General features: G+C 43.3%; 2 protein-coding genes across 2 annotated transcripts; both read right to left on the bottom strand.

The window, feature by feature from the left end:
- Positions 1-235: 235 nt before the first annotated feature.
- Positions 236-31,731, bottom strand: CREG2 (cellular repressor of E1A stimulated genes 2). The gene is made up of 4 exons (XM_012740524.3): positions 31,260-31,731; positions 28,863-29,032; positions 7,716-7,829; positions 236-5,390 (listed from the first exon to the last, which is right to left on the bottom strand). The coding sequence occupies exons 1-4, from the start codon at positions 31,698-31,700 to the stop codon at positions 5,243-5,245; spliced, it is 873 nt and encodes a 290-aa protein (XP_012595978.2). The 5' UTR covers positions 31,701-31,731; the 3' UTR covers positions 236-5,242.
- A 12,679-nt stretch (positions 31,732-44,410) lies between these two features.
- RFX8 (regulatory factor X8) lies at positions 44,411-102,478 on the bottom strand. The gene is made up of 15 exons (XM_012740523.2): positions 102,306-102,478; positions 97,707-97,830; positions 89,519-89,580; positions 88,311-88,397; positions 68,671-68,734; positions 64,961-65,071; positions 63,943-64,020; positions 62,376-62,489; positions 61,420-61,570; positions 58,468-58,526; positions 56,681-56,837; positions 54,354-54,448; positions 51,715-51,829; positions 49,013-49,329; positions 44,411-44,587 (listed from the first exon to the last, which is right to left on the bottom strand). Exons 1-15 carry the CDS (start codon positions 102,377-102,379, stop codon positions 44,411-44,413), a joined length of 1,785 nt encoding a protein of 594 aa, XP_012595977.1. The 5' UTR covers positions 102,380-102,478.
- Between the last annotated feature and the right edge of the window lie 41,701 nt (positions 102,479-144,179).

The following is a 144,179-nucleotide window of genomic DNA, read 5'->3' on the forward strand; positions in this document are numbered from 1 at the left end:
AAAACTGGCAAATATTTCAAGAGTGGGAACACTAAAGTGTGGCCACATCGATATTTTCGAGTCTGAAAATTAGATGTATTCATGTCAACAAAAGTCACCATGTCAACAAAAGTCACCCAGCTAATTCCTCTCCTTCTATTGGAAATTTTAACTGCTGAGTCATCATAATAGTATCCATTTTCTTAGAAATATAATAAGAGAAATTTGTAATATTACATGAAATGACTACATATAATTATCATAGTTTCATTTAATCAAGCACGGAAATCATATCAGGAGTGAAATAGTCTTTGGCTAAATAGGTCTAGTTTTGAAAACAGATTTTACATTCTACATGCATTACATGGCACAAACTGTAACTTCATTACAAGTCATTCTACAATAATTGACTTGCTGTTACAGCAATCAAATAAGCATCAATAAATCATGCTAGTGAGGTTTTATTTTCAGAACAGTATTAGATAGTTCTGTTATTTAAAAGAAATACAGACCTTTTGGAAAAATATTAGAAATACCTTTCAACCAAAAAAACAACTCTCTTACAAATAGTCAGTATATACAAGGCATATTGAAACAAGTAAGATCAGATTAACATCAGATTTATATTGTACATGTCAAAATCATGGATATGTATTGTCACTGTAAATGAAAAGATGGTGGTCCAGAGGGACTTTAGTTAGCTTATTCACAGAAACAAAAGAAGAATTCTTTCCCAGAATATTTAGAGGAAGATTATTGGAAATACAGTTCTTGCTATAAAAATCAGTGGAGAATCATTATGAACAGACGTGGGCACTTATATACACCTCTAGCTTACCCAACATATTTATATCAGAAACTTGAAGATATCCTCACATATAAAATCTATACAGCAGATTTCTCAAGTTCTTATTTTCTTAGAAAACTTTAAAAGAAGTGGTACATTGCTTTCACAAATGTATATATTAATGGTTAACAAAAAAATGCTGCCTCTTTTCTGCTAGGTTTTGGCCCATAGCTCAATTCCTTATTTTATTAGAGATTAACAAGAGAGATAGCATAAATGCCTTGTTTAAACTAAGCCTTAAATCTTGTTTTTGTTAAACGTTTTACTCAGATAACTGTAGATTCTGAGACAGTTGTAGAAATTGCAGATTCACCTGCAGTTGTAAGAAATAATACAAAAGACATCCTACATTCCTTTTACCTGGTTTCCCCCATCTTGCTAAACTATAGTACAATATCACAACCAGCATTTTGACATTGATTCGGTCAAGATACCAAACATTTCCATCACCACAAGGATCTCTTGTGTTATCATTTTATACTTATACCCATCTCTATCATTCTCCCCCCTGCTTCCTGGCAACCCCTAATCTATTATTCATTCTTATAGTTTTGCATTTCAAAATGTTCTATAAATGCAGTCATACAGCGTATAAACTTTTAGGATTGACTCTTCTTACTCAGCACAATTCTCTGTACACACAATAACAGCTGTTGCCTGTATTGGTAATTAGTTCCTTTTTATTGCTGAGTAGTATTCCATGGCATGGATGTACCACTGTTTGTTTCACTAGCCACTTGTTGGAGGACATCTGGTTGTTCCTACTTTTTGAATAGTACGAATAAAGCTGATATGAACATTCATGTACAAGTTTTGGTGTGAACATAAGTTTTCCTTTCTCTGGGACAAATGCCCAGGAGTACAATTGCTAATTGGTATGAGAGTTGCATATTTAGTTCCATAAGAAACTGCCAAGTGGTTTTTCAGAGTGGCTGCTCCATTTGACATTCCTACCGGCAGTATATCCAGTTTCCCTGCATCCTTGACAACATTTAGTCTTGTCACAAATATCCTTTTCTTTTTCTTTTAGTAATTTTGGTAGGTGTATAGTGATATGTTATTGTGGTATTAGTCTGCAGTTCCGTAATGACTAACGATGTTGAACAGCTTTTCATATGCTTCTTTGCCATTTGAATATCCTCTGCAGTGAAATACCTGCTCATGTTATCTATTTTCTAATTGATTTTTTTAACTGTTGAGTTTTGAAAGAGTTCTTTGTATATCCTAGAATAGATGGTAGTCTTTTGTCAGATATTTGGTTTGCATATATTTTTTCTCAGTATGTAGCCTATCTTTTCATTCTTTTAATATGGTATTTTGTAGAGTAAAAGTTTTCAATTTTGATCAAGTGTAATTTATCAAATTTCCCTTTCATGGATTGTGCTTTTGGTGTCAAGTCTAAAAACTCTTTGCTTAATCCTATGTCCCAAAGATTTTCTATTTTTTCTATATTTTTATAGTTTTACATTTTGTGTTTATGGATGTGAAAACTCTTGAGTTAATTTTGTATAAGATATTAAATTTAGTTTGAAGTTCATTTTATTTGCCTATGGATGTCCACTTGCTCCAGCAGATTTATTGAAAAGACTGTCCTCCCTCTGTTGAATTACTTTTATACCTTTGTAAAAAAAAAATAAGTTGAGCATATTTGTGTGGGTCTATTTCTAGATTCTCTATTCTGTTCCACTGATATATGTATCTATGCTCTGTTGTCTTGAGTACTGTAGCTACATAAGTCTTTATATTGGATAGAGTAATTTCCCCTACTTTATTCTTCTTTTACAAGATTGTTTAAGCTATTAAGCTATTCCAAAGCCCGTGCCTTTCCATGTAACTTTTTAAATAAGCTTGTCTACAAAGACCTTGCTGGGATTTCGATATGAGTTACATTAAACCTAGTGATTAATGTGGGTGGGGAGTATTGATATCTTCACTATTTTGTATTCCAGTCCATAAACTTAGTATCTTCATTATCTTTGATCTCTTTCTTTAGCATTTAAAAATTTTCAGCATATAGGTTCTGTGCATGTTTTGTTATGTTTATACCTACGTATTTCATTTTCTTTGGAGTGATTGCAAATGGAATTATGTTTTTTAGTTTTGTTTTTCACAAGTCCATTGTGAGAACATAGAAATGCAGTTGACTTTTGAGTGCTGATCTTGTGTCCTGAGACTTTGCTGCACTCACTTATTAGTGCTAGGGGTTTTTTTTATAGATTATTTGAAATTTTCTGTGTAAGCAATCATGCCATCTGTAAATAGGAATACTTGTCTTTCTTTCTAATCTGTCTTCATTTTATTTCTTTTTCTTACCTCATTGCCATGTCAAGAACTTCCAGTACAGCCTTTAAAATTTTAATCAATGTAGGTTTCTAGAGATTTGCTGAAACATACTTGCCTGAATGGGGCCCATCAGGCCTAAAACTCTGAAATTTCAACACCGTTCTTATCATCCAACTGTTCAGGTTTCATTTCCTATATTGTGGATTAACAGCTATAATCAGTGGTTATAAAGGGCACCCACTCTGCAAAGCCTTTTAAAACAGCAGTGACTTTTAATGAGCTAAGTGGAACCTGACTATAGAAGCAAACCTAGCTTAGGGACATTATTTGTAAGATAGGACCAGGAGACAGTGATGGTCTAAGAATTAAAGTTTGAGGTTGATCTATGGATTATTTTGAGCATGTGGTGTGTTCGTCTAGCTTTTCCTCCTTTCCTCTAAATTGGGGGCAGCAATAATCTTAAGCTTTGTAAATAATGAAATTGCCTTCAAAGCTACCTGTTTCTTATGTATTAGAAATCACCATCATTAGGAGCTCTTTTGAGAATTGGCTTATGATAAATAAAGAATTCTGTGCATCTTACTATGTTTTTAGTAATAGGCATTTAACATATTCAACAAATCAAATTCTCATCATGTCTTATTTTGCTAAATGAAAGTATATAACCATTAATAACACTTTTTTGGAAAAATGTGTATTTCTGATATATAGTGATGTATTTTTATATCATACAACATACTGAACCCACCAAAGAGAGTTTGTACCTATTATAAAAAGACAGAAAACTTGGGTACTGCTAGATCCTATCTTGGTTTCAATTATAAGAGGTCTTGGATCTGTACTTATAGGTCCATATAGGCCTTAAAAGCATACACAGGTAAGTCTAGTGTCTTGCAAACACCAGGATCCCCTACATATAATTTGTAGAAAATTTTAAATCTGTAGTAAGAATCAAATTCCAGAGACTTCTTTTTTTTTTTTTTTCCTGAAAGCAGTGACAAATCATCTCAAGGCAAGTTAGTCATTTTCTTTTCCAATTGCTTTCACTTATTTTCCTGGTTCAATTTATATCTGTGCATTTGAATAAATTTTTTGTTCTTAAAAATATAAGTGTTCTAGGAAATACTTCATCCATTGTGTGCAGGACGCTCTGGAGTCAGACCTTGAGACACTGAACTAGCCTCTCTGAGCCTCAGTTTTCCTGTGTGTGAGCAGCAACGATGACATGCATCTCACTGGCTGTAGGGCTTAAATGAGATGGCTCTTGTGGAGGGCCTGGCTCAGGACTGGGTCCTCAGTTCCTGACTTTCCTTTCTTCTCTGATACATTGCCTCTGCTTTCCCAGCGTCACACTTTCTCCTTTCCTCTTACACTCTGCAGAACGAGGTGCTTCTTATTTTGGGTGCCACTGTTCATGCGTGCCAGAGGGGAACCCTTGCCAGAAGAGTGAGCTGCAGGGATCTGGGGAGCTTAATGCTGAAGCTACTGCCTCCTCTAATGCACCACCATGGGCCACTTATATACAGAAGGGCTGTGCACAAAGTTCTGTGTGTTCTTATGCTGTTGTTCATATTACGGTGGGGAAAAAAGCTCTGTAAGTGACCAGTACATTCTAGCCAATATAACAATGCAGGATAGGTAATCCATGGGCAGTCTTCCACCCTCACCCTAAATACAATATCGTGTCTGTGTGATGCATATTAAGCTCCTTTGTGGTTGCAATGATCTTAGAACCAAGGCTGCTTTTGGCACAGCAAGCAGCTAAAATACTCTCACAATACAAAGCAATCACATTTACATACAGGCATAATTCTTTTGAAGAATGAAGCGGCAACAGTCTCAACATGTCGTTTTGACAACCAACAGTGATTTCCAAATAGCTGAGTCTGGATTGAATACAACATAAACAAAGACTATCTATGTGAAGTACTGTGTGAGTCGGTGATCTGCCAATGACCACTTTAATCTCAAATCTAGCACAGGGTTCCCTGTTCACCCTCTCTCATCTGCTATACGGATGGCAGGGCTGCTATGAACCCTTCAACAAAGAGACAGAGGTCAACAGCTGTCTGGAAGCATCACTTAAAAGGTTTCCATTTCAATGCAAACACCAAGGCCTTTCTTCTTTCTCCATCAGGCCTTCCTGGGAACTGCTTTGAAATATTCCTCCCTTGAAATGTCGGATACGCCTCCATACCATTTCTGAAGCCAGATATGTTCTATCTTCATCTTCATAAAGAACCACTCATACTGACGGGGCCACTTTCTCATCCCTGGGTGCCTGCAGGAATAAAGGGAGATCCCAATAAAGCTGTTCTTATCGGAGGAGTGCACCCTGGGCAGAGTCATAGGACCTACAGACTCCAGGCCTCATTTGGGCTGAGAGCTGCTTAAATCAGCCAGAGGCAGCCGTAACCACCTCGGAAGGCAGGAAATGTAGTCCCTACCCCAAGTGGCTGAAGGCTCAAGTCTGAGCTGGGCTCCTTGGTTTGACTCTTAGTCCAACTGCTGGTGAGCTGTGATGCCCGTGGGCTGTCAGCACTTGCAAGCCGCATCCCTTACGTGGGGTGATGCTCTGGTGCTTGGGCCACAGGGCAGTGTGGGAAACAAACTATGAAGCACATGTAAAATACCCGCAGAGAGTGAGTGCTCAGTGGATGTCGGTGTTGTTATTAGGAAACATAAAGAAAGGCTTTATGCATCTCTGTATGAAATGCTAACAAAATGGTGAACCCATGCAACAACTCTTTTCATGGGAAGATTTCCAGTCCTGTAGCAAGCTTGGAACTGTTGAGCCAAGCTGAGAGCCAGCCAGAGATTCCAACTATTTCTGTTTACTGACTTGCCTTCTCCCCCACTCATACCCCTAAGCACAATGCAAATAATCTTTGAGGGCAGGGGCTGTGTCTCACATTTTTTTTTTAACTTCATAAAAATAAAAATTTCATTTGTATCTAAAAACATTATAAACATAATTCAAAAAGCAAGTCCAAACTGGGAAAAACATTTGTAACAAAGCTAGTGCAAAAACAGGTGGATGATCTTTTAAAAAAATAATTTATTTTGAAATAATCATAAATGTATGGGGAAATGGAAAGCACAGTATAAAGAGCTATTTTCTTTTGCTAAACCATTTGAAGTTGTGCAGCTGATGCCCCAACACCTCAGATACTCATGCAGCTGAGATGTTGTTTTAAGCAACCTAGTTTTGTACTGATAACTGGAACAAAGCTTGGTACCTGGAAGTGGATGCTGGTTTCACAAACCCTAATCTTACTTGGAGCACCTGCTTTAGGCCCCAGGCAGTGAGTGGAAGCTGGAAGGAACTCGAGAAGACAGACAGTGAGGGCTTTTAAAAAGGCAAAGATAAGGTTGTGGGAAGTTAGAGGGAGAGGGATCCACCTTACCTAGTGGCTACAAATTTTCAACACTGTGGCCTGTGGTTAGGTGGAAAATAGAAAATGAACCTAATGAACCCAGTGAAGACTCTGGCCTCCTGTCACTGCTTATCCTAATAATAACATGTGAGGAGAGAGAGGAGTTAGAGAACGATAGCTGAGTTTAAAAAATAAAAATAAAAACTAAAATGAAGAATTAAGCATGTGTGTAGACACACACATCTACATTTATTTCTTTAAGTACTGAAAACCCTGGGTTTGTGTCAACATATGCAATCCCATTCATTCTATTCTAGTTTTCTTCCTTGTGCCTTTGTAGTCCTCTTCTATGGCAGGGAGGGGCATGGCCTCCACTCGCCTTAGGAGGTTTACTTATTCCGTCATTCCCACATGTAGGATCCTCCTGTCTCCGTGGGGTTGTGGATGGCTCCTTCGATTCACCACCTGCCTTCATGTTGCTCCCCCACCAACTCAGACAAACTCTTTCCAGCCTGCTTTCATTGCCGCCCCACCCCATGCTCCAGTACTGACCCTCCACTTCCGCTGCCCCTACAAAGACACCCTCTCCACCTTGGAGACCCAATACCCATGGAAAGCCTGTGTGCAGGCGCCCTCTGCACCTTGCATAGGGTCTGACCTCCCGCTGCGTTGCCCTCCCACTCATTTGGACCCCTACAAAGTGGTCCTCAGGCCTTAGCATGCCTGCCGGTTTCCTGGACCATGCTCTTTACAGTTTAGATTACTGAAATGCCGAGCCTTATTTCCCGAGCATTTGATTCAGTAGTATTTCGGAGTTAGCATCCTACTGATGCAAGGGTGACGAGACCCCCTGAGAAACGTCACTCCAGCATGTGAAGCAGGTACTGTGCTTGGCTTGGAGTGGACGTTTGAAAATGTTTGCTGTGTTGAGTAGGAAGGCAGTTATTTTCATTGCAAGGCAAGGCACTTGTGAGAGGTTGGAGGTATGTGGGCATTGTGGCTGGGACACCTCAGTGTGGGGTGCTCTCCAAAGGCGGGGTCAGCCCACCCAAGGCTGTTTGCCTGGCCTCTGCTGTGCCACTAGTCACCCGCAGAAAACACAGGCTTTGGCATGGTGCCAAAGAAGGGCAGCTCAGACCAGTCACCATCATAAAATGGCACAGCCCTGACCTCTGCTTTTTATTACTGTATATATTTCTGGGCAAACCAATTTGAAAGCATGTACAAACCTTGAAAACATAGCTTGCTTGGCAAATTCCACTTCTTCTGGAGACACTGGTATCATCCGGCCAGTGAGCGTTAACCGGACACATCGGGGATCTTCTGGGTCTACGATGTTTTTTCTGCCCATGAAGAACATTTTTCATATATTAGAACAAAAAATAGAACATCGGCCTGTGATACTAATTAGTTTGCAATTTAAAAATTAAAAATAGCAGTCACATTACTGGTGATAGCATTCAGGATTTTATGTTGTCTGTAATTACTTTCAAACACTTAGGCAGAGGCAGTGCTATAGGTGTGTTTGTGTAAGTCAGATGTCAGTCTGCATCCTCAGGGCATTAGATACCATCTGAAGAGCCCTAGTCAGGAGTTCACATTCCCCCAGGGTGGGGGAATTACAGAGATGATAAAAGGAGGAAAACATTTCAGTTCAGTTAGATGAATAAATTCTAGAGATCTGCTGTACAACATAGCAGAGTTAACAAAATGATATTGTGCACTTAAAAATTTATTAAGAGGGTAGATCTCATGTCAAGTGTTTTTACCATAAAAATAAAACAAAGAGACACAAGAAAACTTTGGGAGGTGTTGGATGTGTCTGTTACCTTGATTGTGGTGAAGGTATCACAGGTGTTTACATGTGTCCAAATTTAGCAAAGTGTACACATTCAATATGTGCAGTTCTTTATGTACTAATTGTATCTCAATAAAACTTTTTACAAAAAGAACGCACATGCCAAGGCTAGCTTCTGAAAGACCCTAACCAGGAGCCACTGTCCAGAATAGTGTTGCTGCCTTGTACAACTTGGGGGATGGGAAGGGCAACACCCACTTAGAAGACAGTATGAGTGGCACTCCTGGAGCAGTGCAGTGCATCTGCCTGGATCCAGTGGTGGCTCAGGGAAGGGCTTCACATATTGCTATCAGAACCTGTGCTGAAGTGTCCTTAATCAGCATAAGATAGAAGGGATTTGAGGAGCATGAGGTGTGAGTGAGAAGTCTCTTTATTTTATATAATTCTTAATTCTTTGAATATTACAATGATGAGGTGCTACTTTCATTATGCAAAGAAGAAGAAAAAAATGCACTAGGGAGGGTCTGGGGCTTGGGCTGGATCCTGCCCCAGGTCCGTGGGCCCCTATCGACTGCATTTTTTACGTATTCTCAACCCCTCTGGGATCCACTCATCCATACGAATTCAGCCTTTGGGGGCCTTCACACACCCTTCTCACTGCTGAGGTGTCCTTCCTACAATCACAGAGTGAATATGGCCCCATTTTTATAATCTTGTGTCAGTTTTCCTCAATGGTGAGATAAAGTCATAGTCCAAAATTCACAGGAAGAAGCAAGAGCCAATAAAAACAATAAATATCTGAAACTGATATCAAAACTTCTTCTGAATTGATTATAAGATAAAAATATCTAAAATGAATAAAGCCTCTCAAAATTTCATTGAAAGTGTGACTCCTTGAGGGTCCTGATTTTTTATGGGGATCTTAACTTCTAACTCTCCACCTGACTCACTCCAAAATGATACTGTTTCCTTTTTCTTATCGTATAAAAAAAGCGAAACCTCTGATTTCCCCTGACTGGTAAACCTCACTAGAGAAGTTCTGGATCTGGTTTTTTGTTTTATCTTCATTTTTGACCCTTGGGGATTTCCTTTTGTTACTTATGAGCACACATTTAAAAGAATGTTTATCTTCATATTGTTTTTTGCATTGATAAATTCTATGGTCATATTTTAAAACTTTAAATAATACTATTTTTTCTTTTTTAAACACAATCAGTTTCTACATAGGAGATTTAGGAGAAAATAAAAATTAGTGTGTTTTTTAATAAATTTGGAATTATTGCATGTATGGAATTTTTATCTTACTTTTTTCCACTTAAAAATGTAATTGTGAACATTTTATGTTGGGAAGTGTATGTTTTGAAATCTGTTTACTCACAGAATTCACAGCTGCAGCTTAACTTAAATATTTTTCTGGCATTCCTGTCTACTGAGTATATTGAATGAGCTAGCAAGTTAAAGCTCTGATGCTGAATAATTTATCACAAGGTAAATTGTGAGAGCTGTGCTGAGTATCTGAGGAATTGGAAGAGCACAGTGTCTAGCCTCTGTGCTGCTGTTTACCATGTGACCTGTGGCCAGATGAACCAAGCCCCAGTTTCCTCTTCTGTAAAGCAAGAGTATTAATTTCTTGCCTACCTCCTTCACAGGGCCCAAATGCATGTGAAAGTACTTTGAGCATCATAAAGAAGTAATGAATGGTGTTATTTATATGGACAGATTCTATTCTAAGTTATAGGCATTTATAAAATTACATTAAGTTAACGTGAGCAGGTTCAAGATGGAGAAGCTCTTTTTTTTTCAGCTAGATTGAATATTTCTCTCTTCTTTTAGTCTATTGCCTTGAGCGATTTTCTGGCACTGCATTTCATTATCGAAGGCTAGATGAGAAAGCTTTATGATAAATTACTCTCCAGCATGGAAGGAGAGAAGTTAGCAGGAGACATCTTGCATTTCCCTTTTGCCTGGGGTCAGTTATAGTCAGAAGAAAGGGAGCAAAGTATCCTCTTGTCCGTTTTGTAAGCCTGAGCATTGCTGTATGGGGATGCTGGTGGGTGAGGAAGGACATGAAAGGCCTACAGTGGGGTGGTCCAGAGTGTGGGCACTGAGTCAGCCTCCTAGGTTGGAATCTGGGTCATGAACCATCTCCCTGTGCCTGCTTACTGACCTATAAAAAATAGATAAAAATAGTTCCTGCATGATAGTGGTGTTATGCAGTGTTGGTTGAGGGAGATGGGGTGAGAATTCTTCCTCGTCTGACCAGGAGGACTCCGCCAGCATACCACTCTTGACTCTCTACTCCTCAGACTCACACAATTGGGGAATTGGGAAGAAGACATTGGACATGTGTAGCTTAGCTCTACCTCCCTGCAGAAAGCACATATTTTGTTCTCCCCCTCTGTGCCATACATTAAAAAGAGGCCTGCTTGGGGAAGCCTTGGTGTGTAAGTCTCCCTAATTCTGGAGTTTCCTTGACCATGTTCTCCATGTTGGCTTTACCAATGTTGAAGGTGATGTTTTGCTGTTCCCTCCACCTTACTCTCTTATTTCTCAGTTGGTTTAGATCAGACAAACAAACAATGGCCTGCTGGGCAAATGTGGCCTGCCACCTGTTTCTTTCTGCTCGAGAGGTAAGAATGGATTTTACATTTTAAAATGCTTAAAAGAAATCAAAAGAAGAATAATGTGATACATGGAGACTACATGAATTTAAAATTTCAGTGTGCTGGAATTAAGTTTTCTTGGCATACAGCCACACGCATTTGTTTCCATACTGTCTACGGCTGCTGTGTGCTATAACAGTAGAGTTGAATTGTGACAAGACCATATGGCCTACAACACCTAAAAATTTACTGTCTGCTCTTTACAGAAAAAAATTGCCAACACTTGGTTTAGACCATCAGAATGGAAGAGAGGTGCTGTGTTTTGGGCCTCCACATGAGGATTAGATGCATGAATTCACATAAAGTGTGTAGAACAGTGCCTGGCATGCAGCGAGCCTTCACACAATGCTGCTGCTGCCGCCGCCATGTTGTTATGGGCTTGAGCAGCCTGAAGGGGTGGAGCAGCTGGAGAGCTCTGGGACTTTACAGCCTAAATTGGTGGTGGTGTCAGTCATGCAATGTCATGAAGATTGTTACAGACAGAATTGTGTGCCCTAGAAACTCACATGTTGAAGACCTAACTCCCAATGTGAATGTATTTGGAGATTAGGCCTTTAAGAGGTAGTGAAGGTTAAGTGAGGTCATTGGCATGGAGCCCTGATCTGATAGGACTAGTGTCCTTATAAGGAGAGGAAGAGACACCAGGGATACATATGCACTAAGGAAAATTGTGTGAGGACATGGCAAGAAGGCAGCCATCTGCAAGCCAAAGAAAGAGGCCTCAGGAGCAACCAGACCTGCTGGCATCTTGATCGTGGACTTCCGGCCTCCAGAGGTGTGAAAAAATAAATTTCTGTTGTTTAAGCTCCTTGGGTTGTGGTATTTTGTTATGGCAGCCTGAGCAGATTAACACACAGATGGTGAGAACTGGATGATGCTCCTGAAATTGTGAGCATCGAAAGCCTCAAAAGCCTCCCCCTCTGCCTCTCTTGCTAAGTCTGTTGCAGATGCAAGTTGTTATGGTGGTGGAAGAGATTAAATTAGGAGAATAGCAAATAATATATAATGTAAGCAGGTGCTAATCTGTACACTTTTGAGAGTACTTTTTTTCAGGCTTAAAATGGAGATTGGCTATGTTTGTGGCAATTCCTCATCCAAGGAGGCCCGGGAGATGCAAGAAAGCATGTACAAGCATCAACTTGTTTAATTTTCACAATATCCATTGCTGTAGGTCATATACCACCATCTCCTAGTGTGCAGTAAATGGTTAACTCAGCAGGCCTAAGTTGCTGAAACCCTGCACATTCCAAAGAAAGGCCTGTCTTTAGGAGAACTGGCCCTCCACCGGCTCCTGGAAGACAACCTCTAAGTCCCTGAAATACAAACATACCGCAGAGATACTGTGGGTTTAGTTCCAGAACACCACGATAAAATGACGAATATCTTAATAAAACAAGCCACAGTGATTTTTTTTCAGTTTCTTAGTCCACATAAAAGTTATGTTTACACTATACCGTAATCTGTAAAGTGTGCAATAGCCCTGGGATTTTCAGATTAGTAAGTAGGCATTAGTTTCAATGTAAAGTCACCAGCTACATTAGCTCCTAACAAAAGAGTTAGCCTGTTCTTTGGAGTTTTGAAGCCAGGCATTGACTTTTGTTTGCTAGCTATGAAAATCCTGTAGGGCATCTTCTTCAGATGTAAGGCTGTTTCCTCTACATTGAAAATATGTTGTTTAGCATGGCCTTTCTTAATAATATTTCTTATTATTAACTTTTCTTTAATAATCTTAGCTAAGTCTTCTGGATAACTTTCTGCAGCTTCTACATCAGCACTTGCTACTTCAGCTTGCACTCTTTGAGACAGCTCCTTTCCTTAAACCTCATGAACCAACCTCAGCTAGCTTCCAACTTTTCTTCTGTAGCTTCCTCACCTCTCTCAGCTTTTATAGAATTGAAGAGAGTTAAGGCCTTGCTCTGTATTAAGCATTGGTTTAACGGAATGTTGTTGTTGGCGGCCTAATCTGCTATCCAGATGATTAAAACTTTCTCCATGTTGGCAATAAAGCTGTTTTGCTCTCTTTCTTTTCTCTCTTTCTTTTCTCTCTTTCTCTCTCTTTTTCTCTCTCTCTTTCTCTCTCTCTTTCTCTCTCTCTTTCTCTCTCTTTCTCTCTCTCTTCTCTCTCTCTCTCTCTCTCTCTCTCTCTCTTTCTCTCTTTCTCTCTTTCTCTCTTTCTTTCTCTCTTTCTCTCTTTCTTTCTTGACAAAGTCTTTCTCTCTTGCCCAGGTTAGAGTGCAGTGGCATCATCATAGCTTGCTACACCCTCAAACTCCCGGGCTCAAGCGATCCTCCTGCCTTAGCCTTCCAAGTAGCTGAGCCTACAGGTGTATACCACCATGCCCAGCTGATTTTTTCTTATTTTTTCGGTAGAGATGGGGTCTTGCTATTGCCCAGGCTGTTCTTGAACTCCTGTCCCCAAGCAATCTTCCTGCCTCAGCCTCCTGAAGTGCTAGGATTACAATAGACCGAGACTGGCCTTGTTTTTCTTTCTTATCATTTGTGTGTTCACTGGAGTAGCACTTTTAATTTCCTTCAAGAACTTGTCCTTTGAATTCACAACTTGGCTAACTGTTTGGCACAAGAACCTGGCTTTCAGCCTATCTCAGCTTTTCACCTGCCTTTCTTGCTAAGATTAATCATTTCTAACTTTTGATTTAAAGTGAGAGACATGGAACTCTTCCTTTCACTTGAACACCTAGAGGCCATTGTAGGATGATTAAGTGGCCTAATTTTAATATTTTTGTGTCTCAGGGAATAAGGAGGCCCAAGGAGAGGGTTGGTGGAGCAGTCAGAACATGTACAACATTTATCAATTAAGTTTGCTGTCGTATATGGGCACAGTTCGTGGGGCCCCAAAACAATTACAATAGTCACACGAGAGATCACTGATCAAAGATCACCATAATATAATAATTATGAAAAATTTTGAAATATTATGAGAATTACCAAAATGTGACAGAGTTACACAGTGAGCACATGTTGTTGGAAAAATGGCACTGATAGACTCGCTTGATGCTGCACTGCCACAAACCTTTAATTTGTAAAAAGCACAGTATCTGCAAAGCGCAACACAGTGAAGTGTAGTGAAACAAGGTCTGCCTGTATCCTGCCTGATGGGAGTGTTTCTGTATGCCTGAGGCCCTGCGTGCTGTATCAGTTTGACCTCTGGGGGTTGAAGACTGAGTGGCTCAGTCACGCAGGCCCTGCAGTGCCTGTGTTGACCGAATGACAGTATAAACCCGGGACACCAAGGCTCAGGTGAGCTTCCCTGGTCAGCAATATTTTGCACATGTTGTCACACATTGTTACTGGCGGAATTAAGGACATCCCCATGCAACTGCACTGGGAGGAAACACCTGGAATCTGATGCCCAGTTTCTCTGGGATTTACATCATGCACCTTTTTGCCTTTGATGATTTTTGTCTTGTGTCCCCTCACTGTAGTAAACTATGAGCTTTTGAGTCCTGTGAGTCCTTCTAGCAAGTCACTGATCCTGAGTGTGGAACCTGAGTCTCTGGAACTTCCCCTCACGAGGACTCTGAAAACTCCTCTTTTCACAGATGGCACATACCATAGAATGGCTATCTCGAGAAGTGATTCTGTTAAACTCATTCTCACCCATTGCATGAAAATCTTGATAAAGGTACATCTGTAAAGCAAAGCATGTGGTTTGCCATACTGAAGGAACTTGTTTTTACTTGCCTAGTTTTTGTTATATACCCTGTTGAGTTGTAATGAGAGAGTAGCAGTGGACATGTTCACGTATTCAGGTAAATTGCTTTATGTGGAAACATTGTGTAGCATTTGAAAGTGTTGCAATCTGTGGTGTTTTGGACACTGCAAAAATATAGTTGCTGAGTTGTAAATTGTTCTTGCAGGTTAAGATGAAACAATGTTGTGATGTAATCTACATAGTGACTATAAAAACTGAATCTATATTGAATTTTGTAAAAATAACTAAGATGCATAGGAGAAACTAAAATAGTAAACAGGAACTACATTTACACTACTAGGTTTCATTTAATTTTATTTATTTACTTATTTTTGAGACAGAGTCTCACTCTGTTGCCCAGGCTAGAGTGCTGTGGCATCAGCCTAGCTCACAGCAACCTCAGACTCCTAGGCTCAAGCGATCCCCCTGCCTCAGCCTCCTAAGTTAGCTAGGACTGCAGGCAAGCATGCTCGCTAATTGTCTATTTTTAGTAGGGATGGAGGTCTCACTCTTGCTCAGGCTGGTCTTGAATTCCTGAGCTCAAGCTATCCTCCTGCCTCGGTCTCCCAGAGTGCTAGGATTATAGGTGTGAGCCACCTTGCCCAGCTAAACAACTTCTTTTTCAGTATAGGTATCTCCCATCCAATATTTAGGATATATTTATACTAAAAAAGTGTTTGTTTATCTGAAATTTACATCTAACTGGGTACTCTGTACTTTATTAGACACGCCTAGCTGTACCCCTCCCCACTATTACCTCCAGACCTTCACAGAAGCCTATTATATCCAGTATCCCTGTGTAACAAAAGACAGGAGCCTCCAGAAGTGGTGATAAGTCATCCCATGGTGACCAAGGAGAGGGGCAGGGACAGCAGGAGGGACATCACTACCTGAATCAAAATCACTGTCTGGAAATCCCAAGGATGTTCTGGTGGGGTCTCTGCCTCCTGAAGTTGGAGCGAGCTTAGTTATTTTGTGTACTGCTGGCGTGGGTGACCCTGGGGCTGCAGGACTTGGTCTGTGCTGACTGCATTTCCCCTTTAGGTCAGTGGACATTCTGTTGGGCATTTCACCCCTTTCCCCCTGACCCTGGGGTAGGGCACTTGTGTCCTGCCAGGATGGGCATCTTGTAACCCCAGAGGACTGGCATGTCAAGGGTAGGACCAGATAGTACAATCCACTTATTCACGGCGGCTACCTGGGGAGTCCAGGGATGTCCTTCCTGCTTGAGGACCCGTGGGGGAGGGTGGCAGAAGCTGTCCTGGACCGTGACATCTGCCCTTCTGACCACAGCTGTGTCCACTACATCGGGAAGGCTCAGGCACCCAGCCAGTGCTCTGCAAGTCTCCTCTGCTGGGTGAAATGCTTGTACACCCTGCCAGGAACTGTTTCAACCTTTCATTTTATTTTTCCTATACTAGATCCTAATATGATATGTGATGATTTAACCCAAGGAGTCAAGGGACCAAAATATTAAAAGGGTCTGTTCTTAAGGAGTGGGGTTCATGCTCACAGCCATAGACCCCATTGCATTGGGGTTCCAGAATGCTTCTAAATAGGGAGAATGATCATCGTAGCACCTTGAATGCAAAAAGGTAGATTAGATGACCTGGGGGAATTATAAAAGACACAATAAGACAGTGATTTTGGACTCAAATAATTTCCAGTTAAATGAAAAGATTGTCTTCTAAATACTTAACCTCCTTTGAGATAAGCAGTCTTCCTTTTGCTACAATAATTTCTTTTATGCTCACACTTTTGGGAGCTATAATTTTGTAAGAGCTCTACAAGGGATTCATTTTTCTAAAAATACATGCAACCTTCCCAAACACTTTGTATATTGATGATTAGTATATTTAAAGGTCTGTTTTATTTTTACGTGTTTGTTTTCAGTGATAAAGGAAAATGATAACCCAGCTACTTGGGAGGCTGAGGTGGAGATGGCTTGAGCCCTGGAATTCAAGTTCAGCCTGCACAATATAGTGAGACCCTGCCTCTAAAAAAATAAATAATTTTTAAATTAACAAGAGTGTTAGAGGAAAGGATACATTATATTCTTTGAGGATTCAGGAAGGTACATAAACATACCAAGCAAAAGCAAATGACTTTAAAATATTTGTTTAACTTTACTTTGATCTTTGAAATACAGAAAAAAAATTTGTTGTAATATTCTAAAATAAAAAAAGAATACTTTAAAAATTTTGTTGTATGCCATCCTTAAGTGATAGGTATTGGCAACCTGGTGATTGGGCAACCTGGTGAAATCACCACCATCATACAATGATGGTGGCACATCATCTTGGATAAGGGGCTCTACTTGCATTTAGAGGGTAGGGCTGGGAATTCTAAATGTCCTGCAATGCATGGGACAATCTTATACAATGAACTATCCCACATCAAATGCCAGAGAACCCACCGAGACACGCCACTAGGTGTAGTATCTCCTTGATGTATCCAGCCAGATAGGAAATGAGGAAGGGAGGTGTAGACTAGGCTTTCTCAACTTTGGCACTCAGTAGTACCAAAGTGGCACCTCACATCTGGGCTTGATAATTCTTTGTGGTGGGGGCTGTCCCGTGCAATGTAGAATATTTAGCAGCTTGGCCTCTACTTGCTAGATGCCAGTAGCACCCCTCACCCCCAACCCAAACTGTAATAACCAAAATGTCTCCAGACATTGCCAAATGTCCCTGGGGAGGGTTCCCCCGTTTGAGACACACTAGTGGAGATGTAGGGAAATTTACAGACTTAGTGGAGGGAGAGGAATGAGTTGCCTCATGTGGCTTTGTACATTGTCAGAGAAGTCTGGTTGTCACCTGCAACTGAGAGAGAGTGAAAGGAATGATTACGTTTGGTCTCAACAAAAGGGCAAAGGTGTGAAACTGAGGGTGGGAAAGGGACCTTCCTGGGGAGATCGAGTGGGATTTTGTAGTGGTGTTGAGAACTCACGGGAGAATTTTGTTCATGAATCAAAAAGGGCAGCATCAGCTCAGCTGCATGGTTTGCCCTGGCAGTCATGAGCCACCCGGGTGCAGGAACAGAAGAGGCAGAAACAGGGTTTGAGAGGGCTGGGTGTGGCCAGGCAGGAACTCCAGAGAGGAGAGGGGCAGGGGGTCTCGGGGGTGATCATAAAGATGGACTGTGGAGTCCAACCTGGGCAAAAAGAAAGGGGAGCCACGAGGTGCTGGCAGGTGGTAGGATCGTGATGGAGGCACAGGATTGGCGGACTCCGTGTGGTGCAAGCAGAAGGGTTACTCAAGCAAGAAGGCTACACGACAGGATGCTCAGAATGGAAAATGTGGATGTGGTGCATTTGTTAGCAAATCTGGGGTGTGGGTGGCAAGAACTTGGCTGGGGGAGCTGGAGTGTAGGATGTGCCATCCACACAAGGCTGAAGGTGAGAACAGGGGCGGCAGCAGAATGAAGACTGCGAGGTCTCTGCAGCTGCCATGCGCCGGTTTTACCTCCACCCTCCAGGGTAACCCCAGAACAAATATGAGTCCCCTTTTCCTTGCTAGCCTTTTAGAGATTGCAGAAAGCACTGTGTTGTTCCTGAGATTGTTCTTTTCCAGGATGGCTGCTTTTAGACACCCTGGCTTGTCAATGCCCCTGTGAAACTGGGGAATCCAGAACTGCCCTCAATCTCCAGGGGCACAGGACGTATGCAAAGTGGAGTAGGCACATCTCTTCCACCACCCTCCACTCCAGTCTTCTGGGGAAGCAGTTAAAGAACATGCCCAGTTTATTTTCTTTTGTTTTTAATTTACTTATGATCTTATTTTATGGCACACCAATATAATGCCTCATATTGTCCTAGTTAATTTCCCCCCATTTTGTTCTCCTTTCTTGGCACCGTTTTCCTAGTTACGACTTTGGCTTCTCTTGACAATTTTTCTATGTATCCCAAATATGTACTTTTCTATGTCTCTCACTGTGTCAGGCTCCTGATCAGTTCAACCACAGAAGCTGGCTCCCAGGGGAGCCCACCACTTTCCACGGGATTGAAAATGATCAAGGAGCCAGAAACACCCTACTTAGAGCTGAGATTAAACCCCATCCTGGTAATAAGCCTGTTTGGTCATTCTGCCAATTTTTCATCCCTCCACAGTTTCACATTCTTTGTGAGAATAGATTTAAGAGAAATAAACTAACATAAATCTACCCACATTATTGTCCCCTAGTTCCTACTATTATTCCATCTTGTTCATGAGAATGTGACCATGCAACTTTCTTCAAATGCTTCAGGGAAATCCACAATTGTCACGGGAAAGTAACAAAGAAAGGGACAGTCTTTTGATATGATATCCTCCCCAACCAATATTGACTGTAGGAGGCCACTTCCTATTCTTGGGCACACAAGCCATCTTTTCAACAGTCTTTTCAAGAATCACTATGTAAGTCTTTTGTGTTTGTCTACAGTTCCTCCCAACCTCTGATCTTCAAGACTCTGAAGATTTGCCCGTTTTCAGGCTTTTGATGCCTTTTCCACTCCTCAATTCAATGTTCTTACCATGAATTCTCTGAGTTTCTTGGAATAAAGTTTGATTCAGAAACCTTGGACATACTATCAACCAGAGTCTGCATCTGTGGGTTCCTATTCAAATAACCCCAGATCAAAACGATTTGGAAAACAATTTTAAAAATACAAATGAAAAATACAGCTATTTATAGCATTTAAATTGTATTAGGTATTTTAAGTAATCCAGAGATGATTTAAAATATATGGAAAAATATGCGTAGGTTATATGCAAATACTATGCCATTTTATATCAGGGACTTGAGCATCTGGGGGTTTTGGAAAGCAGCTACACTCTCCACTACACCACCAACACAATCCGGAGATTCTGGTTTCCTGGGGGTGGGTGAGGAATCCCGGAACCAAATCCCCTCCTGCAGATACTGAGGGATGACTGCACGTATTTAATGCAAAGAGTGTTCTGTTACATGCCCTTACTCATCTTTTGCTAGAATTTTCTCTTACCCAGAGTCAAATCTTGTGATTCGACAGACAATGGCCAGCCACATACATACAAGAGGACAGGACAGGAAAAAGGGGGACCTCGGGCCCCTTCCTGGGCAGGAGAGGAGCAGGGGAGCTAAAAGCAGTCCACTTTGAGGGACAAGTCACATCTAGCAAGATGGTTGAATTTATGACCCTTTTCTCTTGAGTTTTCACATTTCCCTATCACTTTGATATGATGAAAATATATTCAAATTTACCTCCGTCGCTTCTCGGCCTTTTGGCTAAGATCAAGTGTAAAATTTACCTTCATCCATTGAACATCACATGTGTTTGAACCATTTTAATTTCTATATTTTAAAACCTTTATATTATAAATAAGTGCAATCATGACTCCCCCAAAATACCAAAGAGAATAGTAGCATACATTAGAATAAACGACCATGTTTCTATCCGCACTTGCAAGTACATTTAAACTGTTTCATCCATCTGTTGTAGGTTGAATCATGGCCCTAATCTCCAGAATGTGTGACTGTGGCCTCCTGTGGCAAAAGGGACTTTGCAGATGTGATTAAGTTAAGGATCTTGAGAAAGGAAGATTAGCCTGCATTATCCAGTGGGCCAAATGATCAGAGGGTTCTTATGGGGGCGGAGAAGACTACACTGAGCAGTAGGAGATGGGATGACAGAAGCAAGAGACGGTGACACAAGTAAGTGGCCATGCACCAAGCAATGCAGGTGACCTCTAGGAGCTGAAAAAGCAAAGAAGAAATGCATTCCTTTCTGGAGCCCCGACAAGGAAGGTGCCCTGCCGACACCTTGGTTTTAGCCTTGTAAGCCTCATGTCGGACTTCTGGCTTCCAGAACTGTAAAAGAATAAGTTTGTGCTGGTCTTAAGCACAAAGTTTTTGGAAATTTGTTAGCAGCAATAGGCAACAAACATGCCATCCCTCAATGACCCCCTCCGCCCCCCCCCCCCCCCCCGATATTCCATGTATTCAATCAAAAGAGTTTATCCCCACAGTATGCTCAAGGCCCTGTGCTGGTTGCTGAGGGTTGTACAAAACCAGAAAGGCATGGTCCTGGCCCTCAGGGAGCCTGTACTCTAGCGGGAGAGGCAGACACCAGACAGCTTGCTACACAATGAATGATTTCTTCACTTGCTCTTATAACATGGAATTCTGCCTGTGTTCTGAGGGTCAATGAAGGCTGGACTCTGGGAAATGAGTTGGAATTAGATAAAGTGGGGGGAAGAAAAGCACTCTAGACACAGGAGTGCTGTCCACCCTCATGAACAGGACTAGGAGAGCACTCCCTTGCCTTTCCCCTGCCATCTATGAACCAGAGAGCAAGCCACCGGGACACTGGATCCGCCTTGATCTTGGACTTCCCAGCCTCCAGAAACTTTGAGAAGTAAGTTTCTGTTGTTCATAAGCCACCCAGTTTAGGGTACTTTGTTATCACAGCACAGGATAAGACAGAGCCAAAGGGCCACTGGGACCAAGACAAAGACTTGGGAGGACAGTGATGTCAGAGAGGCCAGAACTGTGCAGAGACATGATAAGATTTTACAGTTTTACCCTAAGAGTAATGGGAAAGCATTGCAGACTTTTAAGCAGGACAGCAGAAGGATTAGACAGATGTTCTAAGGTGTCCCTCTGGCTTTCGGATGGAGAATGGATTGATCCAGGGAGACCAGTAGGAGTCTACAGAGTACAGTGAGCAACAGTGGGGACTTGGGCCAGGGGGTGGACAAGCAGTGGGCTGGGAGAGGCTTGGGAGGTGGAGCAGGTGAGCCTTGCTGACTGAGGGTAGGCATCGGGGAGAAGGGGCTATCGCTGGTACCTGTGGGTCTGCTCTGAACAGCCAAGTGGACAAGCAGCCCAGGCAGAGGAGCCCTCTGGAGACGAGGTGGCTGAAATTGAGGTGTCCAGGAGCCGTTGGACTTGGGGTCTGGAGCTCACGAGAGGTCTCAGCTTGATAGTATAAATTTGGGAGTCACTGGTACATAGGGGTGGTGTTTGGGGGGACTGGACAGAGCAGGCACAGGTGTAGACTGAGAAGACACCACTGGTTCATGAGAGCTTCTCTCTGCACCAACCATCTCCAGGCCGATTTCTTGTAGGGCAATGGCCCTCAACTTCTTTGGCACCAGGGACTAAGTTTCATGGAAGACAATTTTTCCACAGACCAGGGGGAGAGGGGATGGTTTCCGGGTGATTCAAGCACATTACATTTATTGTGCACCTTATTGCTATTATTATTACATTGTAATATATAATGAAATAATTATGCAACTCACCATAATGCAGAACCAGTGGGAGCCCTGACCTGACAGGAGGCGGAGCTCAGGTGGTGATGTAAGCGACATGGGGCTGCAATAAAAGCACATGAAGCTTGGCTCCTCTCCCACCACTCAAGACCAGTACTGGTCCACGGCCCAGGGACCAGTTGTAGGGGATGTAACACAGGCAGCTTGAATGATAAGTATTTCTATCTTATCTGTCTTTGTGTGTCTTAGAAAAGTGGATGCTATCTTTTTTCATTTTTACTCCTGACAGTGTTTAGCATGGTTCACATTACACAGTAGATTCCCAGTCAATATTTATCCAAATGAATGCTTTATTGGAATAGGCTGAGTGCATAGATCCGTATGCACTTATTTAAAGCAAGCTTCATGTCTTGCCTTTATTGCTATGCAAACCATGTGATGAAAATCACATTCAAACAACTTAAATCAACTTAAAACAGTACTTCTGTGTTTTTGTAGGTTCTGCGGCATCTGAATTAGTTCTTTTTGAAACATGGGTGGGGATTCTGACTGCTCCCAGGATGTAGCTGATCCAGGGAGGCAGGGAAGATGGGGGTAACAGCTGTTCATCTGGGATGGAATCCCAGCTCCGTTACACTTTGGTCTGGGGCGGGGAGGACCTACCTCATCTTTACATTTTTTGGAGTCACAGCTTTCCTTCCCAAATTCCTTTGTAATTCAATTAACTAAAATCTTTTTTCTTGGTCAGATATTTTTCTCACTATTTCTACACACTGGATAATTTAAGTACAATCTTTATTATTTTGGGAATGTCACTTCAATTATTTGCTTGTCTGATGGGGCAGGCCCACCCTATAGAAACAAAAAGACACTGACCAAGAAAATATACAATTGAAATGTCAATATTGAATCCTTAGCAGTTTTTCCGCTTCTTCCAAGACAAAAGAAGAGAAAATTAGATAAAACGCATAAGGAAAATATTTGCAAGTCATATATCTGAAAATAGTCATATCTAGACTATATAAAGAACTTCTTGGACTCCAGGCCTCTTGGGAAAAAAAAAGAACTCTTACAGCTCAACAATAAAAAGATAAATAACCAAATTAAAAATAGGTAAAGGATTTGAATAGATAGTTCTCCAAAGAAGATATGCAAATGGCCACCAACAAGCACACAAAAGGATGTTGGACACCATGAGTCCTGAGGGAAATGCAAATCAAAACTATAATGAGATATCACTTCACACCCACTAATACAGCTACAATAAAAAAGACAGACAATAATGGTGCTGGTGAGGACACAGAGAAATCAGAACTCTCATACATTGCCAGTGGGAATGCAAATTGGTGAGGTACACTCAGGAAAACAGCTGGGCAGTCCCTCAGAAAGTTAAAAACAGAGTCACCATATGACCCAGCATTTCAACTCCCAGGTATACACCAAGGACAAATGGAAACACACATGTGCAGAAAAACTTGTACACAAATGCTCATAACAGTATTATTCATGATAGCCAAAGCATGGAAACAAATGTTCACCAACTGATGATGAATGAGTCAATAAAAATGGACAACTAACATGTGCACATTCATACAATGGAATATTATTTGGTCATAAAAAGGAATGAATTATTGATACCTGGTACAACGTGATGAACCTTGAAAACATTATACTAAGTGAAACAAATCAGTCACAGAAAGCCCCATATTGTATAATTCCATTTATATGAAATATGCATAATAGGCAAGTCCACAGAGACAGAAAGTCTCTATTAACGACTGTCAGGGGCTGGGGCCCTGCAATAAATCCCTTTCATTTATCTTAATGCCTCTAGAAAGCTTTTTGAAGGATGCATATTTATGGGTGTTATATCCTTATTATTTATTAATATAATTTCTGCTCATGATGGAGTCTTGTCTAACAGGTGAGTAAAGCATTTGTAAATTGGATGGGGAGAAGTCATCAGACGATAGAGGAAGAAGGTAGTGTAATGACAGAAGAACTGGACTCATCGGTGGATTCAGGAAATGGACAGGAACCATGCGGATGAAACTTCATGAGGCTGAAATGAAATTAGGACGAGAGAAGTGGCTACAGGTTGCTATAAGATAAGACCCCAGAAATGAGTAGAAGACGGAAGAGAACACTTGAACACCTGCTCATCAAGCTTTCTCTTTGTAGAGTTATCTGACTCCTCCTAGACGGCTCTTTTAAAAACTACTCAGGTTCGTGTTAGCTCCAGGGATACAGGAATGCGTGGGAAAAGGAGAAGAGGTAATACGAATCTGAACAAAGAGCATTTTATTTAGAAGATTTATATGTTGCCTTCAAGGGGAGTGAACAAGATTCAGTGAGGAGACATTGGATTCAGCTTCTGTACCCGAGTAGGACTGGACCCTGTACTTTGAAATACACATCACGTCTCAGGTGGACACAGACTCCAGACACCTTGGCTATTAGCAAACAAGCTGCTGTGCATTTACTTGATGAGACTCATCTAGAAAGCAATTGAATGCCTTCCAGACACAGTTCTAGGGGAACAAATCCCAAAGCCTGCATTTGCAATTAGGCTGAGCTGAAGTTTGCATCTGTCATTCAACATTTTCTTCCTACAGGAGTCATAAAAGGATGCAGGCTGGAGAGGAGTGGCTACAGGGCATTTACATTTCCAGAATCTCTTTTTACTTTTCACACAGAAGAAATGATTAAAGGCAGTACGCAGGTAGTAATTTAGTTGTTTGTGCTCTCTAAGGGTCTAGCCTGAACCTACCCACTCACCAAAACTCTCCCCTCGATTATCTTATTTCACTGAAGAAGTGCCTCCTGCTGCTAATGTGCCTACAGGATGCAGGGGTGGCTAATAGGATAGGGCAGGAATTACATCTATGTCCGAGCAAATTGTCCCAATCGCTCTAGGTGAGCAGCATCTTTTTGCATGTGTTCTTCAGTGCTGAACTGCCTCGCAGTATGCACCCGTCCGAGCGTGTGATGCTGAGGGACTGTCGTTTCTGACAGACTTCCATTCTAGTCTCATACACCCACTGAGCTTCAATCCATTCATGGTTGGGCACCTCCCCCCGGGAAACTATAATAGATTCCTTTGCAAAGTATAATCTTAGCATCTGCTCCGGTGCTAAATTACTGAGGCCTGGTCAGTCAACTGTTCTGAACAAGAGCTACTGCTGTTCATTGCTGGGCAGGGATGCCTCCACCTGAGGGAATAAAGGGGTTGTGATCCATGACAACAGCCGTGACAATCCTTCCCTAAAAGCCTTTGGAGGAAGAGGAAAAAGTCCTTCTGGATCCCCGTTTCTTGATAGTCAAATCAGTCTACCTAGGAACCTAGCATTCATCCAATGTTGCAATTGAAATTTTTGCATTTCAGGACAAGCATCTCATAAACCTTTTTTTTTGGTTTCATTTATATCCTGATCTTCAAAATTAAAATTGATCCAATATGACCTAGCAGAATATCATTCAATCAAAAAAGTCCTCCCGGGGCCCAGTGGCTTGCTGCCTGCCTCACTGAGAAGATGCATACCTGAACAGTGTTCAAGTCTGCTTGCTCCATAAGGGGGGATGCTGCGACGAAAGATACATTTCTTGGGTGGCCTTCTTTTGTCAGTCAGTATTTCAAAGAAATGCTGAGTCTCTGGTCTGAGCATACATTCACTTAATCCCAGGGCATCCATCTGACCGTGCTTACACATGTGGAGGGAGAGGGAAAGGAAGAGAAGAGGGCTGCTGACTGCCAGTGGATCTTTTATACTGGAAGCTTGTTCTCCATTTGCTATCTTAACCTGAGCTAGGAAATGGATTCCCACCTCTAATTCAGCTCATTAATTAAATGAGGACACCACAGTACCCAGGAGTAAATAGAATTATTGAATAAAACAGACTTTAAATAAACTAACAACTATTAGACATGTTTGAAAGTTCTGGTTTGGATGGAAGTGATGTCTGACAAGTGGGAAAGCCATCTCCCTTTCTATATTTTTCAAACTGTCAATTTTTAAGAATTTTTTAATTGTCAAATAAAGATGGAATTGCCTGAGAATGAGCAGAAAAAAGAGAGAGAAAAAAAAGATGGAAGATATTCAAGGTGTACAACATGATGATTTGATACACATATACATTATGTAATGATTATCACAATCAAATTAATTATTTGGTTAATTAACAGAGGGCTGGTTCAGCCTGCCCTTACAGTACTGTCAGACTTGCATCCCTTCCACCCTTAGGCTTGAGTTGTTCTCGGCCTGTTTGCTGGATGGCTTCCCGCTCCCGGGCTGCATCCTTGGTGGAGGTGGAATTTACAGGGTCTGCAGGAAGTGGGGCTCACCCTGATGAATCCAGAGGGAGGCTTGAGGCTCCTGAAAGGCCCTCCTCCTAGGGACACCCAGCGGGCTGCAGGAAATGGCGTGAAGGCACCCTTTCCTTCCCCCAGAGGTCAGGGGCCACACTGCTTCCTCCCCATCAGAACTTCCTTTATGGTTCAGCTTCTGAGCCCCTCTAGGCCCACAGGAGCCCCGGGATGCATTGTGCCGAAAGGCCCATTTCTGGCTTTGTCTTCCTGCTTAGGACGACACAGGGAAGATCCATGCCCCCAACCGTCGCACGGACCAGCAGAGGAATATGAGCACACAGAAACGGTACGCCAAATGTGATGGCAAAAATGCTATTGCAAGTTTTCACTTCACAAGGACGCTTGTTTCATGGAATGAAGGCAGTTTTCATTTTTCTGCATATGAGCTGCCTTCTGAGGGTGAAAGGATCAGGTGGCCTCGACTTACCATCATCATTAGGAGAAATGGGCATTTTCTGAATCTCCCTCTCTCTCATGGGAAATGCTTTGAAGCACTTGGCAATGAACCCTCGTCTGACTGGTGACCTGGACCCCAGGCTCTGGGGTCCAGGAGGGGCTGTTCACTGGTACCTTGCCAGGCCATACCTCCAAATTCCACACAGGTGTTTGTCTGGGTAGTTTTCAGCCATGGATGATTCTCCCAAATGCCTCACTGCACTGCAGTGGCCTTAGGAACTTGAAAGCTTGGCTTCTTTATTCGGGACTCCAGTGTCTGTCTGCCTTTCAATGCCGGCAACATAGCTTCACTTGTGAAGTCCCTGAGTTCAACATTATCAAGATTCTAGAAGTGAAACCTAAAATGTAATGCTGAGCTTGGAATGTAAATCTCACACAGATGAATCGCATCTGGGCTTAAGCCGTTCATGGGAAGTCATAGACCCTGGGTAATTGCAAAAGCCCCATTGCTTGGTAACCTTTGCTTCCAAGTGTGATGCTTAATAAGGCAAACTTAGTTTTGTAGCTATTTACTTAAATATTTCAATACTTCAGTGCAAGGGGTAGCAGTTCTGAGAAACGAAGTTTTACAAGATCTGAACATAAGGGTACCAATGGGTGTGGCTCACCCTTCCTCTCCCAGGCCAGAGTTCAGGTTTGCAGAGATGCTGAGGCCCTGGTCCCATGGTGGTCACTTCTGGCCATAAGCTGCATGGGCAGTTAGCCAGCATGCTGTGCAGATGTTTATACTTTCTCTGTGTGGCCTGCCATGAAGAAGGTCCACATGCATGCCCAGTTTTCGTGGAGGGGCTGAAAGAAGTCACCCTGCAACTCACACCCTTGGAGTGCCTCTCCTAAGCTGTGTATCTCACTGTTCCCAGCTCTAGCTCCCACTGACCTTTGCCTGTGGCCTGCCAGCAGACACACCCTTCCGCAGCAGGGGCATTGCTACAGCTTTGTCCCTGGCTCTGTATTCTCTTCCTGTCCCCAGAGCAGGTGCACTCTGCGTGCTGGGATCCAGGCGCTCTGGCATGACTGCATTTAGGACTCCTGAATTAGGAACACCTGGGAAGTTTAGGAAGGTATCCTGAGAATATATTTCCAGTAACAGCAAGCTCCACTGACCAAGAACAGGGAGAATATTCGATGACAAAGGAGATGTTTCTTTTCCTGGCTTCTTCCTATAACCCAGTGGGGAACGGGGTCAACTGAAGTGTCCCCAGCTTAAGTCTCTCATGGCTGATTTAAAACAACTGAGGTGGCAGGGGCTTATCCAGGCTGCACTTAACACCGTATTGCTGCTTTGATTAGCCTCCATAAGAACTAATGCACTGTTCAGTTATTATGTTTTTCATGTCATGCATAAAGAATAATAGAATTTCAGAGGTGGGATGAAGCCTATTGATTTTCTAAAGCATCACTATAGTTATAGGTGAAGTGACTGAGACTCCAGAGGTTAAAGGACCACCCTGTGCATCTGCCACTCCTCAGCGTGGGTGTGTCTCTCAGATGCAGCCCCCACACCAGCTCGGTGCAGACATCTTCCTGCCAGGATGTGATTTCAAGCCTTGCATTTTGAATTCAGGCACAAATGTCGGGATCAGTGTTCCACTTGTGCCTAAATGTCTTTAGAAGGCTTTTCTTTTAGAGAGCTCTTGGAAAAGTACATTAAAGGACACTGGCTCTTTACTGCATATATGTTTTGATGTGTGTGGGGGGACAGAAATAAATTGGAAAAATAGTACATAGACTCTGTGCTGCATGTGCTGGGGAAACAAACTCCTGGCCTTTGCTTTGCTGACCTTCACTCCCACCCCCACCTCTGCCCTTTTCATAGCACCAAGAGCTGCCATTTGCCCAGCCCAGTATTGTACAAGGCACTTTGCACCTATTTCCAACACTCGCAATAGGCCTATGAAGTAGAAATCATTATTTGCACTTTACAAATGAGGACACCAAGGCTCACAAAGGTTAAGTAACTTGCTTCAAATCACATTGCTTCGTTAGTGGTGTAATTCCAATTTACGTGATTTCAAGGGTAAAGACGTTGATTTGCATCTCAGGGTTCTGATCAAGCCATGTGACCCAGAGAGGAAACCGCCCCCCTCCCTCCCAGCTCTCTGTCAGAACTTCCCAGGACCTCTGCAGGTGAGGCCAAACCCTCGCCTACCTGCAGAACTCTCCTTCTGATTCCGGCAGCATCAGCGAGGCCATGGGGTTCTTCATCAGATCGGCCACCACAGGGTCCTTGGCTGTCATGTAGAAGAAAGGAATCCCAGTGCTGTTGTTGAAGGGGCCGTCACTGATGGGCAGGCAGTTCCCAAAGGGCAGTCCTTGGATCTAGCAAACACCAGAAGGGGCCTTTTCAATGCAGAGTTGTGGATTGACGTGAGCTGGGGAGTTTAGCTTGTGTCTCTGGCCAGGAAATATAGCACTGGGAATATGAACGGACTGTGGCATCACAGTGGTACATTAAGGCAAGGTGGTCCCCAATCTATTCCATTCACCCAGTGATGGTATCCAGAATTTATAGGAGATGCTTAGCGGTGGCATTCTGTCTGGAAAGGATGGTTAAAAGATTGATTTATCTTGAAGCTGCCTGTGCATAGCAAATACACTCACTTTACTGAATTTAATGTTATTTTCGGAGGGGCAATGAAATTTTTGGGGTTTGAGGGTGGTGCTAAACCCTTCCCACAAGCTGTCCCTAAGAGCCCCACTGCCTTCACTGCCTCCCCCAAATTTTTGGCAACTTTAGGGAGAGAATTTAAGTCTTAACTTTAACATCTTGCCGGGTCTTTGGACTCCAGGAACTTCCTGTTATTGTTTCTTTTAGGGCTATACCACTTTCTCATTTATTAGTTGCATTTTTTTATTGTAATCCATAACATTTCATTATATAACTCAAAAAATTATGGGAAGTTGATTTGTTACCTTAGTCAAAGAAACATAATGTAACAATTTTTGTTCGTGATCATCCAGTAGGGTGGGTGAGGGTGGTACAGCCTATTTCAGTGACTTCAGATAAAGACAGTAATAAGTTTTCCCAAACCCTGCTGGTCAGGCATTCTAGTCTCCCATGAACTTTATCTCTTACAAGATGCACCTCATTGTTACTTAGTTCTCAATTGAGGGGCTGTCTTTGTCTTTGAAATGTTGTATTACAATGGTGTGCAGAATTGCAAAAGGCAGGGCTTTAGTCTTTTAAGAAATTGAAAAGTAAAGAAGTCTTCTGAAACAGTGAAGATAATATGGTATTTCATTTACAGATTCCATTTTTCAGCTCAGTCATAAATTGCCCAGAGGCCTGCTTTGCATGGCAGCCACAGGGTATTTTCTGAATTTATTGAGTTTAGATTAAATGTCAGTATGTATTAGCAGGGGGAACGCCTAACAAAGCTAAGAAAAGGGATGTTGAAAGCCAAAATATCTTTAATACACTGGCATTAGACTTTTAACTGCTTGAAAAAAATTTGTTTTAAATCAAGATCAGCTTCATATTTAAACTTTATGTATTCTTAAGATATGTCTTAGGAGTGCAAGATACAGGTGAGAAACCACTTGGATGCTGTGACTATCCAATTGGATCTGAATCTTACATTAAAGAGGTTAAGATCTTTGCCAAAATTGGAATACAGTTGTCATTTAGATAAGTTTCAAATAAAAACAAAACAAAACCCCTTCAAAATTGCCTAGCCAACCACCTAATTTTACAGATGAGGAAAGCAAAGTGGAGAAGCGGGTAACTTGGCCACAGTCTCCAGCTGGTGAGACCCAGAGCTGGAGCAAGAACCAGCCCTCTGGTTAATGTCCTGTGAATTCTGCAAAATACTAATTATTTTTTGCAGGAAGTAAATAGGAGTTTAAGTTACTGCCCTGTAATAAAAACACTTACATCTATCCTACAGCCCTAAAAGCTTTCTGAAGCTGGATACTTATGGAAGCTACCTCCTCACTGCTCATCCATGTCATTCCAGGTGGAGTCCTGTCTAACAGGTGAGCAAAGCATTTGTGAACGCAACCATAAAAAGTACAGCTGATAGCTTATTCTCCCATTTACACGCTTTCCAGGAAAAATCCTGAGTTCCATTTTCTTAAGTGGAGATTTCCAGCAAAGCCCTGGTGCTGTGTTTCTCCGCATCCCCGCTCAGGTGCAGTGTCGCCGGGTGACTGGGTCTGTTCTCTGTGCACGCCTACTCTGAGATCCCAAAGGCGGCTCCCGCTGCTTTGTCCAGGTCCCCAGCCAGGCGCTGGTTGTTTGTACTTCTCTTTGGCTGTCTGGAGACAGGCATTCGGTTCCCAAGCTTACCTGGCAGGATGCCAGGCTTTCTACGTCCCGCCCCCGCCCCCGCCCCCGCCCCCGACTCTGCCAAGCTCATCGAAGCACAAGCTAGTCCCATTATTCACAGTGTGGACGGGCCGATCCAGCCCACTGCGCACATCTGTTGAGACCTGGATCCCACTACGTGAGCGGTCGCGAGCATCTCCCTGTCCCCCGGGTGCGCCGCCTGATGGCCAGGCCCCCGCGAGGCAGGCACCTGCAGCCCGCCCCGGGCCCGGGGCTTACCTTCTCGTGGGCGGACACGGTGGCCAGGCAGCCCCAGGCGCTCGCGTGGGCCAGGGAGCGGGCGGTGCCGGCGCGCAGCCTCGGGCCGGGGGACGCGCCGGCCGCCTGGCGGCTCTCGCGCCGGTAGGAGAACATCCCTGGCGGCGTGTGCGGCTGCTTGGCGCGGGGGGCGCCGGCCCGGGGCCGCAGGTGCGCGTCCTCCTTGTGAGCCGAGGCCGGGAAGCTCTGCTGCCAGATGCTGCCCGAGTCCTCCAGCAGCGCGGGCAGCGCCTCCTCGGTGGAGGCGCTGTCCAGCTCCTCGTCCACCTCGTTGGTGACAGCCCAGGACACGGAGCTCACGATCACGTACCCGGCGGCCGGGGACAGCAGGGCGCTGCAACACAGCAGCCAGGAGAGGCGGGTCCCGGGCCGCGCCGGCCGCTGGCCGCGGCGCACGGACATCTTGCAGGCGGCGCGCCCTGCCGCGGGGACCGCCAGCAGCGCGCCAGCGCCGGGCAAGGGCGGCAGCGCCCCCCTGCGGCGGAGGCGCGGAGCCGGAGCCCCCTCCCGACCCCCGCAGGACTCCCGGGCGGGGTCCTGGGCTCCAGGCCTGGGGAAGCTCTTACTACTGCGCTGCCAACTTGAGAAGTTGAGGCTCCTGGAAGTCCGGATTGCGCACAAACGCCGCACGTACTGCAGCCCCGGCGTGCAGAGTCCTTGTCGCGTGCAAGGTCCGAGGATGGGTTCATTTCCGGCACGATAGCACAGGTTCTGCAACCAGAGGGTGGGCGTTCAAATCCCGCTCCATACGCTCCTCTGCTCAACACCTGTGTGACCCTGCTACGCCACTTAACCTCTCTGTGCCCGTTTTCTGCATTGGAAGACGAAGATAATGTTTGTCTCACACAAGGGGGATAGACGGGAGGGTTAAATGATTAATATTTGCAGAGGCTTACAGCAGTGCGCATTCCGGGGGATTGCTTCCAGGACCCCTGCTGATAGCAAAATCCACGGGTGTTCAAGTCACTGATATAAACGGGTGTAGTGTTTGCATATAACCTATGCACATCCTCCTGTACACTTTAAATCATCTCTAGATTACTGATAATACCTAATACAGTGTAAGTGCTATGTAAATTGTTGTTACACTGTATTATTTAGGGAATAACGACAGTTAGTATAGACGCAACCATGTTTTTTTTTTCTTTAAATATTTTCAACTCCAGTTAGGAACCCACAGACATGGGGAGCTGACTATATTTTGTTAACTAGACACAAGGTAGGCATGTTATCACCATCTTTGTAGAGGAGAGGACTGAGTAAACAGTGGAGGTAAGGTTAGAGCCAGTTCCTTCTGATGCCGAAGCCCATTCCCTTTTTCTGTAAGAACAATAACCATCCCACACTTTGCTGTGTCAGGCGGGCACTGCCTCCGATTCATCTAATAGCAGAATCGAGTTATTGACATTTAAGTTGAAATAAAGGCCAGTACCCAGAGTGGGGGGGGGCAGAGTGGAAAGAGACTTGTATGAATGTACCACAGTTTTAAAACATTCTCTTACTGAAATTGGGGTTGTTTCCAGTGATGAAGTTTTGCAGGTATCAAAATAATTCTAAGTTAATTATACTTTCTTACCTCTGCTTATGGAATCCACAGTCTCCCCCACTAGGAAACATTTTCTACTCTAGATTTTCTATCTGAAATCTAATGGTCCTCTTTCAAATTTATTCTCGATGAAAATAACTTGAAATAGCACCTGACTTTTATTTTTAAAGTATTTTGGCAAAGGTTATATTCGGTGGGAACTAGAGTGCCTGCCCACTTCTCCTGGATTCACTGTCCCCTCTCCCCTTCCATTCAAAGCCAGTTTGCAGTGTTTCTTTCATCTCCTCCTCAATGTTCTCCAAGCTGGATTCCCAACCTCACTCCAGCTGCCCTTTCCAGGGTGACCTCTTTCTAGTCTTTCTTTCTACCCAGCTGACCTCTCTCTCCTCCTTTGAGTCTAGTCTTGTCTTTTCTTTCTTGGGTCTTTTTTTTTTTTTTTTTTTTTTTTTTTGAGACAGGGTCTTACTTTGTTGCCCTGGTTAGAGTGCAGTGGTGTCATCATAGCTCACAGCAACCTCAAACTCCTAGGCTCAAGCCATCCTCCTGTCTTATCCTCCAAAGTAGCTGGGACTACAGGAATGTGCAACCACACCCAGCTAATTTCTTTTTTTATTTTTTGTAGAGACAGGGTCTCATCATGTTGCCCAGACTGGTCCTGAACTTCTGGCCTCAAGTGATCCTCCCACCTCGGCTTCCCAAAGTGCTCCTTCGGGTCTATTTTTAACCTCTGGGGCTGTACTTTCTCAATCTTCTTTGCCAACCCTCACCTCCTTCTCTGTGAGCTCCTAAACCTTGTTATTCTAAGGGCAGTTCTGTCTGTCCTTGTCTTCTCATCCTGCATACTCTTCCGGAGTGATCTCATCTATTCCCATGGCTTCTGCCATCATTTTATGTTGCTGGCTTGCCAACCTAAATCTCCAATTTAGTGCTCTCACTCTCTCCTCCACTGCCCTGCCCCCAGGATGATGTAGCCTGTAGTCTTGGAAAGGCAGTGTAGTAAGTCATTCAAAACATGGGCTCTGGATTCAAATAAGTCCAAATCCTGCTCTATCATCTACTAGATATCATTTGACTCCTCTGAGTCCCTGGTCTGCAAAATGGGGATAGTCATGTCTCCCTCACTGGGTTGTGATTGCAGAATGGGATATCAGATAGGAGGTACTTGGAGATGGGGGAGTGCAGACCATCCATGCTTTATGTTTTCACAGAGGAGATGGAATGTCCATTCCAATCCCTGGAAGGGAAAATTTGAAGGAATATTGCAGGCTTTTGGTTGTCCTCTTACTCCTGCCTGTCCATGGGAGGAGGGGTGACTCATCTGATGGATGAGTTTAGGAAGATGAACTTAACATGTTCTTCTAGCTCCTGCAAAGCTGTTTTTTTCTGAATGATCTGTTCACCCTTTTCTTCTGTCCTGCCTAACCTGATGTGTCCCTCGAGGAGTTACGTGGTCACCATGCCCTGCATGTGACTAAGGGCATAGGTTCAGTTGCACAACCTAATAGCAGTCCTATTTGGTCAAAATTCCCAATTAGCTTTATCTCTATTAAACTTTTTTTTTTTGAGACAGTTTCACTGTTGCCCAGGCTAGAGTGAATGCCCTGGCATCAGCCTAGCTCCCAGCAACCTCAAACTCCTGGGCTCAAGCAATCCTTCTGCCTCAGCCTCCCGAGTAGCTGGGACTACAGACATGCGCCACCATGCCCAGCTAATTTTTTCTTATATATATGTTAGTTGGCCAATTAATTTCTTTTTATTTATTGTAGAGACGGGGTCTCACTCTTGCTCAGGCTGGTTTCGAACTCCTGACCTCGAGCAATCAGTCCACCTCAGCCTCCCAGAGTGGTAGGATTACAGGCGTGAGCCACCACTCCCGGCCTCTATTAAACTTTTGGATGCTTGTCTTTTACTTCTCAATTAGATACAAACTCAAAGGGAATTTAAGAGGGTGAGCAATAATTACCCTCCAAACCCTATCACATAACATATGCCGAGACATAGTAAATGCTCAATGAATGATAGACATTATTATTTGCTTTTTGGCCATTTACCCCTGAATATATAACAGGCCCCTCACACCCAACTTTTAGGAGATAATTCTCCTTGGATTTCCTGTATTCCTACGGAGTCCAGACCTGTTTGAATGGCCCTGTAAAGCTGGAGATAGTGTATCTTTCTGGAGAGGTTTAGGGATATATTTTGCAGAGACATCCCAGGCAATAAAGAGGTGGGTATGAGTCTGTTTGATTTTATCATACAATGTCAAATTGATTTCCAAAATGATGATGCCAATTTATGCGGCTACTATCAGAGCATGAGAGTGACGCTGCTCCACATTCTCAGCAACAGGGATTGCTGCTAGGTCCTTTTTCTCCCCACACCCGCAAATCTGGTGGATGGGCAGTGGTCTCTTATTATTTTAATTTGCATTTATTTGATGACTAATGTGGCTATTCACTTTTCATATATTTATTAGCCAGTTTGATATCTTCTTTTGCCCATTAATGCCTTTTGAATATATATATTTTTTACAGTGGTAAAAAAACAAGGAATCTATCCTCTGAATAAATGTTTAAGTGTACAGTATGGTATTATTAGCTATATGCACACTGTTGTACAGCAGATCTCTGGAACTTTTTAATCTTGCATAATGGAAACTCTTCATCTACTGAACAGCAATTCCCCATTTCTCCTCCTCTCAGCCCCAGCAGCCACCATTCCACTTTCTGTTTCTATGAGTGTGAATACTTTAGATACTTTATATAAGTGGAATCATATAGTATTTGTCTTTCTGTGACTGACTTATTTCACTTAGCACAATGTCCTCAAGGTTCATCCATGTTGTAATATATAACAGGAATTTCTTATTTTTTAAGGGACTTCCAGTACTATGTTGAATAGAAGTGGTAAGACTAGACATTGCCCTAGGCAAAGAATTTATGAAGAAGACCCCAAAGGCAATCACAACAGCAACAAAAATAAACAAATGGGACTGATGAAATTAAAAAGCTTCTGCACAGCCAAAGAAACTGTCAAGAGAGCAAACAGACAACCCACAAAATGGGAGAAAATTTTTGCAAGCTACACATCTGATAAAGGGCTGATAACTAGAATCTATTTAGAACTCGGGAAAATCAGCAAGAAAAAATCAACCCTATCAAAAAATGGGCAAAGGGCATGAACAGAAACTTCTCAAAAGAAGACAGAATAATGGCCAAAGAAAATATGAAAAATGTTCAACATTTATAATCATCAGGGAAATGCAAACCAAAACCACAATGAGATATCACTTAACTCCAGTGAGAATGGCCTTTATCAAAAAGTCCCCAAACAACAAATGCTGGCATGGATGTGGAGAGAGATGAACACTCCTACACTGCTGGTGGGACTGCAAACTAGTTCAACCTCTGTGGAAAGCAATATGGAGATACATCAAAGCGATACAAGTAGATCTACCATTTGATCCAGCTATTCCACTACTGGGCATCTACCCAAAAATCAAAAGTCACTTTATGAAAAAGACACATGCACTTGAATGTTTATAGCAGCGCAATTCACAATTGCAAAGCTATGGAAATAGCCCAGGTACCCATCAATTCATGAGTGGATTAATAAAATGTGGTATATGTATACCATGGAATACTACTCAGCTTTAAGAAACAGTGGTGATATAGCACCTCTTGTATATTCCTGGATACAGCTGGAACCCATTCTACTAAGTGAAGTATCTTAAGAATGGAAAAATAAGCACCACATGTACTCACCAGCCAATTGGTATTAACGGATCAACACCTAAGTGGACATATAGGAGTAACATTTATCGGGTGTTGGGAGGGTGGGAGGGGAGAGGAAGGGACGGGTATATACAACCACAACGAGTAAGATGTGCAACCTTTGGGGGATGGACACGCTTGAAGCTCTTACCCGAGGCGGGAGGGGGGCATGGGCAATATATGTAACCTTAACACTGTACCCCCATAATACACTAAAATAAAAAAAAAGAAGTGGTAAGAGTAGGCATCTTTGCTTTATTCCTGATCTTAGAGGAAAAGATTTCAGTTTTCCACCACTGAGTATGATGTTAACTGTGGGCTTCTTGTATATGGCTTTTATTGTGTTGAGGTAATTTCCTTCTATTCCTAGTTTGTTGAATGTTTTTATTGTAAAAAGGTGTTGAATTTTTCCAGATGTTTTTTCTTCATCTATCGATATGATGATGCAATTTTTATCCTTCATTTTGTTAATCTGATGTATCACATTGATTGACTTTCATATGTTGGACCATCTTTGCATCCCAGGGATAAATCTCACTTGGTAATGGTGTATGATCTTTTAAGTGTAATATTTAATTTGGTTTACTAGTATTTTGTTGAGGATTTTGCATTTTTGTTTATCATAGATATTGCTGTAGTTTTCTTTTTGTTCAGTGTCTTTGTCTGGTTTTGGTATCAGGGTAATTCTGGCCTCATAAAATGGAAATGTTTCCTTCTCTTCAAATTTTTTGGAAGAATTTGAGAAGGATTGGCATTAATTCTTCTTTAAATATTTGGTAGAATCCACGAGGGAAGCCATCTAGTCCTGGGCTTTTCCTTGTTTTAAGGTTTTTGATTATTACTTCAATCTCTTTGCTTGTAATTGGTCTATTCAGGCTTTCTAGTTCTTTTTGATGCAGTCTTGGTAGGTTGTATGCTTCTAGGTATTTATCCATTTCCTTTAGATTAGCCATTTTGTTGGCATATAATTGTTTGTATTAATCCCTTATGATACTTTTTACTTCTGAAGCATTCATCATACTATCTCCTCTTTGATTTCTAATTTTATTTATTTGAGTCTGCTGTTTTTTTTCTTAGTCTAACTAAAGGTTTGTCAATTTGGTTCATCTTTTCAGAAGATGAACTTGATTTTTCTATTCACTATTTTGTTTATTTCTGCTTTAATCTGTATTTTTTCTTTCCTTCTGCTAACTTTGGGCTGTTTGTTTTTCTTTTTCTAGTTCCTTGAGGGATAAAGGTAGGTTGTTTATTAGGGATATTTCTTCTTTCTTAATGTAGGCATTTACTGCTGTAAATTTCCCTCTTAGTACTGCTTTTTCTGCATTCCATAAGTTTTGGTATGTTATATATTTATTTTAGTTTGTATCAAGATTTTTACTAATTTCTCTTTTGATTTCTTCTTTGACCCATTGATTGTTCAAGAATGTGTTGTTTAATTTCTACATTTTTGTGAATTTTCCAGATTTCCTGCTGATATTTATTTTTAGTTTCATTTTATTGTGGTCAGAAAAAATATGATTTTAGTCTTCTTAAATTTGTTAAGACTTGGCCGGGCGCTGTGGCTCACGCCTGTAATCCTAGCTCTTGGGAGGCCGAGGCGGGCGGATTGCTCGAGGTCAGGAGTTCAAAACCAGCCTGAGCAAGAGCGAGACCCCGTCTCTACTATAAACAGAAAGAAATTAATTGGCCAACTGATATATATATAAAAAAAAAATTAGCCGGGCATAGTGGCGCATGCCCGGGAGGCTGAGGCAGAAGGATCACTCGAGCCCAGGAGTTTGAGGTTGCTGTGAGCTAGGCTGACGCCACGGCACTCACTCTAGCCTGGGCAACAAAGTGAGACTCTGTCTCAAAAAAAAAAAAAAAAATTTGTTTTGTGACCTAAAATGTGATCTATCCTGAAGAATGTTCCATGTGCACTTAAGAAGATTGTGTATTCTGCTGCCTTTGGGTGGGATGTTCTGTATATCAAACAGGTCCGTTTGGTCTGTGGGTGTACCCAAGTCCTCTGTTTTCTTATCGATCTTCTGTCTGGATGATGTATCCATTATTGAAAGTAGGGTATTGAATTGTCTGGCTATGGTTGTGATGTTGTCGATCCCATCAGTTATGTTAATATTTACTTCTTATATTTGAGTGCTCTGATGGTGAGTGAATATATATCTATAATTTTTATATTTTTCTGGAGAATTGAACCCTTTGTCACTATATAATGCCCTTTTTGTCTCTTGTGACAGTTTTTGACCTAAAGTGTCTGTTGTCTGATATAAGTATGGCCACCCCTGCTTTCTTTTGGTTAGCATTTGCACAGAATATCTTTTGATCCTTTCACTTTCATAATATGTCTGTCCTTAAAAGTAAAGTGAATCTTTTATAAACAGCATATAGTTGAATCCTGTAATTTTTTTCTTATCCATTTAGTCTAGCCACTTGTGTCTTTTATTTTGGTGAATTTAAACCATTTACTTTTAAAGTAATTACTGTTAGGGAAGGACTTCTATTGTTTTCTGCCTTGTAGATTTTTTGTCTTGCTTTTCCTCTCTTACTGTCTTCCTTTTGTTTCATTGATTTTTTTCTTTATAGTGACATGCTTTGGTCCCTTTCTCATTTTCTTTTGTGTGTCCTCTATAGGTATTATCTTTGTGGTTAACATAAGACTCATATAAAACATCTTGTAGTTATAACAATCTACTTCAAACTGATAACTTCAATCACATGCGAAAACTCTACTCTTTTGCTTTCTCCCATATTTATATTATTGATGTCATCAGTTACATCTTTTTATACTGTGTATCCATTAACACATTTCTACAGTTACAGCTTTAAAAATACTTCTGTCTTTTAACTTCCATGACAGAATTCAAAGTGATTTGTGCCCCACAACTATAGTATTATAGTGTTCCGCCCTTGTCTCTGTATTTACCTTTACCAGTGAGCTTTATAGTCTCATGTGATTTCGTGTTGCTATCTAGCATCTTTTTGTTTCAACTTGAAGGGCTCCCTTTAGCATGTCTTATAAGGCAGGTCCAGTGGTGATGAACTCCTTAATAATGATTTTAAATCCTGTAATTGCTTTAAGTGTATAGCCATTAACTTTAAGGGGGCATGGGAACTGCCTGGTAGTGCTACCTCCCTTCTCCGATTCATTTTCCTACTCTTCTTAGAAGACTGTCACACCTTTCCTTTTAACTACTTTCTTCAGATCTCTCTCAAATTTCGCCTTGTGAGAGAGGCCTTGCTTTTACGTCCTATGAGAAGCAACATCCTCATTCCTCTTGCTCCGTTATTGCGTGTAATTTTCACTCTAACAATTACCACCACCTAAGATATTTTGCTCTTATTTGCTGATTAGTTCAGTGTTGTCTTTCCCTACCAGAAACATAAGCTCAATAAGAGCAGGGATTTACCTATATTTTTCATGGATGATCCTGTCAGGGGGCCCAGCAAATGATGCCCCTAAGTAGGGCACTTTGGCCCGCCAAGTGCTTTGAAGTGAAGCACATTGGAAGGGCTCAGAAGCATAGTCTCTTTCTGACCTTTTCCTGTCCTCCTTTCTCCTGCTCCCCTTCCTCCCCCAAGGGAGGAAGGTCATAGAAACTATAATTTCTCTTCCCCAAAGCAGGTGGTAGAGACTGGAACCCGTCTATCCCAAAGCCAGCCATAAAACCTAGAAGTAATACTTTTGCCTTCCCCTGCCTTTCTGTGTGGCTATAAAGAAATTATCTGCTCTACCTTGTCTAATTGTGGGTCATCAGACCTCATTCCAGAAGGGGGTCCTGCCGTATACCTTAGGGGGAGGGAATGTCACACAGAGAGATCAAGAAGAATCTGAACAGACGGGCCTTGCTGGGTTTCCCCACTCAGACTATCACCATTAGATCTAAAATGTGATTTTTGTCCAATTACATTTCTTCATGTCTGTCGATTCTTCATCAGACCTAAGCATAAAAAAATAGACAGTTTTCTCTGAATCTTTGCTCATTTTTTGAAGGCTCTTATGTCACATAAAACTTTGGTTAAATATTAAATAAAATTTGTTATGTTCTTCTCTTGTTAACCTATCTTTTGCTATAGGAGCGTTGGCCATGACTCATCATAAGGGTCAGGTATCCCACCTTTCTGCCCCTACAATCTCCAGCACTTAAAGGGTACCTGGTAAAAGAATAAATGCATGACAAATACTTAATCTTGGAACACAGGGCTATAAATTTTAGATCAAATATCTGTTTTTGAAAAAATTTGTCTGTTGCCAGAATGTTGGTAGGCTTCCAACTTATCATCATGAGTGAAAATTTATGTTCCAAGATCTGTGTTGGTGTGGCTATTATTACTGTGAAGAGAACTATGATGTGCCTCTCTTTCTATAATCGCCATATTGACAATCAGTAATGTGCCCTAGGGATATTTGTCTGGACAGAGTCTCATTATTACTTCTAATTCAAATGACTACTTCAGAAAATAATATTGCCTCTATGTGTACTTGTGGATCAAAGCTCGTTTCACATCGTCTTAGGTTGTACGGAGGCCAGTGCACTGATAATGCCATAGCTGAAGGGGTGACTATGTGATCTGGACAGATGGTCAGGATCTCGCTTCTGCTTGATAACCCTGAGCAGGTCATTTCCACTAGTGACTGTCTCCTTAATGGAACGATTGGGATAATGCTTTTGACGTCATTTTGAGGGAGTTGAACTGGACACGGTGTGTGCTAGAGTGACTAGGTGGACAACTCCAGGTGTTTGACACCTCCTTGCATCCACACCCATAAGGAGGCCTCTCTTGCTGACTCTGAGCCCAGCAATGTGACTTGCTTTGGCCAAGGGGGAAAAAACACACCTCAAGCAAGTGGAGGTGTGAAGGCATGCTGTGTGTTTCCACTTCTGCTCTCTTGGACATCCCCCGTCCCCCACCACAAGCACATGCATGGGCTAGTCTGCTGGAAAGATGTGGGAGGACAGCCCAGGACATCCCAGACCAGCCAGCCCCTTGTGCACCTGTCAGGGACCTGGGACGGCTGAGAGAGCCCAGCTGAGACACAATGAGTCCATCCCAGGCCACCAGAACCACCCAAGCAACCATGGACTGGTGAAGAATAATAAATAAATGGTGGTGGTTTTAATCCCTTAAGGATTTGTTTCTTTTGCTACAATAGTGAACTGATCCATGGTATTAGCAGAAAACAATCTTTGCAACCTGCTCTGTGGGTTATTTCTGGCTCTTGGGTAAAAATCTAAGTTTGGGGGAGAGAGCAGGAGACTTTTCTGTTCACATTCATGTATACTTTGAAATAATAGACCATTGGTTGCTTTCAATCATAGGAACCATCTTTGTTCAGTAATTAAAATATCTGGTTCAGTGTAATAATCAACATGTCAATCTTTGTTAAAGATGAAGTCTTCTCCTCTCTTCCGGCTAACTACTTTTGGATTCAAGACCTGTGGTGCGGAGGCAGTTGTGGTTGGATTCTTTTTTCTTTCTCTCCTTGGTTGGACTTCTGTTTCAGCTCATGAGGGAGGAGGATTGGGAGTTTAAAACAAAGACATACCTACCGGCCAGGCGTAGCTTTCATTCTCACACTTGCTTTTTGGCCCTGGTGGCTTTTCAAATCCAGCTCACTTTCTCTTGGAATCCTCCTGTGTGCTTCTTAGCCTTTTCTCTTATCAGGAGCCTCCAATCCAAACAATATCCACAAAGTAGGCGATGCCTTTTATTTGTTAAGGTACATTTTCATATATAACGCACACAAAAAAGTAATCAAATTAAATCATTAGCTACGGGTGACATTTTCACAAAATGAACACACTCCGCTGTGTGGCCACCCCCCAGACCAAGAACTGGAACACCATGAGGGTCCCTGGGCTAAATTTAAAAGAGCTGCTACCTCAGCATGTATTTTTCTACTTGACATCAGTTGTCTGACATCCAGCCGAACCCCATCATTTTTGGCCTGGTTAAAACCTCCCCTCCCTGTGTGGGTTTTGCAGTACAGCCTGCTTGTTCCTCATCTCACTGACACAAAACGTAACACAGCCCACGGCTGCTGACCACAAGAAAACCCAATGGTCAACAGCAGAGTTGTGTAAATGAGTCCCCCTTCATGCATATTTTCTTAAAATTAGCCAATCCACAAGCCCTGAGAAAAAACCCAAGGGATAATGACCATGGCCTTAATAAAAGCAGGTCCCACAGGTCCTCTTCTCTCTGTCTCTCTGTCTCTCTCTCACTCCCCACCTGCTCGCTGAGATCACTATCACTTCTCCAGACCTCTCCTCAGCCTCCTAGCCACGTGGCATCCCTAACCTCTCTGGGGTCTGTAAGTAATAAATTTCTTCTGCTTCAGGCATTTTGGTTTCACCTCTTCATCATGTCTCACCTGACCAACACACCCAAACCTGACTCTCCCTCCCTACTCCTATCATTAAAAAGAAACCACAATATAAATCCCAAGAGTCCCAGAAGCCACCCCTGCTTTCCAGTTCTGCCTACCCTCCTTCCCTACCCTAACTTCTAACTCTACAGGTAAACAATGGAAATTGTTTCCTTTGATAAGCCTGAGCCTTCAAGGACAGAATGCCCAGAATGACCTCAGCTAGTTCTCAGCTAATCAGTCTACTCCAAATATGCAAACAAAATTTGCCCTTCCCAGATTTATAAATCCTGTTGTTGCCTTTGTTCTGTGACTCACACTGCCAACTGTCTGCTTGCAGGTGAGCAAACAAATGGCATGCAAAGTCACTGAGCAGGGAGCAAAAGAATAAATCAAAAGAATAAATGTCTTTTTGAGTTGTTCTTTGACGAAGAAGAACAACTCTTCCTGATAGCTTAAGATGTAAGATAATATATTAAATGGAGTTGTAAAAGTCTCTAAAATATGATTTCTTTTTAACCATTAAAATGAATAATTCTTAATGAATCTAGGGACATATAGTTCCTATATTTCTTTTAAAATTTCTAAATTTAGGGAAATGTAATTCATTTCATATGGAAATTCATTTCATATGTGAATGTAAAGGAAATTTAGTTTATTTTATGTGTAATATGAGATCAATAAAATATTCCCTATTCTTTCCACTGATACCAGAAATCATGTTAAGCATTAATTTTAAAATGCATTTTAAATACTATAATCAGTTGCATAAAAATGGATATGGTGTAACAATGATCTTAGTTTCAACATTTTTTTTTTAAGATTTTGCTATAAAAAGAGAACTAAAATGTGATTCAGAGCAGGACATCAGCATTTGTTGCAGACATTGTTGCATTCAAAATTCTATCTTTAAGAAAATTGGGATGGTGAACAAAGGTATTTAATAGACCAGTGAGTGAATTAAACAGTGGTAACAAATTGAATTTTTTTTTCTGTTCCTCATTGCTTGAGGAGATCTATCTGCAAATTCTGTTTTGATTGAGGCACTACCGAAGGGAAGAAAAATATTACCACTGGCATTTTACTGTAGTGCCAGTTTGTAGTCTTCAAACTTTGTTATCTTTCTCTGGAGAATTAACCATTTCTTTATTCCCAAAAAGATTTCTCAAATTTTTCTCAAGTCCCCAAATAGAAATACTTTGGAAACCCCAGAAGAAAAGCAACAGAGACAAAAATTATTCACCAAATCAGTTTATATGTTTGATCAAAACTAACTCCTTGAAATACATATAAATACAAAATAGACAATGCTACATCTATTATGTCCATAAAATCTTTCATATCAATACAAAAGCTTTATATTAATAATATAGTTTTAAGAAGGCAAGTCTATCAGTTTTCTCATGCCCTACTTAAATAAACCATCTTACATATTAGCATTGCTTTCTCTGAAATAAATATTTTCAGAGGTTTGGGCTACATCCGATATGTGAATCACAAATTTTTGTCCGTCTTTTAGGGTTACGAGGGCTTCTTGTCCCACAGGAAGGCTGAGTTTAACAGTGCTTTTGGTGGCCTTGTCTTCCAACAATACCTGGATGAGCTACGAGGAGGAGATGTTTAAAAGGAAAAGATAAAAAGAGAAAGTTATACTAGTCTCTGTTGCAGGAACCACCACTTGAATATTTCTATCACTCCTGTGCTCCCTGCCCCCTGGGACATAAAGAGGAAGTTTGCACATTTATTCCTACTAAGGGAAAACCTAATTTCTCAAGGAAAAGCTCAGGGTCTGGTGAGGACTTGGTGGGAGGGGGGTTGCAATCTTAGTATGATGCAAGGAGTAAGGGGAGCAGACGGGCTTTTTGTAAGAAAAGGAAGAGTGGCCTGCAGTTGTTTTGAGAAACACCCTGGAGGTCCAGTGAGAACAAACCAACACTCTTCCTGTATAGACACGGGAGAGAGTGGACCTGTCCTGAAAATCAGGAGGGGGTTTGTGAAATGCACCTGTGAATTCCCCATCACTTTGGCTGCCTTCTAGGTGGACACCAATCCCTGCATTCTCATCAAGTCCCTGGAGCAGATGCGGTTGGCTCAAGTTCCCGCATAGACTCTCCTTCCCCCACCCATCAAATATGCCATTAGATGGAGGGAAAAGCCTATGAAGACAGTTCTCTGATATTGGTTGAGCTGACACTCAATTAGGTAGTAATAGCTTTGAGAGATTCACAGTTTCTGAGTTCTGTAAGTGCCAGCTCTCCCCAGCTCTTCACCTGTCTGAGCAAGTCCTCCTATCAGAGAAACAGGGAGAACGTACCATCCCCTTAACTCCAGGGGAACTCAGAAGACTTGCAAATCCTTGGATATGATTACTTTAAAACCAATAGACATGTACTTTCCTGGTCTGACTTCATCAATAGATCCCCCATAAGTCAATAAATTTTGCCAAAGATGCACATATGATGACTTTGAGTGCAAGGTTCATGAAAGCACATTTCTCACTCTTTCTCTAAATTTGACAATAATTGTCATCACCCAGAGAAAAGGTATCTTCCTTTTTTCTCAAAAAAGCGTCTTCACCTTTACCCTAGAGCTGAAGAGTCACTTTAAAAAGTTGTTTTTTTTTTTTGCTCTGCTTTAATCTTTGAGTACATGATCTAAAATGAAAACCATGTAATTTGTTCTTTAAAACGAATATTCTTTATTTAATATTGTTATAATCTTTTACTTTATTCTTAAACACACCTTGGCATCTTACTATTTTGAAAGTTGCTGGAACGTTGAAGAGTGACAGATGGATATGGCAATCCAGAATGCTGACTTTAGTTATTGTAGGTGCAGGGCAGTGCTAAATTGTTCAAACAAAGAGGCTGCCACAGATGTGCAGCCGAGTGGGGCGTTAAATTGTGGCAGATGAATGCAGATGGGACGTAGAGGGTGTGCTTTTTTTTGTTGATGATGAGTGCAAATGCTGAATAATGAATGCAATGAAAATTAGATGAGTGTAACTTTTTGGTGTTAGATCGTTTAAGTGATTATAGCTAATTTGGTAGGCATGAACGAACAGAAGCAGGTTTAATTAATCTCTAATGTATATTACCTTGGATTATCTGACACTCATCTGCTTGTATTGCCTTATTATATAGTTCAATTAAGTATTTATTATCTTCTCTATTGTTCCCACCAATTAAATACAGGTCAAATCTCATTGCAGTGAACTTCAGAGGAGCTAGGGGATTGGGTTGAGAGTGTTAGGGAAAGGTGTTCAGCTGAAGGCTCTGACTGCACCACAATGCAGTGTCTCAAAGCAGCAAAGTTGCACTTGTACTCCATGAATATATACAAATAAAATTTTTTTTAAAAAAGAAAAGGTGCCCAGATTAGGAGGTTGTTTTGGAGAAATAATAATAACAATGGCTAGTGGTTATTGGGTACTTACTATGTTCTAAGAAATATTCTAAGCATTTTATAACCATTCACTTATTTAAATCTCATAGCAGCCCTATGGAATAAGATATTATTATCCCCATAAATTAAGCAACTTGCCCAAGGTGCTCAGCTAATAAGTGAAAGAGGTAGAATCTGAACCTAGGAAATTGTATACCAGAATTGCCCACTTGTCAGACTTGAAAATATTTTTTATTTATTCCCAAGCCACCAATTTTGGGATTTAAGCACCTGGTAGCATACTGTCTGGGGAGAGAGAATGCTGGGAAGGACAGTCTTGGAAGGAGACCTGTGGCGGTGTCAATCCTACTCTCCCAATTATTGATGAAGTGACCTTGGGGAAGTAACTCAACCCCTCCATGAGCCTCAGTTAAGCCATCTGTGAAATGGGGGTGGTAACGCCTATCTCATTGAGATGAAATGATGCATGGAAATGCCCGGCACAGGAGAACTGTCGGTGTCTGCTCTCCAGACGTCTGGCTGTGGCAGGAGAGGTCAAAGCTCACTCCTGGTTACCTTGCTGACTAAGGAGGATGTATATTTTGACAAAGATTCTCTGCTTGGCCCAACTTTAGTCAGGCTCCTAAACCTTCTCCTACACCTGCTTCCATGTAAAATGCAGTTTTAGCAAGAACTCTGCTAAGTCAATTTAGCAAGAATGCCCCGTCCTGGATATCTGATCACCCTCGATATCTGATCAGGTTCCTAATCCCCTCCATCCCCCCAACCCAGGTGACATCTGATCAACCTGGCCTGTCTTCTGCCAGAATCCTGTCAGGTGGGTTTAGCCAGAACCCCCCCCTTACCCCTGATGTCTCCTCTTTCCCATCCACTGCCCCCACCCTGCTCCTTGGCTATAAATTCCCACCTGCCCATGCCGTGTTCAGAGTTGAGCCCTATCTCTCCCACTGGTAGACCCCATTGCAGTGGTCCCTACACCTATGGACATGGTCCTGAATAAAGACTTTCTTACTATGAATGATTTTTTTTTAATGAATTATTATGCTATGGTCCCACCTCCTGCCCCAACTGATGAGCAGAGAGAACTGCTCGCTTTGAGCTGAACACTGCAGCCCAGCATTAATGCTGGTCCTGTGGGGGCTCCACAGAATGCTCCAGAATATACTTAGGTGATCTTGCTGCTGGCCAGCTCTTGAAGCCTCTGCTGCTAGGCCTGGGTATACTCCCCAGGGGATCAGGAGCAGGGAGAGTCATTCTCCTGGGCACAGCCTTCAGACCTGACTGGCCTTGCCTTCTGCCATCTGCCTTGGAACACCTGCTCCCTGAATGGTGCCTTAACTGCCCCCTTCTAAGGAGGCCCTGCTCTCACCAGCACATCCCCAATTTGGGGTCAGTATTTCACTCTTTCATGCTTCATCGATTATGTCTGCCTCGCATACACACTCACAGAGAACGTGAGTTTCTCATCTGCCGACACACATCTGAATATCCTGCACAGGGAGCACTGAATGCAGCTGGATGTATGAATTTACTAACCCAGCATGAAAAAAACAAAGACCAAATACAGAGAGAGAACTTGTAAACCCAAGAGATGCATTTCCCTGGCTCTTGCTCATATTGTTTTTGTCTGGCATGGTGTCTCATCCAGGCAGTGCTCAGTAATGGTTTGTACAGGATCTCTACACTCTGGAGAACTTGGAGTGAGATTTGCTCAAGAAGGAAAGGTCCCTGGAAGCTTCCAATTATTCTGAGGACTATAGGATGCGAACAGTTTTCACATCAGTTTTCGCAACAGTGACCACTATGAACTGTGTCGAGGGCCATACACCAGCTTCTAATGGTCTCCTAGTAAGCACAACCCATCCATTCAAGAGGGGAACTTTTGGGTACAAAAAGAAGACTATGTATAGTGGCTAAACATCAACATATATAGCAGTTTTATTTTATTTTTGAGACAGAGTCTCACTCTCTTGCCAGGGCTAGAGTGCCATAGTGTCAGCCTAGCTCACAGCAACCTCAAACTCCTGGGCTCAAGCGATCCTCCTGCCTCAGACTCCCAAGTAGCTGAGACTACAGGCATGCGCCACCATGCTCAGCTAATATTTTTTTCTATATGTTTTTAGTTGGCTAATTAATTTAGTTTTATTTTTATAGTAGAGACGGGGTCGCACTCTTGCTCAGGCTGGTTTCGAATTCCTGACCTTGAGCCATCCGCCCGCCTCAGCCTCCCAGAGTGCCAGGATTACAGGCATGAGCCACCACACCTGGCCTATAGCAGTTTTAGAAATTAGTAGTAAAACAATTTTTTTTAACCAGCCCACTCCCCCCTCCTCAATGGAGGAATTTCCATTATTCATCAGTCTGGGTCCTGTGCACGGCATTGGGGCCCATCTCTGACCTGTCCAACCTGTGTCCTACAGGCACATATCAATGCACCACAAACCTGAGCTGCCCAGTGACCCACAGGTAAGCTATTATAATCACCCCTTGCAAAATCACCTAAAGCAAAGATGATTCTAGAATCCTTTATCGTTGTTTGGATAATGTGTATGGGTTTCCTAATCACCTATAGTTCTTACTTTCCTTAAAACAGCTCTGTGGAAGGGGGTCCTGGTGTCTCTACCTTATTGCCCGTGGCAGTGTCCACCAGGAAGCCTAGGACCCTGAGGACCACGCTGCTCAGACCCACTGGACAGCGGCCCTGGCCCGTGTGTTTCAGCATCACCCGGGCTGGCTCCACACTGGGGCTTGCACACGCCTGAGTTGGTGAAGAGTCTGGAGGCTGGAAAAGTGCCTGGTCTGGCTGGACGAGAGACTGGTCATCTGGTAGCATTTCCTTGACATTCCCCACGTCCTCCTCCTCCTCTTCCTCCTCTATGCATGACTGAAGTATATGAATCACATATTCCAAAAGCAGCAAATGAAATAGATGCCAGGAACCTATATTTAAATAATCACCAAAAATGAATACATTCGATAGACAGAAGAATAGATAGCCAATAAATATATCACTATGAAGCTAATGACTTCTCTGTGGCTAACTCACATCTACCAGAGCCTCGTTCCCACCGCTGACCCTGAAGGGGCCTAGTGTGTAGCTATCTACACTCAGATAAGCCCCACAGGGCAGCTTTCGGGCAGAAAAGGCAGAGACCTAAATAGCCTGAGCCATGAAAGGGAACTTAAAGCCATCCCATGTGACATGGGAGAAAAGCAAATCCTACAGGGAAATGGTGCTGTTCCCAGCCACCAGGTACTCAGTATACAGGCAGTGTCTTCTCGGGTGGGCCCCCCATCAGTGCCATCATCAGGGAGATTGGTGTGGGGAGGAGAGACAGGAGAGCATGGTTCTTAGCTGAATGGTCCAAATCCCAAGAGGCCTTTGCTCTCCCAGAAGAGAAAACAATTGTTAATGTTTGCTTTCTTCTTGAAACAGAAGAAATATGGCCTATTACAATTGTTAAAAGATAATTTTTAAATAAAACTAAAACCATGATTCTTATTCAGATATAAAACAAAAGTCAAAAGATTTTTATTTAACTCATTAATTAGTGAGGGAACTAGTTAAGATGTAGTTGGTTGAAAAGAGAATTCAAAGCACTAAACATACACTATAGGCAGGAAAGAATGGTGACACTAATTTATAAATAGATGCAAAATGGATGTGTCCTCTTGGCAGTAATCAACGACATGCACCTGACACAACTGCATTGTTGCATTTCTGTGGATGAGGATCATCTGCATTATCATCAGTTCACTACAACTTATAGAATCGGAAAAATAACTCAAAGATAATGTAGGGTAGAGAAGGGTAGACCAAAGCTTTCTGTCCATTCCAAAGCCTTTAGTCCATTTCAAAGCCTTTTGTCCATTTCAAAGCTTCTTGTCCATTTCAAGCAATCTTTTTGTCCATTTCAAAGCCCTTCACAACTTCTCCCTACAATTGTGTTCATTATTCTTTGGTGGATCTGGCTGGGGTGAGAGAAAGTGCCGCCGCAGGATTGCATGACCTGGTCTGGAATAAGTTGGACAACAACTCTCAGCCTATCCTCACTTATAAAAACCATTGTTCATGTGAAGAGGAAAATTCTACTGGTGTTAATACATTGACTTCACATGGAGGTCCAGAGAAGGTGGACTAGCCAAAGCAACAACTACAGGGCTGGATTTCTTTCTCTGATTACACCTCTCCCCCTTTGCTCTGGAAAAGCATTAGCATAAAGCAGGGTTAATTTGGACTTCCTTAAAGGGAGCTCTCATTGTAAATGAGTGTCACCTATATGGCGTGTTTGCAAAATTGTTCTACTATAAGGCTTGTTTTCTCTTCCTTCTTGCCTGCATGTTGTGAGGGTATCTCACAGCCCTCTGGGGAAGGGATCATTGCCCTGACTAGTGTATAAACTCACAGGGGTGGAGACTTTGTCAGTCTTTCCTCTGCTGTATGCCCAGTGCCCAGGAAGGTGCCTGGGACATTGTGAGGATACAAGAAATTCCTGTTGAAGAGCCCATCCATTCCATGAAGCTGGTGGACTGAGTGGTGAACTTCCCTTCCTACAACCCTCTTTTTATGAGGCATCTGTATCAAAGATGTGACCTTCCCCGCACACAGGAAGACTAATGGTTAGACCAGGAAGTTTGCAAAATGCAAACTACTTCACTCATTCTACCATCTGCATACAATAGGGACGTTATCAATCATTATTCCTGAAAGTTAAGTGTGAGTGCTCCAAAGAACCCATTTTTTTCTCCAACTCATTTGTCCCTCTCAAGGATTTTCTCAAAATGCCACAAAGCTTATAATTCAAAAACAAGAAGAAGTTTCTTATATGTCCAACAATGATGAAATGCAAAAGAGAAGCATGGTTCATCTGTTTGATGGGCTATCATGCTGCCATTAAAAAAAAAGATGACTATGGTTTTGTAAGGTTAAAAGAAGATGACGGGATTCTACATGGCAATATGCAAAATACCTATGCTATAACAACTTTTTTTTTTTGAGACAGAGCCTCACTTTGTTGCCCCGGGTAGAGTGCAATGGTGTCATGATAACTCACTGCAACCTCAAACTCCTGGGTTCAAGCAATCCTCTTGCCTCAACCTCCTGAGTAGCTGGGACTATCGACCCATACCTGGCTAATTTTTCTATTTTTTGTAGAGAAGGGGTCTTGCTCTTGCTTAGGCTGGTCTTGAACTCCTGAGCTCAAGAAGATCCTCCCACCTCCACCTCCCAGAGTGCTAGGATTACAGGCATAAGCCTCCAAGCCTGGCCTATAACAATATTTTTAAAAGGCAGAATACAAAATGTTTTTGCATTCTCTGACTTACCAAAACTATCTCTGTGGCAGAGAGTCATGGCTTTGCTCACAGCAGTGAGAAGGAAATTCCATCTTAGCTGGAAGCTGGCAGCCAATTTGATAAATTCCTCTTTGCTTCTGCTTGGCTATTACATTTTTGTGAGAAAAAAGGCTGGGTTTATGATAAAATCAAGAAGCATAGCATATTTTCAAATGCACACATTTGTCACGCACATACATTTTAAAGAGACAAAGAGAAGAGGAAGGCAAAATGATAAGGCAGGAAGTGAGGCAGCTGCAAACACCTGTTTCTGGTCTTGCTCCATCCATGGGGAGATGGTTCTAGGGCAGAACCCTTTCAAGTTGGTGGAGAGGAGGGAGGTCAGAATTTGGCCTACTTTTTTTTTTTTAAATAACTATGCAAATTTTAAAAAGAGATCACTTGGAAGCAGGACAGAAACACTTCGGCCTCACTGAAGTCCACTGGGGACTGGCCTTGGAGAAGGCAGGGGCTGGTTTCCACCTGCACTTCTGTGTGTCAAGTCTGATTGTGAAAAAGGGACACAGAATCTCATAATAATGAAAAGAGATGGTGTTTATTTGGGAACGCACAAAGCTGGCCACCCCACCGTGTAACTGATCTCAGGACTGGAAAGTCCTGGCCCCTGTGTCCAGTGGAGCTGAGGTCATTGGACAGCCTGAGTGGCACCAAACTGGGTCCCAGTAAGATGCCGCTACATGCAGACTAAAGAACTCTCCATCTAGACAGAGCCTTCGGCCACACTCAAAGTGACCTACCAACCATGGAGTCACATGCATTTCACATTGCATATGTTGATATGCATGCTCCAAAGCCTTTTCTAATTCTCAGTCACATGCCTGTGGACCCCTCACTGGCTTGGTCACGTGTCTTTGAGGAAGACATGGAGAAGCTGACTAGAAAGGGCAGAATGCCCTTCCCTGTCATTGCTTCTCTTCCCTTCCATCCCACCGAAAGCCCCTGCCATACCACAGGGCTGCCCTGAGCTTTGGGTGGGTGTGAAGTCCCTCCAGCTGGGACCTGCATTGCATTGAGGACAGCAAGAACAAAACATGACAATGTTGGACATTTCCCTCTGCTGGCATACTGCCAGATGCAGACTGAAGCCATCAGTCATCTCTGACAAGTCCAAGGGTTTGCATTTTAACCATCTAAGTGTTTTATTTACAATAGTCATTTTTTAAAAAAATCAACTACTCTATTCTACAAAAACAAGCCCTTCAAAGGCAGGCAGTGACACCATTTTTCTAAGATGCCTCATTTGTGAAGGCTGAAGACAGGACCATGGAGACTTGGGAAACACATGGTGTTGCATGGAGGGTACATGGAGGATGGCAGGACTGGTATTAATTATCCCAGTGGGCTCATCCTGGCTAGAGTGGGAGGCTGAGGGAGTATCCGAAACAAGGAACAGATTATTGACAGCTTCTATCAGTGCTGATGTATAAGCCTTCAGCTAGCAGATGAATGCATGTCTCAGAGCCATGCACCTCTGGACAGGTCAGTGCTGTTATAAATAAGCTTTGCCTAAGACCAACAAGGAGAAATATAAACCTTACAGAATCTGGAATGATTATTTTCAATAAGCAAAGACTGGAAACAGACACCTGCTGAAAATAGGAACAGACTTTCCAGCTCCTTCCTGGGAGGTTTTCTGGTTGATCTCCTGGAGGTTTAAGACCCCAAAGTACCCTGCAGTGTTTGTGGTCTCAGTTATTATTTCTGCCCTTTCACCTCAACTCAAAGGTCAGGGATAGGACAAGCCCGGGTGGGTGGGACAGGGGAGCGGCAGCAATGTGGCCAGCTAGATCCTTAAAGGAGAGTGACCAAGCCATGCTCCTGGCCCCTAGTCCCCGGCCCCGGAGTCTTTGCCTTCAGCCCCAGTGCCGTCTGTTCCTGCTTGCCTAAGTGGCCTCTCCATTCCCCACGTGCTCACTTTTGCTCTTGAATGCCTTGTCTCCCTCTCTCAGCTTATTTTAATCCTGCACGAGCTTCACGCCCAGGTTTAAGTCCCATATTCTCTTCAAGGCCTTTCCCAACCCCCTCAGCCTTGGGGAGCATGAAGTCTCAACAGGCGAAGCCCCAGCTGCCTTGCCTCCTTCTCAGTTTTAATCCACCGTGTGCCCACTGGATCTAGGTGCCAAGGCTTCTCTGATGGCATTCTCAGCTCTCCAAGGGTGACTGCCCACACAGATGATGATGAAAACCAAGCCAGGACCCCACGGAAAGACTCCCAAGAGCCACGATGACCAAAGGATCAACCCACCCACATCTGCAACTGAATCATCTTTGAGCTTTTGAAATCAAGCCAGACACTTTACTAGGTGCAAAGCACGAGGTACCATTCTCCCCAAAGGGACGGCACCTCTCCTCTTCCTCCACACTCCCTCTGGGTGCACACGCACGCTCACCCACGTGCACACGCACGCACTGTGCTATGTGATCCCCATTCTCTGCCTTGCTGCAGACAGTCCCACCCCTGCCCTCACACACATGCCAGCCCTGACACATTTCTCATCAGAGATTAAAGAACCTCTTTTTCATAGCCCCAGGCAATGGGCACTCAGGGTATAATTTAGCTAGAATGATCAACACCCACTTCTCTTCTTTAAAACGTCACAGTTTTGTACCTGGAAGACAAATGCTTGGAGATTTGAAGACAGACAGTTTAGGAATACACTGAGATCTGTTGATGTTCCCAGCAAAGAAATTAAACTGCTTAAACCTACAAAGAAACAAAACAAAACAAACAAAAAGATTTTGTGCACCATAGCAGAATCTCTCTATAGGTACTTTTTACTAGGTAACCTAGGGGACAAAATAACAGTTGTTCAAAGGGATTCCCAAGGCCTCACACTCATTTTGAACACAAAAGATGAGTTCTAAGGCTGGATTTGTCACTCTGCGGGCATCTAGTTCAGCCATACAGTCATGCTGTTATGAACCACCTCTGCCACTTGTTGAAATGGAAAGAGATATTTTGAAATAATAATTACACCTTGCAATTATACAGTCCCTGTCTTCAAATGAGCTCATTGTAAGATTACAGACATGACCTCACCTATCCTTGCCATTTTCATAAAAGGGCTAGTTTATTAGTGTCATTTAAGTGATGGGGGACATCAAAGCTGTTGAGAGATGTAAGTGCCTCGCCTGGGGTTATGCACTCAGTTGGGAGCCCCAGCAAGCACATGTGACATTGGGTCTTGAGTCTTCCACCTGCACAGGTAGCACAGACAAAGAACAGCCTTTGGCCTTCCCACCTTTTTGACTACCTCTGTCTAATAAGCAGAATTTAGAAAACCAAGTAGATTGCTAAGTCCCCAGCTGAGGTTTGGGCAAGGTTCACCTGGACCTTGGAAGCATTTGCCTGCCAGGGGTCAGCAGTGGCTGTCAGTGTGCTGTCCCCCTGCAGAACTCGGCATCCTCTTGGAGGGACTTGCAAGGATGTACCAGGAGCACAGGAGCCCTGGCCAGGCCAGTGGGCAGTCTGGCAGGCACCTGGGAGGCCTCATGCTGGAAGCAAGAGCAGAGTTTGGGTGGCCACCTGAGATTTCTGGAGCAGCCAGTGACCTGGGAGGGAGACCTCTTGAGTTCCTACTAATCAGAACAGCTGTCATTTCTGGGAAGTCTGCTGGGATAGGTGTTAATCCTTTAGTTGCTAAAGGGCAAAGGGGAGCACCCTAGGGGAGGATCTGGGATTTGGGTCAGCCAGGGCAATAGGGGCAGGGGACAGAAGCAAGGGACAGAACAGTGAAGGAGAGTGGGCAGAAGTTACTTAACAAAAAGAAGGGACATATTTCAATATTTCCATAACTGGTACAACCCTACCAAAGTCAGTCCTACTTCAAGGTCAAAGAAAGAAAATGGGATAATTTATAGGTGGTACTTTTATATATTACTGAATCCGTGTATCCATCTAGTCATGAAAGACTGAAGTGCTACTCTGTGCCAGCCCTATGCCATGTGGCCCAAGATGAATAAGGCATAGCTGACACCCCGATGGAGCCCACGGGAACTGAGCAGGCAGCTTTATACACAGCTGAGTGCACTAGGAAGGGGTTAGGCCCACAGAGAGAGAAGCTGCTAGATCTTCCTGAGGCATCCTGGCTGGGAGTGTTTGGAAAGGGCATGCACGCCACCCTCCTGGTAACTGTTATAGGACAGCCTAGAGATTGGCCCATTACCCATAATCTGGGGTGTGGAGGGTCATGACCATTCTGCAGCCCCTTCCTGAAAAAACTCCCAGCACCCCCCCCCCCATTCCTTCTTTCACTACTTTCATCCCCCAGGGATATAAACACATGCACATCAGCCAGGAATCCGAGCTCTTTATGGAAGGCAGATTTTTTTCTTGGAAGACAATTACCATGATCAGATAGCAAACAGCAAGAATATCCACATGCCTCATATCACTTGTTTGTAAACTAATGAACTATCGAAAAAGCACCATTGTTACATGTCAGGTTGTGAAAAATAATTAAACTTCACATTGTTAAAAATAATACTGATGCTGCTAACAAGAATGACAGGGAGTCTTGCGAGGCAGAGAGCTAACTCGGTCCACTTCAGACACGATCGAAGAGACACTTGAATCTATGCATGTAAAAGATGGATGCAGAAATTAAATTTTTTTCCCCCAAAGGAGATACTCCAGTGAGAAATATTGTCAAGAAGCAGTCGCACTCATCTGTTCTGTTCTGTTTGTTCACGTGTTAGCACGGCTGCCCTGTCCGACCCTGGCACCCTGGCATGGGTGCTGGAAGCAACGGCCACAGGGCATTCCTTGGGGCACTCATCGCCCCCTGCAGGAAGAGATGTTCGAGCTGCTAAATCAGAACATCAAAGAATGATGATGTTCTACTTCTGTTAAGAAATTCATGATTTGATGATGGCCATGCTAGCACCAAATATAAAACAAACCCCCCAATAAAGAAAGCGGCAGAAGGAAGATTACATTTCATCTCTGAGTTGTTCTCCAGCTCATCCGCATTGCTCGGGTCACTTGCCAGGGCTTTCTTAGAAATATCCAAGGCGCCCTGAGTGAGGATGGTGTGCAGATCCGACTTCAAAATGCTGACTCTCCTGTTATTTTTCAATACCATTCTCATGGTCTACAGAGGAGGGGGAAGCACAATATTCAGTTAAATCTCATCACGTTACTTCTGCCTAATCCCCTTCTACATTGCCAAGATTTTTCTGTTGTTGTTAAGGAGAAAGAAAAGTGGATGTTGGTGTTACCTGCTAACATTGAATCTTAAACAATGAAAAATGTTAAAATTTCACACATTCTAGAATTGCTTTTCTGGAAACCAGCATTTAGAAAGCTTCTGCTCCTGGGCGGATGTGTTCAGGGCTACCTGGGCACTGCTGTTTCTAGTTCTCCGCCCCTGCCCCATATGCCTAAATTCCTCTGGAGAGGAAAATTGGGTGATCGATCATCTGTGAGGAATGTATAGGCATAGCATGGACGGATTCTAAGGGGGTGACTGCCGGGACTCAGAAGACATCTGTCCTTTCCTCCCGGGAGCCTTGGACAACAAATTTAGCCTGCGTGAGCTGATCTCCTCAGCTGTCAGATGGGACAAGCTAATCCCTAACACTTCCGGAATACGTAGGATGAACACTGGGTGGCCTTCACACCAGTCGTAAGAATCGCTCCACCTCCATTTTACAGAGGAAGTCACTGAGGGGACTTGGGGTGTTAAATGACTTTCCTAAGGGGTAGTGGGTATAAAAACAGGGGGCTCAGCCCTGGGTTGCCTCTAGTACACACGCTGTCTGCTCTGGTGGGGCTGAGGTGAAGGACACACCCTAGTCCCCTGACAGACTGACTGAGCTCCTAGTGTGACAGCTCTGCAGAGCAGGAGGACTCAAGCAGGTCCCAGCCCCAGGCAGTCAGGGTCTGGGGTGGGCTTTGCATCAGAAGGGTGGAAGCCCAGCACGGGTTCAACCAAAGACCACGAGCTCCTCTGGAGCAGAGGCTGGTGTGGAGCAGAGCCACAGTGCCCCGGGTTTCAGAGCAGACTCCTGGCGGCCCCGGTGCTGGCTGCTGGCATCACACAATCTTTTCTTCAGCCTTTCTCAACCTCCCTCTAACACTGAAGCTTCAGAATCACCTGGGAGTGAGGTCAGAGCTGAGGAAACTAGTGGCCTGTGCCACCCACGAGGCCACAGACAGGGGTGAAGGGTCTGTGTGTCTGTCCTGGGTTCTGCTCCTGCACCCTCTCACCTCTGACACAGGCTGGGACCTCTGTGTGGGGCCTCCCTCGGGCATCTTTTATTTTTATTTTATTTTATTTATTTATTTTTTGAGACAAGAGTCTTACTCTGTTGCCCGGGCCAGAGTGCCGTGGCATCACCTAGCTCACAGCAACCTCAAACTCCTGGGCTCAAGCAATCCTCCTGCCTCAGCCTCCTGAGTGGCTGGGATTACAGGTATGTGCCACCATGCCCGGCTAAACCTCGGGCATCTTTTAAATGTCGGCCTGCTCTCTCTCCTGCTCAGAGAGAGCTGGGGAGATTGGAGCCTTTCCGAGGTGGGGTGGCAAGGAGTGGGCATTTGGCTGGAAGTCAGGGAGCCCAGCAGGTCTCCCCAGCCCGTGGCCGGCAAGGCCCTCCTGTCTGCCTTTGCCTTCCCCGTGGACACAGCTGCCACCTGCTCTTAGCAGGTACTTGCACAGCTTTCACTTCTTACTTCAGGAAACTGCTTTGTTCCCTGCTGCCTGCTCGGCTGAAACCTACCTTTGCCATGTTGGAAAGGTATGTCTTTCTTCTTAGTCTTTTGACAAACACAGTGACTTCTGTTAAGAACAATACATGTGGCCATTACTGATACTGTAACTTCAAGGTCTTATGTGCGGCAGTGGGGGGGGCACACAAGCTTTGAGCGGGAAGGCACAGCTGCCTGGATGGCATCCTCACCTCCCCCAGTCTGCCGTTCCTTTCCTGAATGGCTGGAGATTCTGGCAGGGGCCACTTGACTTAAATGTCCCCATGGGCCAGAAAAATTATCAAGTAACCCCTGACATGAGAGCTGCTATAGTCTGAATGTTTGTTTTCCCCCCGACCCACTCCTGGACACATTCATTTGTTGAATCCTCAACCCCAAGGTGATGGTATTAGGAGGTGGGGTCTTTGGGAGGTGATTAGGTTATGAGGGTGGAGGCCTCACAAATGGGATTAGTGCCCTTATAAAAGGGACCCCAGAGAGATCCCTCACCCCTTCTGCCATGTGAGGACAAAGCAACAAGACTATGAGCCAGGAAGGAGGCTTTCACCAGACACCCAATCTGCTGGCACCGTGATCTTGGACTTCCCAGCCTCCAGAACTGTGGGAAATACATTTCTATTGCCTATAAGCTACCCAGTTTGTTACTGTAGCCAGATTGCACTGAGACAGGTGTTTAAAAGAGTATAGGGCCTTTGCCCGGGAACCCTGAACTCTCCCAAATTTCTCAACCCTACAGTTCTCTCCTCAGCGAACGCTCACAGGAAAGGATGCAAAGAGAACGCATAGAGAGGGGGTGCTCTCCTCCTGAATGCATTCATTCATTCAATCATTTGACAGATACTTAGGAGGACACTCGTGCAGTGTTGCTCAATAGATGTTTGCTGGATGTTTGTGGAATTGACGGACAGAGGAGGACAGCCTCTCCTTTCAGGGGGTCATCCTCCACAGGACGGGCCACCAGATACGCAGACACTTCCCGACAGAAGTGTGAGCGCACGGAGCAGAAGACGGAGTGGTTCTGCGAGGGGAGAGGCCTGTTTAGAAGAAGGTATCAAGGAAGGCTTCAGGCCGGGTATGGGGGCTCACGCCTGTAATCCTAGCACTCTGGGAGGCCTAGGCGGGCAGATCACTCGAGGTCAGGAGTTCGAAACCAGCCTGAGCAAGAGCGAGAGAGACCCCGTCTCTACTATAAATAGAAAGAAATTAATTGGCCAACTAATATATATATATAGAAAAAATTAGCCGGGCATGGTGGCGCATGCCTGTAGTCCCAGCTACTCGGGAGGCTGAGGCAGCAGGATTGCTTGAGCCCAGGAGTCTGAGGTTGCAGTGAGCTAGGCTGACGCCACGGCACTCACCACTCACTCTAGCCTGGGCAACAAAGCGAGACTCTGTCTCTAAAAACAAAACAAACAAACAAACAAACAAACAAAAGGAAGGCTTCACTGAGGTAGTGACATTTACTTTGGACTTTGAGGCGTAGGTTGGAGTTAGTCAGCGGGAATGGGGATGGGAGGTAGCCCAGGCAGAGAAAATGGCAGGAATAATGTCCCTTTGGGAGGGACAACCAGTCTTGTTTTGCTGGGGAGCATGACTGGGTCATGGGGGTCCCTGGTGAGATGGAGCCATGGATAGGGCCAGAGGCCAAACTGTGAGTGACTGCAGGCAGGGAAGGGGGGTGGGATGCTTGGGCAGTGGGGGCCAGGGAAGGTGACATTTAATCACAGTGCAATTTTTCAGTGATCACTGTGGATGCATAGGAGTGTGGCCCGGGAGGGGCAGGAGGCAGGACGGTCAACTAGGAAGCTGCTCAGGTAGCCAAAAGAACAACAAAGAGAGACAGCGGCCTAAATTCAGGCAGGTGTTAAAGTGATCACCCAGAAAATAGAGTGGGGTTCTGCTCCCCTTCCTCGGACCCCTGTACGGCAGCCCAGTCCCACTTTCTGTCTGCAGCCCTCTCCCTGCTGCCTTCGTGGTTGGCAGCTAAGCACAGCTGGGGTGCAGGGGCAGGGGGTGGAGATTAGACCTGGTCCCCTGCTGTAGGCGATTTGAGAAGACAAGTCCCCGACCTGCACCAACCAGGAAACAATTGCACAGGAAGCAAGACTCACAGAAATGTGGGGACATGACTGGTGCCGACTTGATGAGGGCAATGGCCCTGAGCTGGCCAAGAAGGGGGTGGCCTGTGTGGGGGAGGGGCACTGGAGAAAGCCGTGGGCAATGATGGGAAGACCTCACCAAGGGATGAGGGAGACACAGGCATTTCCAGGACGGTCAGCCGTGGCGCTCACACGGCACATGCTGGCCTTTGAGGGCCGTGGGGCTGAAGGGACACAGAGAGGGCAGGTCTACGGGGGGCTGGACCAACTCGCAGAGCGGCTCAGGCTCCCGACAGGAAGCTACTGTGGGCCTTGAGCAGACAAACAGCCTGGTGGACGCAGCATTCCGGACCACAACCTGGCAGCCCGAAGGAAGGGAGGAGCGTCTATTACAGACAGTTGGCGGGGAGATGTCACACGGCACAGACGGGAACGCCTGGTGAACGTCCTGGAGGTGTGAGGAAGGTAGGGACATGGGAAGAATGTCTAAGGAGGAAGGGACAGTCTTTGCACAGAGCACACAGGGGTGAGCCGGAGGCCGGAGCCAGCCAGCAAGGGTAGTGGGTGCAGGGCCAGCCTCCTCCTTTCCTTACAGCTGCCCATGGCACCGTCCCCAATCTCTAGCCCCCGGGACCTGCCGACAGCCCGTGTTATTACTCAGAAGGGAGAATAGGTAAAAAGGGAGAGGGTGGATCAGCACAACAATCCATCAGAGCCACTGAAAGAAAAGTCAGAAACCCTGCGCAGGCCGGGCCTTCGGTGCGGTGGGAAGGGGGTTCCATGTGAAAGGCCACGCCCCGGTGTGGGGGCTGCACGCTTGGTCCACCCTTCTGGAACGGGTTTGTTTCTTCCACTGTAACCTACCTTTGAGTTTGGAGATCTGTAAGAGGGCTGGAAACCCTTCCAAAGCATTAAGAAGCCACAGCTTAAATTTCTTACTAAACAACCGCACGGATTTCAGGTACTGAATAGGAACATCTTCCAGGAAGTCATGCAGGAGAACGTCCTCAATTCCCTGCAACAGAAGGGTCAAGACACGGCGATTCTGCCGGCTCTAACGACAAGCGACCACAGCTCACGCGTGCCACAGGGACGGGGAGGGTCACGGCAAGTCACGGAAGAGGCCCCGCCCGGTCCGAGCGGGCAGCCACCCCATGGCCCAGCTGCCGTCCTGTGCAGGACTAAAGGCTGGTGTGGCCAGGATTTGAATGTTTTCCAAAGATTTTAAAACATTGATAGGTGATTTAAAAAACACTGCTGGCCAATACTAGGTGGGTCAGACCAAATATATTTAAGGGCTGAACCCAGCCTTCAATTTTTGTGGTTAAAAACTTGGAAGCACTAGATTGTTTCCAAAAAAATAACAAAAGGTAAGGCTTGTGACTCACTGAAGGGGACCACATTTTCACCCCAGGAACGACACAGACCTCACCCTCCAAATATAATAGTCACTCTAGAGCCAGAGCTTCAAACAAAATAAAACAAAACAAAAACCCCAACAGTTATGCATACTCCAAAGCAATTAATTATTCGGATTATTCACTTTAAAATGTCTTGAAATTTGACTGAATCTGGGCTTCACTGCTACTGGAGCCATAGGTCGCTGTGCCCACTGGCTTTTCCTTTACATGAGGTAATTCAAAAAGAAAAGCCGAGCATAGGGCAGAGGTCAAAACGGCCAGGCCTCCTGTTCACTCCTGGGGGGACCCTCAGTCCGTGGAGACCGGAGAGGGAGGGCCCCGGCCCTGGCCCCGGCCCCGGCCCGGCATTGCCGCCACTTTCGGGAAAGGACACAGCCGGGGGCTGTGATGTCTGCTTACCTTGTACAGCTGGATGTCGTAGCATTTAAAGAGTTGGCACACGTCAGGCAACGACATCAGCACGACTGTGTCTTGCTGCAGAGACTTCCAGAAGGAAGTAAGCAAGTCCTCCACCTGACGGTAAGTGACAGAACACATTGCCGGGACTCACTTGTGCCCTGCGAGGCGGGTCCCCCGAGAGTACTTTGTTAGCCCCAGATGACAATGGATGTGTTTGGTTGCAGTGAACGTGATGCTTTGCCCCTCGGCTCTCCCAAGCTGTATTTTGGAAGAATTCTCCCCAGCAACCCACCAGAGAGCATGGCCAGTTGGACGAGATAATTTTTTTTTCTTTTTAATTTCAGCATATTATGGGGGTACAAATGTTAAGGTTACGTATTTTCTTGAGGCAGTTTTCTAGAAGGGAAGCTCTTTCTGACCACACGGGGGCTCCAGGTGATTGTACTAGGATGAGGACTGGGCCAACAGGGACACTGCCCAGAGTGTAGAATAAACGTTCACTGACTAGCTCTCTGACCGCCTCAACCATTTCTCAGCCCAGAAAGAGGTGTCATAGGACTTGATTCAAGACCTCTTTTTTGATATCCAATTAGAAGTCGCCTCACAAGTGTATAAGCAACACGGCCTGCTTTGGGACCACCCCTCACCCTTCTCCACTGCTCTTCTCGGGCACCCTGAATATTCTTAATTATATGGCTAATCTAGAACTTGCCACATTGTATCACATCTAGTGGCCGATATTGCTCCTTTTATCACCAGACTACAAGTTTCTAAAGCCTTGTGGAGAATACTTTTCTAGTCCTGGTAATGGTGCCAGTCACAGGGTATGAATTAAATATTGTGAGTGAGTGGAGGAGGAAAGGAATGTGTGAGATGTCCAGTGTGGACGGATATTTTAATGTTGCCTCCACATGACAGGGGCCGTACCGAAGGCATCTTGGTTTCTCCCTCGCTATAATGCTTTAGATCACATAGGTAATAAACGCACTTGTGCTGAATGAATATTACCTCTCAAAATTGAAGTGCTTAGAATCCTAAAGCATCAGACAAACTTTCATTTGAATGAGCATGTGTTTCCTTGGATTTTCATCTCCTACTGCAGAAGATGAAATTCAGAATAGTTGAAAGATTTATTCATGTTTTCCATAGTGAATTCTAGAATGAAATCCAGTCATTACGATACCTATGCCAGACCACTCTGCTTCAAAGTCCTGCTTCTTTTTCGGTTAGCATGTCCCAATGAAATGGCTCTTTAGCATTATTGAAAATTCCGAGGTAAATAATATTACCAATAGGCTGTTCAAAGTCAGCTGAAATTAGGATCTAAAAAATAGCTGAATTTGTATTTAAAGCGTAAAGTTATCCATATTAGCACCTTAGGGAATTGCCAATGATTGCATTGAATATCAGTGCCACCTTCAAGCACTCACTAACTACAAAACAGCTGCATTATAAGCACTTCAGTGCAATGGGTTACCCCTAAAGATCCTTTCAGGGGTCTATTCAAATACAATGGTTAATCAATAATGAGTCATAAATGCTTGTATTTCATAGAAAAAAACCCTACCCTCTCAAGTTCTTGGTTCCTCACGTTTTGTAAAATGTCTTGACAATAGTTGCAATATTCATCAGCAAGAAAGGCCATCTAGGAAGGATATGGAAAATTAATATGTAAGCATCTCAGGCCTTTTTTTTTTTTTTTTTTTTTTGAGACAGAGTCTCACTCTGTTGCCTGGACTAGAGTGCCATGGCGTCAGCCTAGCTCACAGCAACCTCGAACTACTGGACTCAAGCAATCCGTCTGTCTCAACCTCCCAGGTAGCTGGGACTACAGGCAGGCGCCACTGTGCCCAGCTAATTTTTTCTATTTTTCGTTGTTTGGCTAATTTCTTTCTATTTATAATAGAGACGGGGTCTCGCTCTTGCTCAGGCTGGTCTCGAACTCCTGAGCTCGAGCAATCTGCCCATCTCAGCCTCTGAGAGTGCTAGGATTACAGGCGTGAGCCACCGCGCCCGGCCCGGATATGGAAAATTATGTCAGCTTGCGAGCCACTTCAGAAATGAACTGATTCTCAAAGACCTTTCTGAAGCTGTCAGAGGCTGCTCTTGTTGCAATTCTGATAGGACAGTAGCTGGGCTCTTCGCCTGGGCCACAGTGGTTTTTGTGTCTGTGGCGTAATGCTTACCTTGTTGCCCCATAGCTCTGTAGATTTTATCTCAATGTCATAAATCATTTATTTCCCAGGTTCCTTCCACCACTACAAAGCCACCAACCTCTGACACCTTTCATTCCAAACTCCAATATTTTCCCCTCCATTTCCCCCAGCCCCAGTTTCTAGAAAACCCACGTATCTGTTCCCTTCTCTGTCATGGGGAGAAGCAGTCCCAGGTGGTGCCTTTCCATAGGATGTGCGGGGAAGGCCTGGGCTTCCTCACCACCACCAAGCAAGCGGTGGGCTTCGCGGGTTTGGGCGAGGGCAAATATTACTCTGTGTGACACAACTGTGACTAAAGGCAAAATAAGTAGATATTCACTGCCCTAAGCATCACACAGCACCATCTCTCCGCATTGAGTGCAAACCTACCATTTTATAGGAATATTTCTTTGCCAGTTCTTGCTCCCAAAATGGACATCTCCGGAATTCAGACAAGGGAGATCCAACTGGTTCTGTCTTTATTGGTGAATGATCCTCACACTAGAAATCATTTACACAAGGATTATTTCTTTACCATAAAATGCATTTTTCTGGTATATAAACTGTGTAATAATCACATCATTACTATATGTTACTGTTCTGTGTAACCTTTTATCCACACATGTGGACACATTGATTCCAGCAATGCTTCCTTGTATTTTACTCCAAATGATGTTAACTTTTGTCTGTAATTCTATGAACTATGGCCATCAAGGAGGGGTTGGGATTTAAAAATATGACCCAAATATGTCACTTTTGGAGTGATGTATTTACAATTGTTGTATAGCAATGTACAATACAAACATTATCTGTGAATAACTGAATGTCACAAATATATTTCTATAAGCCTTGTCTATATAATTGTCCCTGTTTGAAATAAAACCATATCTTGTCTGGGTCATCATGCCTATATCTTAAAAATGGTTAGTTGTATCAGAATCTTCAATTTCAACTCTGGGCTCGCCTCTCTCACTGCAAAACCCCACTGCATCCATGTTCTCGAGAGCACACCCCAACCTCCTGGTTATAGCAATGTTATTCGGATGCTATTGCTGCTATTCCCAAAGCCAGTGTTTTTCAAAGTGTGGTCCTGAAACTATCCACATCAGAATCCCTTGGGGTGCTTGGGATCCATGATCCTAGATCCCTAGTAAATCAAATGAGACCAGAAATCTAGAATTGTAACCAGCTTCCTAATTGGGCCTTCTGTGTGCTCACATTGAGAATTGCAACTTTAGGCAGACCGTTCTTTGTCTAATGCTACATAAATCTCTCTACTTCAACATGGCAAGTATTATACAACATGGTTTCACCCCTTCAGAAAAAGTCATCTGACAATGTAGTATTGGGATATTCAAAAACTGACTACAAGGAGAATATCAAAGTGTGTTATTACAAAACATAATAAAAAGCAAATTCACGAGTTCCTGAAATCAATTCCCTTAGGTCTCTTCCTCCATATAAATTACTTACAGGCATAATCCTTTCATTATAAACAGAAAACAACTGGTCTTTCACAAAACATATTTTAAAAATCAGGAGTTGAAATATTTCCTATACAACATAAACAATAAGAAACCTAAAGTAAAAGTAGGGTACAGAACTATTAAACTTGAATCCCTGCGGGAAGAGGCATTCAGGAAGAAATCAGAGGGATTCAGGGCTGGAGAAACAATTTGGTAAAATAAAAAGAAAAGAATAAAGAGAGGTTGATTAATGGGTACAAATACAGTTAGTTAGAAGAAATAAGACCTAATGTTTGATAGATCAGTAGGGTGACTATAGTTACCAAAAATCTATTGTACATTCAAAATAGCTACATCAGAATAATTCAAATGTTTCTAGCATAAAGGTAAATGTTTAAGGTGATGGATATCCTAATTATCCTAATTTGGTCTTTACACATTATTTGAATGTATAAAAATATTACATGTATTCTGGAAATATGTACATTTATTATATATCAGTTAAAAATGCACCAACTTTTAAATCCTGCATAATGACATATACAAAAAAAAATAAAAGCTAAATCTAAAAACAAAATGACAAACAGAAAAGTGAGAAATTCTTTTTAGATTCTGTAGGTATGTTAGATGCAGTTTGGGATTTTCAATAGACCTAAAAATGTCATTGGAATGACATATTAGCGTTCATTTATTCAGTCTTTAGTGAATGTGGACTATGTGTCAGCCCCTGGAGGTAGGATGGGGGACACCTTCCCATCATCACCTACCCCTCTAGGCCCCATCTGCCTCCCCTGGGTTACTCCATCAATTCTCTCGAGTGCCTTTTGTCCTTCCTACATCCTTGAAGACACTGCTCCCAGATTTACCGTCCCCAAAGCAAATGTATACTGAAGATGCCTCGATGGTGTCCTACAGCCTCTTGGGTCAAAGTCTCAGCCTAGCATCAACAAGCTCTGGGCCCTCTGGTCCTCTCCACCGACCTCACACAAAGTCCATTGCTCCCCAGCATCCTTACACCTGCTTCCCTGCTGCCCACATGCTTTGGTCATCACCTCCCAGCTCGAATGCAAACCACATCCTCAAGAAGAATGCCCTCCTATTATAGCAGAGGAGCCGGCGACCCCTCCAAGACCAACTCGTGGGCAGTGTGACAGGCAGAATCATGCCCTCACCCCAAACATCCTTGTCCTAATCCCTGGAACTTGTGAATATTTTACCTTAAGTGGCAAAAGGGACTTTGCAGATGTGATTAAGGTGAAGGACCTTGCAATAGGGGGATTACCCCACCTTGTCTGGGTGGCAGGCCACCTTTCCCAGCTGCAGAGAACTAGAGAGATGGCCACTCAGGGATGCAGACAGCCTTTGCTGGCTTTGAAGATGGGGCATGGGACTAGAAGCCAGGGAATGTGGGTGGCTTCTGAAAGGCAGAAAAGGATAGACGCTCCCCTGGAGTCTCCAGAAGGAACACAGTCCAGTCGACACCTTGACTTTGGCCTGGTGATAACCATGTCAGACTTACGACCTCCAGAACTGTCAGATAGTAAGTTTGAGTTGTTTCAAGCCACTAAATTTGTGCTAATTTTGTTACAGCAGCAGTGGGAAACACAACAGGCTGCCTCTTCCGTGATGCCTTCCTAACCACTCAGCCCTTCCCCTCGCCCCACTTTGGAGATCCCAAACCACCCGCAGCCTGCACTGCCCATGCAGCCAGGGACCTGCCATCCCACATCTGTCTCACACCTGTCTCAATTCCCCGGTGACAAAACTGTGTTCTACTCAAGTATAGGGGGCGGTGTGTGGTTTTTGTTTGTTTGTTTTCTGCTTTTCTTTCACACCACATTTCTCAAGAGTGCTGGTCACAAAAGAGGTTTTTAAAAGGTTGTCTGTTTAATGACACTTGTCAATAATACAGTATCTGCTATGGACAGAACGTGTGTCCACGCATTTATATGTTAAAACCCTAATTTCGGTGTGGTGGTATTTGGAGGCGGGGCCTCCAGGAGGTGATTAGGTCATGAGGGTGGAGCCCTCAAGAATGGGATTAGCACCCTCAGAAGAGGCCAGAGGAGGGGAGCTCCCTCTCTTTCTGCCACGTGAGACGGAACCAGAGGGCCCTCCCCAGAACCCAGCTATGCTAGCGTCTGAGTCTTCCACCCTCCAGAACTGTGAGAAGTAAGTGTTTGCTGTTTAAGCCATCCTGTCTGTAGTAACTTGTTACAGCAGCCTGAGCTAAGACAGTATCAAAATACCGTCACATCATCTTGGCCAGCCAAAGGAGAATTGACTCATGATGTCATGGATTGGTTATTAATAGGTCTGGTGTCCTAATTCAAACAGCTATAACTGTAATAGACATTTATAGACAAACAGTCTATACATCCTTTTAAATTTTAGCTGAAGAAATTCAGGTAAACAGTGAACATGTAACCAAACAGTATCTTCATTGAGGACAGGGACCATGTCTGTCCCAGCACAAGGGGTGGTAGAAGGCAGACACTCAACAATCATGGTCAGATGGCTGAAGGGTTAAGGGGTGCCCAGAGCAAGAACATTACACACAGAAAAATAGTTGTCTAACTGATTGCCGAGTATTTCTGGGTCTATTATAATCAATCTATTTTATTCAACACTCACCGTTCCTTCTTGTTGGATAATGCTACTATAATTAGTAGATTTTTCAAAGGTGACAACATCTCCACTATGAAAGAACAGATAACAGGGAAATAATTTTAGTAAGACACCTGTCTCTTAGCACAAGGATGAAGTTTCTTTTGCAGCGAGTTTTGTGTGGGGTGTAACTTTTATTGAAAAACCCTCCTCCAAGTTTCTAGCCACAAATCGTAATAATTATCACACGGTTGGGGTTTTAAAAACTCCATTTCTGTAATTGGGACAACCATGCGTTTATTTTTAAAGGCCTATTCCTTTCAGAAGCAAGGATGTGATATCACTGTGGGTAGAAATCACTCCTGTGGGAAAAGAAAAATCATCATGAAAATAAAATCTTATTACTTTCTGATTTCAGTGCTTTTTAAATGATCAATCCGGAGAGGATAATGTCCTCTGAGCTGATAGATGTGGCAGAACACCTCACAGAACGAGGAAACTGGTAATTAATAGTAGAGATTTAAGTTTCATTTCACCATGCCCCTTGCATTCGTATATGATAATGGAGACATTTATACATAATGGAGAATAGAGTCAGTCCTACCCATGCAGTGTGGTACATCTTTCAATTCATTATGGGAAGATTCTGCATCCCCCACCCAGCCGCTTGAAAGCCCCAGGGGCTCTCTTCTGAAGGTTTGCAATGTCAGTCCATTCTCTGAATCATCGAGTCATAGAAAAATGGGCAGAGGACTTGATACCCATCTGATAGATGTCTCCATTTAATGCTCTATTTCAAAATAGGGCACATGGATTCACGGTTTGAATATGAACCCACTAGAAAGGCACTCTCTTCGTCTTTTAACAAAGTTGTTATCAGAACAGAAATTTTTACTTTGGACTTTCCAATGGAAAGAGGCTTTTGGGCCACTGATCCATTCAACCTGGAAAGAAACAAGTATAAACCCTGCACGTGCACACGGGATGATGGGCAATGCCAGGAGAGCCAAAGGCAAAGAATTTGAAGTGTGTTTGAAATTCTATTTGTCACTTGTTATGGATGGAGTTGTGTTTTCCCCAAATTCATATGTTGAAGCCCTAGAGCCCAATGTGATGTATTTGGAGATAGGGTCTTTGGAGATTATTTGGAGATAGTAGATAATTAAGGTTAAATGAGGTTATAAGAGTGGGGCCCTAATCCAATAGGATAGGTGTCCTTATGAGAAGAGAATGAGACACCTGAGAACTTTCTCTCCCCCCCCATGCACAAAGAAAAGACCATGTGAGGACACAGCAAGGAGGCAGCTGACTGCAAGCCAGGAAGAGAGCCCTCACCAGAAACCAAACTTTTTGGCACCTTGAACTTGGACTTGAAAACTCCAGAACTGTAAAAAATAAATTTATGTTGTTTAAGCCACCCAGTCTGTAGTATTTTGTTATGACAGCCCAAGTTAATAATATAAATCAAGTCTCAATGATATCTTGGGTAGGTGTGACAATGATGGAGTTTCTCAATGTAAAATTTATAAACAGCCCATTGGCACAGATTCCAGGACATTATAGCAACCAAAACAACAAACAATAAATAAAACTGAGAATAAAGCCTTCAATGAAAGAAGACAGAAGAAAATGTCAGAAATGAAAGTTCACTAAATAAAGGGCTCATATAAAAGAAATTGAATCAGAAAAAATATGGTCATCACTCTTTGGAGATGTCATAAAAATCACTTGTGAAGATTTCTTCAACTAAATTGGAGGAAGAGCAATTTCTCCACAATTCCATATTGTGCCAGCGTGCTACTCCTCATATGTTTTCTTTGAAAAGGGAATGAAAGATTGCAAGTAAGTATACACCAATCTCCATCCCCTCAGCCATCCATCCATCCATTTCTCGTTCATTCATCAAACATTTACTGAATGCCCAGTACGTGTCAGGCATTGTGCTAGACCTTGGTGGACATAGCTGTGACCCAGGGAGACAAGGTCTGTTCGCATAGAGGTTATAGCCTGTAGGGGAGGAAAAATGTCACATAAAAAAATCGCAAAGATGTTGAGTGAAGGCTGTGACAGCTGAAGTGTCAGGTGTTAGGGGAACACATGCCCATGGGCCATCTTATTCTCTTCTTAGTCCAACTATCCACATGCCTGTCAATTGGCAGCTTGATAAGCTCAGGGGAGCTTCCTTTGTGATTAGTTAGCCCATACATGGATGGCACCCATTAAACAATTTCGATGGTGACATTGATCTTCATGGAGTACTCTTTGGATACTCAGAAACAGACATTTGGAAGCCAGAATGTTTGGTTTCAGACTTAACAGAGCGACAAGGGACACCCTCAACTTTATTACTCACCCCTCTCCCTCAGCTCCCACCCTGGCAGCTTTGGAGTAACGAGTAATGCTCTCAATTATTTCGAGTTCTTAAATGATACTCCCAAGTGTCTGCATGTGTTCAATGTACAATATGAATTTAATTGAACAGTAGTTGAAAGGTGGGTAGCATTACCTTCCTCGTCTTTATAAGTGTTATGGCAACGTGTACAGCTAGTGTCACAGCTCTTGACTGGGAAAGAACCGAGCGGCACACAAAGAGTAAGAGAACAGTCTTTATTCTTCCGGCAGGTTCAACCCAGCAAGTGTTACAGCTCTCTTCCTGTCTTCTGATCTTCTGACCCACTTCCCTGTTCTCCTCCTGCTTTTATACCCTTGGTAGGGTTCAAAAAACATCCAATCAACTACAAGTTTTAACATCCAATCAGCAACAAGCTTTAACATCCAATCAGCAACAAGCTTTAACATCCAATCAGCAACAGTGGGATTCAAAAATAACCCAGTCAGGATCTTGCGAGCAGTGTGGCGGGATGACAGGAGGCTGCTCCCATGTCAGCGTGCAGGGCCCAGCTGAGGCATGTGGGCCTGGGGCGTTCCAGCTCTCCGGGCCCCAGGCGGCTCTACCAAGGGGCCTGGCCCCAGCAGCGAGCCCTCCAGTCGGCCACGTGCAGCGCTGGCCCACGGAGATGCAGAGCAACAAGGAGGCAGCAAGCCACCGTGTTCTGCATCATAAGGAAAACTGCAGGGAACTGCCCACTTTGGGGGGGGGGCGTTCTCGTTGGGGGAGCTATGTTACTTTTTAGTACTTTTTAGCATTTAATTGGGGGGTTTTAAGGCATTAAAACAATAGTGGGAAAGAAAAGATATTTCAACCTCATGGAGAGATGTGGTCATCTACAAAAACGTCCCCACCCCCACCTGGCCAAAGACAGCTTGATTGTTCAAAGGAGCGGCAAGACTGTCTCTTTCCACTCCAGGAATGCCCTAACACAAGAGATAGCTCATAACATAGGTCAATGTGGAGGTTTAATGAGATCATATTTATTTATTTGTCTAAATCACCTACCATGTTTCCCCGAAAATAAGACAGGGTCTTATATTTATTTTTCCTCAAGAAGACACCCTAGGGCTTATTTTCAGGTGATTTTTTTTTTAATTTTAGAGTATGGTACAACAATCTACATTTATTCAAATATAGTTAAGTCATCTTCTTCTGGAACATCATCATAACTCTCTAAACCCCAAATTCCATCCTGAATATCCTGTGATTCTATTTCCTTTAGAACCATTGGCCCCAATCTCTCATGTCGAGCAATAGAGCCCTCATGGGGCAGATGAGAAGGGCTGCTCCTCATCTTTACTGCTCCATGACGAAATGCATGGGTTGTGCAGATATGCTGCGTAGCCAAGCCCATCACTAGGTCTTATTTTTGGGGTGGGGCTTATATTGTGCAAATGCTTAGAAATCTTGCTAGGGCTTATTTTATGGGTAGTTCTTATTTTCGGGGAAACACGGTAGTTTCAGAGGCCTCATGCAAGCAAGCAAAGATCCACAAAAATATGCATGACCTAGAGAGGGAGTAGGAGGCCACAACAGAGTTGGGCCACAGGGAAGGTGAGCAGAGAATCGTCGCTGGAGACCAGCCTCTCGGCATGGCCAAGATTCGTGGAGGTCCAAGCCCAGGGTGTCAGCACCCTGAGGATCTGGCAGATTTGGCCAAGTGGACACTGCAGGCACTGGCCAGACTTTAATCTGGCAGGCAAGGCCGGGCGAGGCCAGAGAGGGAGGCTGAGGAAGACCAGCGCTCTTGCAAAGGCGCCGTCCCCACTCGGGGTCTACCACTCAAAAAGAGGTGCCAGAGGGGGAGGCCAGAGCACGGCTGGGCGTGGCTATTTCAGATGGAAGCTCTCAGGGTGCCAGCCAGGACAACTTTGTGTCTCTGGGCTCACTGCCCCGTGTCATTTCCTGAGTGAGGTTCTGATTCAGGCCTTTGGGATATTTATTAGGTTGTGATCAAAAGCACAGTCATTGCTCAAATATGGCTCCAAGGAAACCACATGCAACACCCAGAGCCGGCCTTTCTGAGAAGGAAGGCCTTCCAGTCTGAAGGGCGTCTTCTCTCACCTGCTCTCTGAGGCCTGTCACACTTCGGTGGTGCCGAATCCCGAAGGCAGAGAAAAAGGCCAAAGCCCGCGGCACAGGAGTGACCCTGAGGCGAGTCTGTCCCATGAGGTCATTTGCATTCTTGGGAGCTGCTGGATGTACGAGATGGTCAGAGTCTTCCTCGGCATCACGCGGGGAGACTGGGGAAAGGCCTGGTTCCTCCTGGGCACCACTCAGGACAGCGACAACACAGCCTGGGAGCCACTTATGACTTTAATTAGTTTTTATGATCAATTTGGCTGAACAAAGAGTTGGGCATAAAGAGGGCTGAGACGATTCCATGGCATACAACTCATCTTGATTTTTTAAAAAAAGTTTTCCCATAAAGTTTTTCAAATGTGGTGTTAGCTTAACATGATTTTTGGCATTTGACTTCCTTTTAATCTAGCTACAATTTGCATTCACATTCTCAGGTTTTGACATCATTCGTCATTAATCCAGACTTTCATTGACATCATTTTGGCATCGTAACTTGCCCCCACAAATCACTCTAACAGCGGTGAAACAACTTGAAGCAATTACAAAGGTAAGAGGAGAAGAATGTAATAAAACCTAATTCATGTACCACACTTGCTCAGTGTCGGCTGTCAGAGCAAAGGTACTCCATCTTCCAGCCATTAAGGATCTAATGGCAATTCTTCCTCGAAGCACATGAAATAATTATTCTTGTCTTGATTAGGAAAACATACCCTTGACATGATGAATCTTTTAAAGTTAAAATAGTAAATGTATATATATTCATATAAGGACATGCCATTATGATTACAAAAAAGTTAATACAATTTTGATTACACTAATAATATTCATCACTTAAATATACTGAGCAGTTACTTATTGCTAAGTGTTTTACTTGCTTTAGCCTAATTCCCACAAACACCTGTTAGGAAGGTGGGTAAGAATTATATTATTATTCCCATTTTGCAGATGGGGGCCGAGAAACAGTTTGCAGAGCTAGAGACCCAGCTTTGACTTCAGAGGAGAATGTTACCTGTTCTACTGTTCTTTAAAGATGCATGTGTGTGTAATAAAAAAATAACGTGCACAAGAAGCATAAAGTAAGACATCCATCTTTTGAAATTTAAAATGGACAGGAACAACCTGATTTTAAAAACTGGCTTGCTGAGTGTTGTGGCTTCATGGTTTTCTGCATCAGGGCTATTGCTGTTATACTGCTTAACTGCATCCTGACCCATTCGATTTTATGAGCAACTTTATTGCAAAATGATGACCTGGGGGAGACCCTTGGAAGTGTTGAAAGTATAAGTTGTTTACATTTGCCTTCTTGAAGCAAAACTCAGCCACTGGGGGCCAAGCTTCGCTGGCAGACAGCAAACCACACGTTGCATTGCAGCGGCGTCTCTCTGCTGAACGTGGGGCAGGTGAGGGATGCTTTGAACAAATGACATAGCTCCCGACGTCAGGGGGCCTAGGAGTGGTACCTGCTCTTAAAACCTTTCCCAAGCAAGGAAGGGTATCATCTAGGGTGTAATTCTCCACCGGTATGTTTTTTAAGCTGCTAGACAACAACCAGGTAATAGACATTTTTTAACTTTAACAAGTTCTAACCAGCCTTGAAAACCATAGGGTGGACAGGGCCAAAAGTGGGTTGCAACTTGGACACCTTATTAGCACCTGAGAGCCCGGCGCTCTGGGGCTCGTCTGGGGCCTGTGGAGGTCTGTGGTAGCCTGTGGCCCCAAGGAAGGCTCAGTTCCTACTCCCAGGCCTCCCGGGGCTGTGACTGCACACACGGAAGGAAAAGAGGCCCCGTCTTGGGGCCGGAGAAATTCTCTAAAGAACTGCTGGTGTCTGACATCGGGCTGTGGTGCCCGCACCCACCAGGCTGGGAGCCAGTGAACTCGCTTTCCTCGGGAGTGGGGCTGCCTGGAAGTGGAGCCCTTTGCCTCTTCTGCTCTGTTGGCTCAACCAGCCAGCTGTGGGCCCGCCAGGCAGCCCCTGAGCTCATGAGCTGGCAAAAGAACAAAGCAATGGAAGAACAAAGGCACGGGATGTGGACGGCATGGTTTTAGAAGCTTTTTAAAGGCCTTTAATAAGCTAAGTTGGAAAAGCTGAGAGAGAGAGAGAGAGAGAGAGAGAGAGAGTTAGTTAGTTGCAGGGCAAGGGTTAGTGTCCATATATCCTGAAGAGAAGCAAGAGCCTCTGTACAGCTGATTTCAGAATTTCACATGAGACAGAATGGGGACTCTCTAGTGGGAAAATGACAAAAAAGTCATCCTTGAAACTTGTTACCCAGGCATTTTGCCTAAGAAGTGGAGCATCAAAGCGAGTTAGGCAGAGCTGTTTCCCGAGATGCGGTGCCGTACACACATGCACGCACACACATGCACGCACACGTATTCGCCACTCCCCCGGACAATAATAAAGTATTTTATGCATTGGCCTCGATTCCTCCGCGAATTTCTAGGTCAGCAGTTACACCCGGTCCCATCTCAATCTGGTTGCCAGCTACACAGGATGGGAATCTGGGGAGGCCATTCCCTGTCAAGTTACGCAGCCCTTGAGAGGGAAGCGGGGAGGGAGAATGTGCTGGACTTTATGAGAAAGGCTTTTTCTGTGGCATGCACAGCACATTTATGGTCACTTCCATTAAAAAAAAAAAAAGCCTCAAGCTGTTCATTTGTTTTAAAAATCAAACCTTGGTCTCTCCTTGGTTCGGGGCAGATGCTGCCTTGATGGTTTTCAGAGAGACCCACTCGCAGCCCCCACCACGCCCAGGGAAAACGGGTGTCCTCGGTCCTGCAGCGACCCCCCCCCCACCCGCTGCTCCAACACCACTTCAGGAGTCCGGGCAAGTGGACCGTCGGTGCCCTGGTCCCCACTGAGTTCGAGACCCCCTGCTGCTCCTGCCCGGGTCGGGTGCAGGTGGGATGGGTGGCTTCAGGGACCAGGACATCAGAATTTCTAAACTGATTGGGCTTACCAGGGATGATATGGAAGCATAGGGAGAAGATGGGGCTTATCTTGAGACTAGATTTATTTTAATTAGGTTACATGCTTTTTTAGAGAGCCTGGAGTTGGTGAGAGAAGTCAAGTCCCTCAAAGCTACCCCTTTGCTACCAACCCTGTTCAGACCTCTCTATGATGATGTTTATTGGCGTTTCCATTTCTTTCCTTAACACAAGGTCCAGACAAAAATGCCTTAGCAGCCTAGCACAGCTCGGTGACTCAGAAGGTTGCTTTTGGAGGCTTGTACAGTCCACTCTAATACGGTCCCAGCAAGGCACACTCTTTCTAGCCACACCCACCCCCAACCCCACCAAAATCAAATTCGTATTCCTCCCTCAGGCAAACATCAGTAGAAGAGTTTTTGCAAATTAGTCCTGGGTGGCAGCACACATAGAGAAAGGCCTGCTTCACCAAGACATGCAACTTTGGGGAACGACTAAAATGCTCACCTGTAGGTTTGCTGGGGACACAAGAGAGATCGTGCTCTTAAAAGCCATTTGTGAGAATGTGCCCAGAGCAGACACAGCTGCTCACCACTGGGGCTGATGACTTCCAGGTGCCCCTCGCCCGCCTCCTCCTCTGGCCTCCCTGCACTAAGGGGCCATGCTGTTCAAGACAGATAATGCTTGGGTCTCCAGGGGAAAAGCAACTGTACTGCCATGTCAACTTTCGTGAGGATGACAATGCCCGAAGAGTTTGAAAGGAAGACTTGCACTCCCAACTGTGGGAAGAGGGCATGGGTGTGAATGGAAAAAAACAGAGACCTTGGACCACCCTGGGGCGTGGGCAGTGGGATGCTTCGTGCGACCCACCCGCCAAGACAGCCTTTTCTGGATTATAGGATTCTGCTTGATTTATTATTTTTAGCTGAAATTGTTACGGAGGTAATTGTGGATTTACACGCAGGAGTGAGAAATAATTCAGAGAGATCCCTTTACACCCTGCCCATTCTCCCCCAATGGTAATATTTTGCAAAAACTATAGTATAATATCATGAGCTGGATATTGACGTTATCACAAGCCATCGATCTTACTCAAATTTCCCAAGTGTTACTTAAACTTGTTACTGTGTGTGTGTGTTCAGTTCTATACAATTTCATCACCTGTGCAGGCTCCGGTATCCACCACCCCAGACAAAATATTGAACGGCTCCATTGCCACAAAGATCCCTCGAGTTCCCCTTTCATAAGCACACCCGTCTCTTGCTCCTCCCATCCCTAGGTCCCTAATCTCTGCCAACCACTCATCCATCTTCCATTTCAAAAAAATGTTGCCATTTCAAAATGTTTTATAAATGGACTCATACGGTATATAACCTTTGGATTGGAGCTTTTTCACTCAGTGAAGTTCATCCACGTTGTCGTGTATGCCAACAGTCTGTCCCTCTGTATTGCTGAGTGGTGTCCCATGGCAGGGATGGACCACAGTGTGCCTACACGGTCACCTGCTGAAGGACATGCGGGCTGATTCTGGGTTTTGGCTATTGCAGGAAGGAAGTCGCTACAAACATTCACAGGCAGGTTTTTGTGTGGACGTAGTTTTCATATCTCTGGAATAAATGACCAAGAGGGCAATTGCTGGTTTGGGTGGTGATTGTGTTTAGTTTTATAAGAAATGACCAAACTGTTTTCCAGAGTGGCTGGACCTTCCCACCAGCAACGTGAGTGATCTGGTTTCTCTGCATCTTTGTCAGCATGTGGTGTGGTCACTGTTTTTTATTTTAGTCAATCTGATAGGTGTGCAGTTATATCTCAACTGTGGTTTAAATTTGTATTTTTTTAATGACTAATGATGCTGAACATCCTTTCGTGTGCTCATTTTGCTGTCTGTATGTTCTCTTCAGTGAGACGTGTATGTCTTTTACCTATTTTCTAATTGGATTGGTTTTTTTACTATCGAGTTTTGAGCATTCTTTCTATATTCTAGATACTAGTCTTTGTTGGCTATGTGGTTTGCAAATATTTTCTTCCAGTCTGTATCTCGCCTTTCCATCTTCTTCAATAGGCTTTCCAAGAGCAGAAGTTTTTGATTTCGATGAGGTCCGATTTAATTAGTGTTTTCCTGTATGGATCATGCTTCTGATGTCAAGTCTAAGAACTTTTTGCCTAGATCCCAATGATTTTAGCCTATTTAAAAAATTTTTAATGTTATTATGTTTCAAATGTAAGTCTATGATCTATGTTGAGTTAATTTTCATATACGTTGTAAAGTTTAGGTTGAGGGTCATTCTCTTTGCATGTGTTTGTCCAATTGTTCTAGCACCATTTGTTGAAAAGCCATCCTCCTTCCATTGAATTAATTTTGTACCTTTGTGGAAGATCAGTTGAGTGTATTTCAGACCTATTTATGTATTCTCCACTCTGTTACAATAATCTATGTGTCTATGCCTCCACCAATACCATACTAATATCTACACAGTGAGCCTTAAAATAAGGTAGAGTGTTTCTCCTCCCATTTTGTCTTTTTTGTCAAGATTGTTTGAGTTATTTGCTTTTCCATATAACTTTCAGAATAAGCTTGTCTAAGTCTACAAAAAGATCTTTCTGGGATTTTTTTTAACAACCTCATTGAGAGATAATTTGTATACCATACAATTTACCCATTTAAAGAGTGCCATTCAATGTTTTCTTAGTATATTCACAGGGTTATGCAACTGTGCAGAAAAGAGATAACACTGCAGGCTTGAGACAGTTATCCTTAGAAAGCCCTGCTGCCAAGTTTGGTCCTGGTCTGAGGTCTGGGAACTTGGCTCTCAGAGTGTTCCCGGTCAACAGTTAACTGATAAGAGTGGTTCACTGTGCCTAAACTGTTTGTGCAAACAATATGGTTTATGCTGAACACCTGCTTTCCTTTTGAGAGTCTATAATTTTGGCATGTGTTAGGCAGAGGGTGCCTATGTGACCAGCTCCTGATAAAAACTTTGGGTGCTCTAATGGGCTCCCCTGGGCAGAAACCTCGCACGCATGCTGCTGCATTTTCATTGCTGGGGAAGGAGTGCACTTTATGTGACCCCTAATGAGAGGGAGAGAGCAGAAGAAAAGTCTCACATGGGTTCCACCAGACTCTGCCTCTTTTCCTCTTATGATTCTGGGTACCTTTACTATGTCACTGTCGTAAATCTTAGGTGTGAGTACAATTATATGCTAAGTACCATGAGTCCTTGTACTGGATCTCTGAAAGTGAAGGTGGTCTTGGAGAATCCCAGTGCAGGGGTGGTAGTGGTGAGATTTGCTAGAATAACCTCAACTCATTGCAGTAGGGCTACAGCATTATTTAGGAAAAAAGAAAGAGCAGCTTAATCTCTAATGTGGCAGTATTGAGAGGTGGGGCCTTTAAGAGGTGATTAGGTCATGAGGGCCCTGCCCTTAAGAATACATTAATCCATGCATGCATTAATGGATTAATGGGTTAATAGATTAAAGGGTGATCATGGGAGAGAAACTGGAGGCTTTATAAGAATAAGAAGAGACCTGAGCTAGCATGCCTGGCCCCTCTCTACATGACACCTTGGGACTCTGCAGAAGTTCCCAACAGCAAGCAGACCCTCATCAGATGTGGCTCCTTGACTTCTCAGCCTTTCTCCACTATAAGAAACAAATTCCTTTCATTTATAAATTACCAAGTTTCAGATATTCTGTTATAAGCAACAGAAAACAGACAAGACAGTCCCTTTTTGCCCCTAGTAATTTCTTTGCTCTGAAGTCTGCCTTATTAGACATGAACTTAGGTTAGCCACTCCTGCTTTCTGTGGATCAGTGTTCGCATGTTATGTCTTTTCCATCCTTTTACTTTCAACCTTCCCATGCTGTTGAATTTGAAGTCAGTTTCTAGCCAACAGCATGTATTCGGGTCATTTTTTCCTTTTATTATATCTACTCTGTCAAGCTTATCTTCTCAGTGGTGTATGTTAATTTATATTTAAGGTAATTATTGGTATGTTAGTACTTAAGCCTGCCACTTTATTACTTGTTTTCTATTTGTTTCCTTTGGTTCTAATTCCTCTGTTTCTCTTTTCTTGCCTTTCTGAGAGTTATTTTAAACACCTTTTAGGATTTCATCTTGACTTATTTAGAGTGTTTTTGAGTATTTCTTTTTGTGTAGTTCTTGTAGTAGCTGCATGAGTATTACAATATACATGAGTGACTTATCACAGTCTATTATCAGTGTTTTACCACTTTGCGTGAGGTATGAAAATCTTTTTTCCCTTTAGGCTTCTTTATCTTCCCCTCTTAAATATCATTGTCTTGAGTATCAGATAGAGGCATAACTTTTGTTCTATTCATCAAATATGATTCATAAAACTCATGAGGCAAAGGACAGTCACAGAAGCTAAAGCAACTCCATCTTGGATGTTAATCCACCATGTTGACTTCTGATTAACCTCTGTTCTGGGAATGCCTCTAACATTTCTACTTTGTTTACTATTACCATAAATCCTAAGGTCAAAAAGACCTTGACTATAAATCCTGCCCTTAGGCCAATTCATATAGCATTCTTGCCTTTCACTGAAGAGTCAGCTTTAATTGTCCTACACATTCCTTCCCTATGGTATATAAGCCCTGTGTCTGGAGGGTCATGTCATGGGGATCCATAATCTTGTCTTGCTGCTACCTGAGATATGGCTCCTGTTCATAAGTATCTATTAAATATTTCCTTATGAGAAAAGGGATTTGTCAGCCTCCTCCTTTAGTCTCTCAGTTTCCTCAGACTTTGAGGGTAGGTTTGCATAGAGCAGCACACCATGGAACAACAGTGTATTATACGAACTTAGGTTTCTGCTCTTCCCATTGCTTTTTCTTTCTGGATGCTCCAAGATTCCTTCTGTTACCATTTTCTTTCTCTTTGGAAAACTTCCTTTAGCTGATCTCTAAGGGTAAGTCAGCTAGTGGCAAATTCTTTTAGTTTACTTTGCCTGAGATGTGTTTCTATTCTCTTCCTTCCAGGAGGATAATCTTGCTGGATATAGAATTCGTGGTTGACAGTTCTTTTCTCTTAGCCCTTGAAAACCTGTTGTGCCACTGCCTCCTGGCTTTCTAGATACAGTCAAGGAGAAATGTGTTGTCATTTGAATCACTGTGATAGGTAATGTGTAATGTGCCATGTCTTTGGCTGATTCTAAGGTTTTTCTTTGTCACTAGTTTTTAAAAGTTTAATTTTCAGAGCCTTTGTGGTGTTGTCTCAGCTTGCTTGGTTTATTTGACCCCTCTGGGGCTCCTTCTGGTCCCCACCAGTGCTGCTGGGGGTGGTGGGGGTGGTGGAAGGGCTTCCCCAGGCTAGACTTCTGGATATCTCTCTGTGGAGGAAGCAGTCCTACTGATATTCCCCAGCTGCCCTGGGTGGGGGAGAAGAGTTGGGCTGTGGGACAAAGAGCCTTCCTGAACCAAGAGGCTTCCTGTAGCTGGGTCTCTCTTAACAGATCAGCTCATGCCCTTCAGTATCTCTTGGTGGAAAAGGGGTGTCTCAGAGCCAGGAAGGAAGGAGAATATTTTCCCTGGCTATTTATTTTTGGTAAGTTCCCTACTGACAGCTTCCCCAACCCTACCTGATATTGTTTGAGGAACTCAAGGAAAAATGAGTCTACCTGGGTTGCCTTCTCTTGCTAGGCTGGGGTGGCAAAACATTGGGTTTGGGCATAGGGGTGCAGGGGAGATGCAAGATGCCCTGCTATGGTGCTGGCTATACAGTCCTGGGGGCCCAAACCAGCCCACTTTCTTCTTATCACCTTTCAGAGTTTTCCTTTGGTTGCTTCTTGCATTATCTCCAGGGTTTACAGTTGTGCTTACTGTGGAGGGGCAGGGAGAAATGGGTCTACAACATCTTGTCCCAGCCAGAAGTCCCCACTATCATATTTTAACTCATCATATTTTAATGTATTCAGCACAATCATATAATTAAGCATTTCACTCACTAGTAACATTGGTTTATAATGTATATATGGTTTGCTTTCACAAAGTATCTGTGGGAGCTTGTATTAAAAATCATGTACAGGGAACAAGATGGTATAGATTCACTTTTCCTTGCTCCTGCCTCCAATATAACTAAATATTTGGAAATTATTCAACATACAGTGATAGAAGAGCCCTGAAAGCTAAAAAGAAGAAGGTAGATTAGGTAGGAATAGAGAAGTGACAACGTGGTGAGTTTCCTAGGTTTTTGTTTTATTTCCCATATACCCCCAGACTGGGCACTGGAGAATCCTGCAAGCCAGTATGGTCAACAGGCATAGACACAAATCCCAAGAGAAGCCTGCACTCTTTGGTCAAAGGACTAGGAAAGGGAAGGGAAGAGACATAGTGGGGGACTGCAACCATCACTCCACAACTGGAGTATGGGCTGGTGACCTGATCAGCTTCAAAGTCCTGGTGGGCTGACACGTTCCTCCTATACACACAGGGCATGGCAGACTGGCCTACCTGCATGGACAGAAGGATAATAGTGAAGCCTCAGGCCAATTCAATACCCATTCCATACTTGGAGCACTGTAAGGGCAGGTTGTGCTACCCATGTGGCACTATCAGCAGAATCTCGTGTCTCCCTCCTATGCCAGGGGACATAAAGAGATCTAGGCCCAGCCACTCTGGCTCTTCTCACTCCCTGCAGAAGGTGGCCCAGGGAAGTAGGTTCAGCCCCTGAAGGGGGCACTCGTAGGGATTAATCGGAAATCCCAGCTAGAAGAATGGAGCAGACTGGAACCACTCAGAAAACTAAGCCATCATGGGAACTACAGCCCACAAAAGTAGGCCAGAACCTACGTGCTAAACCTAAACAGGGTGATTACCTTCTATTTATTAATAAAAAAGAAGATTTATATAGGATCAAGAGTCTACTAATATCATAATAAAAATGCCCAGGATACAGTAGAAACTTGCCATAATCCCAAAAGCCAGGTAACCCACGATTTGCATGAGAACAGACAATCAACTGATGTCAATACTGAGGGGAATCAGATGCTGGAATTATCTGGCAAGGCTTTTCAAGCAATCATTATAAAGATGGTCCAACAAGTAATTATGAATTCTCTTGAAACAAATGAAAAGACAGAAAACTTCAGCAAAGAAACAGAAGTCATACAAAAGAACCGAGTGGAAATTATAGAACCGAAAAATACAATAACTGGTATAAAAATCATACATAAATATCATGAAAAAACCATGCAGGCATGATAAAATAAATACATCAAAGCCCAAAGCAATATACTTAAGAGCCTTACTGAAGGTTTACTATGTGCCAGATGCTGTTCTAAGCATTTTCATTGTATTAATTAATTTAATCTTCACAACAGCCCCATAAAGTAGATGTGTTATTACTCTTATTTAACAGATGAGGAAACTGAGACACAGAGGGGTTGAGTGGCTTGCCTAAGATCACACAGCTTACTAGTGTTAGAGTGAGGCAGTCTGTTCCGGAGTCTCTGCTCTTATTCACATGTAGTATTGCACAGTGTTACGCTGCCTTTCTGGGAGAATGAAAATGATTTCAGTAATTAGATTCAATGGATCATTTCTTCTAGGACTTCTGCAAAAGCCTCCTATTAGTCTCTCTGTCCTGTCCCTCATCTCCTTGTTCAGGTTGTTCCCTCCCACTCTCCTGTTCATCCTCCAAAGTCCACCCTTGGACTTTCCTGTTCTTTAAGTTCATCTCTGCCTCAGGCCCTTTGCACCTGCTCTTTCCTCTGCCTGGAATGCTTGCTTGTCCCAGATCTTCACTTGGCTGGCTCCTTTACTGCCACTTGCTCAAATAGCATTGTCTCAGGGAGGCCCTCCCATGACTCCAACTGTATTGTCTTCAGGTCACATCTGCTATTGTTCCTTTTTAATTCTTTCTCCTTGACTAAAGCTCAATAAGAGGAGAGGCTTTGCATGTCTTGTTCACTGCTGTATCACTAGCAGCTAGAACAGGCTGACTTATTGTAAGAACTCACATATTTGTTAAGTGAACAAATAAATAAATGGAGGATAAGTTACAGAGTTTTTGTTACCTGAAAACCAGAGAGGTAAATGTCTTTATTTATTTTTTATTTTATTTCAGCATATTATGGGGGTACAAATGTTAAGGTTACATATATTGCCCATGCCCCCCCAACCTGTCCAACACCCGATAAATGTTATTCCTGTATGTCCACTTAAGCGTTGATCCGTTAATACCAATTTGCTGGTGAGTACATGTGGTGCTTGTCTTTCCATTCTTGAGATACATCACTTAGTAGAATGGGCTCCAGCTCTATCCAGGAAAATACAAGAGGTGCTATATCACCATTGTTTCTTAAAGCTGAATAGTACTCCATGGTATACATATACCACATTTTATTCATGTTTTTATTTTGAGACCTAAATTTTAAGAGAGATTTGTCACACAGATCCTTACATAAAAGATGCCATATAATAAAATAGGTGACATTTTCATCAGTGCAGTACATTGATTATGAACATTGTAACATTTATTATATTTCTGCCTCCTGGAATACATATTTACTAAGTCTTGAAATGTGGCATTCGTTAGGAAGTTACCCTTAAATCTAATGCTTTTAAGAAAATCTCTTAATTGGTCAAGACTTTAAAGTTTATCAATTATTAAATATGTGTTGAGCACAGAGTACATGAAAAGTGGCTGCTGCTGGACTTATGAACAAGCCAATGTCACCCTTGCCTTTATCTTTGTCCCCTGGGAGTCCTCCTCTTCTTCGCTGATGATAAAGCCTGTTTTTCTTCCCCCACGAAGACCACTCCTAACCCCTCTCTGTGACGGCTGGAACAAATGCAGAGTCCTGGGGTTCTCCTCCTGCGAGCCGAGTGCCTGCCCGGTGAGTGTCTTCCTGGAGTGTTCGGGGCCCCACGTGCTCTGTGAGCGGCTGACTGCTGGGGCACGGGGCAGACAAGCCCAGGATCCAGGCCCAGGATCCCGGCGTGTGCAAGTGAGAGACGACATCTGCCCAGGGAAGGCCTAACGGTAACTGGATTAAGCCTCTCATCACAACTATTCCCTTCCCCGGCTTCTCCATTTCTGCTGATGTAACTTTTCCGTCTTTGTGACTAAGGGATGAATAAGAGATAGAAGAGGAAGAGCTGGTCTGAAGCAGAGCGTAATGACTTTATTTGAGGTTGAGTTTGAGGTTTTGGTGGGACAGGCTTGGCTGAGTCATCTCTGTTCCCTTGTATTGACGCTGACTCAACCAACCGCCGGATCCCGAAGGTCCTGGGGCCGAGATCTTTCAGCCCTGCCTTGTGGCCCGGTCAGGTGCGCCCGAAAGAGGCACGTCGCCTGTTCCTCCTGACTGAGGATATGTCTTAGTCTGTTCCCGTGGCTACCACAAAACACCTTAGACTGGGTCATTTATAAAGTAAATAAATTTATTTCTCATAGTTCTGGAGGCTGGAAAGTACAAGATCATTGAAGCCACAGGGTGTCTGGTGAAGCCTCATTCTCTGCTTTTTTTTTTTTAACACAAATATTTGTACATTATACGTAGGGTCCATGCGAATTTTGATACATGCATACAATGTGCACTGATCAAATCAGGGTATTTAGGCTATCCACCAGCTTGAACATTTATCATTTCTTTATGTTGAGAACATTTCACATCTTCTAGACATTTTGAAATATACCATACATTGTTAACAATAGTCACCCTACTGTGCTGTCAAACACTAGAACTTACTCCTACCATCTAACTATGTGTTTGTATCCATTAACCAAACTGTCATGGCCCCACCCCACTTCCTAGACTCTGGTAACTACCATTCTACTCTCTACCTCCATCAGAGCAATGCTTTTAGCTCCCACATATATGTGAGAACGTACAATATTTGTCTTTAGGTGCCTGGCTTATTTCACTTAATATAACGACCTCCAGTTTTTGCCCTCTGCTACTAAGATGGCGCCCTGTTGCCGAGTCCTTGCGTGGCAGAAGGCAGAAGGGCAAAAGGGCAAAAGGGACGGATGCCGTGCTGTTGAATTTCTAAGTTCAACATGCATTTTGGAGGGACACCAACATTCATACCATAGCAGGCTAGAAACAAGCAAAGCTCCAGGGTTTCTGCCCTTGTGGAGGTTTCAATGATCATTCCACCCTCTTCCACCCTATTTCTCATAGGAAGCCTCTGAAGGACTCATAGACAACCCCTACTGCCCAGCCTGGCAGTCAAGGCTCTCTGAACTCACCTTCCAGATTCACCTTCTACTAAAGCTCCGCACACTCCCATGCAGAAGGAAGCTCGTGCCTTCCCACCCCTTCGTCTTTGCTCGCCTTCCTCCCTAAGCCTGGAGGTCATCTGCTCTCCTGCCTCCCTCCCCTACACCACCTGTCAAAGTTCTAATCTGTCCTGCAAGGTTTAGCGCAAAGCCCAGCTCCCTCATAGGCCCTTTGTGATCCCCTGCCCAAAACATTTGCTCCCCATCTTTGAGTTCTCATGGGACGTTTTATACATTTCTGACACCCATCACATTACACTTGGTAACCAAGCTAAATGTACCATCTTAGCTCCCCTGGTGAGCTATGAGAGAGAAAGGTCTATTACCTCTGACTCATATTGGAGGCTTCTCACCTCTCCACCTCAGCAGGCGCCTTACACATAGGGTGCTTTATACAAAGGGTGACCATATAGTGTGTTATAATTTGTTGTCTAAACCAGAACATTTTTGAGAGCGAAAAGGGCACTTATTTAATAGTTATATTGGGTACAAGTGAAAGTGACATATGTCATCTATTTGTGCCAAAAGAAGACTCAGTGAATAGTGTGTGAATTAAGACGAAGTGCTGGTTTTGTAGCTGGGCAGTGAGTACATGAAAAAGAGCAGGAAGGAGCCTTTCCTAAAGCTGCCATTATTGGAGATGGTCCTGCTGGGTGGGTGGTACCTGAGGTACATCCAGAGGGAATGATGGGATTCAGGATGGTCCCCTTAGACAGAGACAGGAAGGACTGGCACCATGGAAGCATAGGATGGCAGGAGCAAAGGCAGAATCCTGTTTAACATTAAGAGAGAAGCAAGTATGGCTGAAATTAGGGTTTGTATTGGGAAAAATAGGCAACATGGCTGGAAAGTGGAGCAGGAAGGAACTGGGCTGCTAACACCCGTCTGGAGGTAGGGGTCTCTATGCAGGAGATAAGAGCAGGCACCCTAGTGTCTCTGAGAAGGGGAGAGACAAAGCAAATCCAGAATTGTAGAAAGATTAGTCTGGAGGGTGTGATCAGAGTGGGAGAGGGAGGAGAGGAGGCCATATGGGATCTCTGGAAATAATTTCAGCGTAAGATGACAAGGGCTTAAAGGAAATATCAGTGCCAAAAAGAGTGAGTCAGGAGAACTGAAAAGGAAACATTAACAGGGCTTTGTGACCCAAGGGGGGCAGAGGTGGCTTTGGGGTGACACTTTGTACAGATTCTGCCTGTTGATTTCATAGATCAAAATAAGGAAGTCAAAGGGCAGAGACAATTTGGAGGAAGATTATAAGTTTAGATTTCCACATATTGAGTGTCAGGCATCTGTGGGCCCATCTCAATGGAGATGTCCAGTAGACAGCCACAGACGAATGCCTGTTAAGGGGGTGGGGGCAGGACCAGAGACAGCAGTTCAGGAGCCATCCACCTGCGGGAGGCCACGGCTGGGAGGTGGAAAAGGATGAGGTGTCTTGGGGCCAAACAGCAGGAGGAGGAATGGCGGTTATCAAGGTCAGATCTTGGGAACTGCCTGCACTGAATGGGGAGGGGGGAGATGAGAAGACAGAGCAGGAGTATGTGTGTAGGGGGTGTGGGGTAGGGAGGACTGAACACAGAGTCCTGGGGGCTAAAGGAAGTTTCAAGAAAGAAGTGCCAATTTCCAGCCATGTTGCCTATTTCTCCCCAATGGAAACCATAATTTCAGCTATACTCGCTCCTCTCTCTGAATATGTCAATTGGGTCAAATTCTGCATAAAGGTTGAAAAGAACAAAGACTCGCTTGGTGAAAAATGGCTCTGGCAATTCGATGACACTCGAAATGAAAAGTATCCAAGGAACTGAACCAGAAATGGATTTCTCTGGCCAGTGATGTTGCCAGAGGCTGACAGAGGGGTTGTTGGTCAAAGGTGTGTTCATGTGATGTGTGTGTTTCCATCCTTGAGGAAGACTTCAAGGCAAAAAAACCAGTCAGTTAGATACAACCAAAATATGAATGATTCAAATATTAACCAGGATTGTGACCCAAGACCAAAGTACCCGAACGATACATACTAACCTGTGATACCTTTTTTCACCTAGAAGGTAGCAATACTGGGCATAGAAGAAAGAACTTTTCTTGATACAGATTCCATCATAATGATACCTGAAAAATAAAGGTTGACTTTAAATTTATGTCAAACTGCCGGCATGCTTTATGGAAAGCACAGAGGAGGTTAGCTAACGAAGACTTGGGGTTCTCCTGGTTTTGTCATTGACTCCATTTATTTGCAAAAGCCAATCCTTCAGCCTGACCAAGCTCAGTTAGGTAGACAAGCAGCTTCATACTATTTCATACATAATAGCAGCCTTGAAACGGACTTGTGGATGTTCTACTCTGCTTTCCTGACTTAGGATATTCTAATCTTTGAGAGGTGAGATGGGGAAAGCCTCTTGTGCCCCCGCCATTAACCTTTCTAAGGTGATATGGAGTGACACCAAGGTTCCCCCTTCTGGGAAATGGACTCGGGTTCTCAGAAACCCAGTAGAGAAGGCAGGCTCCTTCCCTGCAGCCCAGACCCTCCTCTTCTGAGCCCAGGACACTGCAGCAGTGTGTCCAGTCTCAGAGCAGAACAAACGTTTCCCACATTATTTATTGCCCGATATTAGGTTTGGCAAACTCTTCCCCTGTCTCCCTTTCCTTCCTGAGTGGCAGCCCCCTTCCCTCATTTGGCTTTGATCTCTTCTCACTGATTTCCTGTCTCAGTTTAAAACAAACAACAAATAACAGTAATACCTGACAATTATGACGTGATGTACCTGATACTGCTGGAATTTCCTTTTGCATTAAAAATACAAGCTTGGGACCTAGCCTCCTGAATATAATTCAGATATGCTAATTAGATGAATACTTAGAAATTTTAGTTCAAAAAGCAATAAAACAGTTCCATCATCGTGTGTAGTTATTTAAATACTTCAATAATGAGGTATTTACATGTCCAGATATTTAAAGTTTTGAACAGCAAATATATATACACACATACATACACACACAGACACACACACACACACACAGTGACTTTTGTATTTTAACAAAATTCCGAAAAAAATAAAGACTAGTATTTTGTTCTAGCATCTCTTGAATGATTTCAGGCATTGGATTTAATTTGGATTATAGGCACTCTTTGGTAAGAGTTGTCATTTATAGTTTATTTTATTTTTCATTTTGTGATTTTCCAAATCCTGTTTTTTTTAACACTTAAGATAAAACAAAAATTATAAACATACCTGGCACTTCCTCTTGTGCCCAGCCTCCGGGTGCCAAGATCAGGAAAAACCAAGCGCACTAGCTAAAAGAATAAGCCAGATTTTAAGCTGCAATTCAAATATTTAGAAACACATTTCTAATTTTTTCTCTTACAATGTTTAATTTATATTTCCTGTTTTCTAATTATAATGAAAATAAATGTAAATGAAATTTGGAAAACAAATCAGACAAGTCTGAAAAAGAAAAACATACCACTCAGAGAAAACTGCCTTTTAAATCTCAATGTCATTCCTTCTAGCCTTTTTCTCAAAGCCTCCATATGTATATATGTTCTCTGGGCTCACATATTAAAACACCTGGCATTGCACAATTAACATATCTGCAGTTTTGCATTCTACTTTCTCATCTCAACATTATACCACAGACATTTCCTCTTGTCATTAAAAATTCTCTGGAAACAGGGATTATTAATAATGACATCATAGTTCATCCTGTGAGAATGCTGTGATTTAACTGTTTTCCACTTTTTTCTAATGGGATAGTCATTTCCACTTTTTGCTATTCATTTGTTGATCTAATGTTCTCACTTTCAAGGTTTTGTTAGTGAACGCTGTGAAATTCTTGAATAGCATAGCTGCTTCTGATTCAGCTTCTCATTTCCCGGTTATCTTGTCCACATACACTTCGTCAGAGGACACTGATATCACAGTCAGGATCGACAGAAATCTGTCCCCGTTTCCCAATCAGAAGAGGTTTGTGACGTGTGCACGGTGTCCAGGTGCGTGTCTGTTGAGAGTGGGCATCCTGCTTCGTGAGCAAATTACAGAACACAGAGCAGGGAAGCCACGATCTTCGTAGCTGTCAAGTAAAGATTTCTGCTCTTTTTCTGTGTCCTCTCTGTAACCATTTGGCCCCGCTTCTGCTTGGTTTCATGTCGCATCCCTCTTGACAGAAACAGGAAACGTTTCTCCTATTGTCCGGCTCTCTGTCCTACCTCTCTCTACTGGAACCCACACGTGCCCGGGTGTGAAGGAGGCAGGACGACAGCAGGGAAGGCAAGTGCCACACGGACACCACAGTCATGAGCCCAGGTATGAGGGTCTTTCAGGGAAGGAGAACCAAAATGCACAGAAGAAAAACAAACGACAAGAGATAAAAGGAAAAGTCAGCCAAGTTTAAAGCCAGAATTAGAAGCCAGAAATTCCCCTTGTTGACAAGAGATTCTGAAATTTCACCTCCTCTGACTTAAGAAAGTCACTCCAAACCTTCCTATATGCCGAGTTGTAAAATAAAATCAAGATGCAAATTGTAGCTACCTAAGGGAATTACTAGAAAATATACAGCAGGCTCGGATGTGGACCCTCAGGGATAATCTGGTGCTCTGGAGGAAGAAGTGGAAGTAACCTGCCTGGTTGTCTGGTGACATAATAATCTGTGCATCTGATATTACTGAGTCCCCCGAAGCCCAGGCTGTCCTGTGATTTCATTTTAATGGAGAGAGCCGGTGGGCACATCACAGTTAAAATGAAAAAAAAAAAAAAAAAAAACTCAAAAAACCCTGGGATGATTATGTGCAGAAAATATAACTAAGTTAAAAAATGATACCCTTAATGTACACAAATCCGCAGGAAAAACACTGATACCCCGATAGAAAATGGCCTGGTGACACACACAAGAAAACAACGTGGTACACACACAAGATACACATGACCAAAGCACACGCAGAAGGGCTTACCTTGCCCAATAATCCAATAAATCCAAGTAGAGACAGCTAACTATAGTTTTTACCCAACAAATTGTCTAGGTGAGGAATATTATGAATTTGGGTAAGGATATCACGAATTGTCAGTGTGAACTGGCTACAGTTGTTTATGGTTGGTTGTGGAAAGCAATTTGGCAGGCCACATTTGAGAGCCTATCCTAGGGAAATGGCCAGATACAGATGGGGATTTATGTGGCTTAGAGCAGAGGAAAATCACAAACCTATATTTCCAATAAGGGACATGGTTAAATAAATTATGGTGCATCCAAAAAATGTTTTACAGACATTATACAGCATGCATTTGAAAATATTTTAGTGAGAAAATGTTTATGATATTTGAGGCAAAAATAATAATTACAGTGAATATTTCTTGTGTGTTTCCCACGCAGCAGGACTGTTTTATTCTCTTTACACATGTTTTCTCATCCACTCCTTAAAAGAACCTCCCCAAGTGCTGGTATTAATATTACTATTATTAATATCTTCATTTTGCATATAATAAAGTTGAGATACAACATGGCTAACTTGCCCAGGGTTACAACCTAAGAAATCTGATTTTTGGCTTGATGACATTAAAAATTATACTATATTACATGCTGGCTATCTATTCATCTACCTATCTCTATTTATCTACCATCTATCTCTATCTCTACCATCTATCTACCATCTATACCATCTATCTCTACCATCTACCTATCTCTATTTATCTACCATCTATCTCTATCTCTACCATCTATCTACCATCTATACCATCTATCTCTACCATCTACCTATCTCTATTTATCTACCTATCCATCTCTATCTAATCTATCTACCTACCTATCTATCTTCATAGTTAAGATCTTGACAGGAAGCATGGCACACTCAAATGAAAATAACTGAAGAAAAGTTTAACAAAAGAAGTCCTTATAAGAGGTGTGAGCAGGAGATAGGGACACAATAAGAGATCATGTAGTATCCAAGTCCCAAAGAGGAGATAAAAATCAAACTGGGAAGGAGAAAGCCTTCAGAGGGGTCCTTCTGTCTAACTATTTATTATCTGTCTGTCTGTCCATCCATTTCCACCCATTCATGGATCTGTCAATTCATCTACCAACACAGTATCTATACAACAGGATGAGGCATGAAGACAACAGACAACAGGTAGCAAAGTGAATTGTGAGACACACACCCTAGGGGACTTGTATCCTCAGGTATTTGGCTAAAATTTGGTTATACAACTCTCTAAAAGCCCTCAACTGTAATCACCCACAACGAGGGAGAGAGAGGAGGAAGCTAAGGAACATTCTTGCTGCAAGACCCCCCTTTTCCCTGTGAAGGACGTGCAGAAGGGATGTGGGGCAGTCACCTCAGGCCTCACAGAAGGGGATTCATGAGTCACCTGAAGCTTATGGTGAGGCCCCTGCAGCTAGTGTCCAGCGATAGCCTAGAGCTCCTGGTGGACAGTGAGTGCAGGGCTGGCCTTGGCTGCTGTTCTGGTTCAGCCAGTACACCAAGAATGGCTGAGTCCTTTCCATGGCCTGAAGTTGGCCATGTGTGAGACAGAGCTGGCATGTGAGTAAGCCCAGACGCTGCCCAGTGAGGCCCCAAATGGGCAGTCAGGACTTGGCAGCCTTGGGAAGGGGACTGCTGGGCAGGCAGCAAGTGACCTCCAGGAAAGAGTCCTTCACCAAGCCCCGGGATGTGCACTGGGACATTTCCAAGGGGGGCTCTGAAAAGCCCATCAGGGGGCCCAGGGGACAAGGAGTCCAGTTGCCCTCCAAACCATGCAGCCATGAAGTAAGAACTTTCCAGTCACTTTTATCTCCTTCTCTCCCTCCAAGATGGGACAAACCACACCTGGTGAGCTGGGGGAGGAGAAGGAGGACGCCTGAAGAGCCCCCACACCTAGTGCTCCGTGGCAAGATATCCAGCTGGAGCAGATGCGGAAACAGCTCTATTTTCCACTGAGTTCGGAGTGTTATTACCTGGGACTGGACACTTTAAGCACCAGACTGATGCTGTTGGGTGAATTAGAGTGACAGCAAGACTGTATCACCCAGAGATTTCTGGCGAGGTCATGCTGCCTGCTCGAATGCCTGCTGGGAGGCTGGGAGAAGAACCACACCGTGGGCAGGTACAGAGGGACATGGGAGAGGAACACGGAGTCACCATGTGGTTACTCCCTGAGTTCAGCTGGTGACATATGTACAAGTGTGTGCACGTGTGCAGGTGAACTGCACTCATGTGGCTACATCTCTGGATAGGGAGGCTACAGCCGGTATTCATTTTCTTCTTTTCATACACTTTTCTCTAATTTCCCCATTTCCTACAAAGGGGATATATTCCTTTTACAATCAGAAAAACACCAGTTAATGTTATTTCAAAAGAGGAAGTCAGCCTTCCGGAAATTCCCTAATCCATGTAAAATATCACTTGCACCAGCCAGAAGCATTACCCATCCTATGCCCAGGACTGCCAAAAAGAGCAAGGAACAATCCAACATCTGCACAGGAACTCGGCGTGAAATCAACTCCATTCCCCAGGGAGGAGTGGGGAAGTGAAAATTGGGTATTTTGTTGTTTCTCTTGTAAACATGCTTTGGGATCATATCCTCTTCCCCTTCCCCTCCCTCCTCCATTTAGTCACAAATTCAGCAGCACAGAGAAGCTTCCCAGCTTGACACAAGTGGCCCATTCTTCGGGCAAATTTCTACGAGAACTTAAAGCTTGCACCTTGGCCTCTTGGGGAATGGGTTCTAAGAAGGGTATTAAGATGGAAAGCACTACATAAATGCATGTTGTTATACACTGGAGTCTCTTTTTAATTTCTTCTTTGGCATTCTCTACAGGGAGACTGCTGTAGAGGTGAAACAACCGTGTAACAAGATCTTTAAAAGATTCTGACAAAGAGTTTTTGCTATCACAGAAAAGGAAGTAGGGATCCAATGGTGCCAAGGCGTGTGCAGCTAACGACACCCACGTCCCTCTGAAAGGCTTTTAGGTGGGCACATAAGAAAAGGCTACAGTGCCAGGATACCCAGAACTGAGCAAAGCCTTGGACGAAGTTTCCCAATATTCTGAGTGACACAATGGCAAAGGGTGGGCTGAGTGACAACATAGTCAGGCAATTCCCAGCTGGTTGGAAAACCCTACTCAGAGTGACCCGGCGAGATAGAGTGATAAGGCATGTGCTTTTCAAATATGGCAGCTTGACCAGTCTGGGGAGGCTGGATGACCTACCTGAGATCCTACAAGATGGTGATAAGTAGAACTAACTGCAGGTCAAACTGAAGAAGGGAGATATACTAGGAACAAGGGGATAGCCACTCTTGGGTTCAAAGAATTAACTGCAGGATAATAACCATCTGATAATAACAACTACAACATTTTGTATGTACACAGAGTATTTCACAAAACCATTCTAGGAGGCCTAGCTTAATTTCAACTCATTTGAAAAATCACTTAAGTGTTTTTTTTGTTGACTACCAGCTTAAAGTGAAGCCAACAGAGTTATATAGAAAAATAGAAGCCAATAGTGCCAAAAAGAAAAATAAAAAGTAAGTGTTCCTGTTCTCTGAGCACACCTGGGGCACTGGGTTGTACCCTTGGGGGCATCTTTAAGAGGAACATCAATAATTGAAGTCATGACGTAACAGGTGGGCAGGGAAGTGAAGGTCTGGAAGGGAACAGTACTCAGGGTGGTGACAAGAAGACAGGGAGATGTGAACAATTGTTTCAAATATTTGAGTAGCTGCCATATTAGAAGATTCTATGATTATCAAAAGTGCAGAACGTCCACCAATGACCAAGAAGTTTCAGGGATGAAGATTTTGATAGGAAGAATGGATCTAGAAATTTCGATGTTTTGAAAAGAAAATTGGAATCCTGCTGATGGGAGGGTGACTTGAAGCAACCACCTTGGGAAACAGTGTGGCCCCATCCCTTGATTTTGGTTGGCCATGCACCCTCTGTCTCTGCAAGTTCACTCCTGGGCATACAGGTCCAAGATAAGATCTTTTTTTTTTTTTTTTTTTGAGACAGAGTCTCACTCTGTTGCCTGGGGTAGAGTGCAGTGGCATCAGCCTAGCTCACAGCAACCTCAAACTCCTGGGCTCAAGCCATCCTCCTGCCTCAGCCTCCCAAGTAGCTGGGACTACAGCCATGTGCTACCATGCCTGGCTAATTTTTTCTATATATTTTTAGTTGTCCAGCTAATTTCTTTCTATTTTTACTAGAGACGGGGTCTCCCTCTTGCTCAGGCTGGTCTCGAACTCCTGAGCTCAAACGATCCTCCTGCCTCAGCCTCCCAGAGTGCTAGGATTACAGACGGAAGATAGGATCTTCACAAGCACACCAGGACACACGTACACAAATGTTCACAATGCCAATATCTGGAAACAACCCAAATGCTTATCAATGGGGGAGTGGATGCATAAACTGTGAAATATTATGCAATAGTCAATTGAATTTAGATGAATCTTGATATAATATTAAGTGAAAAAAATGCACCCCAAATTGCAAACAACACAATATCCCCTATAACCACTTTGGGACCAGTGTTGACTACAGTCAATAGCCACAGATGAACGTGCGCAGTCCAGCGTCGACTATAGTCGTCAATGCACACCATTTCGGCATCGCGCTTACTGGCCGCGAAACCTTGCCCACAGCCGCCACTCACAGTCCCCACGGTAGTCTGTGCTGTGCATTGACGACACATCCGTTTTGCTCTTGTGTGATGAGGAAAGCTTTAAAGCACTGAAAGCTTGTTTTACTTTACAGGCAGCTTTACTTGTAATGTAAATCAGAATAGGTACCATATACATACATGTTTTCATTACGTTATTTTTAAATGTTCACAATTTTATTCTGATAAATGAAAAATTAGAAAAGTCATATCACGGCTGTCGGCTAAAGTCGCTGTGTGCATTCACCTGTGGCTGTCGACTACAGTCGACGCTGGTACCAAAGTGGTTAATGAAGTTAAACAACAAAAATTAAAACTAGGCTTTTTAGCAATACAAATAAATGCACTAAAACTCTTTTTTTAAAAGGCAAGATAGTAATGAATAGGATGATGGTTTCCACCAGTGGGGAGGGCGAGGAGATGAGATGTGGGGGAAATGGCAACATAGTTCCTTCTGGGTGATGGGTTCACAAACACTTATCAAGCGCTGCATGCATCTGTGATGAAAGTGTGTCATGAACCAGTCCCATTCTGTCCACCTGGGACCACTAAAAAGGGGGAGAAGGAGGAAAGAAGAGAGAAGGTAGGAAACTGAATTGGCAGCTTTGTGGCCCAGTGAGCAAGCTCCTTGTCACCTAGATCACTGAAGCCCGAGCCAGATGGCCACTCAAAGTGGCACAGTTGTGCAAGTCATGAACTGCACCATGGCCCCTGATGAGTTGTGTGGGTTTTTATCAGCCTGTGTTCTACTTGCCAAGCCACGAATCCCGGTGTGGGGCTGTTTGTCCAGAGGAAGAACTGTCCTCCTCTTTGCAGAAATGTGCTGTCCCCTCCCCACCTCTCTGCCCTGTGGCTGTCTCTGCCCCGAGTGGGCATACTTTTCTCCCAGCCAGTGGTGCTTTTGAAGAGGTCTTCTATTTGGTGTGTACTTGGACCAGGTGATCTCCAACATCTCTTTGAACTCAAGAACATTTTGGGGGGAATAGCAGGTGGAAAAAGCTCTGAACTGCAATTCAAGAGGCTGTACTTGTTGCTCAAGCATTGCAACTAGCTGTGGGACCCTCAGCTTTAATCACTCCTTGTTTTCTTGACCATGAAACACTAATGCTACCTGCTTGAACTAGGTGGTTGTGACAACCAGAATAGAAGTTCAGTGAAGGCAGGATTTTTATCTGTCTCGTTCATTATTGTATCTCCAGCATCTAAAACAGTGCTTGGCATATAGCACCTGCTCAATAAACATTTGTAGAATGCAGAGGGTCTCTGACTATCCATATGCTAATGTTTGCTGTATAGCATATAGTCCAGCAACAAGTTCCTGGATATAGGTCTTAACCTCTAGAGGCAAAAGAGCCAATGAATTCTCCAAGTATTACCCAACTGGGACGCATCAGTTGTCTGACACCACAAAGTGGCTCTCAGAGCTTGTATGGTGCTGAGCCTTGGTATTTCTATGCAGGGAATAAATGGTCCAGCAAACCTGGCTCCCCAAGGAGTATTTGGAGCTGCCAAAGTTACATTCCCTTAGATGCCACCCATTCCTCATCTTTCCTGGCACTCACTATCAAGTGTAGACAAAGGAAGGTGGCCAGTAGAATGGTTTTTCAATGGAGATGAAGTGTGTTGACCATCTCATCAGTTTCCCAGGATGAAGCCAATTATACCCATTGAGAACTCGTTAGACCCAAATACATCACAAAATTTCCTCAACTAACTTGCTTCCTTTCCCCACCCCTCCTTACTTAGTGAATGCAGTATTCTAAATCTTCGCAACCTACCTTTCCAAATGTTGCTGGGTTGACTTGGTTCTGAGCATTTTGCCCACAGGTCTCCACGTAAATCTCATACATGAGACAGCGAGGCACACTGTACCCTTCGCAAATGCAGAAATTATCAACCAACCTGGGGGCAGAGGAGGACAAGGAAGAGGAAATTGGCATTTGTTTTCCTAGAGCAAGACAGTTTGACAAAACCAATGGTCAGACACATGTGTAGGGTCCCCAAATAAATGCAATATGTCTAATTTATTGAATGGAACCCTGCAAAGGCTCACAACCGGCATCAATAATGTGTCCCTTTGTTCTTAGGCCAGTGTTAAGTATATTGATTATGGGCTTTTAGATTATTGACATAGTAGGTTTCGGTTTTGTTTGTTGATGTGCTAAAAGGAAGCCCAAATTATTGGGCTTAGCAGACACTATTTCATATACCTTTGTAAAGGTTGCGACAACATCTACAGAACTGTAAAGTGGAGAATTATTTACTCAGCTTTCCAGCCCATGTGCTCACATCTTTTCCTCCCTTCTTCCCTCTACTCTGAAGCAGTTGCCTGCATGGTTCTTAAACCCCTGCAATTTAGGGCAGGGTACTTACTGTACTTGAATTCTTTGAATTGCAATGAGACGTAAAATGCGAGACATCAAGAGACAGAGAGGCTGCACATTTTTGTTATTCTTTATTTCCTGTTGGGTACAGAACTAAAGTGGCATTTACATGTCACTTGCAGTGCCTGTGGCTTCTATTCAAGGTGGGACCTTCAACTGCCCACATGCTCCTGGCCCTGGGGCAGGGGGCCTTCCCTGGCTGTGAGGGGCTCCACGGGAAGCTCACAGACCACACCTAGCAATGGCCGGAAATCCTTGGCCTGTAGATGCGTCACTTCAATCTCTGCCTGTGTCCTCACATGGTCTTCTCGTCTTCTTCCCGCGTATCTGTTTCTCTGTGTATTTTCTAATAAGGACACCAGTAATTGGATTTAGAACCCACCCTAATCCAGTATGACCTCAATTTAACTAAATACATCTGCAAAGATCCTATTTCCAAATAAGGTTACATTCTGAGGTTCTGGGTGGGTATGAGTTTCTAGGGGGTCCTATTCAGCCCAGTATGGGCCCCAGGAAGGCAGATTTTTCTGGGAGATTCCTATAACATCAGCCTGGGAACTTGACACTTCAGATACTTCACAGAGGTTTAAATATAGCTGCTATTGCCTCAATTATTCAGCTCAAAGTTGAGTATGTGGTGATATCTCTTGGTGAAGTGGCAAGTGCCAAATTCCTACATCTAGGAGATGTTTATATTTCTTTTGTGAAGATACCACTTGAAATATGAAATACACTATGTCTGAAATATCACAGAAAAACATTGGCTAAGTTCGGGGAGCTGTGGCAAAATGTGATACGTATCAAATTCAAACTCGCCTCTGTTTATTCATAGCTCTACTACAGATTTAGTCAGGGAACTCTCTCCTTAAAAAACGGAATGCACAAAATACAAACTCCTTAAAATGAATTCTAGTTTAAATTTTTGCTGATTGTTCTTTCTTGTCACAGACATCTATTGGCTCTAGGCCGTCTATGAATCGTCCTCCAATTTCAAAATGACATTATGGAGTCTGACAATTATCCGAGTGGACTAATAAGGCCAATTAACACTATTAATAACAACAATAATAAAGGTGTGTGACCAAGAGCCCATAAAGAAAGGCCTGCCTTCTGGATTTGAGCCCAAAGATTGGTTGCTCTCATCCTGCCTGCTCCAAGAGATTCATCTCATTTCTGACCACATGCCTTTGGTTGTTTCCCCAAGTTCTCAGCCGAATCTCAGAGACTGGTCTATGACAGGCAGCCAGCATACATTAACTGGGCAAGCAGAAGGTTTGAAAGTGGGTTTTATAATAGCAGTTGCCTCAGCCTTTAGTCTGCATACACGGGGGAAATTATGATCATCACAATCATAATTACCAGGGCTTAGAACCTCACAGACCCAGGTTTAAATTCTGACTCTGAGACCCTGAAGAGTTTTGGAAATTAGAAAACAAGTGCATGATGTGCCTAGTACACTGGCTTGCACATGAAAGCTCTTATTATTAACACTATCGTTTTTATATCTACCATCAAAATCCAGCATGGAAGTAAGAAAGATGTCACTGTTGGCAGACCGGCAGCACAGAACGCCTGCTGTAGGTGAGCCTGACTTCCAACCACCTGCGCGGCCCCAAGGAGAAGCTGAACGGGCAATGTGCAGAAGTACTGGCAGGTGACATTGGTTCAGGGTTTTACACTGTGCCACCAAAACGCCCTCTAGTAATACATGATTATAAGGCCTGTCCAAATTTGAAGTGGATCACACCATTAGATTCCTTGATTTGCTGCACAATAATAAAAACATTTTGCAGGCTTTGCTGTCAGATAAGGTAGATTACTAAGATCTTGAGAACATTCATGATGTTCTTGTTTTGGGTGAAGGGCAAGCTGATGATTGCCAGCTTCAGAGTACACGTATTAGTCAGCCAGTGGTTCCCACATTTTCTGAGTATTTCTTTTCATCACAAAGAAAACTGGGGTGAGCCCCCTGCTACACTAGAAATTATAGTACCTTTTGGTTCAGCCTGATGAAAAGCTACCATGAATTCTTTACCATTCCAAGTAAATTTTGTATTTTATTAGTTTCAACAGTCTGCAGAAAATTTTTAAAGTCTTACTTATACACTGGAGACAGTTATTTACTCTACAGCCAGGGCTCAGTATGCATGGCATTAGAGGATGCTTAGGGTTTTTTGCATGGGGTCTGAAGCCAGGCTCCCACCCAGCCAGACCTGCTGGGTCCGCAGGTGAAGTCAGGTTCTCTGTCCCTTTGTGCTGCCCAGAGGTTTAGCCACGTCTCTCCCTGTTCCTGTCCGTGAAACAGAAACTTTCAATGACTTCCATTCCCTGAGACTAGCCAGCAATCCTGGGACCTTTCTCCTGGGAGAATTTAATCTGTGCAGATGACAATGGCCCTGATGTCTCTAAGACATGTTGGGGACCTAACAAATGACTGTTTGGAGAATGAAACAATGAAGTGGTGTGGAAAACGTTTTTTTCCGCAGGACAATGGCGGGGCCCCTCCCTGGCCTTTCACTCAGAGGCTGGCTTACTGACCACTTGCCAGGCTCTCCCTACCACTGCTCCTTGGGCATCTTGTTACACCCCGCTAGGCTGTCAGACTGGAGTATGAGCAGAGAGGCTGTTTTTAATGCTGATATTAAAGCTACTAGCACCAATGATCTGCTAACATCCCACCTCACTGACTGGATGCCTAAAGAGCAGCCCTCCACAATGAAGTGAGACCTCTCCTTACTTTCACTACACGCCCTAAACTGGAAGAGTGTGACCCCATGAGTCAGAGGTCCGTAGGGGTAGGGAGTGATAGCATGGAACTCAAATTAGTCTAGCTCACTGCTAAAATGGTCTACACCATCCTAAGGGCCTTTAGGTACCATCTGAAGTGATTTAGGGCCATGTCCACCCGCTACCCCTCAACTTCACAAATGACCTTACGAGGATGTTCGGGTATTTTTGAACCAATCTCTAATCATTCTTTTAAGTCTCTGAAGCATAATTCAAACCCTGGAAACTCTAATTTACTAAATGGTGACCTGAAATAGTTTATGAAGGCTTCCTGAAAATATAGCGAGCTCCAGTATTTATTCTTTTGACTTTTTTCCCCCCTCCTGCAAGATAAGACATATCAAAAAAATTTCTTTTGGAGGAAAGTGGTAACTGTTTAGGCCTGTTAGGGTTATAATCACAAACACACCCTTCATTTTTCTATTTGACTCACACGACATTTTCTGAAAATGCTTAGAAATACTTTTTGAAACTTAAAAAAAGAAAACTGTAGTGTGTTATATAATAGCTATTCACCTTATAAAACTGAGGTCCTAGGACTGGTTTAAATTATTTTCCTATTTATGAAGAGCTACAAACCCATGAGTTCCTCAGTCCCAAGGGCTAAGGGTATTTTTCTTTCTCGTTTTTTCTTCCTCTGCTGCTATTTAAAGAGCTAGAAGTGAATTTCACAAACAATGTGGAATGCATTGTTAAAGCTAAAACTTGCTTTGCTTTAAGTTAGGAAACATCCCATTCTGGATCTTATATAAGAGAAAACATTTCCTCCCCTGGCCGACGCCCAGGTGCTTTCAGATGTGTGTATGTAAGCGCAGTCCAACCAACAAGCCCCCCGTGGGGGCCAGTCTGGATTGCTTCCCGCGGGAAGTGTGACCAACAGGGAAGCCCACAGATGGAAAACCCAGTCCCAGCGCTGGCTCCCCACGGGGAGGCCTTTGCAGATCTGTGGGTGTGTGTCCTTTGCAGATTGTGTGTGTGTGTGTCCTTTGCAGATTGTGTGTGTGTGTGTGTGTGTGTGTGTGTGTGTGTGTGTGTGTGTGTGTTTTCCCATCGGCTCTCGGGCGGGCCAGCATTAAGGAGGCAGCAGCAGCGGACGCTCCCCCCTGCCCTGTCCCACCTCTTCCATCCGATCGCCCCCCAGGCGGGCGCCCCATCCCTCTCGCTCTCAAAGCCCGGCCCCCGTGGGAAGGCACCCCGGCGGCTCACCACTGGATGATGCCGCTGTGCAGGCCCCGGCTGCCCCCGCTGCCCGACGGGGAGGCCGGCACACCCTCGGCCATGGCTCGGACCCGGGTCCGCGGCACCGAGAAAGGGAGCGGGAGGCGGCGCGTCAGCGGGCGCTGGGCTGCACCGGTCCCGCCGCGCCGCTCCGGGGTGTTTACTTTAGAGCGGGGCGCGCGGGGGCGCGGGGGCGCGGGGGGCCCGAGCCCAGCCTGCTGGCCGGAGCCCCCAACCTCCCTCGCGCCCCGCGGAGCACGCTCGGACCGCGCCCTGCACCCTGCGGCGCGGGCTGGGGTCGCCTCCCCCCTCGATCAAAGGATTCAGAGACAAACACACACAGCACCCTTACCCGTTTGTACCAGCCAATCAAACAAGGAAGCAACAAACAAAAACCAAGGCATGTATTTTCAAATAGGGTCACGGTGCTGGATCAGCAGCGGTCCGCAGCCCTGGCTGCACATTGGAATTGTTTGGGTTGTTTTCAGAAATATTGGTGCACCCCTTCCCCCTCCCCCTAAGAGGTTCTGATGTCATTGGTATTGGTGGGGACAGAGACCTGAGCAAAGTGGCTTTTACAAGCTCCCCAGGTGATGCAAATGGGCACCCAGTTGCTAAGAACCACACTAGACCTGGGAGTTTTGAAAAATCTCCAAGCTCAGAATCTTTGGAAGAGGGTGCACGTAAGGAGGCCAGCCCCAGGCCACTCCAGCATGGTGAGAAGTCTGCCCCAGAGGAACCTCCCAAGTCTGCAGCCGGACTCTGGCAGTGCTTACCCTCAAGAACCATTTATGTGAATGTCGCTGCTGTGTGACATTGAGCTGCTTATTCTCCCCAGACCTCACTTCCTTTATGAGGAATCGTGTGGCTGTCCTGAGCACTAAGTTGCACTCACTTGTGAGGCGCCCGGCATAGTAAGAGCTCAGGCAGGCAACCGTTAACTGTGGTTGCTGACTGCTTCCAGGTCTCCTCCTAAGCAGTTCTCAATCTAGATTAAAAACACATTTGACAACTTAACAACAAAAAAACCAAACAGCCCAATTTAAAAATCATCAAAGGACTCGATACACATTTCTCCAAAGAAGATATATAAATGGCTACCTAAGCACATGAAAGATGCTCAACATCATTAGTCGTTAGGGAAATGTAAATCAAAACCACACATTGGTATGGCTATTATTTTTTTTTTTAAAAAAAAAAGAGAGAAAATAACAAATGTTGGTGAGGGTGTAGAGAAAAGGGAACCCTTGTTCATTGTGGGTGGGAATGTAAAATGGTGCAGATGCTATGGAAACAATATGGCGGTTCCTCAAAAAAAAAAAACGAAACTTAGAATTACCGTATGATCCGGCACTTCCACTTCTGGGTGTATATCCAAAAGAATTGAAAGCAAGGACTAAAACGAATATGTACAACGATGTTCACAGCATCACAACTCACAATTGCCAAAAAGTGGAAGCAACCCAAATGTCCATGGAGGATAAATGGATAAGCAAATGTGGGCTATACATGCAATGGAATATTGTTCGGCCTTAGAAAGGAATGGAATTCTGATACATGCTATGACGTGGATAAGCTTTGAAAACATTATACTAACTGAAATGACCCAGACCCAGAAGGGTGAGTCCACTTATGTGAGGTACCTGGGATGGCCAAATTCACAGAGACTGAAAGTAGATGGCGGTTGTCAGTGGCCAGGGCGGGGGGTGGTGTATGTGCACGCTGGAATGGGGAGTTTGCATTCCATGGGTACAGTTTCAGTTTGGGGATATGCAAAGTTCTAGAGTTGGATGGTGGTCATGCACAAAGTGAGTATACTTAATGCCACTGAACTATTACACTTAAAAATGGTTTAGATGGCAACTTTTATGTTATATATGTTTTACCATAGTTTTTTGTTGTTGTTTTTAAGTCTACCACTAAAATACACACAGAGATTCGAGAACCATTTCTGGATGCAGGGCAGAGATCTATTGAACATGTGAAAAAAGTGCCGAATGCCTCCCGTGTAGCCAGCATCAGGGTGTAGAAGTTGGGGCACACTAGAGGTCTCCAGGGCCAGCACCCTCCCTTCATCAGGGACACCATCCTCAGAGGGGAGGCTCCCAGGGCAGTTCCAGAGGAAAGATCACAGGACATTCATTGAGGAACCTGAGCCCTAAAGTTTGAAGAGGTCACTGGAGCTGACCCAGATGGCATCTGGCTCTCCATGGGGAGCTGCACCAGGGATTGTCCTGGTCCTAAAGCTTGAGTTTGGGGTGTAGGGGTGGGGAGGGTGTGTGAGTGGGAATGACTCAGAGTCAGCAAATGATTGGGCCTCTGTTTGCCCTCTTTATCTTCTCAGCTGAGTCTCCCTGCTCAGGGCCAGCTGCTTTAAGAAGCCATCCCATAGAGGACCGTTGACCCCACATCATCCTCTTGCAGGCCAGGAGCCTACAGAAACCACACCTTGTGCCTGGAGCACATCCCCATCGGGGGAGAGGGGAGGCCAACTGTGGAGCAGGTTGGCAGCAGCGGGTTTCAAGCTGAGGCAGGAGACTCCGCTGGGTAGGGACAGAGGAAAGGCAACTGCCGTGAAGAGCTGGCCGGAAGAAGGAAGAGACGATGAAATGAAGCCATGTGGAAGGACTGCCCAAGGCCACTCTCTCCAGGTCAGCTCTCCTTCTCTGGTTGTCTCTAGGGGAGGTGTCAGGTCCCTTCGGACTTGGAGCGGGAACCCTGCAAGCTCCTCCCTCTGACTCGCTTTGCCCTGACAGCCCAAGTCCTGGGCCTCCTGCAGCAGGGCAGGTGGGTCCTTCTCCGTGGTCTGAGGACCCTGAGGATGTGGTTCCTTCCCCTTCCTTGTGCTGATCCTGCAGCCCCTTCCACCCAGGACACTTCCCAAGATGCCCATTCCTGTCCACAGAAACTAGAAATAACCTGCTGTTATTTAGGGCCTCATTATGTCACTTGAGGTCCTATTATGTCACCGGTTATGTAATATTTGCATATTTACTAAGCACCAACCAGGACCAGGCACTGGGACAGAACTTGGAAATGCATAGGGACACCACAACCCTCTAGTGGAGCAGTGGTTTCTTTGCCAGTTACTGCGTGGAATGTTAGATGCTATGAAACGCAAACGTTACCTTGTTTGGGCCAAGAGCTATTGAGGCCTGTTGGTTAGAGGATTCTAGAAATGAGGCCACGGGGCCCATTTCACACCTTCCACCCAAAGGGCCCATTAATTTCATCTACTGCAGGTGACATCTGGTGTCCTTAGTTTGACCAGCCATCTTATAGCTCACACTCTGAGTAGTTACGTGCTAATATAACGATGCTCTTAGAAGATTGATCCCCAGCTTGTGCCTTCCTAATGTGCTAAATGTGCAAAGGACATTTACCTCTGCACACGACTCTTACTAGCAGCACAATTAAGGCTTTCATTTGAGTTGAGCATATAGCCACATAATTCACTAAGTAGATTAGTTATAAAATCCATTGTCTTTTTAAAGAACGTTTAACGTGACATAACAAAAAACTTCATTCTGCGGCATTCCCTGATGAGACAGCCAGACCCACCTGTGTGCTCTCTTGTACCCCAAAAGTCCAGTCTCTCTCTACCTCCTGCTTCGGCATCTTCAATATCTGATAGCATTACAAGGAAAATAAATCTTAAGGTTTATCTAAAATAGAATTCCAATTCCTAATGTCACATTTTATGCACACAAAGCTTTTCCTCCCTCTGCTGGGGAATACATCTGTTTTAACTGAACAGTGACTTCCTTTGCCTACTTCCATCTAATTGGTTTCCAGCTTATCCAATTAGTCTCATTTCACCTTGTCAAAGGGCACCAGCTGTGCCTTATCCTTGCACAAAACCATCTCTGATCTGCGGTGCTTAATTTCATCCAATTCTTGTAATTATTCACTTTCTGTGGATGTACCCAGGTGTCTTCAGGCAATAGATGTATTTTTAAATAAAGCTAATGAGTTTAATGCACTGGGCCCAGAATGTACGATGTACCTGGCATCTGCACAGTGCGTTACAGAGAACAGATGACTGTATGTTCCATCTTAGCCTGGAAGAGACTCCCTAAGATCCATGGGTTCCAAACCAGTAAGCTGTGGAGACTTTCAGGCTATACTGGAGCAGAACAATTTCACTGGGGAGATTCAAAATAATCACTGTCATATGTTACAGTTTTCCTTGGTCTACATTCGCCTTTTGAGTATCTGGTGCTTTCCCCAGTTGAAATCACTTGAAACACCACATTCACATGAAGCACTTCTCTGCCATCTCTTGATCTGAAATCCATGATGTGACGGCATCTCGTTGCTATAGAGGGGGTTTCCCCCTACGCCCCTTTTTAAAGAGGTCACGCAGAAGGCTGGCCACATGTGGCAGGACAAATAGCGTTATCTGCACAGGAACTCTGAGAATGTGCAGAATGGAAAGGAACAGCCTTCATTCGTCACGGAGTGCTTGTAACTTGTAATTTGTAGAATAATGCATTTGAACTCTTTTGTTACATTAAACATGGGACTTTTCTGAAAGTCTGATAGAAAACCAAGCAAAAACAAAAAGAAAAGTGGTTTCCTTTTCTGCAGAGGATTAGTAGGAATTTAATAAGTCATCTCATTAAAGCTGTTATGTAAGCAAAGCAGGCAGTTAGACAGGCACTTTTCCAAATCATAATTGTGTACAAAATCATAACTCTTACCCTAATTCATTATGTAATTTTCCAAAAGAATGGAGAAAGGCACACTAAAGCAATTACTTGGGATTTGTGTAAATACTGTTTTAAAGGTTCTTGCTGGCATGGAAGAATTATTTTTTAAAAGCAGTCTTAAATGATAGCTTTAGCTGACTTTCTAGTGTGCTAAACCTTCATCTTTCTTCACAGTTCATATTATTCTTTGGTAAAAACAAAAAAACAAAAAACAAAAACATCCTGGAACAGCTGCTTGCTGCCGGCCGTTCTGCATGGAATTATTTCCTGATACTGTTCCCATTATGAAATGAATTTCACTAAAGCATCCCCAAACAAAGTACAGGTTTGACACATCTTTCTCAAGGACAGCAGCAGCCTGCCTTCCAATTGGTCACGTGCCCCTCCTTCTGCTAATTGCCAATTGAGACTCCTCTGCAGAGGGAAGCAACAGAGGGATGCTTTATAAAGAGCACCTGCCTAGGAGCTTTGCTGGAGAACGAAAGTAAACACTTCCCAATCGATGTCTAGAGATTATTAAACTGAATCTCACTTTATGAAAAGAAGCATGTCCTCACCTGGGTTAAATAACACTAATGTTAAGACCCTACAAGGCCAGTCCAAGATGCAAATAGTTGTCAAGAGTGTCTTTTTCAAATATAATTTTCATATGTTGTCGCTGTGCAGGAACCCGAAAAGCTGGCCCAGACCCCTACAGCAACATCTGCCTGCAGCAGCACCGAGAGGCAGGTACCTCCCCGCCCGGCCTCTGGTTGTCCCTGGGCCACACCACTCAGGAAACAACCCTTCTTTGAAACTTGCAAGGATGCAGATGAGCAGAGAGGAGCTGCGATGAGAGGCCGTGGCAACCCAAGTGGGGAGAGTCGGAGGGTGCAGACGCCCTAGCACTTCCTGGCTCCCCTGTGGCTCGGCCGTCCCTCCCGAAGTGGAGGTCTGCTGGGTTCCTCTGTGTCCTCTGACAAACCACCTTCTCACTTGAGCTGTTTTGAGCAGGTTTCCCCTCCTTATCACAAATTGATGAGTTTCTAATGCCTTCATTGATCTTCTCAGTGAGGAATCTGGGAGAAGCAAGTTGCTCCCACACCAACCTGGAGGTGACCATTTCAAAAGATACCTGCCATGTCATGGCCAAGAGGGCGCAGCTAGAGCTGGGCCATTCACTCAGCAAATCTTTAGGGAGTACCTGTGTGAGCCACGTCCATGCTGGGGGCTGGTGAGAACTCGGGAGGGACACGTTGCAATAGCCCCTGACCTCAGGCGAGCCACAGTAATCATCTCTGATAAAGACACAGGAATGAAATAGGGCACCTCCAAAACCTCTGTAAACTAGAACTCATTAGATGGTAGTTGGGGGTTTGGCTAAGGACCGTGTCAGAGTGGTCATGTAGCTGAGGACCACAGCACGGCATCCCAGGGGAGTCATAGCCAGACCTCAGGGCTCACGGAACCCAGAGGAGGAAGCAGGAACAAGTCCTCCAGGGAGAGTGACTCATGCCCAGCCATGTCCTGCCACACACATCAGCCATGGCTGCCATTAGAGTAACCAGCACCCAGGAGGACTAGGTCATTGCCTCTGTGGCCAGGGGGCCAGGGACGAGGGCAAGACCCAAGAAGGGGCCCATGTGGGTGGGGTTTGCCTGCTGCCCTCGGGCAGCTGTTACTAGGTCTCTTTTCCACTGGGAAGAGTGCCCTGGCTTGACCCATGACTTACACAGTCCTAGCACACGGTAGGTCAGTCACCCCCTTTACCCATATGCCCTGGGGCCATCTTGGAGAAAGATGTGGGAGGAAAGGAACTGATAGGTAAGTCACATTGACCTAAGGAGACTAGGTGTCAACTAGTCAGGACACTGACTAGCTCAGTCAGGACACTGGACTAGCTCAGTCAGGACACTGACTAGCTCAGTCAGGACACTGGGCTAGCTCAGTCAGGACACTGGACTAGCTCAGTCAGGACACTGACTAGCTCAGTCAGGACACTGGGCTAGCTCAGTCAGGACACTGGGCTAGCTCTAGTGGATCAGACTCAAATTTAGATTCCCTTCACCCCTGGCCGCCATCCCTGGTAACCCAGCAAGTGCAAAGGAACAGATCAGTACCTCCTGAGGGTCTTATACATGTGTTTGTGAATCCACCAGAGTGGACCCATTTTACAGGGGGCAGGAGGAGATTTGAAGAGAACTGAAGAGACTAGAGTGCGTTTGCACAAAGTCATGTTGCCAGTAAGTGACTGAGTTAGTAGGGCCACAGGTTTAACCACTCTCCTCAGGACGCCTGAGGGGCAACTTCCTCGATTGTAAATGGGGCTCGAAAGTACCTACTGCTGAGTACAGCTGTGAGAACTAAAAGAGAGGAAGTGGATAAAGCTTTTATCCTGGCACATAGTAAGTGCTCAATAAACTCCAGACTGTTGCCTATTTTATAGTTTTCTTTGAAGAGACATACTTAAAATCATTTCAGTTATTTCAGAATTGTGGGTGTAGTAATAGTGTAATGGTTATGTTTTTAAAGACAATTCTTATCCCTTTTAGAGCTACACCCTCTAGTATTTACAGAGGAAATGAAATGATGTCTGAGATTTGCTTGAAAATACCCCAGCTGGCAGGAGTGGGGAGGCTGGGGGCACAGGCAGGTCCTAATGCCAGCTGAAGCTGGGAGTTCCCTGTGCTCTGATCCCCACTCTTGTATGTGTTTGCAGTTGTCTCTAACAAAAAGTTGTAATATATATTTTTTGAAGCTGTATGCGGGAGGATGATGTACAAAAGATATTTATACACACACGCACACAATAGTTTCAGACATGCCTAAAAACCCTCTTCAATGTATACAATACGCAGAGTATGTAATTAACAGTATAATTAGCACTAATGTTTTATCAACATGGCATTATGAGGACTATTGTTTAGTGTTCTGCAGACACTCGTTTAACGAGTGTTCTGCCAAAAAAAAAAAAAAATCTAAAGTTTGTTTTGTTTTGTTTTTCAGAAACTGCTAAGTGTTGTATATCTCTGTCTTGATGCTTCACAAAATGATCATATTAAAGGACCTGAGATGTCCTATAGTAAATAACCCATTTAACCGTACTTAGTGTTTCCAAATTTGTCTGCAGAATCCCACTCCCTCCCCATTCATTTGTTTTTTACATAACATTGATGATCACTTATAAATGTCCTGAAGAATAGTAGGGTTCCAAGGTTCCCAGTTGGGAAACACTGGTATTAGCTACATCACAGAATAAATCAGATTTTATGGGCTATCCTGGGAGTTTAGGCTGCTGTCGAACAACAGGCTTTCTAGAGGCTTAACAAAAAGGAAACTTAGTGCCTGGTACGGTTTGAATGTGTCCCCTCCAAAAGTCATGTTGAAACTTAATCCCCATTGTGGTGGTATTAAGATGTGAGGCCTTTGGGAAGTGATTAAGTGCTGAGGGCTCTCTCCTCATGAATGGATTAGCACCTTATAAAAGGGCTGGAGGGAACTAGCCTGGCCCTTTTGCCCTCCCACCTTCTGTCCCTTCTGCCATGGGAGAACACAGCATTCACTGTGTCATCTTGGAAGCAGATGCTGGGGCCTCACCAGACAGCAAACCTGCCAGCACCTTGATCTTGGACTTGCCAGCCTCCAGAACTGTGAGAAATGAATTTCCATTATTTGTAAATTACTCAGTCTTGGGCATTTTGTTATAGCAACACAGATGGACTAAGGTGATGCCCTTGTCTCATGCTTCCTTTGTCCACTTTCCTTATCTCTCCTTTCCTTCCCTATCTGCCCCCCACCCCCACCTGCCGCACACCTTGAGAAGAGGAAAGGACAGCCTTGTGAGCATACCTTGCTCACCTGCCCCACAGGAACAGTGTCTTTGGCTATGGCTATGGTCACATTTCTTGGCCCTTGGGGCTCTGGGTGAAGGTTCCACTCCACCTTTTCCTCCCCATAATTGTCAGGTGTGACTTAAGTCAGGTATTCCCAAATTAGGTGTGGCTCTATCTAAGAAGCAATGATATATAAGCCATGTTTTACACATTCAGCACTCTGATATGATGTAGATACATTTTCTCTGCTTTTCCTCTTAGCTAACACATGTTTTAGTGCATTGAAAACCACTGAATACACTTAGCGATTTAGGATTTCCTGGCTCCAGAAATTTTATTTAAAAAAAAAAATGAAAAGAGTGTCATGGTAACTATTCAAGAAATATGCTAAGAATCATAGAATGTTGGTTCACAAACTCACTTTTTTATTTATCTGCCCACCTTACAGCAGGCCACGTCCCCTTCTGGACCCTTCTGCAGATCAGCCAAATGCCCCCACACCTTCTTGCCTTCCTCTCTCAGTGGTCCCCAGGGACAGTGGGATTCCGGAGTCTTCCACCCTTCTTCTGTATTCTTCTTTCCTTCCTGTCTCTCATCATACAGGGTTGGGAAGAGTTATTATCCTTGGGATGATGATGTAGATTAGCATGATAATAATGCTAATGATATACACAGTGTCCCTCGATCCAGTCGTTATTGCCATTACATCGCATTTGCTCATACAACTCACAAAACACTTTCATGTCCTATGGAGTAGATATTTTCATCGTTTTATAGATAAAGAAATGGAGTCCTTGAGAAGTTGGGCAGTTGGCCCAAGATCATACAGTTGCAATTTGTGCAGCTAAATCTGTGACTTGCCTAAATTTTTCACTATTGCTCACATTTCTATCATACTCTGGATCCTCAGTTTACCAAAAACAAACACAGTGGCATGGCCACACACCTGAGATATTCTTTTCTTCTCCATAGGCATAGGCTCATGGTTTCAAATATTTGTGTTTTTTTTTAAATTTTTTTTTGTTTCATCATATTATAGGTGTACAAATGTTAAGGTTACATATATTGCCCTTGCCTCCCTTCCCCCCTCGAGTCAGAGCTTCAAGCCTGTCCATCCTCCACGTGGTGCACATCATACTCATTATGTGGGTATACACCCATCCCCTCCTCCCCCCTCCCACCTGCCCAACACCTGATAAATGTTTTTGTTTTTGTTTTTTGACATTTTGGTTACATTTTATATCTTTGCCTCTCCCTAGGGTTTCAAATATCTGTACAGAAATTATACCAATTTGAACAACTTCTCTGGCCACATCTCACTCCCCTCCCCTCTAGCCTCTCTGAAGCGCAGAACTTGCAGGAGCTTCAAGAGCTGCACGTGTGCGGGCCTCAGCTTTTGCACGAACTGCTCCTTCTGTCTGGAATCTCCACACCTCATCTCCTCCTGGTTGAATGCGGCCCAGCTGACTTAGTCGATCTCCTTTTGTCCTGAAGGCTTCCGAAAGACCCTGCTCTTCCTCAGCCAGTTTAAGCGGAGCCTCCCTGGTGCCCTGGCACATCCTGGGCTCCCCTCCGTCCTAGCATTGCTCCTGCTGGGCTCCGACCCTCTGTGTGCTTGGACTATAAAGTGAGCTCCTCAAAGGGGACACCAACCGGCATAGTGCTGGGCAGATACTGATAGGTGCTGAATAAATGTTTGCTGAATGAATGAAAAAAAAAGAGAGAGAGAGATGCCATCTAAGAAGTGACAACAGACACTTGAGTTCTGTGTTTTGCAAAGGCACCATTTCTTGCACCTTTCTTTAGTATCATAGCTTCTATTCCATGACGTGGGGGTGGTGTTTTTGTTTGGACCCATCCTGAGAGCCATCACTTGAACTTCCTGACTTTGTTGCCTTTGCCACATTGGATTCAGCCCGCAGTAAAGAGGCTGGCTGCATTTGATTTCCTCTGCAAGGAAGAAAAACAAAACAAAACAAAAGTCTCAATTTATCACAAAACCCAGCACAGGAAAGCTTAAACAATGGCTCCCAAACTCGGCTCTTACGTTACTAGAAACTATTTGTCTTATAGGAGGAAGAGAGTTCCTCAAATCCAACAAAGGCAACTCTTCTTCCCAGAGAGAGAAACTTTGCCAGCAAGGAGAGGAACATTCACAATACAGGTGGATGGTCAAGTGGCTTTTGTGAACCCACAGGCTGATCCAGGGAGGAGGGGCTGACCGGGGTCTCACCGGGGTAAGACCATGGACCCGTGAGTGGGTCCATTTAGTTTGATGCATAAGAGGGACAACAGCTGTGAATTACAGCATTTTTGGATGACACCCATGTTAGAAAACACATCATGCAATCATCAAATGTTTTGGAGGACGCTGGGAGTCCGTTGAGTAGCATGTGGTTGTACAGACCTGAAACAGAGTGCCTGCCTCTATTCTCTTGCGCCTTCCTCTGATAATCGCCCAGCAGGAATGCCTGCTTTCACTTCCTGTGACAGTGACCTCCCACGATGAGTCTGTGTTACTAGTTTCCTGATTTGTGAAGCGTCCTCTAATTGTATGATTAAATGTTTTCTCTCATTTCTTTGCTGCTTTTAAATTAATTTAATATCTTTTAACATTCCTTTTTTGAGTCCTCTAGTATTAATAGTTTGAAAGTAATATCCTATGTTTCTATTTTGTTAGTGACTACTCTAGAAATTAAAACATAAAGCTTTTCATCTCTCAAAGTCTACCTTAATGCATTTAGCCTACTCCTGGACTTCAGAAGAAACTTACAAGCATAAACTTCTTTTACCTTTCTTCCTATTCATGTATAAATGTTGTCATTTACTTTAATTCCGTATTTTTACTACCTGCACTGTCTTTTTACTCCAGTGTTAATATTGTTTTATTTCATTTTTATTTTTAATTAAAAAATTTTTTTTAGAGACAGGGTCTCATTCTGATGACCAGGCTGGGTGTGGTGGTACAATCACAGCTCACTGTAGCCTCGAACTCCTGGGCTCAAGTGATCCTCCTGCCTCAGCCTCCCAAGTAACTGGTACTACAGGTATAAACCACCATGCCCGGTTAATTTTTTAAAATTTTTTGCAGGGACAGGGGTCTCACCATGTTACCTAGGCTGATCTCAGATTCCTGGGCTCAAGCAATCCTCTCAATTTGGCCTCCAAAAGTATTGGGATTACAGGTGTGAGCCCTCATGCCCAGAAAAATATTATCATTTTATACAGTCAATCTTTGTTTGATTTTATCCATGTATTCTTCATTATATTTTGCTTTTCTATTTGGTTGTTGTTCCTTCTTGCATCATAGTACTACACTCCTACCCAGAGGTCATCTTTTAGAATTATTTTTATTGACAGTCTGCTCTTGGAAAAATCAGTCTTTGTTTCTAAGCATGTCTTTATTTTGCCCACTTTCTTGAAAGATGTTCACACTGGTTTTAGAGTTCTTCGTTGGCATTTACAGCCTTCAAGACATTGAAGATATTAGTCCATTGTCTTCTGGCTTCCAATGTTAGTGCTAAATAGTCAGTTGTAGTCTGTTGTTTCATTGAAAGTAACATGACTTTTTTCCTCTACTTCCTTTTAAGTTTGCTTTGATTTTAGTGTTCTTCAGTTTCACTATAATGGATTTCAGTGGGGATTTCTTATACTCTATCCTGCTTAGGATTTATTCAACTTTTTGAATCTATAGCTTTGCCTTTCATCAGCTGTGAAAAATTCTCAGTTATTATCTTCAAATATTTCTTATGTCCCACTCTTTTTCTTCTCCACATCTGAAACTATTATTAAATAGATATTATACTGTCACTCTACTTTTCAACTGTTTAAATTTCTCTTTATTTTCTCTTCTGTTTAATTCATTGAGTTTTTAATTTCAATTATTTTGTTTTTCATTTCTAGAAGTTTTATTTGGTTATTATTCAAATCTACTATATCACATTTCATAGTTCCTTATTTCCTACAGACATAACCTTTATAGCTTTTTATAAGTGTCTCTTTTAAAAAAACTAACCAAGTATTGTTATTTTATATTCTGTTTCCGATAACTAATTATCTAAAGTCCTTGCAGTTCAGTTTCTCTAATCTGCTATTTTACTGATTCTTGCTGAAGGTGTCTGATTATCTTGGGTGCTTGTTTGCTTTGGTTATGTGTTAAACACTGCACTTGAAAAATTATCTTTGGAGTTTTATCTATTCTAGACTGCAGGGACTTTCTTCTAGAGAGAATTTGTGCTTATTGTCTCCAGCAGTCTCAGGAGCAATTTAAACTAACTTCAAGCCTTAAGTCTTATTTGGACCACCCAAGGGATATAGTTTTGGTTTGCAAATCCATGCAAAGGCTGGCTTGTGGTTATGACCCTTTAGGGAAAATTTTATTTTCCATGCCCTGCTCAGTACTGATTCAATTTGCCTTACAGTCTTCTTGTGGGAAGTTTGCTTAAGAATAGCCTTTTGTTAATTCTAGCTCTGTGTTGTCTTCCATAAGACCAACTCCACTCTGGTCATGTGCTGGGTGTTGATTGTTCTCCCCTGAGGCTAGGGAAACCCAGCTTCCATTTTGGACAAATTGGCAGGTGCCTCCTGGGCACAAGAAACTTCAAAACTCCACTTGACCTGTCTAGGTTTCCACTTAGATTTTTGGCTTGCTAATTTCTTACTATCTTGTAAGATCTTTGATGTTTTTAAATATATTTCATACGTTAATTTTCACTGGTTTTCAGCATGAATGCTATTTTGAGTAACCTGGTCTTTATTATTCCCAGAAACAGAAGCTCCTCTCTCTTTTTATAAGATTGATTCTTACTCATACATGAGGCTAGTTTTAAGTATCAACTCTCAGTAGTATTCCCTTATCCTCTCAGCCCTTCTTGTATGACCTCCCAAGCCCTGCTCTTGTGACCCCAAAGTCTATCCACATGGGCATGCTGCCATTATTGTATAATACTTATCACACTGCATTCTTTCCTAACCTTTTCTTAAACTACGAAATATAATGCCTCTGTTAAAAAAATCAAATATGAAATACAGCTTACCAAAATAGTATAAAACAGAAGTTGGCAAACTTTTTCTGTAAACAGGAGCAGATACTAAATATTTTAGGCTTTGTGGCTATATGAAGTTTGACACAACTACATAACTCTGCCTTAGTGGTGGGAAAGAAACCACAGACAATATGTAAATGATGAGTGTGGCTCTGTTCCAACAAAACTTTATTTATAAAAACAGGTGGCAGGCAGGATTTAGCCCATAGGTCATAGTTTGCTGACCTTATAGGAGTTTATCCTAATAAGTAAAACATTCCTGTAAATGTTAACCCAATTAAGGAATGGAATATTGCCTTGCTTGGCGTTCCTCCATTGTAATTCCTCCCTATAAAAATAATCACTACTGACCTTTATGGTAATCTCATCTTTGCTTTTCTTTATAGTCTCACAACCTAAGTATGCGACCTGAAACAATATAGTTATGTCTGTTTTAAATATTATGCATGAAGTCATGTGATTTTTTGCTTTTCATTAGGTTTTTAAGATTAATGTATTTTGCTGCATTTAGCTATAGTTAATTAATTTTCTTTACGGTATAGTATTCCATCGGATTGTATAACTGTACCTCAGTTTATGAATATTCCAGTTGTTTCTAGTTTGGGACTATTCTGAATAATGTTTCTATGAAATGTCTTTTGGTACACACATGAAAGCGTTGCTGTTGCATTAGAAATACCCAGCTGTGGAATTGCTAGGTCACACGGTATGGATTTCTTCAATTTTACTCAATATGCCAAATTATTTACAAAAGAGCTGTGGCAATGCACATCACCACCAGCAGGGCAGGGTAGTTCATGATGCTGAATATGTGGATACTTACTCCCCCACCACCTTGGGGAGGAAACTCGATCTAGGAGAGAGTTTAATGTGTATAATTTAATGATTGTGTATATATATTCACAAATATATAGTCATAATATATATGCACCCATCACCACAATCAACTCTCAAACAATTTTATTATCCTCAAAAAGAAAACCTGCACATTTTAATAGTGTCCCTTCAAGTCCTGCATCCTCCCTGTCCCTAGGCAAACCCTGACGTACTGTCTGTCTCTGTGAATTGGCCTAGTCTGGATATCCAATGTGAATGGAATCATGCAATATACGCAGTCTTTTGTTACTAGCTTCATTCACCTTAAAACAAACAAAGTTTTCATGTTTCATCTATGTTGTAACATGTGTAAGTACTTCATTTTGTTTATTGCTGAATAGTACAGTCAGTCCTCCATATCCATGGGTTTTGCATTCATGATTCAACTAATCACAGATTGAAAATATTTTTAAACAAAAGAATGGTTGCATCTGTATTGAACATGTACAAACTTTTTCTTGTCATTATTCCCTAAACAATACAGTATAGCTATAGACATAGCATTTATGTTGTATTAGGTATTAAAAAGTAGTCTAGAGAGGATTTAAAGTACACAGAAGGATGCGCATAGCTTACATACAAATACTGTACCATTTTATATCAGGAAATTGAGTATACATGGATTTTGGTATTCCTGGGGGAACCTGGCACCAACCCCCCACCAATACTGAGGTTTGACTGTATTGCATTGTATAGACATGCCACATTTTATTAATCTATTCGTCAGTTGATGGACATTTGTGTTGTTTCTACCTTTAAGCTATTATGAATAATGCTGCTGTGAACATTCATATGCAAATTTTTGTGTGGTCATAAGTTTTAATTTCTCTTGGTTATATACCTGGGAGTGGAATTTATGTTGTCATATGTTGTATGTTGACATTTTATCCAGCAATGCTGCTGGATATTTCATATAGCAATGCTGCTTGATTATTAACTCTAGGATTTTCTCTATAGATTATTTTGATTTTTTTCAACAATAAAATTATATCAACTGAAGATTGCCATGGTATGAATATGTCCCCCCAAATTCATGTGCTGGAAACTCGATCCCCAATGCAATAGTGTTGCAAGGTAGGGCATTGGGAGAGGTATTTAGGTTGAATTGATTAATGCGATTATATAAAGGGCTTGCAGAAGTGGGTTCACTCTCTCTTGCCCTTCCAGTTTCTGTCACACAAGGAGGCAGTAAGAAGGTCCTCGGCAGATGCCTGCACCAATCTTGGACTCCCCAGCCTCCACAATTGTGCAAAATAAATTCCTAAATTTACGTTCTTTATAAATTACCCAGTCTGTGGTATTTTGTTATAGCAGCACAAAATGAACTAAAATGAAGATAATGACAATTTTTGTTCCTTACTTTACTGCCGTTATATATTTTATTATTTGCCTTACATCATTGTTATCTCAGTACAATATTGAATAAAAGAGGTGATAGCAAGCATCCTTGTCTTGTTCTGATCTCAAAAGGAAGTTTTTAACCAATTGTCTTAGTCCATTCTGTCTTGCTTATAACAGAATACATGAAACTTGGTAATTTATACAGAAAGGGAATATATTTCTTATAGTTATGGAGGCTGAGAAGTCCATGATGCAGGGGCTGCATCTGGTGAGAGCCTTCCTGCTGGTGGGAGCCCTCTGCAGAGTCCCAAAGTGGCACAGAGCATCAAGTGGCAAGGGTGCTGAGAATGCTAGCTCCAGTCTCTCTTTCTCCTCTTATAAAGCCATTAATGCCACTCCTTTGATAATCCATTAATCCATAAATGGGCTAATTCATTCATGAGAGCAGAGCCCTAATAACCCCATCACCTTTCAAAGGCCCCACCTCTCAATACTGCCAAATTGGGGATTAAGTTTTAACATGAGTTTTGGAGGGGACAAATATTCAAACTGTAGCATCAATTAAATATATTTGTTATAGTCTTTAAATAGATAACATTTATCAGATTACAGAAGTTTCTTCCTTTACCTAGTTTGCTAAGAATTTTTTTGTTTTGTTCATGAACTGATGCTGTATTTTATTAAACAAATTTTCTGCATTTATTGAGAAAATCACATGTTTCTCCTTTAAACTGGTTAATGTAGTAAATTATGTTGATAGTTATTGTTGGAATAAACCCAACTTGGTCACGATATATTATCCTTCTTATAAAACTGTTTGTAATATTGCTTCTATAGACTGAATGTTTGTGTTCTCCCCAAATTGATATGTTAAAACCTCATTCTCAATGTGATGGTATTTGAAGGTAGAGCCTTTGGGAGTTGATTAGGTAATGTAGATGGAGCCTCATGAATGGCATTAGTGCCCTTGTGAGAGAGATCTCCTTCTGCCATTTGAGGACACAGTGAAAAAGTGGTCCAGGCATTTGTGATTCAGGAAGTGAGTCTTCCCCAGACACCAGATCTTCCGGTGACTTGATCTTGGACTTCCACACCTCTGGGAAAACCATGAGAAATACATTTCTGTTGTTTATAATCTACCCAGTCTGTGATATTTTTGTTATAGGAGCTCAAATGGATATCTTAATTATCTTAAATTGCTGAATTTGAACTGCTAATATTTTGTGTAGAATTTTTATTCTATCTGTGTTCTTCACTGAACATGGCCTGTATTTTTCATTTTCCATGCTATACTTACTGGCTTGGGATATTAAGTTATGCTTGCCTCACACAGTGAGTTGGGAAATAGTGCCTCATTCTGTATTCTCTGAAACATTTGTGCAATAATTGAATTAATTTGACAGACATCACCTGGACCTGGATTTTTTAGAAATATTTTAATTACAGAGCCAACTTTAAAATGCTTATTGGATTATTTAAGTTTTCCTTTTTTATTCTTTGTGTCAATTTGGCAAATTGAATTTTCCTAAGACTTTTAAAATTATAAGGATTTTCAGAATATTTTCTTATTATTTAATGTTTAAAAGTTCTATAATGATGTCCCTCCATCATTCCTGATATTATTTATTTGTGCCTTTCTTTTTTCTCTTAATAACTTTTCTCTTAATAACTTTTGTTCATTAGTTTTATTACCATTTTCAAAGAATCACTTTTTGGTTTTGTTAATCTTCTCTATTGCATATTTTCCCCAATTTTTTATTAAAAATTTCTATTAAAAATTATTTTCTTTGTACTTTTTGTGGGGCTATTTTTATCTTCTTAGGCTAAATCTTTAACTCACTAAATTTAGGCTTTTATTTCTTATATTTGAACTCAAGACTAGAAATCTCCATGTAAGTACTGCTTTAGCTGCATCCAGCAAATTGCATTATTATTTTTGTAGTATTTTATTATCTTTTAGTTCATATAATTTTCTATTTTATATTATAATTTCTATTTTGATTCATGAGAGAAATGCTTCTTAATTCCAAACATATAGGGATTATGTTTTCCTTTTTTGATTTATTTCTAGTATAACCGCACTATGTCAGAGAACATAATATAAATTTCAGTCCTTTGAAATTTGATGAGGTGTACTTGATAGCATAGTACATGTTTCATGTGTGCTTGTAGAGAACATGATTTTTGCAGGCTATTCCTATTTCCTTGTTTATTAAAATCTCACACTACAATTGTGGACTTATCTAGTTTTCCCTGTACCTTTTCATTTTTAAAAATTTATTTTGAAGGCCGGGCGCTGTGGCTCACGCCTGTAATCCTAGCTCTTGGGAGGCCGAGGCGGGCGGATTGCTCAAGGTCAGGAGTTCGAAACCAGCCTGAGCAAGAGCGAGACCCCCGTCTCTACTATAAATAGAAAGAAATTAATTGGCCAACTGATATATATATAAAAAATTAGCCGGGCATGGTGGCACATGCCTGTAGTCCCAGCTACTCGGGAGGCTGAGGCAGAAGGATCACTCGAGCCCAGGAGTTTGAGGTTGCTGTGAGCTAGGCTGACGCCACGGCACTCACTCTAGCCTGGGCAACAAAGCGAGACTCTGTCTCAAAAAAAAAAAAAAGAAGTTATTTTGAAACCATACTATTAGGTGTAGAAAGCTTGAAACGCTTTTATCTTCCTGGTAAGTCAATTAATATATTAGTAGAAAATGAGAGCTAAAGAAGATGTCATGGGTAAACTAAGTCTTACTTTCTACCTGCTTGCATATTTATGTCTTAGTTGTGCTTCTTACAAAGAGTATATGGTTAAGGTTAAAAAAAAATGCTTTCTAACAATGTTTATTTTTTAACTATAGCATTTAGCCCTATTTACATTGAATGAAATTACTGATCTAATTTAGTTTAAATCTCCCCCCTTAGTATTTGCTTCATCTTTGCCTTATTCTTTTTTCCTCCTTTATCTCCTTTGTTGCTGATTTTTGACCTATTATTTTATTATTACATTTTCCTCCTGTTAGTTTGAAAGGTATTCAGATTTTGGTCATTCTTTTAGTGGTTATTCTACAAACCATAACATATATCCTTGTTTTTTAAGAGTCTGATGATAATTGGTACCTTTATCTTTAACTCCATTTGCTCTCCTCCTAACATATGTTCTGGATGTCACATATCATAATTCTTTCTATATATTTTTAACTCTACATTGCTTTATGCACTTGATACTCTTTTAGCTCGGCCCATATGTTTGCCATTTTCATTGCACGTCATTCCTTTCTACATCTTCACCATCCATTTGTCATGATTTTCTTCCTGTCTAAAGAGTATTTTTTGAAATTTCTTTTTTTTTTTTTTTTTTTTTGAGACAGAGTCTCGCTTTGTTGCCCAGGCTTGAGTGAGTGCTGTGGCATCAGCCTAGCTCACAGCAACCTCAAACTCCTGGCCTCAAGCAATCCTACTGCCTCAGCCTCCCAAGTGACTGGGACTAAAGGCATGCACCACTATGCCTGGCTATTTTTTTCTATATATATTAGTTGGCCAGTTAATTTATTTTTGTTTATAGTAGAGACGGGGTCTCGCTCTTGCTCAGGCTGGTTTCGATCTCCTGACCTCGAGCAATCCACCCGCCTCAGCCTCCCAGAGTGCTAGGATTACAGGCGTGAGCCACGGAGCCCGGCCTCGAAATTTCTTTAGTATAATTCTGCTAGTGATAGACTCTCAGTTTTCATCTGAAGATGTTCATGTTTCTTTAACCCTCATTCTTGACGGTGGTTATAGTATGCTAAGTTGGGAGGTATGCTCTTTCAGCATGTTGAAACTTCTCATCCTCTCTTCTGACTTCTGCTGTACCTATTAAGAAGTCAGTTGAGTTTTTGTTTTTCTGTTTTTGAAGGTAAACTGTTTTTCATTTTCTGGCTGCTTTATGTTTTTCTCATTGTCTTTAGTATTATTTTTTACCCTTATTTGGAATTTATGGGACTTTTGAATTTGAGGATGGATTCATCAGTCTTAGAAAATTCTATTATCTTGCTCTCTTTAGATGTTGCTTTTGGTTCATTATCCTCCCCTTTCCTTTGGGGATGCCACTTGCATCTATGTAAGTCATTCCTTGTGCCACTAATCTTTTCCTTCTGTATTTTTTCATCTCTTTTACACTCTATGCTTCATTCTGCATAGCTTTTTTTTCCCCTGGCTTACACCATTTTACATTTTTCCCATCGACAGTATACAAATGTTCCAATTCCTCCACTCATCAATAGTTGCTATTTTCTGCTCTTTTTAATAGTAGCCATCCTAATGGGTATGAGGTGGTGCCTGCTTGTTTCTTACTATGTGCTTGACATTGAGAAATAATCTGTTTGAGAAATAATCTGTAGAAACAATTTGAAGTTTAGGTTAACGTTATCTTCCCCTACAAAAAAAATTCATTTGTTTCTATCAAGTACTTGTGTGCTCTAGTAACAGAGTATCATCTTAATCTATTTTCAAGGCTAGACATTTTCTGAGTCATCAAAAACACTCAAAATCTGGTCACAGTCCATGCTAGTCGTGATTTCCTTTTGATTTCCTCTTTATGATAAAACCTTTGTGGTTTCTGCCTGAGGTAGGGATTTTTTTAGCAGGATACCCAAACTTAGCCACCTCTGGGCCCTGACTTTTGACCCCATCTACATTAAGGCTCTCAAAAGTGCAGCACAGCCTCTGAATCAACTTGTCCCAGCTCAACAAATAACCTCACACAAAAGTGACTCCAAATGCCTGGCTTGCTGCTATGATTTTAATGCTTTGTCTCCAAAATTCAGGTGTTGCCAATGTAATGGTATTAAGAACTAGGGCCTTTAAGAAGTGATTAGGCCATAAGACTTCCTTTCTCATGAATGAAATCACTGCCTTCATAAAAGAAGCTTCATGTAACATTCAGTCATCTGAATGCCTTTCCATCTTTGGCCATGTAAGGACACAGCCTTTCTCCCCTCTCGAGGATGAAACAATAACACACTACCTTGGAAGCAGAGGGCAGCCCTCACCAGACAAATGAACCTGCTGGTTTCTTGATCTTGGACTTCCCAGCCTTCAGAACTGTGAGAAAGTAAATTTCTGTTTTTTTATAAAACACCCAGTCTGTGATATTCTGTTGTAGCAGCACGAAACAGACTAAGACAAAAATAAGTACCAGAGAAGTGGGCTGTTGCTCTAACAAATACCTAAAAATGTGGAAGCGGCTTTGGAACTGCTAATGGATAGAGGCTGGAATAGTGTTGAAGTGAGTGCTGGAAAAGGCCTAGATTGCCGTGAATGGAGCATTAAAGGCAATTCTGATGAGGGTTCGGAAGAAAAGAGCTGTAGGGAAAGCCCCATTCGTCCTAGAGATTACTTAAGTGGTCGTGATCAGAATGTTGGTAGAAATATGGACAGTGAAGGATATCCTGATATGGTTTCAGATGGGAATGAAGAACAAGGTATTAGAAAGTAGAGGAAAGGCCGTCTTTGTTATAAAGTGATAAAGAACTTGTAGGAATTGTGTCTATGTCCTAGGACTTTGTGGAAGGCAGAACTTAAGGGCAATAAACTAGGATATTTGGCAGAAGAAATCTCTAAGTAGGTAAATGTTGAAGGGACTGTATGTCTTCTCTTAACTTCTTACAGTAAAATATGAGAGGAGAGAAATGACTTGAAGACATAATTTATAATTAAAAGGGAAGCAGCAGTAAAGATTTGGAAAATCTTAGCCTGCTCATGTAGAGGGGGAAAAAAGCATGTTCAGGAAAGAAAACCAAAAGTGTGGCCAACCAACTGTTTTATAGGAAGATTAGTATGGATAGAAAGAAGCCAAAGGTTATTTATTAAGATAATGGAAGAATGACCTAGAAGGCATTTTTGAGATCCCAAGGCTGCCACTGCCACCACAGCCCCAGAAAGCCAGGGCCTTGGAGGTAGAATGGTTTCAAGGGAGGAGTTCACAGTGCCTATAGGACCTTGGGCCTTACTACCCAGGGCCACCTCAAGAGTCTGCTCTCCACTTCCTGGTGCAGCACTCCTTGGCTTCCGCAGCTGTGGTTCAAGTGGGCCCAGATGTGGCATGTGTTACTGCTCCAGAAACCTCAGGCTGCAACCCTTTGTGACATACATGTGTTGCTAAACCCACAGGAGTGCAAAATACAAAAGTATGGAGGCCTGGCTTCCTCCACTTAGATTTTAAATGTTGTATTGGACAGCCTTGGGGCCCAGGCAGAGAATTGCCAAAGGGGTGGAGCTGCTTAGACAGCCCCCACCAGGACAGTGCTTAGTGGAGCAGGGCTGTCCCCAAGGCCCCAGACTTACAGAGCCACCAGTATGCAATACTGTGGAGAGCCACAGGCACCTGACTCCAACCCCTGAGAGCTGCAACATGGCTGCACACAGGAAAGCCATAGGAATGGGGTCCCCTGAAACCTTGAGTTCCAACTTCTGCCCCAGTGTGTCCAGAAGGCAAGACATGGCATCAGGAAAAATTGTTCTTAGGCCTCAAGTTTTAATGTTTGCATTGTTGGGTTTTGCACTTACTTCAGACCTGTTATTCCTTTCTTCCTTCTTATTTGTGATCTGAGACTCCCCCTTATCAACTAAGATGGACCCTAATGTTAAGGAAACAAAAATTATCTATGGGTCAAGTGTTGAGGGACCAGCTGGCATGGCAAATTTCTAAATTCCTATAGCTATAAGAAAAGCAACACTCTTGCTGAACTCCCCAACAATGGGAGCTGCCAGACCCCTAATAACTCTGACTTACAACCCAGACCACTACAGCTCTGACTGGACAGAGGGCCAGCCTTCCAAACATTCTCTTCTGATAAGCAACTGTAGACCTTAAGCCAGCTTCAGCCAGTTTATAGAGGCTGCACACAAAATGTCTTTGTGTCCTATAGTTCACCCTTGGATGTAAAAAAGCCAAATTCTTTTTCATTTTAAACTCCGCCACCCCAGAGTGGACATGGGATGTATGTTACATATATTTTCAGTCATTCTTCATGCGCTCGGCTCTCCCGATAAAAGTGTACAGATTTTCCCCCAAACCTCCTGACTATGCATGACTGTTGTGTAATACAGACCCTGTGAAGCATAAAAACCCAACCTGCCCCTTCCATCTTCCAAGAGAGAATACCTCCGGTCCACACGAGAAACTATCTCTTCCCAGCTTGCAAGCTGATATCATCAATAAAAGCTCTCCTTTTTACTATTTAGCCATCTTGGTGATCGTTTGGATGATATATGCCTCCCTTTTAGAATGAAACTGTCTATCTAATTCCTGTCCCACAATTATATGTTGGAAGCACACAACTTGTTTGACTTCACAGGCTAACTTTTGGAAGGACACTTGCCTCAAAGATGAATTATGCCTTGAGGGTGACTCATAGCTGATTTAAATTAAATGAAACTCTGGACTTTAGACTTTTGAGTTGATGCTGGAACAAATTTAAGACTTTTGGAGCTACTGGGAGGGAATGAATGTACATTCATTCACTGCATAACATTTCAATCAACGATGGACCTACATATATGATGGTGGTCCCATGAGATTATAATGAAGCTGAAAAATTTTTATTGCCTCCTAATATTGTAGCCATTGTAAAGTCATCACAGTGCAATGCATTAATCATGTGGTGATGCTGGTGTAATCAAACCCACTGTGCTGCCAGTCATATAAAAGTATAGCACATACAATTGTGTATAGTACATAATACTTGATGATGATAATAAGCAACTAATTACTAGTTTATGTATTTACTATAATATATTATAGTAAAGTATAGTGTATACACTATACTTTTTATCATTATTTTAGAGTGCACTTCTTCTACTTATTAAAACAAAGAGTTAGCTGTAAAACGGCCTCAGGCAGGTCCTTCAGGAGGTGTCCAGAAGAAAGCACTGTCATCATAGGAGATGACAGCTCCATGCCTGTTATTGCCCATGAAGACCTCCCAGTGGGACAAGATGTGGAGGTGGAAGACAGTGATATTGATGATCCTGACCCCGTGTAGGCCTAGACTAATGTGTGTGTTTGTATTTTAGTTTTTAACAAAAAAGTTTAAAAAGCAAAAATTAAATTTGCTTTTTGAAACAGAGTCTCCCTCTTTCACCCCTGTTAAAGTGCAATGGTGTCATCATAGCTCACTGTAACCTCCAATTCCTGGTCTCTAGTGATCCTCCTGCCTCAGCCTCCTGAGTAACTGGGACTGCAGGTGTACACCACCATGTCTGGCTAACTTTTCTGTTTTTAGTAAAGACAGGATCTCCTTCTTGCTCAGGCTGGTCTTGGACTCCTGACCTCAACCAGTCCTCCCACCTCAGCCTTCCAGAGTGCTAGTATTACAGGTGTGAGCCACCGTGCTGCCTAAACTTTTTTAAATAGAAAAAGCTTACAGAATGAGAATATAAAGAAAATATTTTTGCACAGCTTTACAATGTGTTTGCGTTTTAAGCTCAGTGTTACTATAAAAGTAAGTCAAAATATTTTTAAAAAATTAAAAAGTTTATAAAGTAAAAAATTACGGTAAGCTAAAGTTAATTATTGAACAAATAAAATTTTTAAAAATAAATTTAGTATAGCCTAAGTATACAATGTTTATAACGTCTACAGTAGTGTACAGTAATGTCCTAGGCCTTCACATTCACTCACCACTCCCTCACTGACTCATCCAGAGCAACTTCCAGTCCGGCAAACTCTAATCATGGTAAGTGCCCCATGCAGATGTACCTTTTTTTTTTTTTTTATCTTTTACAATGTATTTTTACCGTACCCTTTCTATGTTTAGATACAGAAAAATGGTATGTAATATACTATTATGTTACAATTACCTACAGTATTCAGTATAGTAACATGCTGTACAGGTTTGCAGCCTAGGAGCCATAGGCTTTACCACATAGCCTAGGTCTGTAGCACGCTGTACTATCTGGTTTGTGTAAGTGCACTCTATGATGTTTGCCCAGTGACAAAGTTGCCTAACAATGCATTTCTCAGAATGTTTCCCTGCCATTAATTGACATATAACTGTGTTTTGTGTGTGAGAAGGACATGAATTTTGGGGGAACCAGGGAGGTGGAATGCTATGATCCAAATGTGGCCTCTCCAAAATTCAGGTGTTGCCAATGTGTTGATATTAAGAGGTGTGGCCTTTAAGAAGTGATGAGGCCATGGACTCCTCCCTCAGGAATGAGATCAGGGCCTTAGACAAGACACTTTGGGCAGCATCCCGTTGCTTGCCCTTCTGCCTTCTGCCACGTGAGGAGCACTCCTTCCCGCCAGGATGAAGCAAGAAGGTGCCACTTTGGAAGCAGAGAACACCCTTCACTAGACAACCAAAGCTGCCTTGATCTTGGACATCTCAGCTTCCAGGACTGTGAGAAAATAAATTTCAATTCTCTAGAAATTCCTCAGTCTCAAGTATTTTGTTATAGCAGAACAAAATGGACCAAGACATTCACTTCTCTGGATCTTGGCCTGCTAACATTTCACTGTCATATTAACCTCTAGATGTTCGTTAGTTTCCTGAAAAAATATTTCATGCAACTGTTTAAGTTGTCTTCAGCAGGCTGGTTGGAATTACCTAGTTGCTAGAAGCTGTCTTTCAATTGCTTACTCCTCTTTCCTTACCAGATCTGAAGTGTGTTAAGGTCAAGGGCTGTGTTGTATTCATTCTATATCCTTAGAACCTAGGACTTATTGTTAGCACCTGACATGTGTTTTAGGAACTCACTAAATATTGGTTGATGAATGCATTCTTAATGTGGGTTCATTCCTCCTAATCTGGAGGAAGATATCAGAAGAGCACTTGTGTAATGTTAAAATCAAGTTTGTACAAAGGTAAGTTTTAGGGACATGTCCAGGGTCGCACAGCAAAATAACTACAAGAAATACCCATGCGGGGCAAATGCAAAAAAATAAAACCATGGACAAACAAACAGGAAGGCATAGGCTGTAAGGTAGTAAGGTAGGGATAACATTGGTTATCCTTCACATTTCAATGGGCAAGTTTTTCTTGATTATGATTTTTTTTAAAAAAAGGCTAGGTAATCATTGTTACACTATTGCCTATGAAATAAACTAAACAGTTAAGAAAAATGCTCATTGATTCCAGACCTCACATAATTCATTTGATGATCCATATTAGATTTACTGGTGCCTGAGTGACATGAACTTTGAGAGTCAATTGGAAATTTTGCACCCAACTGTGTGATTGTGAGCAGAGTTCTTAGCTCTGTGAGCTGAAGCTCATTTCCTTGCCTGTCAAGCGGTTGGGGAGAATATAGCTTCTCTTCAGGGCTGTTGGTGAGAGTTACGTGAAATGGGATTCTGCCAGTCAGTGCCTGGCACAAACAGGTGCTCAGAGCTCATGAGCATTGTTCATTCTTCACACCTCAAGTGATGAGCTCAGCAGTGCATCGAGCGGGCTGCCTCTGCTCCTGGACAATAGACGGCACAACACCTTCCAGACACGGGCATTCAGAATACCTGTTGCTGATTTCCCCCTGGGGATTAATGGAAGTAAGTGTGGGAATTTTTCTGCCTCTGTTCCCAGGGCTATTCACAGAAGGCCAGGGTCCCTAGTCTGCAAACTCACTCTCACTCTCCTCGAATCCCTCTCCAGCCCAGCCTGTACCTTGCTTCTCAGTACCCACTAATTATCCACTTGTCAATTATATTATTTAATGTTAAATTAATTATTTCATTAAATAACTATTAATTATCCAAATACCCTGATGCCATTTTCTGCACTGCACTAAATGCTTCCTTATCGGCTCCTACTGTCTTGAATGAGCAGATGCATGTTTTTCTAACTGAAAATTGCCTAATGTTTTTCTAAATAAAAGCAACTACCTCCCATCTTGATGTGAAGAGAGGGCCTGTTCTCTATCTTTGGTAAATGGAAGAAATTTAATCCACCCTGGTGGTGGGCAATAGCTGTTTTAGTAACATAAATAGGGGAGTTCTTGCTGTGAATCAAGTGTCAGATTCTGACTGGTGAGATTAAAGATGTAGTCCCAGATGAATTGCAAAAGGGTTATATTAGATGGCTAACCTCACCGGATGATGCTGGTACAGAGTATCCAATGTCACACTCCCCCGCTGGGCCGCCACAGGGATATGCCAGACCGACTTCCCTCCAAGAATTTTCTTAAGCTTGGAAACACCTCCATTTCCTCTGCTGCCCCCTTTAATCTAAAAAGCATTTCAGGGCTTCCCCTTGACCGAAGATAACACCAGGAAGGAAGGAGAATTATCTGAATAAGCTGGAAGATGACAAGGCCTAGGACTCTCTCCAACTGAAATCCTCATGGGATGCTAAAAACAAAAGAAAACATAAAATCAAAGCTAGTGAGAATATTGGCTCACAGTGTATTGATTGATATTCCAAATATCAAAAGAACTAAAAGTAGAACATTTGAAAATGAGTACTCAGATGGAATAAATGTCAAATAGGAGGAAAACAAAGAGATAACTTTTTTAAAAAAAATGTATGCCAAAGTAAAATGTTCAAGAGGTTAAAAACACGACTTTCGTGCACACACAGAAGGTTCATTTAACACATTAGTGAGAAATTCAGAGGACATTAAAGCTGTGGTGAAGTAATAATAGAATTCAAGAATTTATTTAGTCAGCCAGGAAAGGCATTCTGAAATGACCGAGCTAAGAGTTTTGGTTTGCTTGGGCTGCCATAGCAAAGTACCACAGGCCTGGAGGACTTAAACAACAGAGATTCATTTTCTCACAGTTCTGGAGGCTGGAAGTCTGGGACCAAGGTGTTGGCAGAATTGGTTCCCTCTGAAGTCTCCCTCCTTGGCTTGCAGATGGCTGTCTTCTCCTTGTGTCTTCGTGTGTGTGAGTCTGTGTCCAAATTTCTTCTGATTTTTCTTTTTTTTTGAGACAGAGTCTCATTCTGTTGCCCCTGCTAGAGTGCCATGGTATCAGCCTAGCTCACAGCAACCTCAAAATCCTGGGCTTAAGCGATCCTTCTGCCTCAGTCTCCCCAGTAGCTGGGTCTGCAGGCATGTACCACCATGCTAATTTTTTTCTATATATTTTTAGTTGGCCAATTAATTTCTTTCTATTTTTAGTAGGGACAGGGTCTGGTTCTTGCTCAGGCTGGTTTCGAACTCCTGACCTTGAGTGATCCACCCACCTGGGCCTCCCAGAGTACTTGGAGTACAGGCGTGAGCCACCGCACCTGGCCTCCAAATTTCTGCTTATAAAGACACCAGTCATAATTGATTAGGGCACACCCTAATGAACTCACTTTAACTTAATTACCCCTTTAAAGGCCCCGTCTCCAAATGTGTTCTGAGGAACTGGGGGTCAGGACTTCAACAAATGAATTTTGGTCCGGAGTGGGGGTAGGAATTAATGTCCCAAATTGGATAATGTCCAAACAGAGCAAGAAAACTGTAACCTTTGGAGCAGGCATCCTCAAACTACCGCCCACGGGCCACATGCGGGTGTTTTTGCCCGTTTGGTTTTTTTTTACTTCAAAATAAGATATGTGCAGTGTGCATAGGATGTGTTCATAGTTTTTTTTTTTAAACTATAGTCTGGCCCTCCAACGGTCTGAGGGACAGTGAACTGGCCCCCACTATTTAAAAAGTTTGAGGACCCCTGCTTTGGAGTAATGTTCTTTACGAGACAGAACCTGTTTGCAAATCTACTCGACAAAAATTTTAAATTAAGAGGCTAGGCCATAATCAGTAGTCATTAATAAATCAAACAAAGAGTTTGAACAAGCTCCCCAGAGAATCAAATACCCCTGGAGGGGTCTGTTTAGCAATGACCCAAAATGACTGTAAGAGGAAATGCACTCATCCTTTTAGCATATCCCTAGCATTTGCATAATTATTTTTACATGTATAAAAAAAGCAAAAAAAAAAAAAAATGAAATAAATAAAAATAAAAGCAGATGAGTGGTAATGCAAGAGGTTAGGAAATTAATATACAGCATGTATTTGGGAAATTGCCATTCTTCCAATTCCACTCAATGGAATTTCTCCAAGATTATTTGAAAAATCCACTTAATAACATTGACACTGTTTATTGCCACTTTCAATTTATATGTAGATTAAACAGTCACAGCAAACTTCATAGTAAATTAGTAAGTATTCATTAATTTAGTCACAAATATAAATTTAACATTTTACTGTGGAAAAAATGGATTTGAGAAACTCATTAATTTTTTTCACAGACACTTGAATATACTTTAACGAGAGGTATTTTCACATGAGCAATTAATGTAGTTATTAAAAATGATTGTCTTTTATGACAATAGATCTGAGTTTCAACTCCCTAGTACTTTCTTAGCCATTAACACTGTGCTGGCTTACATTGACCTTTGTCTGACCTTGATATTTGATACTCCCCAGTCTTCAATCACCTCCAGGTTCCCCAAACTATGTCAAATGAATGAGGTGTTACTGCATTTCTTTATGGTACATAAAGGGAAAATATTCTACTACCCATTTTTAGAAAACTTCAATCGCATACTTTATTTTTCCCCTTGATAGTAATAGCTTTATTATTGTAAAGACAACATGTTTTTGTTATTATACAGGAAATCTTATTCCTTCCCTCCAATGAGTGAAATTCTACAGAGTTTGCTACACAAGTGGGTGATTATTTTCTTAGTGTATTTTTCTAGAAATGGAATTGTTGGGTTAAAAAGCATTCATGTTTAAATTTTTAATAGATGCTGTCAAATTGCTCTATAGAAAGGTTACTCGTATTTTTCCTGCCATACACAGTGTTTTCACAGTGCCTGCCCATTTGCCCCTATCCCAGTCAACACTAGATATTTGGAGTTTGTTTTTGTAAACCAACTTCTAAAAAATTGTTCCTAATCATTTTCATTTCTCTTTTAGTTTTTATTTCTTTGACTATTAGAGTTGGATTTTTTAATGTTTCATATTACTAGCTTTTGAATTACTTTTGTGAATTGATTCTATTCTTTACTTGTTTTTCTATTGGGGTGCTTGGTTCTTTCTTATTCATTTGTAAGGGCCCTTCCTATAATAGGGGTTATAATTTAGTTATTTACTATTTCAGTCAGATATTTTGCAAATATTTCCCCACTTTTCCTTTGATTGATTGATTGTTTTATTTATTTGTTATGTGGGTGATTTTTTGCCATTTATAAGTTCTATATTTTATATATAGTAATCTTTCAGAATATAGTTTGTGATCCTGGTATCAGGCTAAAATACTTGTATATTTCAAAAAAAAAAATAATGTCTCAAAATACAAGGATTGATGTTATATCCTTGTCTACATTCTGGAAGTTGGGTAATTATTATACAGCAACAAATTTAGGTATACGAAGAAAAATAAATTACCTAATAATAAATAATAGCAAACTAAGAAATAAATGACCTTACCAGAAAAACAAAAGATTGTATACTTTTCAAAAATATATTTAAAGGAGATACGGTGGGTAATGAAAACAGCAGTGAGCTCATTCTGGATTTTTCTGCTAATTATCTTTAAAAAGTTGAAGTCCCCAGAAAAAGAAAGGATCTGGAAAATAGTCTAGTTTTGTTTAAAAATGCATGAACCTCTTTGATAATACAGCATGGTTGGGAGACTGCCAGGAATTGCGATCTAACCACAAGAACAAAGCTAAAGTATTTTATGTCATGAAATGAAATAAAAATTTTAAAAGGATAGTTTCAGCAACTTTACGGCTATTTTCCAAGAGATCACTTACAACCACAGATCTGCAGCTGTGACCAGGAATTACCCAGATTCCCTTGGCATGGGACCAGAAGACAAAGGAGATCTCTGAGTCCACAAAAATCCAAATAGCCAAGAATACTTTAAGAGGAATTTAAAATGCTATAAAAGATTAGCAATCTGCCTTTAAAAGGAGCATGGCATATGAGTTTGTAATCTTAAAAAATAATCAGCAGAACTGAAAAAATAAAATATATTGTCACTGTTGTCATATTCTCCAAGAGTCATGTGAAAATTCTGCAGGTACCTCAAATGTCAGGTGTCCAAATATAGCCTCTGACTCTCTCCCAAGCAGGCCCCTGAGGTATTGGTTAGCTCCAGCCTCACCTGCCTGGATAGCCAAGATAGAAGCCTCATGTTGTCTTGGATTCCTGTCTTCTTCTTCCCCTGCCTTACATCCAAATGGTACATGTGACATTTCTTCCAAGGAGCCTTCTCAATCCCTGGTGAAGGTTCATTGTTCCTTCTGTTAGGGTGGAAAGCCTAGTAGGTGCTCATGGCACAGGTGGAGAAAGAGGTCTCACACAGAAATTAAGATATAAAAGTAAACAGTTTATTTTATCCTTTTAGGAGAGAGAGAGGGAGAGGGAGGGGGAAAAGAGAGGGAGAGCAGAGAGACATGCCAAAAAAAAAAAAAAAGAGAGAGAGAGAAGGGGATGCCAGCAGCAAGGCCAAGTGGCTTGCTGCTTTTATGGGGTCAAAGAGAAAAATAGTAATTGTTGTGGAGTGACTAGCAGGTAGCTGGGAGGCAGCAGGTAGTCAGTCTTTCTTGTTTCTTCTATTCCTGGAGACTTGGTTATCTCTGAGATGTAGTCAGGCCTTATCACGGCTAGTGACTTTGCCCCTGAGATATATATGGTTTGGGGCAGGAAATGAAGGCCTGGAGTTTACCCCCTGCTGTCTGTCCTGGAGCTTCTCAGGAATGCCTCGAGGCTACAGAAACAGATTCTAAAAGCTGTGAGCTGGTGAAAGGTGGAGAGAAAGATTTACATTTCCTTTGGCTCTTTTCAGATGTTTGAGAAAACAGAGCCCCTGCAGGGTGCCTGCTAGTTTGGGAAAGAAACAGCAAAGAGTAAGAAGAGCTCAAGATTGATCTTTAGCTGTTACTAGAAAATTCTGGGATTAGATATTTTCCTGTTATTTCAGCCAGGCCATCCTTACACCTTCAACTGTGCTTCTAAAAGGGAAGTGCTTCTCTGTGATTGAGTTTATCATGGCTGCTTTGTATTTCTTGGTCCATGTACACCTCTGGTGCGTAATAGGTGATTTCAATGATTTCTTGAGTTGAAGATAAATCCAGGAAGGCCCATCACCCACAGGATGCATTCTCTATAGCTGGAATTAGCCTGGCTGCTGTTTTATCACTGCTGCTCCTTAATCCTTGCAGAGTCCATTGCTATAATTTTTTTTGATGACCATACGCGGGCCCAGGATTCATGGGGCTTTTGCAGCTGTTGGTAACTGCCTACAAAATGCTAGACTGTATCCCCAGGCTTAGTCTCTGTAAATTAATAGGCCACAATGATCACTTTTCATTACCAAATCAAAGAGCCACCTCTGTCTGACGTAAGGCATATTGCACCCTTTGGGGAAAGTATTTCTGAGAGCCATTCTCATGAATCTGTAAGTGGCAAAATGAAAATGTATATTGCTCTTTAAAAGGAGATTTCTTCTTTTCAGCCTTTTTGCAGAAGTGGCTTTCACATCATTTCACAAAGTGCATTTCAAACACTTCTGTGCTACACACACCAAAGTCATGTCCCTTGAGATAAGTTTGAAAATAATTTGCTGAAGCTAGGAGGCTATTGCTGTCTGTTACCTCTCAAGAAAATGTAATAATTCAGTGATCAAGAACCAAATAGCTGGCCAGTAAGCTGATCCTGCAGTTGTGGCAACGGAAAAGCTGAACAGACTGGTGCTCGTGAGAGATACACGTCCCATATCACATACTGTGTTTCCCCAAAAATAAGACCTACCCATAAAATAAGCTCTAGCAGGATTTCTAAGCATTTGCGCAATAGAAGCCGTACCTCCAAAATAAGACCTAGTGATGGGTGTGGCTACGCAGTGTGTCTGCACAACCCATGCATTTTGTCCCAGAGCTGTAAAGAAGACAAGCAGTCCTTCTCATCTGCCCCATCCTGACAGCTACTATCCCAGAGGTGACCAGAAAAGTGCGGGCAGCCCCACCAACAAGGTCGGCTCCCCCTGTCAGGTCCTGGCCATCCTGTGCGTGCTGCAAGCTGAGGCTTTGAGGGGAAAGTCTCCTCAGTGAAGTGAGGAGACGCTCCGCTGTAGGTAGTGTGTGTCCCCAGGGGGAAGAAGGAGCCCAGCTTGCAAGAGGTCGTGATTTAGGTGAAGAATTCATGGGATAAAATCACCGACAGTGTTGTTACCAATGCACTCCAAGCAGGTTACATGGATAAGAGCTGCTCATTTAATGAGAGCTCTATTGCTAGACATGAGAGATTGGGGCAAATGGTTCTAAAGGAAATAGAGTCCCAAGAAATTCAGGATGGAATTCAGGGTTTGGAGAGTTATAATGATGTTCCAGAAGAAGACGATTTAACTATATTTGAATAAATGTAGATTGTTGTACCGTACTTAAAAAAAATAACACATCCCCTGAAAATAGGCCCTAGGGTGTCTTTTTGAGGAAAAATAAATATAAGACCCTGTCTTATTTTTGGGGAGACACGGTAGTTCCTGAGGGACAGGTGCTTGATCCTAGTCACCACATGATTACAGGATATTATCCACCAAAGCCCCTTGAGGCAGGCTAATGTTTTTGAGATACGCACAAATCCCCCTTCAAACAGAGGCTGTTCTGTGCTCGTTTACTTGGGGACAGACATGAGCAGTCAGTGGGCAACAGAGGGGTGTCCTGGCCTTGGGCCCAGACAAAACATGTGAGAGAAATGGCAAGAATGAGAAAAGGTGTCCATTGCCCCAAGACCTGAGAGGAAGCTGCAGGTCTGAGAGGCCCTGAAAGACCAAGGGGCTGGCAGGAAGGAGGGAAGGCATTGGGGGCAGTTGGGGAGGACTCTGCCCATGGTTAGCACACAGCCACAGCTGGCCAAGTCCTTCCGCTTAGTGGTGTCCGGGACCAGCTTGCCCAGTGGACAGCTCTCTCATTCCTGGTGGGGCTCCCAAGTACCTATAAGCCCAAGGAAAAGAAGCTGGAGCTTTGAAAACGAAAGTGCTCCCAACTCCTGCCACCCTGCACTGTCAGCTCACTGGCACAAGGGCCTCAATGGGGCCGGCCCACACCTCCACCAGAGACTGGACAGTGGTGAGTTACTTTTGGCTGAACAAACATTGGATGGGAGCGAAACAGTGAAGGTGGGAACAGAAGGAAAAACATCAGCCGACCAGGCAGGCTACAAATATTTAAGAGCACCTGCTACATCTTAGGTACTCTTTTAGGTGCTGGGAATAGAGCAGGGAAGTTCCTGCCCTTGAAAAGAAGAAAGATGGGAAGACAAGTCAGCAGGCAGGACCAAGTGCAGGCCTAGAAAGAACAAGCGATGTGGTCTGTCTGCACGATGGAGTATTACTCAGCCCTGGGAAGCAAGGTAGTGCTACAGCGTGATGAACCTTGAGAACATTATGCTAAATGAAATCAGCCAGACACGAAACCACATATAAAGGAATTATATGATTCCTTTTATATGATATGTCCAGAATAGATAAATCTATAGAGATAGAAAGTAGATTAACAGTTGCCAGGGGCTGGAGAAAGGGGGAATGGGGAGAAACTGCTTAAATAAGTAAGGAATTTTACTTTGGATTGTTAAAAATGTTTTGGAACTAGATTGAGGTGGTAGTTGTACAACAACTATTTACAACATTGCAAATGTTATAAGTACCAGGGAATTATATGTTCTAAAATGCTTTAAATGGCTCCTTTTAGGTGTATTTTACTACAATCAAAGTACTCAAAGCTTATATGTGGTTTGAATCTGCAGTACTTAATGCAAAATTTTATTTTTAATAATAGTCTCCTCCTCCCAAGAATAATGACAGTGCTCAATGAAAGCTTGGAGGAAGTGTGAAGATCTCCACCTGCTTCAGCCCCACCCAGGTGCAAGGTGGAGAAGGTGGGATCTCTCCTCTTCACTCCTCCAAAAGCCGGGAGAAGAGGCGTGGAGGATGTGAGGGGGTCTATATAGGGGGATGAGATGGGGCCAGGCAAGGTCTGTGGCCAAATAGTTGCTACAGGCAAGCGTGAGGTCTGGGGGCTGCAACATGATTTTCAAAGTGTGGCCCTCAGACCAGTGGCAATAGTATCACTGGGACCTGGAAATGCACATTCTCAGGTCCACCCCAGCTAGACCTGGAACCAGCTAAGGCTGAGTTTAAAAGTCTGGGGGTGGGTCCAGCAAACTATATTTTAACAAACCCAGTGATCTTGCCACACGCTTAAGTGTGAGAACCGCTGGGTGGGAGGATCCCTGGTGTGAGCCGGTGCTGGGGCTGGAAGCCCTGATTCCTGGTGCGGGTGGTGGCTGTGTTCACCAGGGCCAGGCTGAAAGGGCCACAGGCCACAATGACCAAGGCCCGCCAGGGAGCAAGCCCTGCACGGGCCCATCCGCCAGCCCCAGGCTCTCAGTTCTCAGTAGCCGCAGCAGAACCTCTGGCTTTCTCCTGGGGGCCGTCAGGTTTCTCACACCTCACTGTTCCCTTTCTCATTTCTTTTTTTTTTTAATTTTTATTTATTTATTTATTTTCCCCCAAATTCTGTGGGTACAAATATTGTTAGGGTTACATATCTTGCCCCTCCCCCCCTCCCCACCCTGCTCTACCAGAGCTTCAAGCGTGTCCAGTCTTCAAGGGGTGCGCCCTGCACCCACCATGATCACCTCCTTACTTCCTCTTTGTGCTCAGACAGGCCACAAAGCTAGCTCTTCTTCCCTCACCATGGACTCTTCACACCCTTCCAGAAATATTTGTGGTCCATTGTCCATGAGGTAGGGACACCCCACCCCCAGGTGAACAGCCAACAGTACTGCACTGGCCCTGCCAGGCCCACAGCCACCCCATGCCCTCTATTGTACTCCCTTCAAATGACCCCAGTGGAGCGCCTTGCCCTTCTCTGCAGGGACCCTGACACAAGGCCATTTGGATAGTTGTCTAGCATTATTTCAATGCAATAAGAAAAAGGTTGCAAAAAAAGTTGGTGGGGAAGGAGTTTAAAATTAAGTGACTTATAAGTTAATAATAAGTTAAAATGAGTTTAGGTAAATCCGTTTGCAAACAAATCCACCCCTGAACTCATTGGACGAAGCTCTCTCAACGGCACCCCCAAAAGTGAAAGCAAGCCATAAATAAATGCCAAGGTTATTTATGGTCATTTAGACCTGCAAGGAAGGGGACTCAGGATCTGCCACCTAAGGCCCCAAGCCTCCACTTGTCCATTATCTGACCCTGGCTGTTTACTTTGTCAGAGAGCTCAGCCCAGAACTTAGGTGCAACCTGCCTCACAAAGTAAAGACAGATACAGCGTCCAGACTAACCGAGGGCTCCACAGAGATGCCATCAGGAGCAGAGATAGAGCTAAAGTCCTTACAGTTACAGGGAACATCCAAACACAGCATTTTATTCTAACTTGGGGGCCCTTTTATCACTGGGAGAGTAAAAGAAGAGGAAGGGACAGAAAAGATTGCGGGCTCAGCTGGGCTTTGTTCACAGCACCCACACCTGCCCTGCAGGGGAGATATGCAGAATGGGGGACAAGCACCCCCTTTGCCCTCCTAGGGAGGGAAGATATTCCCAAAACCACAGACAGACCCCCACCCCCACATCCACACGGGGCACAGCAGGCCCTTGAGTGCACACACTGAGACGTCATTTCCACATCCACAGGGGGCAGGATTCCCTCAGGCAGGGGTCCCAGACCTCCATGGCACTCTGTCCAGCTGTCTGGTCTTATTATAAACAAGGATGAGGGAAGAAGGGCCAGGAAAAGGGTGTTGAATTGTTCTGTCGTCTGAGGGGCTGTGATTTAACCCCTTACCCCCCTCCCCGTGACTCTCAAATGCCTCTTACAATGCCGATGTTTCTGTGTCCTTATCTGCTCAGATCCCCGACTAGAAGCGCCACCTGTAGGGACAGATGTTTTTAAAGGCAAGGAGAGGACGGGGACAGGCAGAATTTTTCATTTAAAGAAGCCGTCTTCATTTGCAGCGAACCCAACAGCAGGGTTGGTGCGATTCTGAGCACAGAAGTCAAGAATGTTAATTTCGTGGTAGGCAACAGAGGAGAAGGCCAGGCAACCACTGATATTCCGTTCAGGCTGTCTGGACACCAGGGCTGAGGCCTGAAGCAGGGATGACCCTCACCATTCACTAGATACTTAGTAAGCACCCACCGTGTGCCAGGTCCTGCATGGGTGCAACGGTAGGTAATACAGGGGTTCGAGACTCAGGGCCTGCACAAGTTGGGGGGGTAGGGCGAGGAATCGGTGAGGAAGCAGTGCAGAAACCTCCGGGGTAATCCCCGCTATGCGACAGCCCCAGGCGGGGTGGGGGCGGGGAGACAAGCTAGAGGCAGGAGAAGCAGGTGAGGTGGAGGCAGGGCAGGGGCACACACAGGGTGCCGTGGGGGGCCGCAGGGGGCGGGGCTTTGAGAAAGTGATGGTTCCTTAGGACTAAAACCACTCAGGGCTCAGCCTTATGGCCGAAAGAAAACTGATTAAATTGTTCCCTCGTTTCCCTCCCCGTGGTCTCTGCCTGCTCAGCTTCTCCTACTCTGCTCTCCTCTCCTTAAAAGACAGAAGCGCCTCCTCCACCTGGTTCCTGCGCTCTCTGTGCCCCGGACTGGGAGGAAGGTCCGGAGGGTGGGACGGAGCAAGGCAGGTGCAGACGGAGGATTCTGGGGCTCTCCTTTGTGGGCGACCAGCTGAGTGACAAAAAAACCCAGAAGAAAAGCTGTGAAGATCCGCATAGTGGAGAGCGTGTGTGGGTGGGGAGGAGGGACGCGGGGACAAACCGCCCCACAGGCTGTTGGGGACCCTGGTGGAAGCGTGGTCTCACAGAGAGACCCCCAGAGCAGTTTCAGGGCAGGAGAGAGTCGGAGAGGACAGGGAAAGGCATCTATGTGGGTCAGTGCCTTTCAGAGTATCTTGGGATTGTGTCTCCAAGACCCTTCAGGACACCTGCATGGCCTAAATCATCTCCACAATAACATCATCTGCGTTTTTCACTTGTTTGGACACGGAAAATGTCAGGTGCCAGGATGTGGCCACTTGCTGCTCCCCCTTGCTCCGCATCTCCGCGGACCAGCAGCTGTGCTGTGCATGGCAGGTTGGAGGGCACGCTGCTGCTGGGGCGGGCTGCTACAGAGAGCCAGCAGCAAGCAGTGTTGGAATGCCGCCTGTTTCTGGCCTCGCTGTTATCCTGATTGGGTAATTTTTGAATCCCACTGTCTTTGATTGTATGTTAAAGCTTGTAGTTGATTGGACGCTTTTTGAGCCCTACCAAGGGTATAAAAGCAGGAGGAGAACAAGGAAGGGGGCAGAAGGTCAGAAAACAGGAAGAGAGCTGTAATACTAGGTGTGCTGAGCCTGCCAGAGGAATGAAGGCTGTTCTCCCACTCTTCGCGTGTGACTCGGTTCTTTCCCCGGTCAAGAGCTATAACGCTAGCTGTACACGTTGCCCCAACAGTTCCCTCTCAAGTGTACTAGAAACCACACTGTGTGTGCGATACTGCTGCTGGCTGAATACAGAAGCAGCTCTGAGAATCCAGCTGTCTTCCATTAACCGGACATTAAAGAGATTTGCAAAAATGTAAAACAGTTCTACTTCTCCTGTGAAAGTTTTTTTAAATACAGCTTTTTTCATAACAAATATTTATCTTAATCAATGGATTTATTAGTTTATAAAGGGAATTAATGCATAAAGATAGTTTTTCTAATTCTCATTTCTAATTTCTAACAGAGTAAGTAGCGATAGATAGAATGCACATATACAAAAACTATTGAGTTTCTCAGCGATTTTCAAAAGTGAGACCAAAAAGTTTGAGAACTGGTGGTGTAAGTTATAAAACTAAGCCTCTTTTTGGGCTTTTTGAGGGATTCACATAAAAAGTGGGCCATGTGGGCTCTTCATTCTTTGAGATCAGCCATAGGAACTCAAAAGGGGGGAAAAAAAAGAAATGTTACATATTATTATTATTATTTGAACACTGATTAAAAAAAGACTTCATATGCATATTCAGGATCATCTAGAAAACCAAGTATTGTCAAAGGTTTCAGTGACTGTTTGCATTTTGGTATGTTACTGGACCCTGCTGGTACAGTGGTTAGTGGTAGATACAGCACTTAACTTTTAATAAAGGGTTTCTCAAACTGGGAGTCCAGGGATATATTCTCAGGTTCACAGATTTGGGAAACGCAGCTATATACTAAATGAATGCCTTCAAAATGTATATAAATGTGGCCGGGCGCGGTGGCTCACGCCTGTAATCCTAGCTTTCTGGGAGGCCGAGGCTGGCGGATTGCTCAAGGTCAGGAGTTCGAAACTAGCCTGAATGAGACCCTGTCTCTAATATAAATAGAAAGAAATTAATTGGCCAACTAATATATATAGAAAAAATTAGCTGGGCATGGTGGCACATGCCTGTAGTCCCAGCTACTTGAGAGGCTGAGGCAGGAGGATTGCTTGAGCCCAGGAGTTTGAGGTTGCTGTGAGCTAGGCTGACGCCACGGCACTCACTCTAGCCTGGACAACAAAGCGAGACTCTGTCTCAAAAAAAAAAAAAATGTATATAAATGATAAACCACAGGTGTACCCTGAAGATGAATTGTGACCTAAATACCAATACAGGTGGCCACAGTATCTGAATACAGATGTGCTGTGGCATGTGCTGTGTGAGGGTTGGCTGGCCTGCCCCAGGCCCTCCAGCACTCTGGAGCTTGCTTGGTGGCCCCTGAAGCAAATGTAGGGTAAATGACTCTTGCATGCACAGTGTGATGATTTAATTAAAAGGAAACAAGACAAGGAAGAGTGTGTCTAGAACAAAACACCTAGAGTATGAGATCTCCAAGGTCCTTTTCAGCTGTCCAATTCTGAAATAGCCCATCCCTCAAAAGGTCTGAAATCATATCATGCTCTAGAGGTCTATGATGGCACTATGGACTGAATGTATCCCCCCCCCAAATTCATGGGGGGAGGTGGCGAGCATGATGGGGTTGGTGTTCTTAGAAGAAGAGGAAGAGACCAGAGCTCACTCTCTCTCCACCATGAAGAACATAGTGAGAAGGTGGCTGTCTGCAACCCAGGAAGAGAGCCCTTACCACGAATGGAGTGGACTGGCGCCTTAATCTTGGACTTCCAGCCTCCAGAACTGTGACAGATAAATTCTTTTTTTTATTATTATTTTTTATTTAAATGGATTTAGGGGGTACGAGTGGTTTTCTGTTACATGGATGAACTGCATAGTGGAAAAGTCTAGGCTTTTAATTTACCCATCACCTGAGTAGTGTACGTTGTACACAATTGGTAATTTTTAATCCCATACCTCCCTCCCATCTTGCCCCTCTGAGTCCCCAGTGTGCACTAAGTCACTCTGTATGATGTTGCATACCCATTGTTTAGCTCCCACTTGTAAGTGAGAACATATGGTATTTGGGTTTCTGTTCCCAGGTTACTTTACTTAGAATAATGGTCTCCAGTTCCATCTAAGTGGTTGCAAAAGACATTATTTCATTCTTTTTAATGGCTGGGTAGTACTCCACAGTGCGTGCGTGCGTGTGTGTGTGTGTGTGTGTGTGTGTGTGTATGTGTGTGTGTGCACCACATAAGAAATAAATTCTTGTTTGATCCATCCAACTGATGGTATTTTGTTATAGCATCCTGAGCAGATTAAGATAGGTAGCAACCTAAGCAGCCCCATTTTGGTGTAAGTGATATTGAATCAGTTAGGTGTTCATTTTGGACAAAACTTTGCAGCCTTTTTGCTAGTGACCACTAGTGATTCTGCCTGGTTGTCTTACTCAGAATCTTCACAGAAAACTTGTGAAGACTTGGCACAACTCTGCCCAGCACAGTGGCAGCTGTCATTTAATAACAGGACACCTAGAAAGGACAAGGGCTAGGAGTCAAGGGACCGGGGGTCAGGCTTCTATTCTGCTGCTAAGTAGCTGCCTGGTCTAGAAGGTTCTTTCTCCCTTTGGGTCCCAGGCACGCAGTGGCCTACCAAGAGCAGAGCTCAGGAGCAGCCCTCAGCTGCAGGGAGTGAGGGGCACTGTCTGTGAAGAATTTTAAAGTGATAATAAAACCAACTAAAAGTCGCTCAGCTTTTTATTATCATTGTGCTTTGACAATTCTAAACAAAGTCAGTGATAAAATACTCTCCTCCTCCAAAATCTTTTTTGGTTTAAGTTCTAAACAATGGCTGTAGTTAGTGTAGATTTTTAATATATTTATGTAAAATTAGCATATTTGTATTATAACATTTATCCATTGTACTAGTTTTCTATGGTCCCATAACAAGTTGCCACAAACTTAGTGGCTTAAAATAACACTCACAAGTTACCTCCCAGGTCTGTAGGTCAGAAGTGCAGCGCAGGGTGGGTTTCCCAGTCAGTTCTCTGCTCTGGGCACATGGCTAAAGTCGAGTTATCAGCCAGGCTGAGTCCTCACCTGCAGGTTCTGGGGGAAAATCCACTTCTTGGCTTATTCTCGTTGTTGGCAGAATCCAGATCCTTGTTGTCGTGGCAGGACTGAGGTTCCCATTTCCTTGCTGGCTGTCCACCGGGGCCACCCACATTCCTTGCCACATGACCTCTCCGTCCTTGAGCCAGCCACACCTGTCCAATCATTCTCATCCTTCCGGCTCTTATTATTATACTTCCCACGTCTCTGGCCTCTACACCAGATTGAAAGGGCTCGTGGGATTTGACCAAGCCCACAGGATAATCTCCCTAAAAGGTCAACTGGTTTAGGACCTTAATTACATCTGCATAATTTGCCTCACAGCAGTCCCTACATTAATGTTTGTTAGATAACGGGAAAAGATACGTGTAGACCAGGAGCTGGATATCCAGGGGCTGTCTTAGAATTCTGCCCGCCACAATCCCTGATAAAGTTGCGCATACTGCGTAGCAGTCAATTCAGAGAACTCTCAGTTGTACCGTTGGTCCTCAGATGAGTGTGGACCCAGCTACACCCATTCCTTTTGAGAGTCAGTTTGCTTTATGTTCCTTTTAAGTAAGTTCACTTTGAGTTCATGTCTCATTCTCTGTGGAACTACATATTCCTGCATTTAAACAGAAGATTTGGAATGAACATTGATTGTAAAGATGAATAAATGGAATTTGAGCTACTTTG

The sequence above is a fragment of the Microcebus murinus genome, chromosome 3, assembly GCF_040939455.1.
Source record: "Microcebus murinus isolate Inina chromosome 3, M.murinus_Inina_mat1.0, whole genome shotgun sequence".
Classification (NCBI taxonomy): domain Eukaryota; kingdom Metazoa; phylum Chordata; class Mammalia; order Primates; family Cheirogaleidae; genus Microcebus; species Microcebus murinus.

What these genes read in the sequence shown, in the direction of transcription:
- CREG2 (XM_012740524.3), bottom strand. Translation starts at nt 31,700, where the DNA reads ATGTCCGTGCGCCGCGGCCAGCGGCCGGCGCGGCCCGGGACCCGCCTC. An exon ending in CCGTGTCCGCCCACGAGAAG is followed by an intron (nt 29,033 to 31,259) that starts GTAAGCCCCGGG and finishes GGTGTTTGCTAG; the next exon opens with ATCCAAGGACTGCCCTTTGG. An exon ending in TCAGAAGGAGAGTTCTGCAG is followed by an intron (nt 7,830 to 28,862) that starts GTAGGCGAGGGT and finishes CTTCATGGGCAG; the next exon opens with AAAAAACATCGTAGACCCAG.
- RFX8 (XM_012740523.2), bottom strand. Translation starts at nt 102,379, where the DNA reads ATGGCCGAGGGTGTGCCGGCCTCCCCGTCGGGCAGCGGGGGCAGCCGG. An exon ending in GGCACAAGAGGAAGTGCCAG is followed by an intron (nt 88,398 to 89,518) that starts GTATGTTTATAA and finishes TTTATTTTTCAG; the next exon opens with GTATCATTATGATGGAATCT. An exon ending in AGAAATATTCCTATAAAATG is followed by an intron (nt 64,021 to 64,960) that starts GTAGGTTTGCAC and finishes TATCCTTCCTAG; the next exon opens with ATGGCCTTTCTTGCTGATGA.